At 34.8% G+C, this 144,179-nt stretch overlaps 1 protein-coding gene across 2 annotated transcripts; it reads left to right on the top strand.

The window, feature by feature from the left end:
• Nucleotides 1-35,644: 35,644 nt before the first annotated feature.
• LOC118271922 (transcription factor hamlet) lies at nt 35,645-143,762 on the top strand. 2 transcript variants are annotated; one of them, XM_050693950.1, is made up of 4 exons: nt 35,645-36,139; nt 79,629-79,701; nt 120,233-120,305; nt 140,920-143,762. In XM_050693950.1, the coding sequence occupies exon 4, from the start codon at nt 140,940-140,942 to the stop codon at nt 141,723-141,725; it is 786 nt and encodes a 261-aa protein (XP_050549907.1). In that variant the 5' UTR covers nt 35,645-36,139; nt 79,629-79,701; nt 120,233-120,305; nt 140,920-140,939; the 3' UTR covers nt 141,726-143,762. The 2 variants fall into 2 exon arrangements, with proteins under 2 accessions (XP_050549907.1, XP_035444078.1); XM_035588185.2 differs by lacking the exon at nt 120,233-120,305 and having other exon boundaries at nt 35,651-36,139.
• Nucleotides 143,763-144,179: the final 417 nt, after the last annotated feature.

Here is a 144,179-nt window from a genome sequence, read left to right as displayed (position 1 = left end):
GCGCCACTGTCGCCAAAGAGGTTGAAATAAAACGTCACACACTCGAACGAAGACAAATATATTTAGACATTTTCTCTAGACTTATACTATTCCTTGTAACGTAACCATAGCTCGAATTTAAATCGGCGAACGCCATCTATCGAGCTATGGTACAACTCGTAAATATAAATAAATTAATATATAAAACTATCGTGCTACGCCTGAACATACCGCCCACCAAGGACTTATAGTCCTTAAAACAAATAAAATTAAGAATTAATTACTAACTATTATAATCTACTACAGTTCTTGGTGTTTGGTTCTTAAATGACTAAAATATAAAGACGTAGAAAAAAAAATATAAGTCTAACAAATTAATTAATTAACATTGGTTAAAACACATAATTTCCAAGCTGGACGTTTAACTCGGGAGCCCTAATATTCTATTGTTAGCCCACTTATGTCTTTGCAAGAACATTGTCAAATACTCCCGAGACCAGTGTTTGTATCAATATTAAATCACTATTTGTGTCAATTGCCAACGTCTCAAGCCACCTAAGTTGTTAATAATACGGTACTACCTATGGTTGACTATCACAGAAATGTCCTGGAGTCAATGAATTTACATCAGAAGTGCTTACACTAAACTCTGATGTACCTACAAAGGTAGTACGCTTACCAAATATGATTTTGGTATCATACCTCAAGAAGTGAGGTCCTAGAGAGTGAGGCTGGATTACCTTCTAATGATTTTAGAGGTCCTATTCTACAATGCAATGAATGTTGTTCATCGCCCTGGGTGATAAACCTCTGAGCCAGCACGCCTGTCGAAGCCATCCAAAAAAGGTAAGTCTTTTTTTTATAATATTAAAACAAATTCTAACTACATCTACAATCTAATAACTAAAACTATGACACATCATGACTCCAATCCTAGTAGAGTATAATTAAATATGTTATATTGGAGCCACCTTTATTTTGAAAGTGACAAAATTACAGTGAACCCGATCCTACTACCAGGTAAATAACGTATGTTTGTAACTCTCTACGATAAGACTTCGTACATAGATCTTCTGACAACTCTTCATCGCAATCTAAATTGATCCGCAGTTTTTAAGATGAAGATTTGAGCGGTAAGCGGTAAGTGAAGTAATATGCAGCCAAACCTAGCAGATACTACAAACGTTGTATTGCAGTGGACTGTATTAATTTTAGTAAGTAGTTTCAGTTGGATCAGTGATAGCTGTGACTACTGCGAGGTAAGTAAATCTTGTAATGGAATTGATTTGTGATTGAAGGTAAGTCCTTTATCTTTTATTTCCAGATCACTTCCATTATCAAGCCTAATATTATGTTCCTCATGTGAAGTGAGGTAAGTTCGACTAGATGTTTGAAGTTCTTCGAATGATTAAAATATCAGAGCATTAATACCCTGCCTTAATTTCCTGAAACTTTTTATGAATACTATTTTCTTCGACCTTAGCGTGCATGATAACTAAATTATGATGTCTCACTATTTGAATTACTGACCTCTCCAGATATGATCCAGCCGAGGTAAGTATCTTGAGCCATTATTTTACCCGTAGGGTCCTTAATTAAGCCATTTTTTAAGAGTTTGGCATAGGCTCCCGACCCTAACAAAATGTCAATTTTGTTAGGCCTATTAAAATTTGGATCAGCTAACGTAATATTTCCTAGTTCTGGCCAATCCACTAATGTAAATTTCCTTTCAGGTAAAATTGCATTTATCTTACTAAGCACATAAGCTTTCGTTTGAAAGGTGAAGTTAGGATCCTGCATAGATTGAATATTTACCCTAACCATAAATTTGGATGTCAGATTGCCCTGACTTCCACCTACACCTGAAATAGTGGTTTTAACTGCTATTTTTCTTAATCTGAGTTTCTGAACCGCACATTCTGTTATAAATGAAGCTTGAGAACCCTGGTCTAACAAGGCTCTCAAAACTTTTGAATGCCCATTACTCGACCTAGCCTGAACACGGGCTGTAGCCAGTACGACCTGACTATGAATGTTTCGAGTATGATGGATTGTAATATTAGGTTCAGCCGTGGCCTCGTCCGGTGGTTTCAGTTTAATCGGAGATGCGGAGGAGCGTTTCTCCGTACCTGAATCCGATTTCTGATGCAAGAGTGTGTGATGTCTTTTTTTACAAATCCTGCATTTGGTATTTGCACGACAATTAATACTTATATGACTTGAGCGAAGGCAATTAAAACACAAACCCCGTGATTTTATAATGTTACGCCGTTGTTCTACGGATTTCTGAGCAAACTTCTTGCAATGACATAAGAGATGTTCTTCGGAACAATGAGGGCAGGATATCTTTGAAATTACATGAAACGTTTTAGAGGTACCTTTAGACTTGCTACTTTGTGGTTCTACAAATTCCAAGGCTCGAAAACGTTTGTCTAAGAAGTCTTGGAAATCTTGGAAGGTAGGAAGATCCTCACAAGATTGACTTACCTGCAATTCCCATTGCTTCCGAGTCTCCGCGTCCAACTTGGAGCTAATTAAATAAATAATAATAATGTCCCAGGCGTCTACCTGAACCCCTAGAGTTGCCAATTCGTGTAAGCAATCGGTCGTTGTGTCTAAGAGTTCTTTGAGCGCAACCGATGACTCACCCGCCATTTGTTTTTGGTTAAGTAAACGCCTGAGAATACTATTAGCTAAAAATCTCTTATTGTTATATCTGTTATCTAGCATAGACCAACATTTCTTATAGTTAGCATGTGTAATAGGAATGTGTTTAATGAGTTGTGCTGCTTCACCTGACAACTGTGACCGTAAGTAATGTAAACGTTGAACATCATCCAAAGCTTCGTTACCATCAATTAATGATAAAAACAAATCTCTGAACGATGACCATTGTGTATATTGACCACTAAAAGTTGGGATACATATTTTAGGTAATTTTGTGTTAGACAACTTATTTGCTTGCATGTGATCAGGTGAAACATCACTCGGTACAGAAGTCTTAAGTTTGGGTAAAGCGTTTTTTAAATCTACTTTGTATGTTATAAAAGTGTCCATAACATCCTCAAAAACATCGTCTTTTATGTAACTGGTAGAGCTCAATTCCTTTTCTGTATAATTTTCCAAAAGTTCGTCATGTTTTTGTATAAATTGTTGATATTGATTTTCTAGTATTTCCAACCTCGAGTCAATGTATGCCTCATTGATTCTGTCATTCGGTGACTTTTTAAAGTTGACATATCCTTTTTGAATACGACTTTTGAGGTCGTCTAACAATCTCAACTTAGCCTCCATGGTTGTAGACAAGATATCCGAACTTTTCCTTGTACGTAATGAAACCTTTTTTCAAGTCCAGACTGATGGAATTCTTCTATGTCTTTTACCAGCTGAATTTTTCTAAGTCTTTGAATTTATTGACTGTTCTAGGCAAAATCGGGCATAGATTCGGGGTCTCTTCACTTTTTTGGAAATTATTCTAAGTCCCAAGTAATTTCTTCTAAATTATTCTAAGTCCTGAACTTTCTTCTGAATTTTCTAAGTCCTAACTTTTTCTAAGTCCATGAACTATCTAGCACTTGGGACGTTTAAATAAGGCAATGTACTCACAGTTTTTATGGCCACTTCACAAACACTATCTCACTTTACACAACTCCTTGTTCAGCTCTCCTTGGACTCCGCTCGGTTTTCTTCCTCTTCGACGACTGTTGGTTCTGATTTCCTCCACTAGAGGCACTTGTCACTGTACTATCACTATACTATCCGGCTCGAAGGACCTTATGTTTGGGTTGGCGCCACTGTCGCCAAAGAGGTTGAAGTAAAACGTCACACACTCGAACGAAGACAAATATATTTAGACATTTTCTCTAGACTTATACTATTCCTTGTAACGTAACCATAGCTCGAATTTAAATCGGCGAACGCCATCTATCGAGCTATGGTACAACTCGTAAATATAAATAAATTAATATATAAAACTACTGTGCTACGCCTGAACAGTATGGCACCTACTACTCTTATTATTTTTTAAGTATTTTTTTTCTGATGATTAGATAATCAAGTAAAACAAATAAATAATTATATAAAATAAGAAGTTACTGTTTTGTTAATGTTTGTTAAAACAAGAAGTTACTGTTTTTGTTAACAATTATTACTTTTATTACAAAAAAGGTTTTGTTGATAGTGTAATACTCTAATAAAAAATAATGAATCTAAAACAAAACAACGTTTTTGTGATACCCCATCCCTAGCAATACGACTGTTGTATGCGCCACGACAAGTATATTCCCGTAAAATCAACCATTTTTAAAAATACCTGTAACTTTTAAAATATTACTAAGAACCCCGTGCTACTGCAGCTGTGTATACACAAGGATGTAAACTATGTATTGGTACAGAAAAAAAATTCTGCTGAAGAGTTTCCATGTCTCTGTGGAGGTTTGAAGTCAGGACTACATACGGGAACATAGACGTCGTAACGCACATCAGGCAATCTTGATACGGGAAGTATGTGACTTGTACAGCACTGGAAGTAAGTCTTAATTTTGGGCAGCCGCAGTGAACGTGTTAAAAGTGTCGGTAGGCATATGGGTGATTAAATATAATTGCTTTGATTTTGAAAAAAACTCTTGCTCTCGCTCTACATATGTCTTGTCCCAATTTAACTCCAAATGACATCAGCATAATTTTAACAAGAACTAGTTCAAAAATTAACTTTGAATAATCGAGTCAATTGCTAACGTCCGGCGCAGATAATCGAGTAAGTCAACTTGCGTCTTTATACTGGATCATTTTAGCACAACACCATCCGCTGACTCTAGATCAATTGATTTTTAATGATCTGCCGCTAATCGCTTGATAGACCTATTTTGTATTACAAGTTACGTTGGATCGTAAAACTGCTCATATTTGTCGTAAGATAATCTCGTTTGTTCAACAGTCAACACTGACATACTTGCATAATTTAAGGTAGATATATATTAATTATGTGACAGAAGTTAATGGTGAGAAAAAGTAAAATTGACGAATTTTCTCGACTCTACAAAAAGCATTAAAATGTATGTGTATAACAAGCCATGATTGTGTCTTATACATGGTTATTTCATGTATATAAATATATTTGCAAGAGCGTTTGGCTAACAGCATAAGTAACAATTTTTGGTCTACGATTTTAAAATTAACAGTTTTTCCGGAGTTACATGTATGAATCACACACCTGGACACTGGACAGCACGAATTATATTATATGCATAGTATCTAACTACCTAAATCCCTCACTCAATAGAGGCACCCTCAATTGACGAGCATGCGTTAAGAGATTGTTCAATGTAAATTCAGTGAGAGGGGTTTGCTAGAATTTATTTAATTATTTGCCTACCCCGATTGGGGACAGGCATGCCGATATACACTTAATTTGTATCTAGCTCACACTCTAAAAACAATACAATCTCCGTTTATATTATAACTTTCGTAAGACATACTAAATAAATTATAATGTTTTCCTGTAGCAACGCGACAGTTGTGTGTCGTGGAATGCTGTTCCTAAATATGAGCCTCTAGCACGGCTTGAAACTAGTCGAGTTCCTCAATAAACAATCTCTATTCATAATTTCACCAGTTCAGTCAATATATAATCATAATATCAACACTATGAATCTCATTACAGTCACAAGTACAATAATCACCAATCTCTTTGATAGGCTGGCAAGGATCCCGCCTGAAATTTACACCAGCCTACAGGCACACATGAGGTTTATAGCCATTATTTTACAAACAGAACATTTCCTTATTGATCTAAGGAAATTAGTTTTCATTATTCACATCGCTTTGAATGTAGATACAGATGCAATTTGACCTATACCCTTAGTACAAGTTTGTAAATCAAAATGAGAGCGCGTTCGGCACTCTGATTCGCCGACTGTAATGAACCAACCAATCAAAGCCCCTAACGCGTTCTCTATTCGATCCCTTTGAACGTAAAACAAACTCGTACCAAGGCCCCTGTAATGAGGTTACGAAAGATGTATTGGGGCTTATTAAGATTGTCTTTGTTGGGAAAGAAGTTTGAATGAAAAGCTGACCAGAAGTATTCCTAGCAAGAAGCTAGGATTTATTGAGTTATTTGTCAAAAATGTTAATGCTTATTGCATTATTTATTACATACGTAAGACGTTTCAATGTGATAGGCTGCAGTAGACTGCAAATCTCTAGCTGAGAATTAAAATTGGAACTTGACCGCCTTTTAATAACATTTTTTACCCAGAGTTGCCTAGAACGTTTACCAAGAGTTTCCTAATTATCTACTATTAGTAGTTTTGACTTTTTCCCTCTACATTCTAACCATGTAGCCAGGGTAAGTAGAGATGTCCGTCTTAGATGGCAGAGCGGTTAGTTCAGTGTTTATCACTTCATTAGTCGAGGTCAGGGCGTCTCAGACACCTCCCGTGCTAATGTAGCTGATGTGTCCTCCCGATTGTGTCCCTTCTACCTGTGTCGTCGGCACGCAAACTTGGGACTGTTCTAGAAATGCCATTATTTTTTTTTTGTATTGGTAAGTACATTGATTGTTACTTAGAAATCGTAGCAAAGTTTTCTTTATCGATTGCATCAATTAGATGATGGAAAATAGGTAGAAGAACATATTTAACCCTAGATAAATTCATATTATTATGCTAAAAGTCTTTTTACCCGACTACGCCAGAAGGAGGGTTATTTCACAAATGAAAGGTTACGCAGTTCTCGTAAGTAAAAAGTAAGATTTACCCAGGAAACTATTTCATAAGGCTACTCGACTAGTTTCAGGCTACACCAGAGCCCATAATCATGAGTCTTATGTGTCAATACTGACTTGAGTAGTTACAATATAATTGAATTAATTTACGTTTCAAGTCCAAGTAGCTCTATTCCACATAACTCCAATCCTAACCAACACAAAATACATATCCAGCATCCCTTTAAATCCAACATTCCAAGTCGACACCTCAAGAATTACTCCAACTAATGTACAGTCATTCACAGTGATCGTTTTCGCGCTGCATCGCCGTTAAACAACAATGTAAGCAACAGTTCACCATCAGTAACTTTACCTCTGAACCACGAACTATTACCGCTTGCCATCTAATTTACATTTCGTTGAGGCGCGGGCGCAGTAATTTTTGCACGTTCTGAGCACGCGCGGCACGTTCGGAAAAACTTGTGTACATGAATGTACTTGTACATCAGTTATTGGTGTAGTGGTTCTGTGTTCGATTGTACTTCGTTTTACTAAACGTTTTTATTAAATGAACTTTAGGGGTAGACAGTTCCAGAGCTGCGGACTGCCTTGCGGGCTACCAGGGCTACAACTCGAAAAGTAAGAAAGAATAGGAACGGGGTGGTTTTTAGTCAGTAAAACCCTAACACTCCCTTTTGCCTCACCCAAGGCAGAGAAAAATCATTAGATCATTCCCCCCCCCATAGGACAAGGGGTATACAGTAATTTTTAATACCTACTGCATTTTGAAGGTATCCCCCAATTACACAAAAAGGGGTAGTGTTAAATAAAATATATGTTTTATTCTGCCATCACTAAGTTAATGTCAAGTGAACACAATAACCTTTAAATATAACAAAATTAAATCAGAGGCATGTCATAATCGAAAAATAGACCGCCACATTATGCAGCATATAATCATAATAATCAATACCATTATCGATTCAGTTAATTATAATATCAAATATATTAAGTACGCGTCGATATTATAAGTACCATACATAAATCTACGATAAAAACTTGACAATCAGGAAACAATTATTTTGGCAAGTAAATTAGCTACAACTCATTTATTGAAGCGCGGAGTTTTATGGTTGACTAGCTGATGTCCGCGGCTTCACTCGCTTGTATTATGGACTTAGTGACTAATGAAATTAATTTAAGTTACTCCTTAATATGTCATGCAGCTACTTACCAATAACAGTTCCGTCAACCAATGATCCATCCATTTAAGAGATTAGCTAGAACAAACAGACAGACGGACAGACGAAAAATTAAAAAAAATCTTTTTAGTGTATGTATGTATGTATGTATGTATGTATGTATATTCATATGCATGAAGTAAAAAGCGGTTATTTCAATATTACAAACTGACACTCCAATTTTATTTATTATTCTAGATTTAGTAGATAATACATTAAGTTCTTACATTACCATTAGTCAACCATTGTTTTAATGTACATAAAAATAAAATAAAGACAGCTACTTCGGTTAAGAGATCATGACATAACAAAGCGTATTTGATTTTGGTTCCCGTAACAAGTAAGTAACTAATGCCCGAATACTCAAACGCTACTCAATTTTAAGACTCTCTCAAATGTAGTTCTGTCACTATCAATTCTTTATAAAATGACAGAGATAGCACGATATACTTAAAATTGAATAGCGTTTGAGTATTCGGGCGTAAGTACCATACTGGCTCTTTGGAAACTTAGAAAATATAGACTTCTTTCAATTTTTGATACCTTTCGACTGTTTTTCGGTAACCGATATACTATACTGACCTCCAAAAAGTACCTACCTACAGTTTATGGCCAATTACAACATTAATCATAATTATCTGGTCCGGAAATCGAATTCATCAACCACATTTAACGTTAAAAATACAAAAGAAAAGAGAAACATTACTTAAATTAAAATCAAAAATGAAATTTCGCTAATTCGCAACGGTAATTACCTAAGCCTATTTAGTCGTAATTGATACGCAAAATTGTATTAAAACGGTATTACTTCCTTTGGTCATTGTGTCAGGAAAGGAAAAGAAAGTTCTTAAGTCTTTGACTGCCAATAGAAAACTGTTGATGGCAAATCCTCCGTTAACGTTGGTCACCGGTGACCACCACGGCGTTCGATGTGTTAAAGACGATTATTTATAATTAAAGTTCCGTAATACTTATTTATTATCTTCACTCCTTTTATCCCTGAAGGGGTAGGCAGAGGTGCACATTACGGCACGTAATGCCTCTGTGCAGCCAATTTTCACCATTTGTGTTATATAAGTCCCGTGTAATAGGATATAAAACACTTGAGTTTGGGTGGAGCTGATCAATTATTTACCACTAGGCAATCCATTTGCTCAGTAGTCACACAAAAAATCTGAGACAGCTAAATACTCTAGACTTTTTTTAAGGGAGGAAAATCAACCAATGACTTTTCTCACCTCGAACACGGTGAGAGAGAGTGTCAGACTCTTATCGACTAAAAACCATCTCCCTGATGATACGGAGTAACACTGGTTTGTTTTGATGTAAACACATTTTCTATATGATCAGCAACATGCTTGGATTATCTTAACAAGTAAGACATAGTAACTGCTAACCAGAAAGGCCTGTAAGCTTTGATGCCACTCATACAAGTATTTAGCCCAAAAATCTAAGAAGTATATTTTTTGTAACAAAATCAAAGCAAAGACCAACAAACTCCTAAATAAAGACCACACAAAATCTACTAAATAACATCCATGAATGAACAACACAAAAAACAAGCATCTTACATATCAATAAAAAAATATTCACACACAACACAAATACGGAACGGAACCAAACGAAAATAATCCTTTATAAAACAAACATAAATCTAATTACTCGGCTATGCCCATCCCTGGTCATTAGCTAGGCCTGTTCTACATCTTAATTAGAAATTATTGTGTATAGTTGTAGTGTGTTTTATTAGTACATTTGGTTTTGATTGCGGATGCCAATAAATGTACGTCAATTTGGTTCACTGCTTTGATTGAACCGGCTTCGTTGGAGGAAGCTTGCCTTATTGAATTACTGTGGAGAATGTGTGGTGTGCGTGATGGCGGGTGAGTGTGAGTGGTGAAGAGTGTTCATTTGTTTCGTACAAAATCTTTTATATTTAGCTCCGTCCACATGATGGTAAGCAATCGCCGTCGCTCATGGACACCCTTGGATGTCCTTAGATGAGCTTAGTTATCAATGCAAATTCTATTACTACTATTCATTTTATTCTATTACTACTAGTGTAGTTAGTGTGAAGTGAAGAGTGATGAAGAGTTATTAAATGCGAACTTAAATTACGTTCGTGGAATAAAAAAATGGTTTATACCTGACTTCTAAAGTATGAAATAAAATCCGCTACCTCCTCCAACTTGCACCAATAGACCAGTAAATTCGATTGCCAATATTATAACGTTAAAATTTCAAATAATGTCCTACACACATAATGTCATAAATCGTAAATGACCGTATTAAGCGTCGGCAATAATTACCCACAGATAATAAAGCATATAAAAAATAACAAGAAGCGATAACTATGCTAACAGTCTATGACCAATTAAATTGCTAGCAAAATATTATTTTTCCAAATTTTTTGCCCAATCTTACCACACCCATGTTTGGGTTCCATCATAACATTAATGATTTTAATCGACTAAATTGTTATAATCCAATTTTGATGTTTATTTTCGGATCCAGCATTGGCTTCTGCCCACGGTATTACAAACGGCAATTTCATGGATAATTGCCTTGTTAGTCAATATTGCTAATATTTGGATTTTGTAGATTATTTTGAGAATATATATTATGTTACATAGTCTACATTATGACCCACTTCACACAAAATTGTATAGATTTACATTTTCCATTCTGAAAATTTTTCTTTATGAGCAGGAATAGAAAATGGTTGTTTGATCGACTTTCTGGAAACATCGTCTTATATTCCAGAACCCGCCTAAACATAAATATCATCACGAAATAAAAACATAAACACATCCGAATCAAACAAAACTTTCTAGGCTTTCGCTACGCCAATAAAAATCTACTAGAACAGCTGCAGAGCACCCCATAGCGAAGAAACAGAGGAAATACGTAAGGACATCTAAATCAAGCATGCGTCAGACAGACGGACAAGCCGACATCGGGGCTGGCGGCGACGGCCATAACTCTCTACAGATGAAGTTATTAATGTGCTCGAAGGCAGGTGCTTTGATGCACTAACTACCTACTGCCTGTGAGTTATACGAGTACCTATGGATTGTTTGAAAATTATGTCCACAGTGGAGCCCCTTTTTGTTGGACGACTTTTGTGCAAGCAGGAACATGGTCAGTTGGTCTATGTATGATATTGAGGGTCCTAGAGGTATTAGGTATACACGCAGCTGTGTGAATTAACCTAAAAACCTGCTCAATACGAATATCAAAACCAGTCTGTACTGCATCAAAGACTACGATAGTAATAATTATCATCATCACGTTTCCTACAATGACTTCCAGATCCGCCAGCCAGAAGAGACTTGCTTGTGCACCAGTGATATACGGACAAAAGTAGTACAGGACGTCCTCCTACAAGGTTGACAGACGACCTAACAAAGGCCGTAGAGTAACCCTGGTCTAACGATAATAAATTGTCTACAAACTACAAAATGTAGTGAGTGTATAGAACTAAAAGTTACTGTGAATGCGCCCTTACTCTTGGTGAAATGGGAAAGGAGAGAAGTGACATATGCAGGGCAGTTATAGTTAGAAGCTCTTTCCCACCTAATGATTGGCTGCAATAAACATCTACACATTTGAGATGCTAATTAATGTGCATAGATGGTAGCCTATTAGTACTTTAAAAATGTATTATTATCTTATAGCTACTACTATTAAAACAAAAATATTTAATTAGCACTTCAGTAAACCCCAATTTAATGCACACACACTTCAATATATTATATCATATATGTAAAAAGGACATTTCTTCCTTAGCAAAATTCCAGATTCTCCACCAGTTTTTCCGCAACGCATTACGCATAATTTAAAAAAAAACCACATGAATTCCTAGTAAAAGCCTGCCTAAAGTGAGGCTAAACTTGCAGCAATAATTAAGGGCTAAAACAAAACCCCACAAGGTCATGTTTGACGGTAAAATATCGGTAAAACCCCAGCCAACGACCACAGAAGCCATTATTTCGCTATTTATGTGGGTTTTCTTATCGCTTGAAGATAAAAAACAAATGAAAAACAAACTTTCTATAACCTTGGCGTGACCTTTCCTTGTGCCCTTATGCGGAAATGTTCTCGGAAACGCAACAAAAGATATACCAAAACCAGTTACAGTGTAACATGTATTAAAAATACTCCATAGTCAATGTGTATAGTTTCTAAAAATAATAGTTCCTTTTTGAAGAATATCTTTCCTGTTATTTTTTCCTCCATTTCGGAGCGGTTTCAAGAATTTTGCCTACCTAGAATTTGTAGATTGAACGTCACTATTGTTGCGTATGATACGAAAAGACGTTTGAACCTACGTCAGTGTTTTTGCGTCCAACGTGTAATTGGATGTTCTTTTATCGTCCGATGACTCATAAGGAACTTGAGAGCTTTTAGTTTTAATTAGGATTCGGGGACTTTTTGAGGACGGTAGGATCCTTGAAATACCTTTTTTATAGTTATTCGGATATTGCCTATAAGTAAGTAATTTAAAAGGATTATAATGAGACAAATGCTCCTAATTATGTATCATCTAAATGTACACATAAATGCAATAAATGATTTGAGTTTGAGTTTGAGTTTAATTGGAATATGTAAAATGTAATATTTAATCTTTTGGAAATTGAATGAAAGCTTTCATTATGTAATCAAAACGGTTCAATTATGTCCGAACATCGTACTTACAGCGCATTATATTTTAATTTGCTACCAATTTGAAACCTTAAAACGATGACTCAATAGAAACAACACAATTTGTCATCCCTAACATTCCCAGCTACACATAACAGCCCTGCACACCCTACACTACACTACTGTTAATTGCTCAATTAAATATTCAAATGAAAATCAATCAAAATCCGTTGACACAGTATACCGACGCGGGCGCAGATAATATCTCTCACTTTCACTAGACAAGTAAACAAGCGGAGACGTGCGTTGGATTGACGCGAACCTATTTTAATTTGTGCCCGCTTCCCGCTATTAAATACGCCGGTGGATTGTACGAGTATGCGTGTGCGCAAAAGTGCTTGAATTGTGGACACAGATTTTTGTGGTTGTGAGTTTAAACTGATTTCGAAAATTCACAATTTTTAAATGTAGTTTACGGTCATGTTTTTGGTGTTGAATTCAATTTTCAAATCGAGCAAAAGATAATTATATTAGTGAATTATTTTTTGTAATTGAGAACTTAGCAGTTGATAAGTTCGTGATAACAGTCTCTTTTCTGTAACATAAGACTCAAATAACCTTATGATAAGCATAACACAGAATAAGCAGAATGCAGATATTCAGTCCGCATTCAGTCATTGTCATTTGTGTGAATAAGTTTAAATACGATAGGATAGAATAAATGAAGACAAAATACATTTACAAAACTTTATCTCGTCATTTGAACACTTAATTCTAACACTAATTTACCTAACACTTTAGTATTCACCAGTACAGCAGCTGTCGATCGTCAGGGCACTCCCGTTAACAGTCCGCGCGTTGTCGGTTGGTCTTCGTAACTAAGCTTCCTGCAGCCTGCTGATATATTCCACTCTAGCGCAGCTAGGGAAATCAACGTCTAACGAGGTACCGAGCAATTTTTTGCACAGGATGAGAGAATTGCTTGCCAGTTCCGTTGGATATTTTGGCCGTTTTTGAGATGGTTCTTGCGAAATTAACTTGTTGAATGTCTTTACTATGTTGCTATGTATTGGTGGTGGAGGTATCTACTTGGTAGTGTGAGACTATGTTGTTGCTTTGAGTAAAAAGCTTTTATATTGGTACAACTATTTGACAAGAAATAATAACAATATGATTATAATTTCTTTATTTTCTCCTCACAATGACACCTATTCTATTAGTTCAATGTATTCAAATAATCTTAGCTGGAGTCTGTTTTGTGATTGATTAAGTCCTTATTAGAGCATCAAATCCGAATGAAAGTGACTGTCATTTCTATGTGAAAAATATTCAATTTTTTGGTTTTTCTGCAAGCTCTATCCATAATTTCTGATATTACACAATAACTGCATAAAGTAACATCGGGTTCAGTAGAAAGTTCCACCTCGTTTGTAGAGTAACATGACCGGGAATCATCAATGTTTATATCGAGCTAATGTCAAACATATCCGCGGGCGAACTATTTGATTCCTCTACAATGGACCAATTTGAAATAAAACGGTTGCCTCCCGAGGGCTTTTTCACCAGTTTGTAGGCACCTCAGTTAGTCTTAAGCTATTTGGATGAATGTCAATATTTTACGTGGAATAAAAGCTGTGGGACATCTTCAACCTATTAGAGCTGTTTACTTTGTATGAGTCATTAGCAATCAATTTGCTTTATCCTGAATTAGAATTAAGTTTTTATCCGTTGGTATAACAATTACTACACCAATGCATTTGCATACAATTCTTGCTTAACATAAAAATTTAATAGTACTTTTCTCTTTCTATCTCTTTTCCACTTCAATAGTTAATCAACGTCTCACTTCTATTGTCATAATTCCCAATCCACATCATTATATCTAAATAACTCCATTGTAGAATACACCGTTGATGCAGCCGGAATGATCTGGCCGATGCGCTTGCACATTAGTGCGGCAACAAGCCCGGAGCGCGGCGATACGGCACCGCAATGAGCTGCGGACACTGGCAACTTGCGGCACAAAGGCACAAACTTAATTATCATTGCCCCTAGACCTGTTGCCTCAGACTGATAACTGCTGTTCCTTTGTTACGACACCCTGTATTATATTGGACCACGTTATTGGTCTTTAATATTTTAACGGTAAGGGTTATAGTGGCTTGTTTTAGAAATGATAATGGAATTTCAGAAGGTGTTTATGTAAAGGATGTTTTACAAACTACCGCGTGTTGAGAAAACTAGTTTTCTCTTGTGATATCGTGTACGCTTGTATCTAACTAACTTTCCTATTCATTCACAGCCTATTATGAAATGAGAAATTAACTGCAGATGGTACATTATGGGGGTTGAAACATACAGGTTTTCTTAAGCTCTTTCTAAGATGATGAGTCGAGAAACAATATGAAGGCACATTAAGAAATTACCCAGGAAAGTAACAGGACAAAAGCTAAGCAATGCCCACACAAATCAAACAGGATTCCTAATACATTATCAAGCAAGTTGTGTACACCAAACATTTGCATGGCTCGGACCTCGAGAGTTGCGTGTCTTCGCCCACTCGTGCGGTGCAATACTGTGCAATCTCGCTACATATCGGCATCACATTAAACGCTGTAAAGGCACAATGCGGATTTCTCCACGAACTTATAAAAACTTCGTTCTACGGCACTGAGACATGCGAAGACCATTGCTGCAATGTCTCCCATTTCTTGTATATGTTGGTGTGTAACTTTGCCTTGCTAATTAGTTTACAAGCTGTGTTAAGAAATTGATCACCCTTTTTTACTGTTTTCAGATACTAATTATTGCGAAGCGTTTTTGTGACGAATGAGTACAATGTTGTTTAAGTGCTTCATTATTCTAGTTTTCACAAGATTACTGATCTAACCGATGACATTTACTGCAGATTCATGGCATTATCCCACATGAAATGTTGCAATAATTAACTAAAAGAAAAACCCGTATTACGTAATATAAGGCCGAGTTTTCTTTCAACCATTTTATGGTAGTATTCTAATTCAATAGTTTTAGTGACCATCCAATTATCAGTAAAAAATGGACGCTGTGCCCGACAGGGTCCATAATTGTGACTAAATAAATACTGTATTCCAATACCTGTGTGCATTATGGATGCAATTAATACTTGAATACTTGACGCACATAAAGTGCAAAACAGAAATAATGTCCCGTTACTCAAGTCACATCCATTCAACATCACTTCCACATCCACGTTTAATCGCATAGTTTCATAAGAACCAAATTGTTGTACTCGGTTAATTAGTGCGATACAAGTGCGTTGACATTCTAGGCTCGTGATCGGTCGATGGGTAAGTCGATCGCATCGTCTGTGTCACCCGACACCATCGGATCGCCTGTCAGCGACGATACTGCACGGGGCCTTGATACGACGCTTACGGAATACGCGTCTCATAGTCTCATGCGTATCGAGTTTACGTGGAATACTTTGGAAATATGAGCATGCACTTATTTGTGGCGTGAAGTGTAGATGGCTTTAATTAGGGACGAGTTTTATAGGTTTTTGGTTAGTGTGTTGTACCGTTTTGTGTGCGCTTTTTTTAAGGGGGGGAAATCATCCAATGACTTCTCCCGCTTTGGGCGAGGCGAAAGGGAGTGTCAGACTCTTATTGACTAAAAACTGCCCCGTTCCTACTCCTACTTTTCGAGCCGGAGCCCCGGTAAATCCACTAGGTAGTTAGCAGCTCCGGGTTTTGTGTGCGCTACGTACTAGAATCTGATTTTTTATTAGCGACATATTAATAGACACATGATCTTCTTCGTGAGAATCAAAATTGAGATCTCTTAATATTTTCACAAACTGACCAACTTTGGAAAGATCATCATTAATTTTAATGTTTCTTTATACTTAACTTGTAAGCCTAAGGGCAGGATGAGATGAAAGCCAACCAAAAATGGTGGTGCAAGCACGCCTCTACTTTAAAACTAAATTAACACCTTGGAGTTTACTTCAAAAAGTTTTTTTTTATTTTTGCAATGCACAACTAACAGCCCACTTTCCAAAACACCGCGGTAAATACGGTACTATCGTTTTCACAGTGAGAGCAACACGTACCTAGCTATATTTAACCATGTGACGCCGCTATATGAGGAAGTCAAAAAGGTATTACGGTATGAGTATGCAAATGCTTCAAGACGCGTTTTTTTAAAAACACTAAATACTCAGTTGTCTACACGATGTTGCGTCGCCGCGTCTGCACATGCTACTCATGATGAAGAGGCTAGACATGTTTTGAACAAGAAGAGCTTTATTCCATTAATTTACGTATGTCTCGCGATAGTTATTATAAAAATTAAAAACACCAAATACATCCTTTATATACGGTACATTAATATAATTCCTTTTTATACATACCTTTTTTATCTGATTTCTTTCATCAAATAAATATTTTTTTACCTAAAACAGATAACTAGATTTTTGTACTCTTTACATATAAGTTAATTAAATACATTACAAGGTAATAAGTAAATTGCAACTGTCATTGCAACAAAACATGCGCTTGGGCATGGGAAGGAATTCCGTCTGTTGACATCTGTTAGTTCTCATGCGTGTTAAGAATTGTATTGACGTGTATGGGAGATATTTGCTATTGTAATCTGTCATTTAGAGTAAGTAATCTTTGCATTGAAGTTTTTTTATCGTCATTTGTCAACACATAGGTTTATAATATAAATAATCCACATAGTTAAACTTACTTATACTTTTCTTTTTTTGTTTCAGGTAGGTATCGATGCTATTTCCTGACTTCATATCGTTACTGAAAGCAATTGAAATAGAGAATTTTTATATAAACATCTTGGGAACTAATGCAGAAATCTCTAACTCAGAAGACAGGTTATCTAGACTTATCAATAAAATTGGAGTGTCTGTTTGTACTTCTGAAATATATGGACCGATTTTGACGGAACATTTATTAGCAGGTAGCTGTTATAAGGCAACAGCTGGTTACACACAAAACTCATACAAGCTTGTATAAAATTACATCCTTACAACAATGCATCACATATGACATTTATTAACTACTTAAATAACATACATTCAGAAGTACCATCAATTTGTATGTAGATTTATAATTACTAATCACATATAAGGCAGAGGCTTAGTTATAACATCTGATATGTACATTTAAATAAATATATGCACATAAAGTGGTTTCAATTGGTATAAAGTGTTTTCAAGTAGTCTTATAGTGTTTATATACAGGTGGGTAGCGGTTAATAGGTGGTGTAAGACGTCAATATACTAAATGTAGAACTCAATACATAGACACTTTTATGTTTTTATTTATGTGTTAAGCGAGGAGTTTTTTCACCAGTCTATAGGTATGTAATCTTATGGATTGTTATCTCTCTATCACTGTGCAGACCGTTGACTTAATCAACGGTCTGCACATGAACGGTCTGCACGTGATCGAGTTATCAGCAGCGATAGAGTGACAGTCAGCAACTCTGATTTTTCAGTATCCTATTAGCTTAGAGATCATCTTCATCTGTATTGGCAAAAATCACTTAAATAAAACCGTAGTGTGGGGACCCTACGGTTTTCTCCTGTGTCGTGGGTGCGTTTACGAACCAACAAGTTCACATACGCATGACACCTAGACCCGAATCAACAATTTATGGATCATACAAAGAGTTGCTCCGAGCGGGAATCGAACCCGCTACACGTTGCGTAGCAGCCGGTTGTCCAGCCACTGCACCAACCATGCAGTCAAAATTAGACAAAATTACCTTGTTGTGATGCACTTAGTCAAGTTTTCAGTGGAGTCTGTTTTCACAAAAGTAATTAGATATCATTAGACAAAAACTGCAAAACAGAAGATTCTAATATCAGTTTCAAAATTTTAATTTTAAGTCAAGTTCACTAGATGAACACATTCATATAAAAGGCAATCTTGAAAACTTTATGAAAATACAATAATTTCTGGTCCACATTTTCTTGTAATTACAGAGCGACGAGGATTAATGAATATGAATGCTGTAATTGTACGCGGAAGGTATGGACTGATGGCTTGACGATAACACGTGCTGCTGATATGGACATGGCGCTTTATTATTTATGCTGTATCTACATAACCATCTTTATGTATGAGCCTTTATGTCTAGTAGTGGTGAGAATGTCTGTTGAGTGTGAAGCCCTGTGTCTGAGCAAGTTGAATGAAGTCGTGTTGTTATTTTTTAACAAGCTTCTGCCAGCGGCTTCGCCCGCGTTTTCATGTCTGTCTGTATACCATCTTTTATTAAAATCCTTTCAGAAGTTTCAGCACGATTGACGGTCAAACTTCCAAACAAATAAATTTTCACATTCATAATATTAGTGTTAAGTGCGATTCTCATTAAAAGCCCAAGCCCTTTAGGTTTTGGGATAAAGGTTGAGACGTGTGCGTACAGTAATATAAGATAGAAAATTGTATATTATTAAAGTAACAGAAGCATAATATATGTACATGCCAATTAATGTGATATAAAGGAGAAAGCTTTTAAAATAACCATTAAATAAACAATTAAACCCGCCATAAAACATTTCTATTTACTTGACCATCGCAAATATTCTCTACAATAGCCGACGATATCTTCGCGAGACATACCTAAGGCGTAATGTAGGACATATCCTACACCAGGTCCTAGAGGCTATCAATAGGTATTTTGAACACAAATTCAGCTAAAGTCCTCTTACTAGGCATCAGTCTTGTTTACGCCTACGCCTACGTAAGGCGTTAGATATTCAGTTTTATTGATAAACCGGAGGCTGTGAAGTTTGTGGAATATACGGGGTGTGGTTTTGGTGAACGTGGAGCTATTAAGCTTTGAATGAATGATCGGATCAATATCGGATTATACTAGAATTTTCAGTAGGTATGTAAAAGATTTGGCAGTATTTAGTAAAAAAGAAAATTAAAAACCTTTTAGCAATTAAAGTAGGTACACGATTATTTTGCCAAGAAATCTAGACCCAGGAAACTCACTGCTAAGTTACAACATAAAACTTCACCATAAACATCATCTGCAACATAAAACATCTGCAACATAATGCTTGACAAAATACCCCTCCGTGTATTTCACACAAAAACTCATCTCGCAGAATATAAAATACACACGAAGCATTTTCTTATTTCCAACTTAATCCTTGCCAGCTCAAGTACTCGTACCATTAGTAATCCGACAAATACCTCAATAACAAAATTAACAAACATCTGAATAGAATCTGAGTCCGTATTAAGTTTTGAGCAAATATTATAAATTATACTAAGCGGTCGGATATCGGAATTTACGAGTCTTGAATTGCTTTTAGTATTCACAAGTAAGACATTGCTTGTCTTATTGAGAAAACACTTTCTATGTTTACTCATATGAATATATTAGGTAGCGCGGTTTCGCCTGCCCTTCTCGGCTCCTATTGATCGTAGCGTAATGTTTCATAGCCTATAGCCTTCCTCGCTAAATTAAGTATCCAAAAATATGATTTAATTCGAACTAGTAGTTCCAGAGATTAGTGCGTTCAAAGAAACAAACTTACAACTTTATATGTTAAGTGTAGATGTGGATTTGATGAAGGATTATAGAATAGGAAAGGGTATAGGTGTATTTATTAGGGAGGTAACGATAGTAAAGGAGAATTACATGGGCAATAAAGCCAGTACACCTCCGAGTACCTCGATTTCAGTATATTTCTCAAGTAACAATGACTTTGGTATTCATTGAAAATGAAAGACAAAATCGATCGGAAAATTCACATTTTAATGGAGAGTTTCGTTAGGTCACATACTTATTCATATTTAGAAACAACAGATCATTTAATATTTTAGCAACACACTTGACTTTTGTCAAGTACAGACTAGCAATTCGACTAAAATATTTTTGCTACTAAGTCCTTGATACTCAAACCAACATCGTGTAGAAAACTTATAACAAATTATAAAATTGCTAACAATTGCAGCATCGCCTACACCTCTGCCTACCCAATAAAGAACAAAAGCAGTAGACACTAGGGGAGCACAAAGCGGGCATTAGCGCGCGGTGTGATAACGCGGCCGGCGTTATCACCGCGCCTGCGTCCACTCGAACAGTCGCCACATTCACTGAGAATGTACTGCGACTGTACACACTTGGTCATTGGAGTTTAATAATTATTAAGTTTAATATTATATGATTTGAAATAAGATTTTGTATGAAATATTTAGAATTTTTAAATTAACTAGCAAATCTAGCGAACTCTGTTTCGCCACAAATGATTTTGCGTGTTTTCCTGCTTTTCTTATGAATTTTCTTTGGTACAAACCAGGACCTTTCCAACGAATACAAAACCGTGGAAATCGTGCGTTATGGAACCCGACTTATTTTTAACCGACTTCTTATATAATATCAAATGAATTACCTCTATCTAACTCGTAGCTTGAGGAGACTATTCATTGAATCAATCAAATCATTTAAGAAAATGTTTAGTCTCATAAGCACGTAACTAATTAATAATTAGAACGCTGACGACTGACATATTAAAGTAATTTTATTTATCTGCAGTTTTTATTCTTAACTAAAACGTAAATCTCGTAATGGTACGTAAAGGTGTTTAAAGTAGTTATTTTTGAAGATTGAATTGTTATTTTTATTATGTACATAACTAACATAAAACTGTTCCTACAGTTAGATATAAGACTTAATGATTTTAAGTTAAAGTGTGGCTTACCACACTTTAATCTCATTTCCATGTAAATGAACTTTCGTGAATTGATCCACACGAAGGAAAGTGTTATTTTTTTACTGGCATCGTAAAGGCGCGTTTTTGTATTAACAATGAACCTTACTTACTCTTAAATAGTCGTAGATAAAGTTCAACCATATCGTACAAATAATAGGAGAAGGATATTCGATAACCTAATAAGCGATACAAATAAAGCTTGATATAAACAATTTATCCGTTTCAACGATAATTTATATCACGTACCTAAATCTATTTGACACAGTCACGTTAAAAAATGTTTGTGCTATTTGTGATGTTGCTAAAAATGGGAGATAGGAAGTAGAAACTATTCTAAGGATCTGTAAACTACCAAAACTATTCAGTCGGCTTACACTAGCAGAGATCATGCGATGCTTGACGCTGGAGTCAAGGAGAGCGGCCGGCGCCGACCACGCCCGCACCCCGCGCCCGCGCACCTACCCCACCCCCTCATGCAAACTATGGTACATCGATACATTCAATTGTTGGCCATTACGTATCCTGGTCTGTAATGTATTATTATGGGTTATAAACGCTATGACATAACAAATAATTCCAATTACAACCGGCTTCCGTGACTCTGTGACCTGATTAGCTGGTTTATATTGGTGTTAGTTGGGATTTAGGGCGTCAATATAATAATATCTTTGGTTAAAGGTGAAACAGTACCTGCTTCTCAAACATGAAGGATAGACTTGGCAAATACCGATGTAACTGTTTCAAAGGTATGTGTACTGAGTTAGATCCTTTCTAAGTTTATTTAGACACATCGGTGATATACGATGAAGGAAAACCTTGTGAGGAAAAAAAGTTAATTCAAATATCAATATCCATTCCTTTTTCGTATGAGAAGAGGCCTTTGTTCAATAGTCAAAGAGTTTATGAGACTTCATTAGGAAACAACTTTAAGTTTTCTAATTTTCCGGAGCTGCGGTAGTCCGCAGCTAGGTAGTCCTAGCGGGTTTACCGAGGCTCCAGCTCGAAAAGCAGGAGTAGGAACGGGGTGGTTTTTAGTCAGTAAAAGTCTGACAATCCCTCTCGTCTCGTTCAAGGTAGGAGGGAGGAATCATTGGATGACGTTCCCCCTCAAAAAAGGTTACTACTAATTTCCAACTCAGTATGCAATTTAGTCCAAAGCATAGAGCATTAGATTAGTCTTAGGCTTCACATCTGTGTCTCAATTAATTTCATGTACACCTTCCCTACTCGTGTTATTACTACACGAGTTCAAAAGCGTGACGTAATATTATGTTTAAGCTGCACCTTGTAAAGTGCATATGACAGTTATGTTAGTATTAATAACATCATTAATATAAAATTAACTTAACACTATTACGTTTCTCATTGCATCTTACTGTATAATTTATGCATCGGAATAAGTGTGAAGTCCATAGTTTTAATAGTTTCATTAAGGTTTTAATTACAGTGCTATGAATGGAATGGTGTATACTAAACGGTCGTAAATAGCATAATAAATGTTTTAATTATGAACTTTAAAGTGTGAAGAAAGTCATGGGTTTATGAAATAAATATTTATGCAATAAATGTTTTGCTGGCGAGTTGGAGATCGTAGTTCAAAGCTGCTACACTGCCTGCTCGGTCATTGTCATATGTGTAGCCTTTTAGTCTCGTATGACACTTTTTTGAGGGGGGAAAATCATCCAATGTCTTCTACCACCTAGGGTAAGGCCAGAGTGTATGTCAGACTCTTACTGACTAAAAACCACCCCGTTCCTACTCCTGTTCTTCGAGCTGGAGCTTCGGTAACCCGCTAGGTAGTACGCAGCTTCGTATGAATTTCAGAAAAATAGATCTAGTGACGAATACATTCTACTATTATCATCATACACTTAAAAACGAGTTAAATCAGAATGAAACATGACAATACTTTCATTAAAAACTCATTTCCACGACCAAGCCAAATAGAGTCAAAACATTAAAAATTTTAATACACGAACATGTAAATTGCAAATTAAACAAGTAATTATAACAATCGACAGACGGACAGCTGAGTTAAACGGTGTTTAAATGACTGATTACCGATGTGACCTTCGAGGGCACGCAATTAATGCGAACCTTAGGGTGCCGGCCAACGAAGATGGGAAAGAAAAATATTAAATGTTTTGCAAATTTTGTAGAAATAATGATTACATGAAAAGATTTTATACTTTATTTTATTTTGTTCTAAAACCATACAATTTTATTACCGTATAAAAAGCCAGTGTCATTTTCAATGAATGAGTGAACAGAAAAGACACCGTATGGGCTTGGCATAGTGGAGTTACGAAATAATTTTACCGATCGGTATTTACATGTATAAATAAGAGTATGTTGATTTTTCTATTCACTAATTTGACTAGATAACCTTTTTAACCATTTATCTAAGCAGGGAAGGAAGAGTGATAAGAAATAATTAATATTTTTACCCCAGAACAAGTGCACGTAAAAATTTTCAACTTAATAATTTATTGTTAACCAACAATGTTAAAATTGTAGTAGACAAAAAACCTGCTATAACCAATAGTATGACGACCCTGTACAACACAAGATGTCAAGCGATGCGACACCTAATTTTATAATCGGCTTAGGTTCCAGACCTATAAAAACTCCTAGTTACATTGTTGTACTGAGGATTAAAATTATGCACCGTATTTGAATTACACATGTTGCTACACCGTATTTGATCTCGTTCAAGAACGTTTTTGTGTTACATTGGGTAAGGATTAGTTTCACAGCAAGCGAGGCTAAAGTAAGCTAAACCAATTTTCTTGAAGAATTGACTTCAATGTTTAGTATCTTCTTTTTTATCAATCCGCTGTAAATAGATTCAACTATTCTGTTTAAAGAGTAAAGAAATGATTAAATTATAGTTAATATTTTTAAACAGGTCTTCTTAAGGTCTTTTGTTACACTGTTATGATGGAAAATTAACATTTTCGAACATAGAAGAACTAATAGTTAGATTAAGGATTTTCGTTGCCGTTCCACGCCTTCGTAACGGAGGACACTCAGTATCTGTTTAGTAGAACAGTTCAGTTAATTAGACTTAAATTAATTTTTGCAGAAATATTCGTTAAATCTAGGTATCTGTGATACTCAAATAAATATAGTCAACTTAGGAAAGCTATTACTAAAAACTATAAATTATATCTTCTTTAAAGTATCGCTTTTCATACAACACTAGCTTAACAGTACAGGCCGTACCACTTCATCATGTATGCATAATATATGATTTAAAAAGATGCAAAAACCAGTGTTTACCTGTACCATCGACTTTGTATGAAGAACAACGAGTTCATACATAACCTACTGCCAAGTAAATGATCGATTAGACTTGATATATTAAGTATTTACATACATAATGCTATTACGTGGAACTGGTAATCTCGGATCAAGTTTTTATGTGACATCGAAGAGCGGTCATGATTAGGTACCTGTAATAATGTTTTGTGACTTTGGCGACTTTTTTGCTTACTTAGTGCATCTTTACGATTTTTTTATTGAATTGAATTATTACGTAGTGTCATTGTCAAACATTAGACTTTTAATTTACCTTAAAATTTAACAAAGTCTGGAAACGAGTAGCAATTTGAAAGGGCTTATATCCAGCAGTGGATGAGAACTGGCTCATGATGTGATATGTGATACCGAAACAATGATGATTCATTTAGAGCACACCTAATTTTTCTAGCTGTGCTTTCAATCTCTATCTTTCCATCATATAGCATCGACACTAGGTATTTTAGTGAACTATTTTAAACATCATCGACTGCACGGTTGGCGCGGTGGCTGGCCAACTGGCTTCTGTGCAACGGGTCTGAGTGTCTGAATCCTAGTGTGCGGCAACGTTTAAAAAAAAACTATTCTTTCACTACTTTGTTCGATCCGAAAATCGAATCAGAGACCTTGTTACCGTCAAACTAACACCTTATGCGGATACAAAGCTTATTTTATTCTCCATAATCTTATCAACGTCTGAATAAGCTAGCTGACAATATGAAGGACTAATATCCGCGATTGATTCGCGGTACCTAATACACATTAATTATTAAATCAGAACAATTCCTTTAGACGGATCTAATGCGTAGCGCGTAGGTATGATTCGGGCAAAACCAAGCGGACGCGATCTAATTAATTTATTATTTAATTAGTGATTCATTGTCTCTTTGTTGTTTTAGTTATTGTCGTTGGGGTTATGACAGGTGATTGTTCTTTATTTATTTTCTCGTAAGTCTAGCAAATGTGTCAGATATGGAAAAGAGGTCGCTTCAAATGTGTTTCTATTACTTTCAGTATCCTTAAATATGAGTTTGCTTGAAGAAGAAGAAGAATAAAGAATCGAGTGGTTGATTTATTCGAGCCGGTACTAAGGGAACGATACTGATACGAAACATACAGAAATGACATAGAGGATTTTTTTGCAATGCAAAGGTTTTGCTATACGTAAACTTCAATGACCGTAAACTTTGATGCTACCATAAGTTTACATACATAACCGTACGCCTGCCTCCCATGGGGGTAGGCCGAGACATAGGACCATTAATTTGCTACGGATCTTACGCACCTCTTTCGCTTTATCAACAGTCAGTCTTTTCATGCATGCTCGTCGTTTAAGGGTACTTTTCATTAGGTACTTTTAATATAGTACAAAAAACATAAAGTAAATAATAAGAAACGATTAATATGGTGTAAGTGCTTTACAGGTAAAATTGGTAAAGTTAAAATCAAAACCTTGTCATGATCTCATTATGTCAGAAAGAATTTTGCTAAAAAAACGATTTCACTAAAATTCTTTAACACAGGCAGTCCTTATGACAGTTTTGAAAAAAATACACATTAATTTTTATTTTAATTCGTTAAAATTCTTAAAGTCTAATAAATAACTACACATTTTTCAATATAATGACCAAATTATTTCAATTAATTACGATTTCACTGTTATCCAATTATAATATTAAGTACATTGAACTACTTAATTTGCCCTTTAGACCGAAATATTGACATTTAACAAAGAGAAAGAAAGATATTACTTGCATGATTGCGTAAAATAAGACCTGTGGAAACCTGTACAGGTTTTAGGAAATATGGACCACGTAATGTGAAAGTTTCAATAAGAGATATGTCAAAAAGAAATGACCGATCTCGGTTTTTGATATAATTTTAATACAATATTTTTACAAAAGTGAAACTTTACTGTGAGAAGCTTATGTCAAAATTAAGATATGAAATTTTACGATTATGATTGCGATTATTACTTGTATTGTGGACGTAATTTTATTGATCTTATCAAAAACCTCATTACGTAACTTTAATAGTTGTTATCTTTCAAAAGGATTATTATGTGAAAATCATACAGAGAATTTTGGTTTTCATTTCAAAGTATTTTAAAGTCTAAAAATCAATTCGTAGGTACTTATCTTTTGTGACCCTTTTATTGTATTTTGGGTGGGGAAAATCATCCAATGTCTTCTCCTGCTTTGACCCTTGCTAGACTATCAGCCCACCTTGGATATCCTACGCTGGTACACTGAGCCTACCGCTCATACACTTACTTGATCCAACCTACTACATAGAATCTAACACCAACCGATCGACAAACGAATAAATCTCTACTACTACAACTATCTATCTACAAAAACTTATTAAGTACCAGTTCTAACAAATAGACACCACTTACTAGATCTATTACCAGACATAGAAACAGCTGTAAAAGGCTTTAAAAGAGTGCCATTAAAACAAAGTACCAATCATCCCTTTAGATAGCACTTTGAAGGAACAAGAAGAAACATTTCGAGTTGATTACATGAACAAAAACGATTGAAAATAGGTTTTAAAGATGAATTCTAGTAACTAGGTGAATTCGCTGTTGTAATTAGTTCATACATTTTTCTCATTAACTGTTACATTAAGGATCTTGACCATCCTTCTGTTTCATTTTTTTTTTGTCATTAGGTAACATTTTCTTCTGGAGCTCGGGATTACCTAGCTAGTTAACGGGGTTCCGGCTCGAAACATAGGAATAGGAACGGAGTGGTTTTTAGTCAGTAAGAGTCTAACACTCTCTCTCGCCTCGCCCAAAGCGGGAGAAGTAATTGGATGATTTTTCCCACTTAAAAAAACACACATAGTATTACTTCCTCTGTTTTTTGTCTAATTATGCATTAGTCTAACACTCCCTCTCGCCTCGCCCAAAGTGGGAGAAAACATTGGATGATTTTCCCACCTTTAAAAAATACGTAACATTTCTTCCTCATTTTTTCTCTCTAAAAACTACACCTAGAGTGAACGACCCCCATTTCGACAGCTATGTTATAAATTCCATTCCGATGGTGATAATTATGTTGCCTATCACCAGACTCATTTGATCATTTGAAAAAATGCATTTGATTATATATTCACTTTACGATTCGGACTTCACGGACTATTTGAATGAATACGGAAATCAAGGCTTTAAAACTTATCAGCAACTTAGTAACAACAGCACTAGTAACAAACTAAACCAGTCAATAAAGTCGAAAACCGTTTGAAACTCAACATTTAACCTGTCAAAATATCAGTTGGTGGTAGAGTATTTAATGATTATTATTTTGGACTTTAATTGCGACGCAGTGGCTGGCTGACCTTTTCACTCAATTGATTTTTTTTTCTCCATTTCAGATGTTGGTTATCATCAAACGTCGATCTGGAGTGACGGTAGTAGTATCGAGGCTCTTACATCCGTTCGCTAAGGTCTCGCGACCACGCCTTGCTGTGCCGAAGCCTACAACTCAAGTATAACGCACAGGCTGACTTTGAGTGCTCAGAATTAATAATTATTCGTTCCTTTGCCAAACAAAATGGCGTGCGTATCAGTGCATTAGTGTTACGCAATGAAGTTTCGAATCTTTGTCAGTTTTGATAACTGGAATGGTCTAATTTGGTAACTTGGGTAAACTGGTTAGTGGTTGTTCGAACGTGGTCAGGTGTCATTTATATATGGATGCTCATATGCATGAGTGGTGACAGTTTGATGGTACATGTCGTTTTCAATTTGTTGAATATTTTAAAATATTTGACGTAGTACGAAGACGTACACATATCATTTAATACTATTATTTATTAGCAAACGTTTACAAACATAGAAAACTCATTGTGTGTAGGTAATCGAAAATTCAAAATATTAACCTTAAAATCACTGCTATATAAGTCAAATTATCAAAAACAATTACTTGTCAGCAAAATTCCGCCAATACATTGTAATATTCTTTTAATAAGCTCAACCTATCTCAAGGCTCAAAACAATTCATTATTCACACATTTCTCAGCTTACACAGTTTACTCATCACTGCTGACATTTTAACGCATACCACCAACCTTATCCCTCACACAATAAGGGTGTAATTCGCAAATTAAATAAATACTGACCCAGGCACATCTATAAGATGACCTTATAATAAATGCCTTTCACTGCGTTTACTTGAAATCAAGAAATTACTCATTTCGTATGAATCACGATTTTAAGGCTTCGTCCTCACTGAACTGGCTGTTTAACTGATAATATCAGTTTTGATTGACAGCCTATAATGAGTCCGATGCCTTATTATAATTTAGAAAAAAAAGCGGTAGCACCATCCGGTACTAACTACTGGTTAAATTCTTGTTTGCGTAATCGTGACCGAATGGTAGACGTGTTAGTTGGTATAGTTTGTGTGTTTGTTTGTATAAAAAAATAAGGAATTAATGTAAGGAAAATTTATAAATATGACGTATGTACATATTTACGTATACAGCGTACATATGTGTGGAATATTTTTCCCGCAAATCTTCTAATCTCACAAACATCCGCATTTTATGTCAATCTTAAAAATTATACTTAAAGAAAGTTGTACGCGAAATTTTAATCCTCGAGTGTAGTTGAATCTTTATAATTCAAAGTCAATGTCAAAGTTTTATATAAATATTTTCTGGTTTGACTAAGTATAATAATAAATAATTTTGCAGACCACAAGGTTTCAATCTAAATCAAATGACAGTAGCACCTACCTAAAAAAATCCGAGTTATATTTTATTAGTTGCATTTTTATACTCAAAATCTTTGTATATTTTCTTATCCTTCATTAATTTACGAGAGTAAACCGTGATTTTTTGTTAATTTTATTATCCCCTACAACTCGTATCAAATCAAATACAAGATCTATTTTCAATTATACATACTTAAATGGTTTCTCTTTCACTGCAATACGTTCTTGAACAACGTATATATTCTATTTTTATATAATGGGTAGGCAAATTATCTTAGTAAGTATGTTAACTACCAACGTTTCAATAAGATATATTGTTTAATTATCTTAAAGTAGCCGCTAGCCGCAGGCTTTGAATGCGTAAATTTAATTCGTGAAAACTGTTTTTTTATTTGTGTAAGTATAATTTGAAATTAATTTAAATGTGCTCGTTCCAATTGACATGTAAGTGTTTTATTTTTTATTCTTTTACTTGCGATATTTGCATGTTTGTTGCGTGTGCACACTAGTGACTGTCTAGTTAAAGGTGTTGAGTTCGACCATGAGTTTGTGCAAAGAATTTATAATAAGTTTATTTCCTTAGGGGTAGTCATTGTATAGAATACATCTTACTGGTAGAGAATGCCATAGGGCATTCAGTTCGCCTTATGTACCACTATTTAATTGTATTGTGTACATTAAAGATTAAATAAATAAATAAAACTTTTACTTCAATAAAAATCTGAAGTCAAAAACCCTGTATGTAATGTCTTGATGGAAATAGAAACCTAAATAAAGATTTCTCGCCAATCGCGTTTGTGGTCACACAACTAACTTGGCAAAGCAATTATAGTCTTTAAATCAGTTTAAATAACTTATTTGGCACGATTGGCGCAATATAAAACATTAATTTAAAATTGACTATTAAAATACAATGAATGTGTAAATTATTATGGCATTACCTAGGTTAATTATTAGCAATAAATAAGATCAATAAAATTATCAATCAAGCGCACTGATTGTGCGATAATTGCCGGCCTTGAGAGAATATTGTGCTTGCACAAGGGTGGATCGATTGATAAGCAAAATATTGCGATTTGAATAATACGTAAGTACCACTGTGTTGGTTTAGAAGTCACTATCAAGACGCCATATATGTACACATAAGAACTATATGTATAAGCACTATTATGTGCCATTGCTTCCGTAATGACAAGTGAGCATGACTGCGAGTAATTTCATTTTCATCTCATTGAAATAGTTTGTTTAAAGAGTTTGCAGAAAATTACAAAAAAAGATGTTTTCTTTATTTTACAGTTGAATTTCTTTCATAACGCAATACGACTAATCCAATAATTAAGATACAAATGCGCTAAGTCCATAAGTAGTATTGCACATCTCTACTTACCCTCTCAGGGAAAACAGCTATGATGCTTATTTTAATCAATAAACTAGATCCAGTTTAATGTAAAAAAATTGCGAATTAAATTCACACCAATAATCGGGTTCAAGAACATGACACATATAAACTGATTGATAGCTGTCACATTTATTAAAATTTAATTTACTAGAGCCTACCTATTAACTACTACGAGTACAACTAGTCTCAAAAACAGTCGATATCTCAAACAACTTTTAACTTTATTTTTAAAAGGATTAAGTTTTAATTTTCTTTACTCGTTGGATACCAGCTGACTATTCACACACACTAACTGGAATTACTGTCATAAAAATATTACATTAAATAATGACCTTTAGAAATTTATGTTTAAATGTTTTCTTTTAATGTTCTTATAAATTGTTACTATAGGAAAACGAAAACGTAAACCTTGGCAAAATGTGCTGCCCTAGACTCAAAGTCAAAGTTAAATTATTTAGTACTTTTGAAACATCAAAAAATAAAGAAATAAATAATAGTGTGTCAGTCTGTCCGTCAGTGAAGCTATGTGCTCGTTCCAAAGCTTAGACTACCAAGTACTACGACAGTGAACTTAACATTGAGTTTGAGCATAAGTTCTTAAATGTTCTATATCAGTTGTTAATTCAATTACCAAGTAATTGAATGCTTAATTGATAAGCTTATAGTACTAAACTATGTATGTAGTACCTATTGTTAACTAACCTTATTACGGTCAGTATAATACGATTGTTACTCATTGTCAAAGTGCTTACCACCAATTATGAATTAGTATTGTTTATTTTTTCCTTTTTGTGATCATTTAATAAAAGATACGATAAGATGTGGAATAAAAAATATCGTGCTATAGTAAAACTACTATCGTGTTGATAAAAAGATAAGAAAAGCGAGCGTTTAGTCTAAGATTTTCAGTAGTTACACACAGCTAAATTTATTTGCAATAATAGGTATGTAATGAAAATAAATTAGACGCAATTTATTAAAGTAAACTTACAACATAACTCTCAAACATAAATAAAGACCTACTCTACTCTTTCGGATAAAAATATCCGTTTTAAAATTCCCAATCTTCCCAGACCTTGATTCCCCATGTAATGCACATGTAACGCCTCTCGTGTTTCGGGCGTCCATGGGCAGCGGCGATTGCTTACCATGAGATGATATGTCTGCTCATTTACCAGCTAATACCATAAAAAACCTATTCTACAAATGTATTCGGACAATGTATTACATAATTTCCGTGTTATCATCAATCGTATAAAATACACGTTAGAAAACTGTAACATGAAATAAGATCGAAACTTACACTTACAATAAAAACGATGGGGCCATGAAAATGTATAGCGGACACGCAAAATATTATGTAATACACAAAAGGCTTGAAGATAAAAATTGTGTTTAATTGAAACTGAAAGTAATGGCGACTTTACGATAGTGAGTCTCGCAACGTGATTTACTGTGTCAACATATTTTTAATGTTGTTGCTAGGTTGTTGAATTGGTAATTTTTAGGTCTTACTAATATTTATTTTAATGTTTCAATCACTTCTTTAAAAATAATTATAACTGTTATTTTTCAGTTTCCTAACCTAAATTTAGCGACAGCAGTTATTTTAATACTCTACTAAACTACTTCTGAACAAAGTAATATTTATCAAAAGTAAGTTACAACATACAAAAATGATTAGTACTTATAATTTTCAATAGCTTCTATATCATCATGAAATAACAAAATACGTATACTTTAACCAGAATTTTTTTTGGATTTACACTTTGCCCTACAATAGGATTTTCTCCTGTGTCATGGGTACGTCTAAAAATACCAATTTCACATACACTCAGATCCGGAACAACAATTTGTTGACGTGGATGTGTGATATCTGTGGATCACAGAAAAGGTGGTTCCGTGCGAGATTCGAACCAACAACATGTTTTACGGCAGCCAGTTGTCCAGTCACCGCGCCAACCGTGCATACAATTTATACATAATCACACTTTATACAGCATCTAGTAAATATACGATAACACCAATATCCCTTCAACACCAACAACATTTTATCATGAACACAACTCCTTTCGGTCCGCGGTATAATTTTCATATAATTCGTTAAATTATATCTGACATTTCACTCAGTGGACTTCATTAATTAGGCTAAAAGTTACTTTTAAGGCGGATGGTAATGAAAAAGATGATTTAATTGGACCAGCTGTGTCGTCTCGTGCAGTTGACGAGTTGTTAATTATTTATTCGGTGACAGAATGCATATTATAATAATAATTATATGTATTTATGTATGTAAAGTTGTAAAATAATGGCTTTTGGTTGAGTTGCGGAAAAGCTGGGTAATAAGCATAAGTTTAAGGTTTGGTTTGTAAGGCAAATAATATTAAGGTTCCGGAGGTCCAATAAAGCCCTTAAATTCCTAACCCCAAAACGCACTTTTAACCTTGGGTGTTTCCGGTGTCTATGGGCGGCAGCGATTGTTTCTCATTAGGTGATGCGTCGTTTACCGACTTATACCATAAAAAAAACACAAAGGGTTGGCATTCCCTACACTACTTGATTGTATCTTTTCACTGTGCGGTTGGTGCGGTGGCTGGGTAACCGGCTGCCGCGCAACGTGTAGCGGGTTCGATTCCCGCACGGAGCAACTATTTGTGTGATCCACAAATTGTTGTTTCGGGTCTGGGTGTCATGTGTATGTGAACTTGTATGTTTGTAAACGCACCCACGACACAGGAGAAAACCCTAAAGTGGGGCAACGTTTTTTGAAAAAAAATCTATCTAGCTACCATCTTATAGACAACTAAAAAACGTCTCATCAAAAACAAAAACGTATTTTTAATTACCTCCCTTGTTTGAAGATGCATTGCTCCAAATGTGAGATAAAAAGTAATACCATATTTATGAATAATAATTCAAAGGTCACGTCGTTCAGTACGTAATACTCTAATACAAAGGTGTAGTATCTTTCTGTGGAACAATGCAGAGAATCTCCCAAAGCCTTGAACTGGTCTATTATTGATGAGATTCACACGATACCTCCACATGAGCTGAGAGCGGTCACTGCGATGTTACGAGAACGGTAGCAATGGTGCATACATTTGAATTTATTGTTTTTGATTTAACTAAGATTCTTTTTTTAAATTTGATGCTTTAAAAGTAGAGGTATGACTGCTAAGTGAAGAGTTATTGAAGAAAAATTCGTTAAGAAAATTTTGGTTATGGAACGATTGTATATTTATTGTGTAATAACTCTTCGTGGTACTACTGAGAAATTTTCTAAAAACAGAAGAAAGCTCAGCAATACTTCGCCCGAGTAGGAATCGAACCAGAAACCCCTTTCTCGGCAGTCGCACTTGCAACCACTCGACCGACGATGCAGTCTCGACTACGTTTAAGACCAAAATCAATCCTAAAACTTCATATAATCAACATCATCAAATTCATTTATCCTTCAATGTTTTCTTCCAAAGAACCTTAAAACCCAAAAACTGTAAATAAAACAAATCGATTAAAAAAGGCATACCCGCATGACTGTTATTGCAATTTAATAAGGCTTCGTCCGGTACCGCACGCGAAGCCTCCGGCGTTCCCCCTTATTGTTTAAAAATCCCTCTTAATAAAAAACTTATGCTCGATCAAGTTATTTATTGAATAACGATATGCTTATCCGCCAAAATACGGCCAACGAAATAACAAATGTGAAAAATATTCAAATTGAAATTAATTTTTCGCTTTGATATTGAAATTCGGTGAACGGCCCGCGTGTGATTTTTGTTGATTTATCACGTATTTAGTGTGAAGTGAATTGTTTCTTGATATTTTTGCTTTTGATCTCTTGTTTTCGTGTTTTTCTTGACATTGTCGTATTTCTTTGCAATTAACATAACTTATCAGCACATGAATTGCTTTGAAAAACCCAATAAGACATCACAATAAAATACGTACAAACATACTAATAAACACTTTGACTCTGACTTTGACTTTGAATAAATTATTCATTCTATGAACATCATTACCATTCAACTAGTAATGTGTATACATGAAAACTAATTACCGCCGCATTTCCTTAAGTTATGAGATAAGACCTAAAACTATACCACCAAAATCAATTAAGGGCACCAAAATCAGCCTGTATATTGTTTGGTAGAATTTAGTTGCATTGGTACCGAACGCTCCATAAATCCATAGAGTGAGAGATGCCCCATATATTAGACATCAACGAAATTATTTTCTACGTACGTTTTATTTCAATAACATATTTTAATCTTAATTTATCCCTTTAAATTGAAGTACCTTATGCCTGACAGGTCCCAAAACTAGCCTAAATAATATTTTTAGTATTTGGTTGCATTGTACTGAACACTCCATTGTGTTACAGATGCTCCATATATTAGACATCAACGCGGAGTGAAAACTTCAATCCAAAAATTTTAAGTAAAAGTTGTATAAAACTATAGGTAAATGACATTAATTAAATAACCAGTAATTAATAACTTCATATTATTAAGTTAAAAATAATTTAAGATGAAAAATAAAGTGAACTAAATAAATCGCGGCGAGCGCTAACTGATAGGCTTAACTGATAAAAGAAAACTTGCCTTGAAATTATAAATGGCTATAATATATATCTAAGTATCAGATGCCATAATAAAATAAAATGTAAAAAATATTTAGTAAATAAATTGAAGTTAAAAGAAGACCTTTTTTTGTTCAGCTGAAAACGAACTCATACACGTAAAAGTGGCGGGAAAACAAGCGTACAGTAGTGTTGCGTGTGCGCAGGCTGTAGTGCGCACGGGGCGGCGTCGCGTTCGCGACTAGCCGCGCTATCGTTCACGCGGCGCGCGCGCATCGGTACCGTTAGACAAAGAGAGCGAAACGCCGCCTTACGTGCGAGCAGTGCGACCGCCTGCCCGCGCCCCGTCCACGACCCATCCGGAAGCCCCGCTGAAACTGGACCGTTTTCTTTTCTTGTTGTTATTGAGATCGACTCTCAAGTTCTGTTGTTGTCGCGCGCCGCGCCGCTCGCGCTGATAACGCGATGCCACGCCGACCTGCGCACGCGCACATAGTAACGCTCCGCAGCTTTAAGCTCGCGCGGACACTTTAAAAAAATATTTCGCCCTCAGTGATGGAATGGATATTTTTTATGGACAAGTGCCCAGTGGTTAACTAATCGCGAGTAACTATTTATCATTCATACTGTGTGTTTTACTGTTTGAACCAAATAGAAGTGTTAATGAGAAAGTGAAACCGATACTCTGTGTAATTACAATATTCTGAACGGAAGGATATTTTTAATTGAACTCTTTTTTTAAACAAATTAATTCTTGTGCGATTGTTAGCGAAAAACTGAAATATAATTGAAAAGGATCACCTGAAAATTTATGATCTTTTCTGCTGAACCAGGTAGGTGAAGTTCTATTTTTTTTTTATATTGTCATTGCGATGAAAATTTCTTATTTATTGGTGTAAAATAACTAAGTATAAACAAAATTATTCGTCCTCAAATATTAATAAAAAATATTATTAAGATGCGAATATTTCGCATGCGAATTCATAGCAGGTATATATTTTACAAATTCCAATTAAGACAGTTTAAAACTAAATATTTTATCTGTGATTTATTCAGTGTTGATAGAAATGAAAATTACGAGCCACTAATGATCCGAAAATTATTTAAATCCATAAAGCAACATGTGTAAAATCGTATTTCAGAATAAATTATTTATTAACTCGAAACGTCTCAATTAAATTTGAATAAATTTAAAATAAAACGGAGTTCTTTAACAATACAGTTTTGACAATTTTATGATTCCAAATAAATAAGAATTTAATTTATTAGATGTTCCAATAAACGATCATTATATTTTATAAAATTTAACATAAATTTAAATAAAACTGTTTGATCTTTTCCTTCTTTATATCTCATTTAAATAAGAAATTAGGCTTCGTTATAAAACATGGCAAATAAAACGATTAACAAAGTCATCATTTATTTTCAAATTGAATAACATAACAGAATAAAATTTAAAACTATTTAATCTTAATTAATTGTATTATGAGATCTCGTCAATTGAACAAAAAATAATTATGCCATTAAAAGGATCTCAATTATTCAATTAAAGGATCTTATGACTTGTTACTGACCTATCATAATTAAAAAGTGAAGGGCGTTTTCACTTTTAATTTCATTGATAGAAAATGGAGTAAAAATGAGATAATTCGACCTAGTTGATGTGAACAGTTATCCCGCCCGCCGCGGCCGCCGGCGTCCGCCCGCCGTCGGCGTTGAAACCTTTTTTGTTAAAGTTTTACTAACATTACTCAGTAGCGGCTGATATTAACAAGTTCTTGTGTTACATATAATTGAAATTTTATGTTTTCTTTATTATTTTATGATAGTTCAAGTTAAGTTTAATTTTTCTGAAAATTGTTTTGGAAAAGTCTAATGTTGAAATGTTCGCAATTAGTGTAGAATTTTTGAGCTGCAGGATACACAATTAAATTTGGTCTAGTTTTTATATTGCTATTAATCGTATAAATCTAAAACCTGAGCAATGTATTTTCATTATTTATTATCGAAATGCAGTTTCTAAATCTAATTTTTTACTATTTACTTAGATAACGAAAACTAATTAGCATTAAAGTGACACTAATTTCCTTTCCCAATCAACTGTAATTTGAAATAAATCAATGTTTCCAAATTGATTTATCCTTTGAACTACTTAGATTAAATTTACAATAAATCTGCGAGAACATAAATTATTTGCGTCGCATTACGATAGCACGCGTAGGACGAATCATTAATTTTATATAGTTTCAATTACATTCCTTAGTTTTTATTAACATTTCTTTTTAACAAAGACAATTTAAAAATTATTCGAATTCAGAAAATAATTTATAACATAGTCATTTATTTCACCCACCATTTTTTTCGTTATCAAAACTCAATACAAACCTAGATCGTGAGTAATATATGTACTTAAAATTTCACAATCAAACCTCCTTTGTCGATTGTTTAAATACAGTAGTGTAGAAACACACTACACTGCTCTATATTAATTAATCATCTCTTTATGTTCACCATAACACATTTGCAGACGAATGTTCTTAAGATCCTGTTTTGAAACGTCCACCGCACTTCATGCTTTCACGCCGCAATTTAAATTTAAAACCAATTGACGTTTTTAAGATGAATTGCTCTTTGCGGATTAATGTTTTAAAATACTTTTGACAGTTTTTATGTAACCTGTTCGTGCGTTCCTTTTTATACCTCTTGCTTTAACGAATCACCTAATTATACGGACCGATTAAAAAGTAAGGATTCCATTCATGAACGCAGCAACATACTGAATTCATTTATTCATTCCCGTGTTACCGGCCGTTTATTCAGTTCCTTATTAGCTGCTAAAACAAATAAATCTCGGTAACTTATTACGAAGTATTTTAGTGAGATAAAATCAAAATCCTTGGTCGCCAAACCGACGCAATCTGCAACCCACTATACATCAGTGGGCTGATATAAAAAGAGTACCGCGAATACGTGACGAAAACTGGATCGCTGTCGATTTTATATGTGTAACAGGCCATAAAATGTATTTCTCACATGTATCAGCTCCTTAAAAGACATTCACTACTCTGGCGGCTACCAAAAAAAACACTGTTGCAACCGGGTTCGCAAAATTACTCTTATCGTACCTTACATCACCCGAGCAAAGGTTTGAATAAAAATGTATGTTTATTATCAAAGCATTTCAGCTTCTGTTAAAACGTTTAAATGTTTTTAAAGAAAAAATATTTTTATACACGTACACCAATTTAATAAAATAAAAACATAAAGAAATCTTTAATTTTGCAATAAAATAAACATAATATAAAAGCGATTGCATAGCAATTCAGCCTCTTTATTTTATACCAAGTTTATTATTTTGATTACAACAATTATCCGGATAAGTTATGTCCGTTTTGGGGTTGGTCCTGTTTTGAGAACCAGTTGCTTATCATGCAATAGAATTTAAAGTGGTTAGATGGTTTATTTGAATCAATTAAGTGCCGTAATAATTTAGAAAAGGTTTCTTGGGATCGTGTAGTTATTTTTCTTTCCATGTTTTGCTTGAATACTTCTAGATTTATACGAATGATATTGTTATCAAGCATGCGTATATTACTACGTAATGAACATAAGATATCTCTATTTATATTCAGCACTAGTAAAACGCGAATGTTTCGACAAGTTTATGATCCTTTGTAAAACTTTATTACATCTAAGTATATCTAATTTAAATGAACTAGATCATTTGTTTTACATATTTATTGTAAAATAAATGTCGAATAATGTCATAAAAGAACAAAGCGCGAATAGGTTTTTTTTCTCCTAAACGTGATTTAAACACGTAGTTCATTAGTTACACCTATTATGAATTCATCATAATCAGATAATAAAAATATCGTTATGCGCTAAATAAAAAAATGTTGATAAAAACCCAATAGCATATTTTTTAATTCGGAAAGAAAAACCGCCTTGCCGCTGAAATGATAAAAATAATTGGAGCAAAATCGAAGTAATGTTAACAACAACTTTTTATACTGAAAATCTCGCTCATACTTCACAATAACATTATAAATAAATGCAAAACTTCGTTTTTTAAGTTACGATATTTGTGTCTGATATTAGTAAAGTCTTTTTTCCTTCTGGACAAAGCCGCCCGTAAAAAATTAGTACTGAATATACATATTTATTATTATAGCTCCATTTCGTTCATTCGACAACCAATCACGTTCGGTTTATTGTTACTTTTAATATCTGTTGCGAATATTGTGTTCCGTTGTTATTAATATAAATGTATTATTGGTACTAATATCATTTCTGGTTTCGTATTCATTTTAATTATGAAACTGTCATGTTATTTTCACCACGTTTTTGTACTTAAAATATACTATTGGTTCGTTTCGTAATAATAAAGAACTAAAGTAAAGAACAGAACATAATTGGAAATAGTTCTCATATTTCTTCTTTTTTAATTTAATAACCTAATAAAACAGAAATGTGTCTTTATATAAGCATCGAATGTAAAATTACTAGATTTAAAATTAAACACAAATATCGACAAAAAATTCAATTACAAACACCGCTCCCTGTACACAGACGAAAAAAGAAACGCTGTGTCATTTGTTGTATTAAAAAAAAAGTAATTAAAAAATTCGCTTTCACTGCGAGAATACGTGCGTAGAGTTAGGTAACGGACAGACCTGTCTTATTTAATATCGATCACTTACGCGACATGTAGCCGGTTTTTTCATCTCTTTGCTACACTTACTTACTTGTTTCATTTTAACCGTTCGTACTGGTACGAAACAAAAAATTGGTACAATAATTATTGTGGTATGGATTTTTGTTTTGTCTGTTATTTTGTTAAGACTGTGTTTTTTGATTCGATATGACGGGAAAAATGTTATAGGCTTTTTCAATTGTTATTACGAAAATTAATTTCGATATCCAGATTTTTTATATTAAGATATAACTGTTGATAAACAGTAGAATAACTGTTGTAAATAGTAAAGACAATAAAAGAAAAAAACGTCTTGAAGCGTATTTTATAAATGACAGTACAATTAAAGTTAGTTTTTGTTAATTGCAAAACTACAATACAATTGACTGAAAACTTCTCAAATCCATGTTAACACCTCAACATTTGTACTATCTTTTTGTAAATCTTTATTACAGCATCTATTACTATTATTATTGCTCGTCTAAATTATTAAGATAGTAGCGGTACTTAATATTATATGACTTAGATAACTAGGACGTTAAATTAAATTGAGATCTCGTCATTTAGTAAACATCGTTAATTCAAATAGCTATTTAATTACGATAATCTTTTACTTTATTTTATGACACTGATAATTTTAATAAATAATCTCTTGTGGATATTAATTTACAACGTAAGATTAGACGTGTCAACACTGAAACTGCATTGAAGGAGTCTTTAATACAAAAAGACATTTAACACTGGCCGCTAAAACATCTTTAATTTTTTACATTGTTCGAAATTCAAAAAACAAATATGGCTGTCTATTTTAAATTAAGAATGTTAACTGCAAAGGATTATAAACCATGCAGTTTGTATGTCAAGTAGTTTCAAAGCATTGAGCGTCATTACAAGCACTAGTGGGCGTGGCTTCGAAATGGTTGGTTTCAAAACGAGGCAACTTTGTCGCGCGTCGCATTTGCATATAATTGCGGTTCATTTCTAATTATCGCCGTAGAATGGCAACACCGACGATTATACTCTTCCTAGTGTGGTGAATGGGCGATCATCTTGCGCATTGTTGCCATAATTTACTATGAATACCGTTTGTGAGATTAATGAAATGTCTCTTTGGAACGCAGTTTTGCATTAAGGATAAAAATAAAAAAATACCAACATTGCCGAGCCTATATACTTAGTCAGCATTATATTTGTAGGAAATATTCAGTGTCCACTGCGTTCCAATATTTAGACACCTACCTACTCGTAACTCATGACGTAGGTAATAAACAAAATCTGCACAAACACAAAGAACATTATTGAATTATTCCCACATCCTGTACTTTGAGCAATATTGGAGTAGGTATCCTACTTACTGAAGGTAAAAAATTACCTATTCAGTCTTTCCCGCCAGGTGTAATACAGTTAGTTAAACATACAGACAGACTGCACTGACGTGACAAATGACCGTCCAACTTCAAAAAATGTCTGTCTCAGTATTCGTCTACTGCAGCAGACACATGAATCACGATGCAAACCATAAATATATTCCATTTTAGGGGTGACCACAGCACATACAACAAGCCATTTTCATCCTAAAAACCTAAAACCCCGAACAAGATTTGAAAATTTTCGCTTGCTTCTAACCCAAGACGCAGACATAGACATCTGATCAAAATTCAAGGAAATTCGACATGTTCTGCATTCAAGTACATCACTTTAGATGAAATTCAAATTGTGAAAAATGCACAGACGGAGTGTAGACCGTGGTGTATAATTTTCAGATTCATTTTCATAATGTGCAGTCGAACGTTGAGGTCATTCTTAAACTAGCAACGTCTAGATTGTATTATTATCCTAAATATATGTCAGTTTTGAAACTAACACTCAATAATACAAATAAAACCCGTGTTCATAAAGTTATTAGCAAAGTTATAAAGAAATAAACGTTACATAAAAATTTAAATTAGAAAACAGTCCATTCAAACGCAATATAATCGAGAAATGACAGAAAGCTCAATAAATGTAAAGGAATAAAAGAAAATTGTTTGCAATCACATTTATAAAATTCAATTATAAAGCAGTATTTTGTCAATAAAACAATTACACCTTTCACCGGGCGGACGTCCGTTTAACATAGACTTGAATAAGGATGTCATAGCCCGAAGCGAGAGAAGATTAATTCACCATTAAGGAGAAGTCGTAGCATGAGCACGATCGACTAACGAGCCACCAGTGATATATAGCACCATCGGCAAACAAAACTTTACGCCATATTAAATATTTACATTAATATCTTGTGTGACAGAAACAATTATGCCGAACAAAATGAGCTCATTTAAATGGGAAACCATTAGTTTCTGATATTAATGTTCGATTGATATTAATCGAAGGTATCGATTGCTATATTTTACTTTGTAGTTCGGCCGTTCGATTGTGTAAATACCGTAAAAGGATATACACCGATTTCTTTTGACGTTTAGAAAGTGATGGAGGCAATTAGGTGACGCCTTTTATTTCAAATATTTGAAGACAATAGATTGGACATTAATCGGACAACACCTTATTGGTTACGGCTGACCCGCTTAGCATTCAACTTTTTTAAGCGATCTGAACTATAAAGAAATTGAAATACTTGTACAGTAACTATATCTTAGGTTGAATGGTCGCAAGTGTGTCTGCGAGCAAGGAGCTCAATTCAAGGTCAGATTAATTATATTTTATTTTACGTAAAGGACTGTGCAAATTAAAAGTATGGTGTATTCCTTATTTGGTTTATTATATTATAGTTGAAAAGTGACATTTTGTGTTTGGATTGTATACATATTTACATGCACCTCTGCCTACCCCTTTGATATTAAAAGACGTAACGTTACGTTGTACCATAACACTATCAGCCTAGCAATTTAACTGATAAATTCGCTACTTATTATCGAACATTAAAATAATAATATTTAATGATAATTACCTTGATTTTACTTGGTTATGATAACCGTTGATAAAGTGCGGAGAAAACTACGACTCGTGCGTAATCTATACCAGTTTTCTTAGGGTTTAGACTTAACTCTGCCTCGCGACTTTGTCTGTCGTCTCATCCAAGTTAGATATGATGATAAAACTGGTGATAGTGTCTTAATAATGAAGAATAACATAACCTGAACATTACATCACGTCCTTTAACCCCTAAGGGGTAGACAGAGTACAGATAGAAGGTGCAAGTCCTGCGTATTAAGGGATGAAATTGTAGGCGTAAATTAAATAAAACTTGCAGGTTTTTCGATTCTTAGAGAAAAGTGGACTTGGGAAAACGAAAGGTTTTACTTGCGTTATACCAGGATAGAGATCATTTGTCATACCATTTAAATGTACCTATATATGTCATTATGTCCTATAACTTTAACTTAAGTGTTATAATAATGCCTGACGTAATTGTGGTTAAGAAACAAATTACCAATAATTAAATTTTATTTGACATTTACATTGCGGTCCAGTTTATAACAATTAATTAATTACTTCAAATAATAACAATAATAAACAGTTTCGTGAAAACTGTTCGCGGTTTCTTTTTTTAATAATATTTTATTACAAGAATGTCCGTATTGTAATCAATTATTTTCTGAATTCCAATATTAATTATACAATGGACGTATGTGTAATAATATAGCTCTTATAATTACTATTAATTAGTTATAGATCAGATAACTGAGGCGTGACTTTACTTGTATCTCATGTTAATAAGACGCATTTGTATTAATTTTATATAAATTAAAACATTATTGATATTGCAATCACATTTATTTCTATATTATCTAGAGACACAGGTATTTCTGTTTAGAGGCGGGACATAGGACCATTTGATTGCTGGGTCTACAAAATCCGGATTTGATAGGTACCTATTAAGCACTATTACACAATATTATGTCTATGTCTTCCCCAAATGTGTAGTCACAAAGATAAAATGATCGTTGAATGAAACACTAATATTATTAATGTGAAAGTTCACTAATTTTGTTTGGATGTTTGTCCGTCAATCACGCTGAAACTACTGAACGGGTTTTGATGAAACTTGGTTTACAGACAGGGTCACAGACCCACGGGAATGCGAGCAAAACCACGGACAAAAGCGAGTAATAACAATAAAATCAGTCTCTCAAATAATAATAAAATAAGCCTCTCACGCACTCCAGCCAGTGATACGCGTCTCATCGCAACATTTCACAATCCTCACATAACTCGAGTACCTACAGTTTACCTAAAGACCTAAATACACATATTGCTCACACGTGTTTAAAACATACAAAAAGTGCTTTCGTTATCTACGGTATACGTCTTCGGATTGCATAACAATTGCAAGTTTACAACTGATGGCAATCGTTGCATGGGAACTCGATTGTTTGAAGCAGAATGTTCGCACACATGAATCCAACATTAGGACGCGTTATGAGCCGATCTAAAGTGGCTGTTGTTGGTTACTGGTTCGGTTTGTTGGTTAAATGTTTACGACTTTATGTGGCTTTTGGTTATCTTCTGCATTTCTTTTGGATTTGGTTAAACAAAGTATTACATTTTTGAAAATTTCACAGAGTTAGCGCGGTGTCTGGAATTTGTGATCAGTAAATTGCAAACTGGGGGTCTGGGTATCCCCCTTATCACATGGGACTTATAACACAAATAGTGAAAAGTAGATGTGCCTACATTGTATAGTGGCATTAAGTGATGTGATAATGTGCATCTCTACCTACCCCCTCGGGGATTCAAGGCGTGACGATACATACTTCCCACAATTAGGTAAAACTTAGAGGAATCTACTTAACTAGCGAAGACTGACCATCTCAAAATAAGTAGGTTTTACAAATGTAACAAACTTACTTAAAAATCTAAAAAAAAAAACAGTTTTGGATGTCACTTTAAAAAAAACCGTTACTTTACGAGTGTCTTTATTAGTCACCGGTAAATTGCTACCGGCAGTACATACAGCTAGTAATATGAGAAATACGCATTAAACTAAACATTACCGTTTATTTTTTGGAAGTCTTAAGTGATGCTACAAAATTTCACATAACTGAGTCAGAGATGAGAAATTGTAATACTGAACACTTTAGTCAGTAAATATATTAAATCTGAGCATGCATGAAAAGACTGACTGTCCATGAAGTGAAATAAATGTGTAAGATTTAAAGTAAGCAATTGGCTTTCCTTTGTCTCTGCCTACCTCCATAGAAGACAGACGGGAGGTTATTGTATTGAAGAGGTTATTATGAGGTTGAGGTTATTATGTATGTAAAACTTTGTATATCTACATTAGTGAATACCTTTTTTTGAGGGGCGAAAATCTCTTCTTCTCGACTTCGGATAAGAGATCGAATTCGATCCGGAGAATACCTAAAAATACCTTTAATACTATAGAACTTTCATTTACATTTTTTCTTACAAAATGAAACTAAGTCTTAAAGGTAGTCTATGTCAATTTTCAATCTGTCTTTCATCATTAACTTTGAAAGTAAGTACCAAAGCTCATTTACTTTTTTATGTCAAACAAGAATAACAAAAGACTCGAGTAACGGACCCCAACCGAGGAGTTTCCTGCTGACACCATAGCGTCACCGTATCGAATTTTAAAAGTAAAATTGTTCATTTTCCTTAAACGAAATCGAATTATCGTCACTTGTAGTTTCATTTGCACACAATCACAGAAGTAATAATGAATAGGAGTTTTTACTTCGCATTCTTAATGAGAATCTGAATTATATGATACTTCTATTTTGAAAAAAAAATTGTTATTATTGTAACAAATCACGTAACAAATATCATTTCCGAACATTTGAAATCTTTCCACGAATCGATCTTCAAGTTTCTTTTTTGACAAATCAAACAATATTTTCTCATTACAAAATCCAATTATGAATCGCTATTACATTAAAAATCGTGTAATTTAATTACAACATTTCAATCTATAGTACAAAGAGACTAACTAAGACGTCGATATCGTGTTTTTTAACAATAAGTCAGAAACTCCCATTGGCGCAAGAAATCGGTAAAAAATTGGCGTTGCGTCACACCAAACTGTTAATTGCCGTTACCGATTATTACTAAGCCAATAGTTTCCACTCGATTTAGTAATAAACTGCGTCGCATTTACATTTGATTCGCACGAGATTTTTCAACTATCGATTTCGTTTATTGAAAAGTGATAACTAAAATCGCCAATTTTGATAATATCAAATATAGGGTGACGCTTTAGTAGAGTACCGTATAAGAGTACTATCATTTAGGTCAAAACTTGATTACATACTTTAGGCCTATATTTTAAGTAGAAGAAATATAACAATAAAATCTATACCAAATCCTTTTAGCCTGCTAATAAGCTATCAGGATTACAATAAAGAGCTTATCCGTTTACTGACAACTTATACCGACATTAACATTAATTTACAATTACGAAAACACGTCTTATAGCTAATTTTAATAAAACACTATGAAACTGGACACAATATAAATCAGATATTGTGTTTCGCAACGTTTAATTGGTCGCGATCAGGCGATTCCGTTCAGATTATTTTAAACGAGATTATATTGATTTTAATACATTTTCAGTTAAACGCAATCAACGAACGATAAATAATCGTGATTAATTACATAAGAACGCGTGTATTTTATTAAATTTTGTTGGTTTAATGTTTGCACATTTATTCTTGTATCCTGTGGAGATAAAAACCTAATTAATCGGGACTGTTTTGTTGGTCAAAATCGATAATCTTATTTTTGCACTTAAAACTCCGATTATTCTTGATTCGGTAAACAATTCCACTACTTACGCTTACATGAGACAAAAAATAGCGAATTCTAATGTCCCGAGAATATACGTCACCGTTTGCATAGATCAGTAGCAACTACTTATAACTTTCCGAGTCCGATATCAAGACAAGATAAGTAAGCATTCAGTTAGAATTTTATAAATCTCTGATAATAAGGTTCGCCTAAAGGATTGATAACTTAATGTAATATAGATATGAGACCCTTCTGCCTATTCCCTTTAAGAAACAAAGACGCGTGTAAAGAAACATTCACAAACCAAGTAAAATAGGTTATCTACAATTCGGTCTAGAATCAGTTTTAATATTCAACATCAAGTAGCCATAACTCATGGGAGTTTGCGATTCATTTATGCATACTGCCGTTGATTACAGCGTGTTTTAATACTAAACTGCACGTGTATCGAGTCGGACGAACGCCGAAATTAACATAGAACCTTCGCAATCTGGAGCACTGTTTTACTATTAGTTGAACACCCTTGTTATAGTGTATTGTGCTATGTTGGTTAGGTATTCGATTTTTTTGTGGTTTGTTAGAAATATGGTGTGAATAAGGTTTATAATGGTTTTGGAGTTGTTTGCTGTGTTTGAAGACTAGTTATAGGTAGTGGTAGAATATATTAGCATTAAAAGCTAAGAGGAAAATTGGCCTAACATTTATAAATACATATCAGTACAATTTCATCAACAAATAAGAAGCCTAATTATACCACAAATTGTGCCACAGTTCCCCTGGCATACAGATCGAACGAACACACAGACGAACCGGCCGAGTCCTTTGGAATGCGTCAATCAAACTAACAATGGCGTCCACAAAAAATATCCCACGGCACATAATAATGAATAGTTAACGACGAAAACTAGGTGAATCTTTGTGCAATAGCCTAGTGTCTTTTTAAAGAAATATGATCATTTTCAATTTCATAATGTTTCCCACACGAAGAAGCATGAATGGACCACTGTCGGCCATACAACCGACAAATTAGTGTAATCTAAAACAGATTTTGTTGCTAACACAATTTGTGGGCGCGTGCCGTGTGTGCGTGAGACGTCAAATTATGTGATGGATATTAACATAATGAATATCATCTGACTTCGCCTGTATTGTGCCGCTCATTTCTATTTGAATTTGAGTGACTGTAATTGGCTATTCGCATCTGGTCTGTGGTAATTTTTAGTACATTAGCTACAGTGGAATGGAGAATATCGCTTTGAGAACACCCAGTACTTGTTACTATGTAGCTTGTGGGTAGAGTATCAGTAGTTAAGTATACCAACCATACAATGTAGAATATAGGGTAAGATCGCAGTCTTAGAAATTACAATAAACCAATGTTGTGTTTAATTATTATGTTATCGGCTTACTCGCATAACTGTTTGACGAGGAACTCGACTAGTTTCAAGTCATGCTAGAGGCTCATATACAACTCGGCGATTATCGCGCTGCTACAATCGCCGCATCAGTAGTAGCTCAATACTAATTTAGTATGTCCCACGAGAGTTATTTCTTTTTGTTTCTTTAGGAATGTATCAGTTTGAAGACCAACCTCTACTCTACTTCTTACCCACGTTCTTGAGGAATCAAACCTTGACGATGACATTTCTCAGTAGCCGGATGATTAGCTGACATTATTAAGACATTAAGTATGCCACTAACAGCCTACAAGTTTCGCTTTAAATCTTTTTCTAATAGCCAATTTAGAGTTGAATAGTTGGCATTTGATTCACTGCTTTGTGCTTGTTGAGCGCTAATTAATCGTTAAGCATTAATTAGTTAGTAGCTAAGAATAAGATAAGTTACTCAATAATGACCCACTTTGATATGTAGAGGTTTTATTGATGGTATGATATGATACGTCGTTATGTATCTGATTGACTGGTTGTGTGATGGGCGATTGATCGATCACTGTACCTCATCATAGACCTAAGCGCAATTATAAGAGAATGAAATTGTGGATAAGACCTCTCCTGTTCTGAATAAAAATAATGAGTATCCAGTACAAAGATACTACTAAGCCTCAACGTAATCAACAAATCAGTTGCTCCAATTAGCGACCCAAAAACAAACCTTACACACATACACACAACAACCAGTAATGCAAATCACCCGAATGTCAAAGCTGACACATACGATGTGACTATGTGACGGTTACATTACACAACCGTTCCTCTTGACATTCCATTTTGTCCGTCAAACAATTGGATTGGTCCGTGCGAAGTTCTCACGTAGATACTGAGATAGTAAGGTATAGTGCTCACCCAGGCGACTAAACACCGGTTTAAGATAAGCGATTAGTGCATCCGAAGATAGGAATCTCCTTTTTATGCGTTCGTAGAATGAGTGGTATAAAAGGTTAAGTGCTAGTTCCTTTTGATTGGGTTAAGTAGAGCGGTAGTAGTGATGGTTACTTGGTAGATGTCGGATGTAAATGTGTTTGAATGTTTTTTTTTTCGTACTGTAAACGTATACAACTAATTTATAATTTGTTCTTCTATCGATTAACCATACTCTTTAGTCATATTGATGGTACGATTGGTGCATTGGCTAGGCAACCGGCTGCCGCGCAACAAGTAGCGGGTTCGGACGGAACAACTCTGTGTGATCCACAAATTGTTGTTTCAAGTCCGAGAAAATCCTAATGTGTGGCAACGTTTTTAAAAAAGAAAGAAAAGAAAGATATCGAATTTGTTTTCAACTGCCGAATTTCTTACAACCAAATATTAGTTTATTTACAATAACATACAAATCATTAATCACATTGGACTAATTCACACGGACATAATATAAAATTGGTTAAATATGACTCAGTTTCCGTCTAAAGTCCGTATTATTGATATATACGTGTATGTCCTCGACTGTTCCTGTCGGCACTTGAGTAATCGACCAACGAAATCTAAGTACGTTGCGACGCATCCTATAATCTGTGGTAAAGGCGTTTCGGTAGTATAAGCTAAAATATATGTAGTGTTTTAAGTTATAAAAGTGTATCGTATGAAAAGGCACGAAAAAACAATAGCTTTCTACATTCGGATAAAAATGTTGTTTGATTTAAACAAAACCAATTTTGAAATAAGAATTGCGAATCAATATTTAACCTATTAAAAATATTTTATAGTATTGCACTTAGATGTAAACCTACAAATAATTTATCTAGTTTTACAAAAATCGTACAACTATCGCTTCTCGTTTTACACTATAAACAGCAACTTATAGCTTCATCCATCTTTAAGTGTACAACCGTCCTTAAAAAACCAAATGCCATTGAGACTACTCTGTAAGAGAATGCCGATTTATTGACCATTGACGGCGCAAATAAGTGATGATTATCCAATAAAATACGGACCCCTTAATTAGAGGAACATTAACTCGAACATCATCATACTGACAATACAGCAATAATAACCTCAGGAGCCAATTTGAATTGGTAATCAATAATAAATTATAAACTAGTTATTTACGTACGAAATATTTTATTTTTATGACATTTTATGTGCGCATATGAAAAATATTTAATCTTTTTCGTTTCAAACATACAGCTGTCAATTTTTGAGATAAGAAATCTTAATTAAAATGTTGCAGAACGATCTAATTGGTCGATAATTATCGTTGATTTGCGAGTTTTAAAGTTGGTTATTAATATGGTAATTAGTTAGGTGTAGATTCGTATCTGATAATAGAACTAGATGTTTTAGCTAGTTAGACAAGGTAATAACGTAAATTGTGTATTGTTAAGCTTGTTACTCGAGTTTTTTATAAGCTCCAAAGAAAAATAGGACCAGATCCTAATAAATCCTCCATGGTCCTAAAGATAAAAAAAAATTTTGACTATATCCAATCTATAATTGTTGGTCTTAATTTGAACTTTATCTAATTAAACCTAAGACCAGTAGTTAATCGTCAAAACTGTTGACAGCTAACAACTACAGTCATAAATGTCTGTCTATTAATTTTAAAACGACAAACTAATTGGTAAAATATCACTACTGTACTGTGCTCTGAAGCGGTAGGTAGGCTAAAACTATAGGCATACTAAGGCTATAGGACACAATTCAAATAGAACCTTTCTCAACCACGAAAAGCTCTAATTAAAACCTAACAAGTATATCTACTCATCATAATTTTATTATATACTTAATATAGCTTCTAAAACTTCCAGTACACTGAAAATTTCAAATTATTGTAGATTAAAAACCAATGAGATGAAACTTTGGATTTTGCCCCACCTACTTTTTGCATTTTGACTCGCTCTTGTGTCAGATCAAAGGCTTAATATTACATTACGCTCCAAATCTTACATCACACACAACGCCCATAAACAGATTATTATTATTTCCAATAAAAAAACACGTGTCTACGATCAGGGTTTTCAAGATTTATGATTGCTTACGAAAAGCAATCAGGGAGGCGTGACCGTTGGTAATTATTTCCTAACACCTATGTGCTACTGAAGTCTATTAACCACTTCCTTATCTAATCGGTCTGATTGAGACGCGGGTAAGGGTTAATTAGTTGGGTTATGTAACGGGGAACAAGCAACGGGTTTTGCTGTGATAGGCTGGTACAGGGTTAAGTGGAGCGATGTGATGGACAAAATATGTTGGTCTATCGGTTAAGTTGTTAGAAAAGGGGCACAAATTAAATTAAAGTAATTAATTGGAGTTTGGAATTTAGGTACAGCAACATTCTTGTCTGTTACTACGTAAGATTTAGTACAGAGAGAAGTTGTAGAAGTGCTTCTGATCTACATTTAATGACATTTTTGAGCTATAAAACATAACATTAAGATATACCGTCTCCAAAGCGTAGGTAGGTTACAAATCAAAAACAAGGACATCAAAAGATAATTGCGTACAAATAATTAACATTTATTACAGATCGAATGATGTATAAATTACTTACTGTACAGCCCACATCCTCAGCAAATAAGACCAATAACAATAAGGAAAATAAACTTCCGTCACGAAAATCTGAGAAGCAGATGGACAATAAAACATTTTACTACTCTGGATGGTCAACAGAGAAATCTTTTTTCTACATAACGAGATAATATTCAAAACAAAACATTACATCTTTGTTTTTTGCGCTGCCTAGATGGCGCCACCAGCGTTTATAGTCCCGTCAACCGTTGTTACCATAAAAAATAATAGAACTTTGTAATTCCTGTTTAGCAAACGCATTAGTAATCAATAGACCAGCAATATTGTCATTCTTAACATTAAAAGTTATGATACGACTCTTCAGAAAAATAATAATTCTTACACATACGTTCGATACTAAAGACCTTAAGACTTAAGCAATAGGAGTTACATTTGTATGACAAGTAATACGATTGATATGTGGTTGACACTCATCTGCAGTCTATGAGGCTCATAAAAGATTTATAGTGGCCATGACTGACTCGCTTATGTTTATTGAAGAAGGTTGTAAATCGGGACTATGTGACTATTTAACGTACTACCTACTTGTAATAATGGCAGTGTCAAGTTCTATTTATTCCAACTAGCCTGAGCCAATGTCTTAAGCTATTTCTTACACTTTTACGCGAAAACTTTTGAACACATTTTGATGAATTTTGATACAGTAACAGATAGGACCTTAAAGATGATTTTATTTTAAGCTTTATTGGCAAAACACTTGCAATTGCACATAAATATACTAAGATCTGCGATCTGCATTATGATCTTAACGTTCTTTACTATATTATACTGAGGTATCTCATAAAGTCGCCATATCGGCCCTAAGCGGCCTATAAAATAGCTCTAAAACCAATTTTAGGAGTCTAAGAAGCTATAAAGGACGTATCATCGTGAGATATTAAAATTATTCAAATCCCAGATGCTTATCACGAGGAAACTAATAAATCAAGTGAGGGAAACAGATTGCCCCAACATCCCTAGGATGTTTTACAAGAACGACAATTTCAAAATAGTTTTTATTCACACAAAAATCCAGTTCATCCTCATATTTTCATCCGGTGACAGAACTATTAACAATTTTTACTTACAATTTTTAGAAAGTTAGTGTACTTACTTTTAAAAAATAATCTAAATAATTACTTCCTTGAAAATAGAAAGTTTTGTCAAGGAGTATTTGGCTGCTAAGTACGTAATTGAATTTGCGTATCTAAGTAAGTCATCTTAAGGCTGCGTTTTTATTAAAGATGGTAGAGCGGTGCCGCTCTGCAGAAGCAAGGAGTTTATTACACAGATCCGTCTTAATGATCATCATTATATTCATGTTTAAAAAAATGAACAAAGTTTTATATAAAAGTTTTGTATTTTATCCACAAAGTCTTGAACAAACATAAGTTTATACAAAGCTGAAAACTAAAACCTTGAAGATTAGATTTTAACAAATAATGTATCCTCACCATAACACTGGTACCGAATCTATCGTTGTAATTTGACTTACTTGTCTTTTGACTTAAAGTCCTATATTGAATGAGCAGGCGGTATTCACAAAAGCCCTCCAATTATAATAATCGAAACTGTTTCAACCTATCACACAGGCAACTTTTTAAAAACCAAACCTATCCATATTTTCGTTAATATTTTCTCATTATACGCTAATCTTTTCTCTTTTGCTACTGTAACCGCTTCCTTACCTCACACTAAAAGGAGATTTAAGAAATAATATCGAACTGCAATTGATTGGAATGTAGAAGCAACACGATTCAATCATTGTATCGTTGTAAAGTACTGATGAGTTATTTAGATCTGAAACGATTTAGTTTTTGTACAATTTTTTTGAAGCAATATCTGTATATTGAAAAAATAGATGGGATTGTTCTTACTATCTCTGTCTGTAAATGCTGATTGAAATTCTAGACTCTTATTACTGCTTTTAGTTTTACAAATGAGACTAGACAGTGAAAAAGTATAAAAGTACTAGACAGACAGTAAAAAAGTAAACTTTATTATGTCTAGTCCCAAGTCTAGGAAAATAATGAAGATTTAAAAACTATGTAATGTTACATTCTCGCTTATTATGATCAGAATCAAGAGACGCAATATAATATGTTGTATCCAATAATCTGATCTGAAAGTCATTGGAGGGACCTATGTTTGGAAGTGGACGCCTTGTGGCTGATATGATAATGATGATGTTAATATGGAAATAACAAACATATAAATTAACGAAAATGAATTTTTTTTTTATTTTAAACATTTATAATTAGTACCTAATTTACAGCAGAACTCAAGAGTACACAATTTTCGCCACAGTTTTCGGCACCACAATATACGAAGCAATTTTGTTCTTGTATCATTTTGTTTGCATTGACTTGTCAAAGTTTCTCAACACACCACAGGGGTCGCCAACAAATACTAAGATTTAGACCAGCTTAAGACCTTTTTCCTTACTTGTGTAACAAATAGATCAGATTAAGCAAATTCGTGACTTAATTATGAGAAAATTTAATCACGAAGGAATTTTGTGAAAATGTTACTAACTTGATTACTTAATACTTAAGTCGTTTTAAGTAATCTTGTTTGTAAATTAAGTTGTGATTCACACAAAATGTTTTTTGTAACACGAGAGGACATAAACAACATTAGTATAGAAGATACTGTTCATCCAGAGACCATATAATAGACCAAGACCATATAGAATAACCAATTAAAAAAAAACTAATCTAAACAGCAAACATTAAAAGTAGCCTTAGTATGAGTTTGCTTTACGCTTTAAGTAATCGAATCGAGAGCACGTTCGGCGCTCTGATTGGTTGGTTCATTCGCGCGGGCCAATCATAAAGCAAACTCGTACTAAGGTTACTGTGTTGTTTTTTTAAAACTTGTAATCAAAATGAAACAAATTCAAACGTAATTTCCATGGAAACATACACAACATCAACCCACAAACCCATGCTACCAACCCACACATCGCACAAAACATTAAACTGAGTAAAACGTAACTTAATCAATCTACAAAGTGGCCACGAGTCAGCTTATCGTCCCAACAATAAAGCCACGTACAAACATACATTGCAACATCACGAAATATTATATCTTGCGGTTCTAAATACCGCAGAAGACTTGTGAAAGAGGTGTCAATGCGTCATCTGTAAACAAGCGGTTGCCATGACAACTGGACCGGGATGTCATTGGTTGATGACATGACAAGACGCGCGATGAAGAGATAAGGTTTAAATGATGGTCGGTATTTAGGTTGCGAAGGTGTTGGGTGATTTAGAATGACACCTATATCTAGAAAAGAATACCTAGTGCTCTTAATTATGTTATAACATTTACCTGTAACATTTTCCTAGTAGTGTCTTAGATGGAATGATACAAATAGAAAAATGTTCAACTAATTTGCTGAAAGTCAGATCGAAGACATAAGAAACACAAGCTTGAAACCGCAACGATTCATTTAGTATGCTGGTTCGTTCTCAGGTTTATATTTACCCTAAACTGTGTAATATTATGAAACTGCTGCGTGGTTATTATCTTTATCGAAAACATCTAGAGCTGATCTAGATTTTCTCGAGAAAAAATCCAGCCGCGGGCGTGACTACACCATTTACCAAGCAATTTCAACATTAACTTTATATTTAAACCCATAAATTATAGAAACAATTTATTACTGAACGATTCAATATAGTAAATTGCTTTGATATATTTGATTCACATAATATTTGATACAGTTTAAAGTTTAAGTAATTCACGTCGTTCCACTTCACATTTAGCCCGATGTACGAGCAATTTTGGAGCAAATTAAAAGACAATATAAATCAAATGTGTTCTGTTTCAAAATCGAAATTGCTTGTCATTAGCTAGCCTGAAATGTCATAGAACAATGCTTGTCCTACTCGAGTGTTGTCGCAGCACTACGTACGAAGGCCGCACGTGATCACATTTCCACAGGCATTACAACCGAAAACAGTCACGCAAATATATAATACGTTTAATAAACGTCTCGATATCAAAACGTTTTGGCAACACGCCGACGTCGAACAATTCCATGGCAACGAATTATTCCTCTATTCAGAGAATTCAATTCCAACCACATGAAACATACAATCTGCAATTCTAAAGAATAATCGATGACCTACTGCAAGAATTGGATCTTGTGCGACAACTGTCCTCACTACACGAAACATAAAAGACTTTAAAAGATACAAAAAGATAGCAGTTAATAAGCAAAAACCCAATGATGGCTTCAAGGAGCGAAAGGTTAAAGTTACAAAGGCTATAAAAAGATTGAATACAATATAGAGGGCAGCTAACAATGGGACAGTATTTTGTTTGCAAGTAGCCTTATAATAGAGTGAATGGAGTGGCAAGCGAGCGCGGGTGACTAGAGGTGTTACAAAACGATGAGTGTTGGGTGTACCGCAGCCAATGAGAGCGGCAGCACGTGGCGAGGCGCCCGCGCCGGTCAGAGGTCGCGCCTCGGGGAGCGCGTGCGCATCCATTGTTAAAACGCTCTCGGAATTATGATGTGCTACGAGCCGATAGAAAATGAAAATCGCTGTCGAGTCACGTATGTTAGATGAATAGTGAACATTATATAAACTGCATCACATTTAGAGAACAAGTGCGCCTTGAACCTTGAATGTTTTACACGGGAGATAAAGTTTCATACATTAAATTGAAGTTCGGAATGTTATCTATATGACGGCATGCGGAAACCACAAACCCTTCAGCTTTCCCCTTAATTCATCAAGTGAGACAACCGTTAAAACCATATCTAATCTGCCTCTAACCCGAGACACTCCGTTATCTGCTTGACATGGTAAGAGAGGCTTTAATTCAATCAGACATGAGTTTCAGAGATAGGTTGTATCTAGCCGTGTCACAAGAGGGGCGCGTCGGCCAATAAATCGGCGTTGGCCCCGCGTGAAAGATGAAGTGCCCGCTTAACATACAATGAGTCTGTACGCTGTCGCAACGCGGCTTAGCTTAGGACAGCGTTGGTTGGAGACAGGCGCATTCAAACGCAGCTAGGGACTCGCGCCAGTTCCGGGCGAGTAAGTGCAAAATGCTGGTAAATATCATCTCATTGATTAATAGCCAGCTTTTTAAAATACAATGGAAAATTACACATTACCTTCTACGTGCTTTTGCAAACTAAGCTACCTTGTCTACTAGCATGACTAAGAGGTCTGTCTAATTACGTGCATTCCAAACGATATTCATAAAAACGTGTCCTCTAAACTTCTACTGCGTAACGTCCATTAAATCTAACCGATAGTTATGTTGCGAATATGCAAAAAAACAAAAGCAATCATGTCAAATCACGCGTCCTTACTATCGCATTCTTAATCCAGCAAAATGAGCTTAGTATAAAATATTGAGCGGTCTGAACGAAGCATAAGGTTAGTTGCTAACGAGTCTGGGTGTGTCCTCTGCACCAAATAACGCAGTAATAATAATTATGGGTGCAGTTAGATGCAATAGAACGGTATAAGATGTATAGTAGGCCGGCTATTGGGCATAATTGAAGAATATTACCGATAATTAACAAAATCTAGGAGCAAGTGCGAAATTAGATAGGTAAGTACATACGTAGTCTACTCAATGAGTAAAGTATCCAATAACTATAGCTCAATAGAAAGTGAACAAGGCCGTCTCAATAGAATTCATGTACGCTTAAACGGTAATTACGCTGACAAACATTATGCGGCGCGCGCCATTCAAAAAATAAAACCAAACTAAAATTAATTACATTCTTGAGGCACAAGATTAACGACGAGTAGTCTCAAAGCAATTACGCTGTCAAAACATCACCTTGAAAGTCGAAATAAAGAAAACATCAAACAATTGGTGCTCGGTATAACAATAATGGGTCTATTGTTGCATGAAGCGGTCCAGATAGTGATGTAGATAATCGGGCCATGCGAAAAACGAAAATATTGCCTTTGTATTAATTCGTGTGTCACAATTATTTATTTTGTTCTCTGTTGTAACGTTTTAAGTTATTTGTTGATGCGTGTATTGTGTACGAAGTATTCGTTTGATGAGACTTTACTAATGAATAAAGTGCTGTAAGTTCTACTACTACAAAAAAAGAAAAATAAGTGTGCTATTGGACGCGAAAATTTGATGACGTCATCGTTGCGACCTCATATAAACTTCATAGAAAAGTATCGTTTTTGACATTTAATAAAAGTATTGTATTTGACTAGTTGGAAATTATCATATCTATTAATGCAACATCACACAACATGTATTCGGCGGTATTTCCGAACCGAAAGACCTTCAAGAAAAGAATATACTTCTTTTTAAAAGGCCGGCAACGCACCTATGACTCCTCTGGTGTTGCGGTTGTCCATGGGCGGCGCTGATCGCTTACCATCAGGTGACTCGTCTGCTCGTTTGCCCCCTATTCCATAAAAAAGCAATTGAAAATCAACTATGACTGGCGTCTTCAAAGAACCGTTATAAAGACACCCAGTATTTGCATCAATGTGTATTCGCAATAATTACTATTATTTGCCTTTAAAAATACCAGTGTTAGCTATAAGCAGGATATAAAAACGATTATAGAAAGCAGATGAACATGTAATGTCGAAAAAAAATGAGCGGTACCATGTTCTGATATATTGAAGATTAAATTACGGTAGGCAATTGTTATGTTGACGCAAGCCATTCTAGGCCTTATGTACATAGGTTACGTCATACATTTCTAAACCATTTTTTATTAAGAATAGACCTGTTAGATTCTTTTTTTTGTTTTGTTACTAAGTAGTTAGATGGAATGTCTTTGGTTGGTATTATAATCGGAATTTAATTCTTCGGACTACTATCTTACCAGATATGAGATAGTACGATAGCTAACACATGCTTACTTCTTTGTCGTGCCTGTTTTCCTTGGTTTTTAATATATTTATTTTAAAAAATATTCAACATATTTTTTGATAAATACTATTCTTAGAAAAAAAAAAAAATATACGTACAAATGACAAATTACACTTTCCATGTATAACGTCAAAAAAGATCAGTACGAAAAATAAGTAAAAATGAGAAATATCTTGTAGATATCTGTACCACAGATCATTAATTACTCGATATAGTTATTACAAACCAAACCACTACGCTTATAAAATGCAAACACAGCTACTTATAATACACCAACAATTCTAACTCTAAATCCTCTTACTCTACGAAGCTGCCCACTTAAACTCACCCATCAATTGTTACGCAAATATAATCTAAACTACAATACTAACCAACAAATGCAAGAGCACTTAATTTACCAGAACTAATTTATACTAGAGTCCAAACAGCCTACTACCACTATACTTCTTTAATCATCAACATAATAGCTTCGGTAACTAGACTATAAATTATAGATAATTATATTTATCAATGTCCCTATGAATGCTTGCCAATTCAAGTCAGCCATTTTAAAGACGTAATGGTGCTAATGTATTGTTGTTATGACGATCTAGATATTGATGACGTCATAAAGTACTCCTGTTATATTTGAAAAGGTTTTGCGGTATTGTCATAATAGGTACTCCCACTTTTTGACAGTGATTGTCATAGGAATGAGACTATTGCTGAACACCGTCTAATTGTGGATTACTCTGTCTTTATTCATTTACTGAGTTTCTGTAATGAGCAATATTCGGTAGTTGACTTTAAAATAATACACGACGTTGTAGAGTGCTTTTCCACCTGAGATGCAACGTTCCTGTGGATACGTTTGGCTTCCACCAATCATATTCATTGCTTAGCACTGGTGGAAACTGACTCAGCTAAGCTATGTTTTTATATGGAAAGATGCGTGCTTTGGATGGTTTCCCTACTATCGATACATCGCATACTTGAGCTGCACATCTTCCTCGCACAGCTACATAGCTTAGTATCAGTCAAAAATATAATCAGTATCAAAAATAGATGAAACAACAAATACCAAATCTGGAAGCTACAAAATGTCACAATAAAACCTTTTTAAGATATATTGAACAGCAATACAAATTGATGTTCCTATACAAAGAATTCAAACTCGCGTCTCTAAAATCTTCTATCTGAATAACTCATCAAGCTAGCTAGACAGGAACAGATTAGTACAACATTCTTTATCACTAGTTGTGTGGTTGTAAAGTGCGGCTACCGAGCGAGTGGTTCTGTTTTCAATTCTATTGTTGTTTTGTTATTTTACAAATTATCAGGACAGTAGGTTTATAATTACAGGACAGTACATATGCAAATAATCAGGTCAGTAGGATTAGAGTAACATGACAATACAGAATCTGGAATTGTGAGTATATGAATCATAAGTATTACAAGATCAAAGAACTAGATGTCATCTTTTACACGCTTCTCTGCCTACCCCTCTGGGAAATAAAAGGCGTAACACTTGTAGAATATTCAATCAATTGATTTACAACCAACAAAAAGTATTAGAAATATAATTTGAACGCGGGAGTAGTTAAAATGAATGTTTCGTTGATGGCATCTGATAAGTAAGTGGTTTTTCGTAACGCCCCCCCGAGCGGTCGCGATAGGATCGGATGCGCGCGCGCCGCCGCCATGTGTTATTTTTTAAACACACGTAACTGAACATCTGCGATCGAGATTACCAACCAGTTTCATTATCTTATTTTTTCAAAGCCTCAAGATGAATCAATCCTTACTGATATTGATAGAATTGCGAAAGTCTTTAGCTGTCTGTTTGTATGTGACCTTTTAACTACTAAAGAATTGTAAAGATATTGATGAGATTTTCCGAAAATAGTGCAAATATTAAATAACTTACGTAGGAATTCCTATAATTACTTCTATAAGCGATACTCCATATTTGGTTTTACTTTATCATAAACTCAATTTATGTTAGGAAAAATTCTGTTATGGGAGTGTTGGAAAATTTTCCTTAGGTACAATAAGCCTCTGACACACAAAAATACTTCATGGTACCTCATCCCTCTCCATCTAATCGGCGTATACAGAAGCACTGATAAATACACACATGACCTACCAAATCATCAAACGCAAGCCGCTGGCGAATTAATCTCGCAAGAATAAGATCCTAATGGACTGATACGTTTCATTGGAATACATCAATTAACCTCAATCCCTTAGGTCTTAATCGACCTTGAACGTAACATACGATTATATCATTTATAGCTTTCTTACCGACTCAAAGGTATCGATATCAATCCGTTAATCGATACTTCAACTTTGACAGCGGAACAAAAGAGGCAAGGTTATCGATTCTGCAAAGTACAGTTTAAATGTCAAAGTAGCTACTCATGTGTTGAATGTGCCAATGCGTTGTGCGTGTACTTTTGTAGGTTAAGACAAGTGAACTTCAAGTCCAACTAAATTGTCTCAAATCGAAACCAAAATCGATCAAGTCTAGTCTAGATCGATCTAGTTCTAGAGTCCTATATAAAGCTTATTTTTTATTTTCAGTCATAGTTAAAAGTCCGATGTCTTTTCTGAGGGGGGAAAGTCATCAGTAGCTTTTACCACCTTGGATGAGGCGAGAAAGAGTGTCAGGCTTTTACTGACTAAAATCCACACCGTTCCTACTCCTGCTTTAATCCGGAACCCCAGTAACCTGTTATGTACTGGGCCCCATCTCTCCCTGGACCCACTTTGAGGGCTAAAAGTCTAATGTCTGGAGTTTAGTATTGGGGTTCCAATGAATCAAATCAGCAATATCATAAACCTTAGAAAAGTGGGAGTACAGTAAATTACTTCCAACCAGACACACAACTTCTGCCTTGTTATTGACCCTCAAAAATCACACACGCACACATTTTTCGCATTCATAACCTTTAATACTAAAGTACATTCCTAACATATAATAAACCATCAAAAATATTACTCGTACTCATCATTATTTAGAAAATATGGTAATAGATGAGTAGGCGTCGTCTAGAAATCTGTCTTCACTTGTGTTATCGAGATCTGCACCCATAGCCAAACACATTATGGCCGTAGCTTCTAGCTATAGACACTCCTTGTTTTAATATTAAAGCTGGTCATACGGGCTTGGTGATGTTAAATCATAATTAGATATCACAATCACCTCACATCATTATTGTAAGATGAGCGTTGATGTAAGATGAGCGTATTGATGTATAGATAAGGTACAAAGTTTTTAAGCCATCAATATCATATAAAAAATAAAAGTAAATATCATATAAAAAATAGTAAAAGATTTAATTTCTTAATTTCCACGTAATGTAGTTGGTTATTGGTTACATAAAGACAGATAGAAATGCTTTTGACCACACATTCAAAGAATTCAGAATCCATGCGAAGCCAGACCGTTTTGTTCCAGACAACGCCAAGAGTTTAAAAAATAAATAAACAATAAAAATTCGCACTTACGAACCCAACTGGACATCAAAAGCGAATTTTACTCACATGCGAACTCACCTTTAAACTGAATGACCAATCAAACGAAACATGAGTACATTGTGATCGTAACTTCAATCACGCTCAATGGTCTCAGTCAGCGTTATCATGATCTTGTCGAAAGCAAGGCTTTGAGGCGGTCAAGGGATAGCAACTACACCTTCACCTCAAACCTTGATGAGTCAGAAGTCGATCAGAAGTCATTGTGATGATTTGATCCTAACGACACGACTTGCAACATTACCTACACACTAATTATAACTTTATATCGTTACCTAATGATAGGGTTGTGGGTTTCATTGGGTCTGAGTTCGGTGATTGATTGGTTTGGTATGTGTAACGGTTTTTCAAGTTCATGTTTTTCTTTTCATGGTGTTCAGTATTGAATGCTGGAAAAATATTTTAGTAGCTAAATGAATCCTCAACAATTTTTCATAAAAATATCCACTATTATATAGTCACTGGTACGAGTGTGGTACAAGAAACCTGTAATAATTATACACAATACTTTCAAAGAAAATCTGAAAATTATATCAATTTTCTCCAATCAAAACCTCCAAAAGAATAGTTTACAGCTGACGATCAAAAAAACTATTTGAAAAGCAGTATTTTCCTCGTTGAAACTTTTATAAATTAAATCATCATCGACAGTTCTACAGTACCAGCCCTACACCACATTGTTGTGGCAAACGGGCGTTTCTATGACGTCTCTCGGACCCGGGAGCATTCGAGTTCGCTTTCAACAAACGCTTCTTTTATCTGATCGACAGTTTCGTAATTCAGATCTCTGCACGCATCGGTCGAAAAATTCTTCAAGCGTCCTTGTCTACTAACATTTATAACTTCTGAACACCTGATAAAGATTATTGTACTGTGTTATCTTCCTATCAAGTCTATTACTTTTACTTTTAATCTCGTCTTGATTCAAGGTTTTAGATTGAGACAGTTTAAGGGGTCAAGCTGCTGTAATTATTGTTTAGATGAGATTAGTTTTTTTTTGTAATGACTAGACGTTTGTATGGCTGTCGAAAGTGGATTAAGAATGTGATGTTAGTTTTTTTTTTTGTTTCTAGTGTTTGATCTTGTATTGCGAATTTAAAAGAAGTAATGTAATACAAGATTATGTATAGATGTATGTATTATACATGATAATATATGGCATGTATTGGCTTATACAATGCTAAGCTAGAAAATATATTCTCCGCGGTTTTTCCTGAATTTTCTTTCCGCTACATATCTTTTAATGCTAGCTAGTTATCATTTTAAATTTACCACTTTTACATTAGTGTTGACTATAAGTACGTATACCATTTAATTGATAAGAGGCCTATGTATCGATGAAATTGAATGATTTGAAAACATCTAAAGTTCTTTGAGAACAATACAAAGAATTCATTTATCATGGACGGATAACAAGACTGCGTACAATGGAGCCACTTGTAAACATTTATTTATTATTTATTGTTATTGTTTTATCTTTAAAGTTTTAGACAAGCGAATATAATATGTTATGTTATGTCATCTCGTTGAATGTGTGGGTTATTTAATGATTGGTTTTAAGTTACACTTTTTTATTAAGGGAATTATTTTACGTTCAGTAGGCGACTTGGTTGTCAAGATTGCAGGACGTCGATGATAGATATTTTAGGGAAAAATGATGTTGTATTTTATTATTTTTGTTTATTTTTCTGACCGCAGCACCAAATACGGAGTAAAAAGGAAACGATCACTCTATTGGTAATAAAATTGACACCCTTGTTTGAGAGGGGAAAATCATCCAATGACTTCTCCCTTCTTGAGAGAACTCGCTAGACAGTCAGCAGCAAATATGACACCTAACATGTATTTTAAACACAGTTTTTTTGTGAAAAATCTCTCTCCCTTCAATTACAGAGAATTCAAACAAAAATGTTGTAAGAGTATCAAAGATTTCCCGTCAAAGTGGCATTGCTATTGGATTACAGAACTTTATAAGGCGTGTCAGTGAAAAGTCGACTGATACGCGTTTTTATAACAATATCATATACGTTTGCCTTAACTGGTAGACGAGTCGACTTTCATGTCGACGGACGATCTGAGATTGTAGTTTGATGGATTTTGTAAGCCCACTATATTTGGATCGCGCTTATAATTGAAAATGTAAACAAAAAAGTTGTTAAGTACGAGTTAGGAGAACTTAGCGGGTTCTGTAGCTTATGTTTGTGTTATACAAGTATAGTGTAGCTTTTTCTCGGAGCTGCGGACTGCCTAGCGGGTTACCGAGGCTCCAGCTCGAAAAGCTAGAGTAGGAACGGGGTGGTTTTTAGTCAGTAAGAGTCTGACACTTTTGGCTCACCCAAGATGGGTAAAATCATTGGATGATTATCCTCCTCAAAAAAAGATGGTGTAGCCTTTAGCCTTTATTTAACTTTTTGAACTTTAGTACGGTATACATTACGATTATTTAGACATATATCGTATTTTTTTATAAATTAAAATTATATATGTGGTTTCTATTACTATTTGATATACCTAATACAATATTATAAACAAAAAGTTTATAGTAATTCAACTTTACGACAGATAGACGTTACATAAAGAGTTGCCTCTGTGCGCAGAGAACCCTAAAATGTTGCAGGCTGCCTCCAAAGGCTTATTACAGGTTTATTAACAAGTATCCGGGGAATGTTTCGCCGTACGTTCTCACAATGAGATCTCACACGCGTATTCAGAACTTTTACGATAATTATGAAATGGTATACTTATGGGTTTCGGTATTAGGTAGGTATACTCAAGTACTTACATTTATGGCACGAGAATAAACTTGGTACCTATTTGGCTTGAGATAGTTATCAAAAGTGTCTTGAAAACATTAGAATTAACAAATTATCTATTAAATTCATGTTTGCTTTAAAATAGTTCCAAGTATGACTACCTAGCAGTACCTAGTTTACGGGGGTAAGTACAATGAAGTACATGAAGGGTAGAAGTAACGAGGTTTATTCAGTACTGATACCCCCCGCCTCGCCGCCCACAGGCACAATAACATTAGATGATATTCTCCCTTAAAAAAAAGTCATAAAATGTAGGGTTTAAAAACCTTCATTAAGTTTTATAGGATGTACTTAGACCATTATATGATCTTTTTTAACTTAACATAACCTAGAACAAAGATAGCAAAACCAAACTGATTTCGTAACAGCCGTACAGTGGCGGCCAACATCATTTGTAACCAACACATTCTCAATTAATATTCATCTAGATCAGTATCGGACCGCTCGACTTTTGACTGTTCCACATCAAACCGATATGAGAGATATGGCATAAGTAAATAGTGCTTTAATTAAAATATTTTTTAACTGTACGTAACTGTAAATTATCTTTTGCTATCTCCGCCTTCATCTCTCATGGTTTCGTCATGCGTATTCGACGTCAGAACTTGCAATTAAGTTTTGTAGCCAAATTGTTGATGCGGTTTGAAAATTACTGGTTTTGTGATTTGTAGAACAATTGAGATAACAACATGATTGAATTCGACATGATTTTTAACGTTGTCTTGAATTAGTTTCAGTGCCCTGGTTAAATACTTTAATTATTTTCAAATACTATTAAAAAGAAATTGGGACCAAAACCTCGAGTTATTTTACCAAGGCCATGTATAATCAACACATGGTCATAAATCACGAATCGAAGGACTCAATCACGAGATAAAAAAAGCAATTTCAATTTTAAAATATCGTACCAGCTGTACTTATTATTCATTCACCATAATGTTTTACAACGTCTATTCAAATTACCGCTCACGTTAACCATTGAACTCATTAATTACAGGAACAAGTCGAAAAATAAATGTGAGGACCACCCGCGACCAGTTTCTCGTGGCCCCTAGTGTATCAAGTTGCATTTCCTAGTACTGACAGCACATTACACTATACAAAACTGTCACATTCCCTCAATTGAATTTCCACCTTATAACTAAAGCGTTAAAATTCGAAATTCAGTAAAGAAATTTGACATGATTGGATAGCTTGATGTGCCAGTGCCTGTACGTAAAGAGGTTCATCTTTTTCGAGATATTTTTTTTTTTTCTTATTAATTTTTTTATGGTCACATCTCGGTAGTGTGGGAAACGATGGTCGGTTCGAGTTTTTATTTTTATATTTATATTTGTAAGAACGTGTTAAGTATTGCGAAACATAATGTAAAGAGGTTTGACGGTTTATTCGTGTTTTTTTAATGGCGATGATTTCCGTCATTGGGATGATCACTTTTTTACAAGCGTGGTAACTTTAGTATTTTCTTAATTAGAATTACAATGTTAACAACTTAATTTCTCATGCCTTCTTAAAATGCCTTAAGTAATGCCTTCTTTTATTTTACACTTTACTATGTCGGAGTAAGGATGATGCCCGATCCGGAGCGGACTACCTAGCGGGTTTACCGGGGCTCCGACTGGAAAAGCAGGACTATAGGAACGGTGTGGTTTTTAGTCAGTAAGAGTCTGGACACTCCCTCTCGCCTCGCCCAAGGTGGGAGAAGTCATTAGAAGATTTCCCCCTCAAAATCACACTTAACCATGTCAGGATTGTCATAGGAAACACGAATTTTGGATTTATGAGGTATCCGAGTATTAATAGGCTCTGGTATGTCATAATTATAACATTACAAGATAGTGTATCTAAATCATTTTCTCTCGCAATCTAAGGAGGTGCCTTTTAATTGCCACCCACTGTTTGATATATTGGTATTTTTACATCACTTTTGTATTTATTAAGGGATAAACGATCGCATTAAAGTTTTACTATTAATTTATTAGCGGCAAGTTAATTGCTTCTGAACATGTTAACTATATTTGTAATTAATTAATAATTTATGAGCATTTACTTTCTGTACTGATTAGATGGTGTCACTCATTTTGTATTTACGTCGCCATTAAATGTCTGTTCGATTTTGTGTCAGTAATTTATTTCGAAGATTAGTTAATGAGTAGTGCATCTAGTGACTTTCAGATCGGACGGTGGTCTACCTGAATAAAATAAAATAATTGCCTTATGGTTTTTTAGTAATATTTTATATTTCATCGGCAATTTGAAAATAAATCAAGATTTAATCAAAATATTTTCAATCACAAATCTAAATTATGATTCGAAAGAATTCGTTTTTATCAACCATAAAATCTTTGATAAAACGATAATTAATAAATAATTCATTAACATTAATAATCCTATAAATATATTTACATATATTGAGAGGCTTTCTCACAATATGTCACAGATTTTGTTATTTCAATGTCATTACTCCACGAAATTAATTCTCACGCGAGGCATTAAGCTTTGATCCATTCGAGATGAGACGTTGTCAACCAACTTAACTTTGCAGTCCTACAGAGAACAAGCAACCTTGACACTATAACTTTAAGGTATAAATTAGTAACTGTATTGTATGTTATTAAGGTTGTATTTACAAGATATCTTAAAGGAATCAGCTGTCATTTCACACGAGGCTTTAGATGTCCAAGTGAATGTCACTGAGTCGTCTTATTATCTCGTGGATCTATAGAGAGCTGTTAATACCAATAAATAAACAATATTACTGCTTCGTTATTCGGTAAGTGGTTGTTAAGCAGAAGATTCTGGTGTCGATATTCGTGTTGGAGAAAGAATTGATGAAATTGAAAATAAAATTTAATTATTTTGGCTTGCTATCGGTTCGGTTTTGGTGGTCTGTGTGACTGTAGATAGATATCTTCATATTGGGTTCGATTCGTAGAACAAGTATTGTAGAATTGTTCTATAAAATATTGATTAGTCTCAATAGCATAAGTTTTAGAACTGTGAACGATGTATGACTCTATTCCAATAGCATCGATAGTTTCATAAAAGTGGTATTCAACATAATATTTTTATTCTATACATTACTATTCTTATAAAACCTGCTCTTCCTTTTAAAGGGTAGGCAGATACCTAAAATACAACCACATGTTACAAACAATTTTACTGTTTCAATGATAATATAATCTCTTTAATACCCTTACAGATCCGGATAAAAAACTAAATCCGACATCAGACCTTACAAACCGCGCTTCACATTTCAGTCAAGGTTGTGCAAGCAATAATTTACTTATAAGGATATAAAACTGACTTCTTTAACCACCCACGAAGACTTTACTGCATTTAACATTACAGCGATGCATCGAAACAGTAATTTTTTAACCTTATAGTCAAGTTAATGAAATCTTCAACATACAGGGTGAATTTTTTCGCGTAGGCTGTTATAGTTTTTATGCTAATTGAATTCGGTTACTTAGTAAGCAACGTAGGAAGGTTTTACTATATATATTTTAAAGTTGAATGTGTATTTTTGGTTGTAAAGGCTTTTGAAGTGCCAGTAACTTTCAGGATGCGATAAACAAGGAGGTTTTGTGATTGGTTCGTGTAAGTGACAGACAAAACCAATAAGTTACTGTTAATGTTGGTCGTAGCACAATAAGTTCACGCTGGCATTTCGTTATTGCAGTGATTACCACGCCAAGAGGTGTGAAACGTCAAAACAGCGTCATATACTCACAAATAATGAACCAAAGACACGCTACAGAGGAATTATATGTCATTATAAACATTAAAGTTAAAATATGAGTAAAATTATAAAAGTAACCCCTATCATGGTCTCCGTAAAAAGGCTTAACAATGAAAGTGAACAATTTTGATGACTGCGCAGGCGCAGTTTTTGGTGAACGCGATACTTTTCGCGCTTAATTGGCCCCCGAAATGGGCGAAGTGCCTTAATTTAAGCGAATTTAAACGTATTTAAGCGAAGCGGCTACATCAAAGCGAGTTTATTTATTGTGTGAGTGAACGAGATTAGAGTTGACGTCGCTTCGAAGATAATTTTAATGGTGCGTTTGAGGTGACGTCAAGTGTAAGATTTTGTTGTCCGTCGGCATTTTAACAAGCTTTCACCTTTATTCAGATGACTTTTTTCTCGATATTCCTTCTTAAAGGTCATTTGTAATGAGATTGTTAATCGTATTCAGTTATTGATTTCGCGTCGAAATTAGGCTAATTATAAAAAAAAAACTTTTTAAATGATATCGCATACCTATATGCTTATTAGGAACATAGGTATTAAAATATATGTACTCTAAAATATGTAGATACGATTAATAAAAACCCTAACTCGTGATTTATAAAATCAAATACGAAATAGCTAATATACATACATACAAACACATACATATGTAAATATACAACAAGACAATAAAAAAACATAAACCAAATTTTTTTCCTCCTCTCTTTCTCGAAACTCTGACATTGAAATAAATACAAAAGATAAAAGAATATAAAACATTAATATGATATAACATTGAAATAAAAGAAATATCGCGAGTGTAATAAAAAGATACCGCGAATGCGCGGGGGCCGGTGTCCATCACCGATCTAGTTTGATGTCCGTTGTGGGTATTGTTGTAAGCAGTTTACAGTGGAGGACAGAGATATGTGCACACTAATATATTTTCTTATAAATACATACATTTGATTATCGATTATATTGTTATCTTAGTTTGGAAAAGTCGTCAGTGATATTTTTTTCAATATATTTTCTATAGTTTAATTTGTTCCTAAAAAATTTTAAGTCACCATATCCACAGTAATACCTAGGAACAGTTCACAATTGTCATTCCCAATTTCTAATCCTTTGGAAGAAACAAATAATATAGTATTGTTTAATTACCTTTTATCCTCGAAAGGGTACACAGAAGTGCGCATTATGGCCCGTACAATTTACACCAATCTTTAATTACCATTTTAAAATTAAATTCCATATGAGTCAGTATTCGATGCTCGCCAGTGTACACCGGTTTCATCATACCTTGCCTCACTAATATCTCATTCACGCATGCGTCACTCTCTTTACAATATTTAATATCAGTTTTAGATCACGTTTGATCTTCTTGACCCTTGATTTCGGCTACCGTAAGCACGATTTTTTCTCAACTTATCCATTTAAAAATAAATTCAAAGATGTAAGAGATATAGTTGATTTTCGATTGATCGTGATTATAGAAGCGGATCGTTTGAACCATCTCATGTTAACAATCGCAGATTAGTATGTTAAATAGTCTAAAGAAGTATTTGAATATTTTAGTATTGAAGCTGATAGAATAAATAATGTACTTTCTGTTGAGTGATGGATTGTTTTGAAGTTTTCAGGCTATATATTGTTTGTTCATTAGAGCGTAGTTAGCGAATATTATGTAGGTATGTACATCAATGTCTTTGTTACGCATTTCAAATTTTATGTACCGGATATCTTTTAACACAATCAAAAGTCGCTACTATACGAATGAGTAATACGGAATACCTGTAGAAATACAAATAAACCGGTCCATAAAACAAATAATCAACGCGAAGCCTGCAATTACGAACAAACTATTTCCTCATTTGATCATAAAAACAATAATCCATACAATATGACAAAAGACAGTAGTTTCATTAAAAACTCATTCACACGAACCGATGCGTCTGCGCATTCAGATCGATGTTTCGCAATAAAAATCATCGCGGCCCAAAGCCATTAAGTTAATGAATGGCATATATGGAGCAACATCCTGTGGACGTAGGAAGTCAGACCAGTTTCTGACTAATAACGGAGATGAGTCCGACTTAATGTGGCCATATTAAAATGTACGAAACGACGCATGGTCCGAATTTAACGGAATGATTGTAATGCAGACCGCACTTAGATAAGGTCGTATAGTGGAATTTATGTGATAATCTTTCGTAATAGCATTAGAATATTGACATAGATATTTTTTTAATTAAGTTGTTATTAAGATTTCATTCATAAGTTTGTCTAACATAAAATTGAATAACCAAAAATTACGTTGGTCGGTCAAGTGCACACTGATGGTACGCTCGTTGATGTCTATTGTACTACGGTTCGCAAGTCTCATCAATTTGTATGAAAATCGATGCAACGCTGAAGTAATTACAATTTCTCGTTGCTTTTATTTGAACTTGCCGATGTGATATTAAGTTCAGTGAAAGTTGTTTCATTAACTTATACCTACGTGAAGCTTTGTACAAACATTTCGTAATTTTAATGGGTTCGGATGGCTTTCTTTCTTGGAGTGATACCACGGCCTCGCAGAAAAGCGACGTGAAACAACGCTTGCGTTGTGTTGTTGCTCATTCCTAATCGGCCCATTCCCTAACAACCCTTAAATACCTAACAACTAGGTGATCCATCTGCTCGTTTAATGTACCGCCATTGCTTAAAGGATCTTCGGTTACATAAAAAAAATTATTTTTATATACCGTATAGACTTTAAAATTATTTCCACAGAATCTCTCTAAACATTCTAAATCATAACCGAAGTAAAATTTAAAGCGGAGAGCAAGAAGAATCACGCAGATATTAAATCATAGGCGGGCGATATCGTGGATTCCGTCGGGTGCTTTATCATATATAAATCAGTAATAGGAACAAATTATTCATGCGCATAATAAACAGGGGTCGTGCAGGAACCTTACTTCGGCTATCTGATTTTATATACGTCATATCGTTACTTTGAGAATTGATTTTGTTTTATGTTACGAGTAGTGCTGGTTGAATTTTGTTTTGTGATCAGTTTGTGTGATGTAATTTTATCAAAAGAGATATATAGATGCAAGTATAATTATATTTAATTATTGTATATGTTATTATTATATATTGTGTCTTTTAATAGTCGGTGTTATTTATTCTGCGGAAATTCTAAATTAGGTTTTTAAATTACACAGTGTGTATTTATTTGGCAATTTGAGTTTGTATTGTTAAAAATACAACCTAAAAATTATCGTGTTTCTTATGAATTGTTCTCATAATAATAATTGTTTTACAACGTCCTTGTGAAGGCCGCAAAATATATTTAACTATATTCTTTATAAAATAAAATGTTAGCTAAAACCACTAATTCAGTACTAAAAGCTAGACAAATAAAATGTTAACTATTATTACCTAGTTTTATTATAATAGGAGTATGAATTTATATTATATACGAGTATATATTTACTTTGTTCCTGCATTATGTACGGAAATAATAACTATAAATGTTACATGTTTGTGGTTTCTTTTATTGGTTTTTTATTACGTTATATGACGAGCACATGTTTAATGGTCGTGGTGTGAACTGTGAAGTGAAAATTAAGATGTTTTTTTTATGTAAAACAAAACCTTGGTCTAATAGTGGGTTTAAAATTTTAGACATAATTTGAAATTGATAACTAAAAAATGGGGATTAGTCTAAGTACATAATTATTTGATTAATTAACTCTTATTTTTAAGTTATATGAGATTTAACCATCAATTTGAAATACTCTATTATGATAGAATTATAGTCTAAGACACATTTTGTATATATACAAGGAATTTTTCCACAGTTTTTATATTGAAACTTCAAAAATAGGCTCTTTCCGAATCTGTCAGAGTCTTGACAAGTTAAACAAAAAGTCTTCCACACCGAACAACATCTGTCTCCAACATAGCTACCGTGTAATGACGCGACCATTTGTGCCATATGTTATATGACCATAATATGCTACGCTTCAAAATGTTGGCCAAGTAAGGACAGAAAATAAATCATAAACCATATTTTCTTTTTTGTTGTCATCACAGTTAAGTCAATTTTATAAAGAAAGATATCCCGAAATAATATTTATAATTTTTTTTAATTAGAATTAGAATGTATTACTTTTTGCCAAGACTTTAAGTTAAAGTATATTCAAATGTATATTTGCTGCATATATTAACACATGGTATCACATGTTTTAACAATGGTAATTAGGTTTTTATAAACAATTCCTATCTTAAAAAAACTTAATTAAAAGTTTTATAGTGCAATAAAACACTGAACACAAAAACTCGCATACAAATTTTTTGCTCACAGTACTTAGGTAAGCTTAACGCTAGTAATAAAATTCTGATGATTCCCGGAGCAGCGCCGGCGCAGCCGTGATCTACGACTCGACGCCACTTCCTTATAACACGGAAAAAAGAAAAAATGGCGACTACAGTGACTAACAAGGTTTCCATGAAAATACGGCGCAAGCGCATACTTACTGGAAATATGACAGTTTTATTAAATGAGTGTGTAGGTGTACCGGATTTTGTGCACTATATTCTTTTCTTAGTTATGTTGATTGATATTTTATTAATAAATAGATAGTTGTCAGTGATTTAATAGGTTAGACAAAATCAGAACGCTGACATGAAAAGCACGTGTGCATGTTCATTGTATCCGGAGCTGCGGATAGCCTCGCGGGGTTACCGGGGCTCCGGCTCAAAAAGCAGGAATAGGAACAGGGTGGTTTTTAGTTTGTAAGTGTCTGACACTCCCTCTTGACTCGTCCAATATGGGAGAAGTGATTTTCCACCTTAAAAAAAAACCAAATATTAACTCATAAAAGAAAAGATAACAGACGCATTAGCCTACAGAAGCTATAAAAAACCCACCAACTCCACCTTTTTAAAACAACATGACAAACGTACACAAAATGAGATGAAAAAGTTGCTTCACATACAACTCATGAAGTAACCGTCCTTAAGTAATGTCATTAACATCTTCCTTATAAAACCAATACATTACGCAATATCGACAGCAATCACTTTCAAAAGTCATAAAAGTATTCCAAAAATTGTAATTTTAAAGGACCATTCTCTTTTGATTCCATTATTGACAGTTGGACGACATATTGCCTTGAGAAATAAGGCTGTATTGAAAACGAGATCCTCGCTTTGATCGTGTTACTGTGTGACATGCAAATTACACATCCTTACAAAAAACCTTGCCCATACTTTTTGTTTTAAGAGGAAAAATTATCCAATTACTTCTCCCGGTTTGGATGAGGCAAGAGGGAGTGTCAGACTCTTACTGACTAAAAACCACCCTGTTTCTACTCCCGCTTTTCGAGCTGGAGCCTCGGTAAACCTGCTAAGTAGTCAGCAGCTAGGGGTTTCTCTTGTGTCAAATATGTTCTACTGTACCATCAGCTCTTGGTTTTTCTCAATTAGTCATACACTAATTAATGAAAGAAAGCCTATTACCATGACATAAGTTTTAAAAATCAAATAATTATAACAATTATATATATTAGTTCTTCTCCCAAACCTGCAATCTTATCTGATTTAGGAATATTTGTATGTATGTATGTACCTATGTATTTCAATAACCTTATACATCTCAGCCATATATTTCCTGTATACTTTTATCTGACTAATATGATATAACTACTTATATCTCTGCCTACCCGTTCTTGATGCATCACGATCGTGAATGTCTGAGAAGTAATAACCCCAAAATCGTGGTGCTTACATCTCCGTGTCCCACTTATATGGGAATGAATCACATTTTTACGATATTCTTGTTTTACGGCCCCGTATAGTATTGTTATTATGGCTTTGCAAATAAAAGTGAATTCAAAGTATTGCGAATTTTTTTAAAGGACTTTTTTTCACACGATATTTTAGGGCAGTTTTTTAATATACTGTTATATCAATTCTAATATCGAAAGCGAATAATTTAACCAAAATATTTAATCATTAGAAATTAAAACTTGCGGAAAAACATAGAAACAATATTAAAATAGAATACTTATTCGTAAATTGATGCCCACTCAAATAACGTCAACCTGTATAACTTACAAAACACACACTACACAGCCATCCACAATGCTATCGTTAAAAAAATATAACATAACATTTTAGTCGAACTCGAGACGGACTTTGAGATCTTAATTATTATTATTACTTGGAAACCACTGTTCGCGAGCCGTAATACTCATGGGTATCATCAATCGCAGCCATTTTTGTTTAATAAAGCCTCTAGAACAATTTTTCATCGGCCTTGCTACTATTTTGTTACTTAATAACAGCATCCAAGGGAAATTGCGCAAGGCTGTGTTTATAGAAACTGGAGTAATGGTCGGCATCGGCATGCATGAGTACCGTATATGTTTTAAAACACGTTATGAGTTAGTTGTTAAAACTTTTTTGGTGGTCCGACGATTGATTTTTGAATGAGCAAAAGAATATTATAAATGGTGTTTGTTATTAGTCGGTGTTTTTATTTATAGTTATTTGTAAACACATATAATACATTATAGTTAGAATGTTTTTCCACCAAAGGTGTGCTATGTAGCTATGCTACGAAGATGTAACAGCTAAATAGTGAAATTTTGTGACCGTTTCCACTGATGGTAAGCTATGTAGCTGTGCGAGGATGATGCGTAGCTTGAGTTTGCGAATGTATCGATAGCTAAGAAGCCATCGATAGCACACATTTTTTTATAAACAACATAACTTAGCTGGGTTCGTTTCCACCAGTGCTAAGCTATGTGTACCAAATATATGGTTGGTGTAAGCCAAACGCAACCACAGTAACGTAGCATAGCACATCTCTTTTGGAAAAGCAGCCCTTTTCAAGAAATTAATACTAACAATCTCAGTACTTCTGACTTCAGGACTTCTAGTTACAAAATAATAGTCCCTTAAAAAGGCATAAGGACATGTAATCCGAAACCTTACACTGTAACATTTCGACCTAACAACCCACAGTCTTCATAAAAACGATGAAACAAACATTGAAACTGTAGTCCTAATCTCTATTACCTTCATTTTCAGGATTAAGTTACAACACAATAAGTAGCGAATATTAAACTTAATGGTTAAGTTTTACGACTGGTAACTTATATTTTGTAATTGTAGAATACAAGATATTGTTTTGGTAATTTGGTTTAGGTATTACATATTGTTCGACTGATTAGTAAGCTATAAAATATTTTGAGTATAAGTTGGTTCTGTGAAATTATGAAAAAATTAAGTACCGTTTTGGGCTTATTTATTTTATAAATGAATTCAACATCAATAGCCCGGGACAGTCCACTGCTGGTCCAAGTTTAGTTCCGATTTCATAATTTTATGCTGGATTAGATAACCATTTAAAGCTCCGTGTATGTCTATAGTCGTGGTCCATACGTGGAACTAATAAAATATATTCAACAAGGTACTAAACCTCTGTTGCCTACACTTTAAGTTGTATGCGACATTGCGACCATATCTAAAACAAATCATATCTCAAAAATACATCAAAAGAAGAACATTACAAAATGATCTCATTATTACCTAAATGCGTAATTAACGCGAGCATTAATCCCTATTGTATTCTAGTTACTCAATTCAGATAATGGATAATGGACCTTAACCTACATCAAGATAAGAGATAGTTTCTACTGTCACATTAATCTTCTGTGGGCTATAATAGTGGTCTTCAATGCATTGTATCAGAATCATCAGGTTTTATATAGATGAGACACACGGGGAGAAAGACTGGCAAACATTGGCTTTGACTTTTATGTTGACTATGAAATATGGAAGCAGATAACTAAATAGATGTCGATACGTTGACATAATTAACATTTGCTCATAACCTCACTTGTATCTTATAGAAGTCTATAACTGTCTTTCTTATTAGATTTACTATCTCAGTAGCACTCTCATCGAAATCGGTTCAGCAGTTTAGGAGCAACACCAAAAAAACCCTCGTTGGTCGAGTGGTCGCAAGTGCGACTACCAGTCACGGGGTCTCGGGTTTGATTCCCGGGTGGGGAACAGTATTACTGGGCTCTTTTAGGTTTTCGAAAATTTCTCAGTAGCAGCACGGAGTCTGGAATTGTGCCCGGTATATAGGCTCACCCCCTATTACATGGGACTTATAACACAAATGATAAAAACTGGGTGTACAATCGCATTACGTGCTGTATTGTGCACCTCTGCCTACCCCTTCGAGGATAAAAGGCGCGCACACCAAAAAAAAACCAACAATTTTTTTCACACACAAATACTCCTCAAATCCACACTCACCATCGCTAACAAAAAAGAAGTAAAAAGCCTAAAACAAATGACCGCTAATCATCTAAGATTCCATTACGTAAAGCAGCACGCGCCAAGTACACTAGTCTTGACACGGATATGTCAGTGGACGGCGCAGCGGCCATTTTTTCAACAGCTAACCACGTAATGATGCTCTCAAATTATTTGTACCTTCATACCTTTGTTACCGTATTATACAGGTTGTAGCCAAGTTAGTGAATTTGTTTCGTGTTTGGATACATTGGTAGTAATTTAAACTAAGACACTGCTCATGATTTGTAGAGAAAACTTTCGAGTCACAGAAGGACTCTTCATCAGGAGTCAAGCTCAAGAGTCCCTCTGTGACTCGAAACTAGTAAAGCTTTTCTAGATTAATTTACGTGAGTAAACCGTGATTTTTAGTTAATTTAGTATGTCTCACAATAAAAACTATTTGTAGTATATTCGCCTAGAACTTACTAAATTACCAGGTAGGGATCTAAAAGTTTTTATTAAATCAATGATGCACCACACAGCAAATTTATTTGTACTTACAAACTCCTTACTTACTAACGTTCGTAGAACATTAGTTTAAAATAATGATCACCCTTCATTTCGTACACTCTGTATAAGAGGTACTGATTCATTGATGATGATCACAGTGGGTACCGTATATGTCTTGTTAGGCAACCGTATCATTGTTGGGAAATATAGCATGTTGTTATTTGGTGTGATAGTGTTTTGACTTTAGATATATTGAGGTAATTAATGTTATATATCTTTTGTGCAGAATAAAATGGTTTTGTCTGTTACAATATGCATGAGTACTCGTATATAGATATGAGGATATATATGTGAATATATAGGTATGAGTGTATAGATGTGAGTTTTTGGGATGAAGAAAGAAAAGGTAGTGTATTTCATAGAGTCTGCTTTACGAACTCGGTCAAAACCATTAAGGGAGTCATCTAATGACTTCTCCCGCCTAGAATGAGGCGATAGGGAGTGTCAGATTTGTACTGACTAAAACCACACCGTTCCTACTCTTACTTTGATCCGGAGCCCCGGTAAACCCGCTAGGTAATCCCCAGCTCCGGATCGGGTATCAGCCCTTCTGGGCACCATCTGTGCTGGTGTGTTTGCTTGAAGCGAACAATTTCATATATATTTAATATGGAGATGCCGTACTTAACCTAAGAAAAAGGAGGTTTAAACATAAAGATTTTCCCAAATGACATGAAAATTAGTAATTGAAAATCATTTAACTATATACTCGTACCAAGTTCTTGTGCAAGGTACAAAACGACCGCACTATTAACGTTTTAGTAATAGCCGAGTTAAAATGTTGCCTCCTACCACACGTAACATATAATTATACCCCACTTACTCGAATACATAAAACCTAAGCCTAAAATTTACATAAATATTTAAGCGTCCATTAACATTTACTAGCTCCTTCGTTACAAGTCTAATTTTTCATTAACTGAAGGTTTAAATCATTATTAACTAGTTGGGCACAACTATGTGTACCTAGTACTTAGGTATAGCGGTCTGCAATAAACCCGGCACCCGGAGGAGCGCACGCGCATCGTAAAGCGCGCTACTAATCGATTCTATGCCTATAAAGAAATTATTTTCCGCTTACGCGAATAAAATACGTCTCTGCACTATATAATTTCATCTGTGTAAAGTGGTTTTATGAATATTTAGTTATTTCTTGGATTTGCTAGTCATTGCGGTATTGCCGGTCTAGACTTCCCTTTTAGAAACTAAGTTAGGTACCTAGATAAGTACTAGGCATGTTTTAGAACGCAGTTTCGTCTTTCACTATTTTTGACTAAACATCTGGAAAATGGCACGCACCTATCATTCATAATGTTAACATTTATTAATTCCCTTTAAAATATCAACATTTTGAATAAAACAAACAATTTACAAGCAGGATGAGTGAAACTTACAAATAACAAAGCATCGTTACAAATATTGCAATCCAAATAATTTACGAGCTCATAAACACGATCGTTAACTTAAAAATTACGATGTTCCACTTTAAAAGTATAATATCACGTAATCTTGTTCAAGTATCGCCAATAATTTATATTATCTGTGTAAAAGTGAGCCGCAACACCCACTTTATTTCAGCTTTAAAGCGGGAATCGTGAATCATTCTATGTAGCGACAATGCAGGGCTCGCGAACATTTGGCAACGGTTCAAAGATCACGCGATTAAAACTCAATAGACTTCTATATCGATCGGCAGGGTTGTCACGATGCGACTAATTTGAAACCGATTTTGTAATACAATGAAATAATTGCGTCTTTTTGTCGCAACAGTATTTGGGGACGTCTGGATTGCGCAACCGAGCAGATGTCGATGAAATTAACTTATTGCGACTAAGCCTTATTATTTGTTAACAACCGTTATTATTTGTTGAGTCAATCACAGTCATTACTCGAGAACTAGCCGCTTTATTTGTCATCAAGACCTATACATTTTTTATTGGCAATTATTAGCCTGGTTTCGTCCGTCTTCTTTATAATATGTAAGCTAACATGTAATTTGGTTATGTTTACTCGTTATTAAATCGTTTCCTACGAACTTGTACATGGTCATACGATTTGATTTTATAACATTTGTGTTATTTGTTACAGTGTACCATTACCGCCGCCAAGCTGACTACCGCAAATGAGATTATACCCAGTTACCACGTCAAAGCGCTAATAGGTAAGTCACCAAACAACTAAACCATGAAAAAAAGTACTACTAAAATGCAAAAGAAATAGAACAACCTTCTTTATACACAAAATTGATATGACCCCATTAATAACCCAAACAAAACGAAAGCAAATCTTAACCCGCCATCGCCCGCTTAAAGCGCAAACAAAATAAATTAATGTTAAAACTATAAGGTACCCCGTACCTACATACATAAAGGGCGATGGGCAAACTTTATAATGGTAGCCAGGGCTTATTAGAATAAACGTGGCGGGCCGCAGGGCTCCTACACGGTCTGACCTCAGGCCTGCGATTAGTCGACTACTAGTGGAGCACCTTCTTGTAATACCTCGTAACATGTTGAGCTAAAAGCGTATCTAAAGAATTACTGAATACGCCACGGACTTTTTAGGGTTGGAATTTCGAAGATTAGTGTTTAAAAATATAAAGTTTTTCAGTAGTCAATGTTTTTCTTTTACTTAATTTGTGTGTATCAGTGCCTCTCTATAGCTGGTGATTTCGGTTCAATTCTCCGTTCATTTTAATATTATTCAATATCTCTATTCACGATCTCTATTAAAATAATAGTTTTAAAATTTATGTAATTAGATTATGTTATGTTTGAAAGCACTAGGCAATCTCTTAAATTGACAACTTGTATAGCACTACTTTTTTTTAAGATTAGAGCGAGTAAAAATTTACACCTCTCAAAACGCATTTACAGTAAAATATATTAAAAAACACATTAATACCTAAGTGAAGGATATAGTTAAGTTAATCTAAGTAAGTATTTGAAGCCATTATAGATATAGACTTTCTCCATAATCCAAAGCACTAAAATGTACAGCCAAAGTAAGTAGTGACCGAAATAATTTCCAAACTTTTTACGTTTAACAAGAAATAATGGATATTACATAAACTTTCTACAATTTAGAGTAACCACATAATATGTTAGAAAGCTATTTTATTGATTCTAAAGATCAATAAGGAAAAAGTCACGTAAAATAACATCGTATCTGTAAATAAAGTGTATTGTCATACATTGAACGAGCATTCAAGCTATTAAGTCAGTCAAATATTCAGTCCAACTCGGTATTCATATCTAAGACTTTATTTATACTTAACAATATACTTATCAACAGATAGATAAACAGTATCTTATAAAACCATACAACCAAAAAGAAATATAATTAAACCATCAAAACAATTTTTTGCTAAAGGAAAATGACCTTAACGATCTTGGTACGTCTACATTAAAACGGCTTTTTTCGCTTCTTTAGGAAAAACGTGATTGAAATCTGTGAAGACGTTTACAAGATAAACAGTTGGCATCTGTCTTCCACTCACAGCACATACACACGGTCCTCGCTACATTGTGAAACGTACTTGTTCTTACGATTTAATTTTATATGGATTATGCTTTAGATAAAATGCATTTTCTTCGTCTTCAAGATTGATCGACGAATGTGAAACTCAATTACTGCAGTTGCTAACAAAAACAGATCTATGTATTTACGTTTTGTGTGTTCACCATACCATGCATTTTTGTTCTCTAACTTAAATAAGGTTTAGAAGGTAGTGATTACTCTAAAATCGCCAAATCTTGAGAAGTGGCATATGATCACTAGTGGGACAGACTGTAATAAATGGACAAGCTGTATGTTAGGTCTAGGATACTTCTGGGTTCATACTTCATCAATTTTCACATTGATTCCTTCAGATTTTTTTATAACGTTGCCCCACACTATAGTTTTCTCCTGTGTCGTAGACATGACACCCAAACCCGAAACAACAATTTGTGGATCAGACAAAGAGTAGCTCCGTGTGGGAATCGAGCCGGCTACACGTTGCGCAGCTGCCGTTTACCCAGCCACTGCACCAACCGATGATTCAAAACCACAAGATCTTATTAATAATGTGTAGAAGCACCTTCAATTTCTTTCCACATATCGTATCCAGTACAAGAGAACAGTGTGACACTACATCGGCGACTGCATGCATCTGCACGCATTACATGCACCGATATAATCGCGGCAAACGACCGCCGCGGAGAAATTTTCCTAGGAGCGCCGTTTTCCATCTTAAATCTGAATAAATTAGAGTCATTTGCATCATGTATAATGTTTTATGTCTCGTAAGAGTGGACTGTCAGGCGTGGTTTTGAGGCTTTGATCTAAAGTGTTTTTTTTTTGGAAATTCTCTAAACAACCATGTCTGGAATTGTATCTACTGTAAATATACTTCTAGCTCTACCTTCTTTAAGTCCCGAGTAAACAGGTTGCTCATAGGTAGGCGTCCTCCATCGTCGGCCACATCATCGCTTATCACCAGGTGAGATGGTGGCCAAATGCCATCCTATTAAGTATAAAAAAACAAACTAATCTTGTGGCGGAAAGTTCTTGCTTGTGTTATAAAAACTTTTAGTTTTAATCGCGTCAAGCTACTAGTTATTAGACTTAGATAGCAATTTGATTTTACGATATACATAATTCTTGTTATTATTGTTTTACCTTCAAGGGAAATGGTCGAGGAACGGAAACCGGAACCTCGAACCAGTGTTAATACTTCCTCAGATACGCGCTTCGAGTTATAATGAACTTTAAGTAGGTGTGGTTAAGATTTTATCCATCTTTTAACAATTTTACTAAAATAAATACAATGTCATACATAGCATCACTTGAATTCAGTCCTGCTTGTATGTTTGTGTGTAATTATCTCGCGATTGGTTGGATGCGGTTTTCAGCAAAGTATTTTATAGACTTAGAATATGTTACAAGGATATTAACCAGACTTCAAAAAATAAAGGCGGTTCCCTTTTTTGAAAAAAAGTTATATAACAGATACATAACTTAAAAAATATCCAACAAAAGCTATTTTTTGTTTTTATTTCTTAAAGTAAAAAGGTAATAAAGAGAATACAATCAACGACATTATGGGCAAAACAACATACACATATTAGTATACATTAATGACTATAACACCCAAGAATACCATGGGATCTGTCCTGCCGACCTTCCTTCATGAAAAATAGCCATCACCTCTAGCCCCTCTATAATAGAAGACGAAGGTATCTGGTACAAGCAGTATTGTCTAACAATCTAACACTTATACGCCATTGTAACCTCTGATCCCAATTCGATGGTTGCTTCACGAACCACCTGTATCTGTATCCAGTTATTATATTCCCTTACTTTCCACTTACTGAATCACATAATATCCACGGTTATCTTTTAAAAATAGTGGTTGGAATGGGATTTTTATAATATTAGTTATTTATTTATGTACACAAAAAACAACATACAGGATATATTTATTAGTTATACCTATTGATGATACTTGAATACTAGTACTTCCTACTAGTAATTACTACTGATATAATGGGTCACAGTTGATTTCTTAGATTTCGTTACATATGAAATTCAGATTAACCTAATTGAGGGTTCATTCGACTGATTAGAATAAAAAATAACTAAATAGCACAAACTGTTAATAAAAATATCTTTAAAGTCTACTGGTAACATTTTTTCTCTACATTTTCTTAATTTAGCTAAAAATAATATAACAATTCTGAATATCATTATTTAACATTCATGTTGCTTAACTTGGCTACCGAACTTGAGACCACGTCCTCGGCTAACACGAACCACACGAACCAACAAACCACTCTTCCATTCCAAGTCATCTATGATAGATAGCTTTTAAGCAAAAACCATACTTCATTAAACCAATAAAACAAAATCGTTTTAATATATGCGCGTACGCAGAACTAATTACTTCGTGTAGCTTCTGATCTTATTCTGTTTTAATTACCATTTAATGCAAGCGGAGTCGGGTGTGTTAGTTATAATTACTCGTTCAGTTTGATGGTTAAACGGCTGTCAGTAATGTAATGTTAACAGCGATTTTATTAATGGTTCTTTCTTGTGTTTCTGTAATATATTATTTGTATGGTTAGTTGTTGGTATAAGTAGGTTAATTTAGTCTTGAAGTAATATGGCTACCTATTTGCTTTTGAATCGTATATTTGAGTTACTTTTTTACATTTTATGTAATAAAATATTGAAAATATTCTCTGTTTCTGCATTGCTGTTGATACACGACAGGCACTTCTTGTGCCTATATGCCTTCATTTGTGATATACATTCACTGTTAAGCCTTTTTTGATGACGGGGGAAACCTTCAAAAGGCGCCTAGCTCTTTGGGGATAAAAGACTAGGGAGTGTGGGATTTATACCTCACTAAAACCGGTGGCCACCTTCTGCACCTATAAGGGGCACCGGGTCCTCTAAGTAGACCTCCTCCGGATCACTCTTAAACCTAGAGGCCACTCCAATGACACCAAAATCGTCCACTTAAATATAACATAACCTTAAATTCTAAGATTAAAATTTTACGATGATTATATTACAACTACCCATTTCCACGAACCCCAGTTTGGTATCGTGAAGACATTAAGTTAGAGAATTACTAGAGACCTGTAATGTCTTCTCAAATACACATAATATTGGAGTATAATTCTATTTTAAACGTTCCCAAGAATGGCACTTCCCACTCCAAACATAATTGCCACTTCTGCCACCCACAACATCATTCCAGCTAACCTCTTGACCACTACAACATGGCTATAAACGAATGAACTAAAATAACTACACTTCATTCGACATTGGTCTCAGATATCTGAATTCTATGGCATTTTATGGAAAACTGAACTCACTACGAAGGATAGTAGCCAAATGGCTTAAACACCAGTCAAATAGGACAGAATAAAAAAGTTAACATGTAACTTATTTTATCAAATCCTATGCCAATGTCTTCATCGTTGGCAACTTCTTAGTTGGTGCAATGGCTGAGAAACCAGCTGCTATGTAGGTAGCGTGTAGCGAGTCCGTTTCCCGCACGGAATAACTCTTTGTACGTTCCACAAATTGTTATTTCAGGACTGTGGCTGTAGTGGATGACATCTCATCAAATCAAATACATGACAATACTGACCTGTCCGTAGAGTAAAGAAACCGTTAAAATACAACAATAATTAAAACCACCAATGAATGTTGATTGAATCGCAAATGAAACTGAACTTACTTATTTGCCTAAACGTTATCAGTTCTGACACGATAATATATTATTATCCTTCGGAACAGGATGTCGACTAATTGAAAAGTAATTTAAATTAAATACTGCTTAATTGTTTGCTTCAATAACTAATCATAATCGATCATAAAATTTTCATAAAACTTAGTTTATTACTTATAGCTGGGCGGTCCATTGGGTATTGGCATATCAAGGCTAAGAAAAATATTATTTAAGGTAAACCGTACCTTGATAAAACCTAAACCTTTTTAAATTTGATCTCCGACTCGCTTGCCAAGGGGGGTGATTACGGCAAACCCTCTTATGTATAGGATGCCCAGAGTCCAGCAGTGGACGCTGTCGAGGGCTGTTTTTGATGATCTTCCCTTATGCGTTCAGGGTAGAACAAAATTTCGAAAGGATTTAACCTCTCCTATATAGGTATCTAGTATTTAAAAGCCTTATAGAAAACACATTATGTCTCGTGTGGATCCGGGTTCCGGCACACAAAGGGTTAATTGGTGGAAAATATTAATTATAAGTTGTTTTTTAAATTACTAGAGTATAAATGTCAAATGCAACAAAAACCTAGTTACGGTAAATGTTAGGCAGATGTCACATTACGCTATTTGATTGTAAACGAGATATAGCTGACCGTAACTTACTGGGCAGTGTCAGATTAGCTTGAGTTGTTGCACTTGAATCAGGTAGCGCTTTTGATATTGTGATATAGCACTTAAATCAGATATTTTTAGATACAATGACATGAAACTCAAGCACAGCTGTAAGCAAAAAACGCCTGTCAAAATTTGTTTTTCAGTAGTTATTTTTCCAATTTCTATAAACTAAACTTTTTACTACGTAAATGTTGAGTTATAATAAGAATTAGAAATTTTCGTTAAATATTTTTATTATCACAATCTTATTCTAAAACATAGATAAATATCTCTATCTACTCTTTTATCCTAGAAATGTAATTTGAAGCGATAATAGAAAATAAATTACAGTTAGTCCAAAACGAGGTCTATTTTATCCGGTTAAGGCGGTTATACACAACCGCAGTTCTAACCTGACCAATAAGTTTCAATTGAACCATTGAATGCTAACGAAATATTGTTATATTCAACATAAAATTGAGAAGCAATGTTATATTAAAGGTACAATATAGTTTAATATTTTGTAATAAATTGATATTTAAATATCATATTACATTAGCATACATTAAATACATAAAATTATTATTAACTTAAAGAGTTCTTTGTTTGTCTGTCTGTTTATTTACTTGTTTGAAAGGAGATAAAACTGGGAATACTAGTCCAATTTTAGTGAGTCGTTTTTCATCTAAGAGTTCTATTTTTAAGAGGGCTTAATTATAGAAATTATTACTTTCATAAGTACTACACTACGTCTGGCAACAGAGTCGACAGGTAAACCCATAGGAAAATATTAGTAGTTTTACATAATTGATTATTTATATCAATCTAACTGACTCCATTAACAAGATGTAAAATATTGAATAAATCTATATTATGACGATTATTAATTTGTTCATGTTTACACAAGAGGAATAAGGCTTAGTGGGCCATAAAGATTGGAATGTTTATAACAATTGGCATTAATAATGATATTAAAATGATAATGTATTGATATAATCAATTTTGTTTTGTATAATTTTGTTAAGCAAACAGGACGAATTTTGTATGCTTAATAAAATTCTACGAGCTACGATACCTCATATGAATTACCCAGTCAGTGGGCATTTAAAACACCAGAGACGTTACTAGTGCGTTTTCTACCTTTTCCAATCTCATTCACATAGCGAAATACAATGCTAGCGATATTTCAATGTAGCTGCGGACTGCTTAGCAAGATACCGGGGCTCCGGCTAGAAAAACAGGAGTAGGAACAGGGTGGCTTTTAGTCAATAAAAGTCTGACACGCCCTGTCACATCACTCAAGACTGGGGAATCAGATGATTTTCCCCCTTAAATAAAAATTATTATTTCACGCTGGTTTTTGCAAGGTCACTCCAGTCAAGTTCGTCTATTCATGCCGAAGAACAGCTATCATACCGTTTACATTGCATTCCCAAAACTTTCAAAATGTTTCATAAAATTTTGGAACATTTTTTATTTTATTATTTACATTATTTTTGCAAGACTTTGACTTTTATTTTTATTACATTTAAACGAGACTTTCAACTCGTAAATTATTCTTGTCGTATATAATAAACATTAGTGTTACATATTCGCAAAATTCTTTTTTCCTTTGATCGTAAAGATGTTTGACGATTCAAATTGAACTGGTTTGGCTTTTTGCACTTAGTCTATTATAACTAGTTTGTTGGTCTAGTCATCGCAATTGCAACAGCTGAGCTCGAGGTCCGGCTATTGAGACAAAAGCAATACGGATTCACGCTTTCTCTACGAAAAACAGCTCCAATAACACTGCAAGTCTGAAGACTACAATGTAAGAAAATTATCTATTAAATGCCTTAGGTAATAGTTCCTTGATCTACATAAATATAATGGAGCATGCCGCCTTTTAATCTTCAAAGGGGTAAGCAGAGATATAAATTGTCTATACATGGCAACGGTTACCTACTCTTTAAAGTTATATTACGAGTTTCCTTCGTTCATTGATCTCTAGTAGCACAAATAAGTAAACATAAGCAAAGAATAACAGATCTAAAAAGAGGTTTATTTATTTAGAAGAAAACACACGCATAATAAAATTTAGAGCTTAAGCCAATTAATTATAAATGCACCATCAATCTACAATAATAAAACCTCGGTAACAACAAAACTACAGCATCTGTACCTTATCAAAGAACATTGTGAATCAGAGGCCGACTTTCCTTCGATACATCGCGAAAGCAACGGGTCTACGTACACACAACTACACAAAACCAGTATAAACTGACCGTCCAATGTATAGAAAGATCACACAAAGTGAGATCAAGATAAACTGGTATTGTATAGCTTAATGCGAGTGCCTATTTGCGGTTTCCTACAATTGATATTACGCGGGTTTGCGCCACTAGTAACCATCTCGATTTCAAGTCGATTGCTTTTATATCGATGTATCGTAATCATAGTTTGTCTATCGATATGTAGTTTGTATAGTTATGCAGTAATTGGAGAAAAAACATCTGGTCATATCAAATTGGAACTGGTTATTTGGATGTAGGTAATTATTGAAATTGGTAAGCTGGTAGCAACAACGAAGATTGTTGATACGCTGCACATCAAACTGACCCAATCAGACAAAATTCTCTATTGCATTCTCAACCTTTTTCTCTTACTATAGAGTTGAAAATTCTTTGAAGAAGTTTGACAGATTGAGTAGCTTGTTATGCTGGTAGTTTGCACAAATATTTAAAGTTGACTCGTTACTTTCCGACTCATTCGGATGTTTCCTAACAACCGAAGCTTCGAAATGCTAACTTGATGTCTAAACTATAATGTACACATTCAAGAACAATGATCTTACTGATAAGGCTCTCATTACGTTCATACAAACATTCTTTTACTTTTTTGTAGTCATAATGCACTACTGCAACAAAAACACAAAGGTGCATTCATGTTAATGAAATTGAGTCTTTATTTTTATGAACTTAGATATCATTATTGACCATGATACCAGCCACAGTACAATTAGGTACTGTTGCATATTCTCCTTTAATCACTTCCAAATCATAATCATTTGGTTAGGAGTACCTTATAATATCCATAGTACATTTATACTAAATACATTTTCTAAATAAATAACAAATAAATATACTTATCTGAGAAGCGAGTTATTGTAGTAGGACACTTATCGCCTAGAATCAGAGACAGGCCGCATATTAAGATCACATCAAAATACATAATTTGTGCGCAATGCCACTGGATACCCGTTGTTACTATAAAAGGCTTGAAATCTAGGCTTTCTTTTGTACAAATATACGTTTATTTTCTATGATAAAGACAGAAATAAATATACTTTTAAGATATCTGAGTCTATTATCCTACTCTTTATTTCTTTATTTATGAATTATATTTTTCTCTCTCACTCTCTCCTTCTCTGTTTAAACTATATCATTTCAATTCTTTAGATTAAAAATAATATATTAAAAAATATAGGTATAACCTAAAACAGTTTTCAAAATGTATCTTAAATATCCACAAAATGGCGTCCACAACGTGTTAATACCAATTTCTTAGCATTTAATATTTTAATAGAACAATTTAGATTCTAGATAAAGCGATTGAGAGCGTCAAATGGTACTAGTAACATTAAACTATGTTAATATGCTAATGTTAGATAAAAGAAGGTTGTAAAATTGTTGAGTTAGTGATCAAATCGACGCACACGCATTGCTTTACATAATAATATTAAACGGATCCTCGAAGGAATTCATATTATTAAGAATACTTCAAAGTCTTTTATTTGATCCTTTTTATTAGACCACCATTAGTTAAACGACTGCACGGTTGGTGCTGGCTGGGCAACTGGCTACCGCGCAACGGGTAGCGGGTTCGATCCCGCACGGAGCAATTCTGTGTGATCCAGAAATTGTTGTTTCAGGTCTGGGTGTCATGTGCATGTGAACTTGTATGTTTGTAAACGCACCCACGACACAGGAGAAAATCCTAATGTGGGGCAACGTTTTTTTACTCGAAAAAAAAAAAAAAGTTAATGAACCAAGTCTTTAACACAATACACTAAAAACTAAAAGTACAAAATAATGAATACTTCTTTGACCAACAGAGAGTAAAATCGCCTAACTAAGAAAAAACTAGGCGAGGTGCCACTGTCCAGTTGTTGTTTATTGGGATTTTCTATCCTATCTATATATATATGTTTATTCGCATGTATGTAAACTTCATGTGTGCGGTGTAGGATTTATGACGTCATCCGTTGATTTGCTTGTCGATAGTCTTTGCGACCTTCCTCATCTGTCATATGTCATGTGTCACCACACTTAAAATCGAATTCAAAATCTCTTTAGTCTTCTAATCACCTTGTCATAGTATTTAATATGTATATACTCAGATAAAAGAAGGTTATAACATAGTTAAGTTAATGAACAAACTATCGGCATGTACGCATCACATCAATACTTTATGAAACTAGTTCTAACACCCGGTAGCTACGTTCGGACGTTTCTCTAGCAATAATTGCTAATTTCCTTTAAATACAATCTCATTTAATTACAGTACATCGCCTAACTTATCCACCTGATTTATACGAACATCTGCACAGAAATTGGATTCTTATTAGTTCTTAGATTTAGAGTTGTCGGATTCTGCGAATTCCTATATTTGATTTTATATTAGACTTGAACCATGTTCTCAATAGATCATTCGAAAAAGAAATGGTTTCTTCTAGACCAACACTTTTATTAAGTAAACTTACGAACAACAATTTTTTTATAGGTAAGTGTTTATCTTTTGTCATGATAAATATAACATTTTTCTTACATTTTCCAACAAACCAGACACGTGCTCTCTAAATCAGTGGCATCCGAGAAACCGTTATACAAAAAAGATGTATCAATACCAACACTATCATACAATCTATTTACATTTTAACAGTGAAAGTTTTAGACCAATTGTAGAAGGCATGCGTCTACGCAATCCACTCTCGTTCTTACAATTGGCCACTATTTTACGTAATAGTGTCCAGAAATGTCCCCCACATGTCATTCAAGTTGATTTTTATCTTATAATCTTGCAGATGATTACGCATGATGCATATCATTAAATATTAAGCGTACGATCATGTCTTATGAAATTATAAAGTAGCTAGGGTTGTGTCATGCTCAGTTGGCTAGTTAAATTAATCTATAATAGTACCGGTGTCATCCGAAGATGTAACACATATTTCCTCGAAAAGATAGGAAAAGCTTGTAGTTGTCAATTAATAAAATGATAAATGTTTTTTGTAATAAAGTCGAAATTGTTAGCAATTGTTTTATAATTATAGACTTTATCGATAATAGTGGAACTTTCGCTATCAGACAACCCTATAATGCGATGCGCTCGCGATCTAAATCGAGAAGACATTTGCACCTTACGACATCCATAATACAAAATTTTGAAAAAGATCCTTACGATAATATGTCATAGGGAACTTTAAACGTAAACCAACTATATTATTTCCGAAAATAAAATAACACATTGACAGTATTATATCGATTATGTCCAACACATTGATAAAATAAGGCAGAAAGCAAGAAAATTCCATTTTGAAATCGCAAAACCGCGAATGGCTACAAGATGCATACATAATAGATTTTATTGACTGGCTCCGGATTAGTACAACCATCTCGTTTCCAATGATTACACTTACACCGCTCCAATTATGCTATCGAGTCAGTAAAAATCGATATTCTAGATAGTGACTCGATTAAATGAAGTGGTTTCAACAGCTCTATTGAGATTCTCGGTATTAAGTATCGGATGAATTAAAACAATAACATGAACCGAAGTCGTGTAACTAGAATTTCACTCTTATTTTATTTTTTGATTTTTGAAATAAAAATACTTCACACTATATTGTGAAATTTCAACCATGTGTACAAATAGTTGCGGATTTTATGTATAAGTTGTTAGTTTAATTGAATACTTTTTTATTTATTTGACATGAAACAAACACTAAAGAAATCTGATAAATCGGATCAGCCGTTTCTGAGATTAGCGCGCACAGACGAACAGACAAACAGGACAAACAGACAAGAAATGTGAAAACCATGCTGCACAATATGACATTATTGGGTTCGAATAATTTATTTTTGATCGTTATTTTTAAGACATTGTAGTTTTAAAGTATAGATGTAACCAACCGCACTTAATGGAGGAAATAGCTTAACTTGGTATAATTATTTTACGATATCAATAATTTAATTGTATGTAACTACAACGAATCACGGTATATTCAAGTACCGTACAATATTGAAAAGTTCTACTAGTTTCGAGTCACATCATCATGAGCAGTATGCGCAGTCGCGGCGACGTCGCGCAGCCTACTGACGGACAGCAGGCCAATATAGTCATCATCGAACATTTTTGCACATAGACTACATAATCAATTAAGTGAAATAACTTTTATAAAAACCAATCTATCTTCATAACAGTTTTCTAAAGAAAAATTATCAAGAACGGATGCGCCCACAATTACACGCGGGAAGTCGATCGCTTTTCTAACAAATATCTGACGCCAATTTACTTGAAATAACTAGTCACAGCTACGACAACTTGCATAATTGGTTATTGAACACGAAGCCACATCTTGGACTATAAAAATATATTTAGCACAAAATCAACTGCAATAAAACAAACATTTAGGGCTCTCTAATGGAATCTGTAAAGTGACATTAGGAAAAATCGATTTCACCTCATATTGCCAGCAATCGATATAATCGGCAATCATCGTTACCAACCTGACCGTACCTACTGGAGTATAAATCCACTCACGAAACGAGTCACAGAAACCGATGCCTTAAATCACGAACCACTCACGCGTAAAGTGAGTGGAAAAAAAACTTTATCAATTTTCGTTTTTATCGATTTACTTTAATACAATTTACCGAAATCAAAGAGGACTTTTACCTCCATTTGCGCGAAAGCCGAAATAAACGTTGATCGTTTTCAGATATGACTCTTTGCGGGCCTTTTAAAATGATTGGCGGCGCTTGCGCACCCGCCTTCGTTAATTTTCAACTATTTTCGTCAGCAATTAGGTAATCAAGTGCCTTTAAGTTTTATGATTTTAAGGCTTTTTCACGTCGTATAAAGGAGATAACATGAACTTTATTAACTGTTAATTACGTGTGATTTTTGAACATAACGCGAATATAAAATTATGGTAAGTGTATGCTTGCGTTTTAAAATCGTGAGCTTTAAAATACGTGGATTGATAAAACGCCTCATTAAGACGAGGATAAACAGAAACAGGTACGAAGGTACCCACGTACTTGGTGCAGCAAATAATTTATTAATGCATCATTTTGAATGTACATAATTCAATCACTTGCGGTGTAAGTTGTCCGCTAGAAATCGAACAAATTCGATCACCAAAAGGAAACGAGCGAATCGTAAACTTAATTTATATTTACTTCAATTAGCAATAGAAATGACGAAATTCTTGTGGACTCATGTTATAGAAAGGAAAGGCTTTAAAACAACTACCTATAGCAGCGCTATTTAACACCAATAGAGATAAATCTAAGGTCAACTTTAGATAAAAACTAATGCAAATAAAGATAAGACTAATGTAAAAAGGAGTTTATAAATCACACACCTAACTGCAGTTTTAATTACAAACTGCAGCAATTACATCACAACTCCACAAGGTCATAAGCATTACAATTCAATGTGCACATGCATTAAAAACCGCACACTTTGACATAACGTACGTGTATATCGACGCTTAAAGTCTTGCGACAATCGCACGACAGCAAACAGCGACTAATCGTCCAATATTTTTGCAGACGCAACAGTTTATAAGTGGTATAAGTTTAGCGCGTGCTTGCTTAGTATGTTGGAGCGGTTATAACGGCTCATCGGGTGCAGGCAGGCACGCGCGCCCGCGAGAGCATCAATTACCGGGTCGTGAGCGCTCCTGCACTACAAGCAATATAAATAAAAGCTGGCCAGCACACGCCACCGACCACAATTTCACAGTGGCGCAATTGTAAAATGCTAGATCGAAAAGGTCTCGAGTTCAAACTCCTTATCTTTATGTCAGATGTATTCCACATAGAAGTCTAACGTTGCCGGCTGACAGATACGCTTTCCGCGCCGCACGTGCCGCTTGAACTTTGCAGCCAAGGTCCACTAATTTACCGGAGATTTTGATATGATTTTGAATAACTGTTTGTATCGAAAGGTAAAAGTGAATCGATGCTCCCCGATCGCAAGTATACGAATGTCGGTCGTGACTGCGGGTGAAGTGGCACGCGTCCCCGCGTCACGCCGGACGGTTGCGCTTGCGACGCACAAAAACGTCCAATGAAGCGCGCTGCCGCGTTATTCTTCTATTTTTCGCGGCGCCTCCGTCCCATTTTCCCTTTCCTAACAATGGCCTCGGTCACGCACAGCGTTGATAAAAGCCGGATTGATTCGCTTTCGCTTCCCCGGCGACGATGTCGCAGCCGGTGACGACATGTACGGCCCTTGCGGTAAACTCAGACACTGTGAAATCAGCCTAATTCTTTGTTTTGGAACGGACCACTAATTTTACGCGACACAAAATATAAAGGTCTCATGTATATCTTAATCTCCTAAATAGGAGTTATCTAATATAGATCTCAAGAAAATACCATGTCCACACAAACATTTGCCATTTTGATGTGGACAGATTTATACAACAGTTTGTGGTACAGCGAGTGCCATTAATTTAGTCTGTTGACGGAATCAACTTCGCTTGTTATGACCTAACCCACTTGTGTCAGCGTATAATTATTGTTTTTATACGAGCCACGGTGGGACGTAAAACAGAAAGTTTAAATAAACACCTTAACTCCATATCTCTGTGAGATCACGACATTTTTATATAAAATTTAATAGGTTCAAATAAAACCTTTTATTACACAATCCAAAGGAAACATTAAAAATGTTGCGAAACCGACGCGACGTTCGATTCGCGTAAAAAGAAACTTTTAATTTTATTATTGCAATTTGTCGGATATAACGTCAATAGTGTCGTTAGTCCTTATCGAGGTGATTAAGAAACGTCAAACAGTCTTAAATGTCGGTCTTTAGGCAATAATTAAGGTCGATAAAAGGAAAGACGATATATTTTAACGTCGTGTGAAATGGGCCTAAAGCATCATCGTGTGTGTCCGTCCTTAATACTATGGCGGACACCATAAGTGGTAGGTATTCAACTCAATTAAACTGTTGAGGATTCTTTTGCGAAGGTACTTGTTTATTTCCAAATGACAGTTAACAAGCTATGTGATATTTTTGTACTGATATAACTAACTATATATTTAATAAAATAATATAAAAAAAATATTGACTACTTCATCTCTGCAGAAAAGTACGATACTGTAAAAGACAACAATCTCAGTTATCATCTAAAAAAATCAAACAGCTCTTTTTAAATGGAGAAAATCATCCAATAACTTCTCCCGTCTTGGGCAAGGCCAGAGGCTATGTCAGACTCTTACTGACTAAAAACCACCCTGAGGATAAAAAAAATCTATTTTTCGGAATACATATTCTTTCAGCAATATAAGAGACCACAGAGATATTTATTTACCTGAAACTCCAACGCGAAAAAAGATTATAGAGTACATAAAATCACTGGTTAGCGACCAATATAATATACAAACACGTAATTAGAATCAGCTTACATATCAGAAATTCAAATACATAACAAAATTATTCAACAATCTTATCTTGCAAGTATTCCGCATTCCATGACGTAATAGACATCGCCCAATGTCCATCTATCAAGAGATACGGAGGATTTCAATAGCGACTTAAACTTCACCTTTAAAGGACAATACACAAAGCTTAATCAATAATAGACCTCATCTATCTAACCTCCGCTGGTTATTAGTTTCAAATAGTGTTACCATTATATTTAAATGAGACTGGGACATGGTAATTTGGTTGGCTGTTCAACTGACTGAACTGGGACGGTTTTGGAAGTATCTGATTGAAAAGGGTCGGAAAAAATGCTTATATACGATGGTCAAATTGTGACTGCAACTTTTTAAAGAGACTTGTGTAAAGTGGTTTGGAATACACAGTTCTAAAATAAATGAAACTAGAATTATGCCCATGTGTGAATATCAATAATACCAATCTCTTCTTCTTTTCCTGTCCATACGTCATTTCAAGATTTAATTCCCTGTTACCACTACTCAATTAGCAAATGGTGGGTTCAAAAACCTTCGGAGTTTAAGAGATATGCTTTAGAAGACTAAGTACCTAATTGCTCTGATACTAATGTAACAGCCTATAACCATTTTAACCATATCAGTGTTATTAGCCGAAAGCAAAAAAGAATACAAAAGGGAAGCATGTTATCAAACATCAACTACTTAAAATATGACATCCCATTCCTCGATTACCGAGCCGAATGGTCACCGCACTCGCGTCGCAACCAGCGAACAATCGATCAGCGCGAGTACATTGCGTTATCTCGCTCGCCATTCGGAACAAACAAATTCAATTAGGATTAAGAAATTAAAGCACAACTCAAAGGAACCGCCGACCGCTTCCGAAGATACCCGAAACAGTTCGTTGACATCCGATATCAGAATCCCAAAATACAAACTACTTGTCTTTTAAGCGATCGAATCAATTATCGGACTGGTCTTTGTCCGAAACCGTCTTTGAAAGTTGTCTTACATTTATTTGTATCATAACATTTTCTATACATGTTTGCGTGAATGGAAAAACTCGTATTTTTATCTCCGGACCGATCTCTCTACAGTTTACGATACTGTAGCATATATCGTCAGTCTAACTACCCTCTGCAAGTCATCAGAGAGCTAAAAAAACGTATTTTCAGAATGTAACGGACGGAATTTAGACACGCGTAATATACTGTTTTTTATTATGTGAAAACGCGCGGCCAATTGACGCAGTCTGCTTCTGTGTTGCCTTTATTTCGCCACTGCGTTCACAAACCATAAAAAGTGCGCACGCAAATAAAATCTTTTTTGCAATTGCCGTAAGAGTCATTGTGAGTTGAACGACAAGTCTTTTCTGATGCTACTGTTGGGTCGTAATGTTTAAAAAAGTCGGGTACGTGAGAAAGGTTGCTCTACTTGCAGAACCTTTGACACAATATTCGATGTGTTGAACTCCAAGTTGTAATTAAAGCTACAATTCACGTAACATGGTACATCGTAACAAGGCTGTATGTCGTCTGTGATGTGACCATAGCGCATTCACACCATTAAAAACTGTATTTTATGTTGACATTCGTTGACATACGGCGTCGCTCGACGGTTATTACCGTGAGTCATCTTTATTCCACGCTCTAGAATGAGTCTGCCGTATAAACTAGTAAGCGTTACTTAGCTGTTCCTCATCCATGTAACAAATTTATTTGAGCTCGTTAAAAATGCAAGTTTTATTAACAAAAAAAAACTCGAACCAGTTTATAACCGGCCATTTTCGTTTTGTATTTTCTAATTGGAACAGCATAGTCAAATGTTTTATGATTGATAAAACGAAGATTCAATTAAAGTAATTATGTTTATTGAAGAAGATCTCAGATGATGTCGATTAAAACAAGTTAGAAATGTTATTTTTAATTCTTGCAGCGCGCGCCCCACTTATGTAGAGGCATTATTTATGAGACGTCATCTATAAGGGGTAGTCGCACTACAAACTACTTTTCCTTCGATCGAGTTTTCTCGCAGGGACCGGTCACATCACTTAGAGGAAACTGTCGTTTTCAATCGCAAAACCGGAGCGATGATTCCCCTTATCAAATTACGGGTCTTGTCGGATAGTGAAAATTTTCCCACATTTTCTCGGTGTACATCGACGTACAGATGATATAAATCAGGGTGAAATTGTTGGTTGCGCCTGCGCCGCCGCCGCTCGAGGCTGCTAATGGGTGGTTATTTGTAAGTTTTCACTGGACGCCCGTTACGCGCCATCGAGCTCTTGCCTCCAACTCGACCGCTGTGACGCACGCCACCATTTTTACCCATAATCATAACACTTTCGTTTCATACTCGAAAAAAATGTAAATCACGGCGAAAGAGAGATCTCCCCTTTTGAACGAGAAAATTATTTCGAGAAAAAAAGTAAAAGTTTGCTCCCACAGTTGCGTAGGAGTTGATAAATTAAAATGAAAAATTATTGCAATAAAATGTCGCCTATAAAACAAAACGCCATAATAGAGTGACACAAATGTCTTAATATAACATTTTTAATTGCTTCTTGCACAATAATGTGTGACTATTCTCACTGGCTTGGTCGTGAACAGCTATATCAATTAATTAATATCAGATAATGATCGGTATGCAGTATTCGGTAACAGTCCCCTGCTGAGTCCTGTCGTGAGCTTGTCTCCTTAACTATTGACTATCGAAAGTCGATTAAAAGATCGCAATCTTTCATAATCGTTCCATTGTCCCTAATCTGTACAAAAAGTGAGCAGGTTGAGCAAGTCGCATTGTGCAGCCTATTCAATAACAAGACATGGGAAGTTACATCGAATTTATTTCGAAACTGATAAAAAATCGATTTACTTGAAAAATCCGTTTGTTGTTTTTTTAAGTGGATGCTTTTCTTTCATTGCTCGTTTTATAACACTAATTTGTTTTCGACATTTATTGTACTATTTTTTGAAGAAGGTTTAATCTTTTTCTTTAGATATAACTGTATTGTATACCTACTTTACATTTTTGTAACATGAGGGGTCTATATTAATCGTTTACTTTCATGTTAGCTTGAGATTTACATCTTCCATTCTTACTATCTGCCCATTCAATAGGCTTTATTAGATTTCCCGATGTAATGACAGCGCTATGGAACGGGACTGGGAGGCCATTACGCGCGGACACGACCGCCGCCGGCCACGGGCGCCGATCAACTGAGGAAGTGACGCCGCGCCTAGCTGCGCACGCGCATGTCTCACAGGGGTGCAGCTTCCGACAAACGATGTTTTTTTAATTAGTCCTTTTAAAGCCTATGAAAAGATTCTTTTAGTTCGAAATGCATTATGTAATGAACGACTATGTAGTTGATAGACAGATTTAGAGCACTCGTATGCTAAAAATGGAAAGAAAAAACTTAGAAATTATTGATTACGTATTACATTTGCGTCTTAAAAAATACCAAAGCGTAGCTCGATATGTAACAGGTTCTTAAGAGAGTAATATGTATCAGTATTTGTATGCAAAAAGCGAACTGAAGCGGAAATGAGCTCTAAGTTAGTAAATACCTTATTAAGAAGTAATTATAATGGCAACTAATACCAAGTGAAACGAAAGTGTTGCAACCTTATACCAAATCTTCTATGTGGGGCCGTGGGCATGGATTCAGATTTAGTATTTGAACAAAGCCAGACCGCACGCCTTAGGCCATCGAATGTCATTTCAAGATTCAACATTAGTTTCGCGTCTCGACAACCCTGAAATATTCGTAAACTTTGACCACGGATATTAATACCAAACACGGATTGAAGAAGTTATAAACATCAGACCGTATCAGTTTCGCTATGTTTTCTTGTAAAATGTACGAAATAGAATTACTTAAATGTAAAGTAAGTAACTAGATTTTACGGTCAATTACACGTTCTAAATGTGGAACATTTTTCATTACGTTTGATCTGAACAAATCTCTTCGGTTAGCACACCACCTGTTTTATATAAAGAGATTATACCTGCAATATACCATACACTTTTCTTAGTACAGGTAACTTAGTCACCAATAATTAAAAGTTACCAATAATTTAAACATTAGAGTACAGGATACAGGTTTATACATACTAAGAGTTAATTATTTAGTATAATATTACACAATAAGAAAAGCTAACAATTAAACTCATGTTAATAATTTCTCTATCTGTCAGCAAAAGACTACAAGCAGCCTAAAGCGACACAAAACATAAAATCACCAACCAACGCGTTATTCTAAAACATTGAATGACAACAAAATATCTAGAATGTTCCATCTTATCTCAACATGTTTATAGCTTAGCCATTTACAAATATTTGAATACATATTTTGCAACACTATAGCAGTATGTACTATGACGGTACCACTCTATAAACTAAGACATTCTGAATACCGATACCAAATTGCTTCCAAATAGTTTGTGATCGAGATCTAAGATAGTATCTGAGTTTAAAGACAATCTCCGTTTAAAATCAGGTATTCAATTATGTCAGCGAACACTTGTTTAGATATATTTTGTGTTGGCGGCGCCTTTTTGGTCACTGTTGTGTCTGGAAACCCATTCTTGGAACTATAGGGACATATTTTGAAAATTCTGAACGGATAGCAATAACTGTTTCCATTTTAATGTTCTTTTGAATTGGATTTCTAGAAGGATATTTCCCTAATGTCTTTAGGACAGTTAGAAAATAACATTTGTATAAACACTACGTCTACTAAACTCGAAAAACTTTTTAAATACGCTAATCACCAACTTCAAGGTCTTAAAACCAGCTGCGGACTTCCTAGCGGGTTACCAAAGTTCCGGCTCGACAGGCTGGAGTGGGAACGGAGTGGTTTTTGGTCAATTAGAGTCTGACACTCCCTCTCGCCTTGCCCAAGGCGGGAGAAGTTATGTACTTAATTATCTCTGAAACCTTTTAAATAACTTTTTAGCTACAACAAATAACTATCACACATTCAATCAACCCAAAGAGCAGTATCTAATTTAAAACCGATAGATATCAAAGTCAGTATTAAAAATAAACCCACCAGACATTTTGATAGACCAATTTAAATGCCACACAAATAATGCGGAATGATGGACAAATTTCCATTTCCATTGATGAATTCCTTACTCATTTGATGGCCATATTGAATAGAATCATGGACGTTGAAATGTGGCCACCTTCAGATACTAGACACAAGTAATAAAATTATGGTAAGTAATCGTTACTTGGTATTGATCTGCTACATGTAAGGCTTATACGCTTATATTGAAAGTAAAGCGCTTAAGAAAATTGGACTGTAATTTTAGTGAAGTAAGACATCAATTTGATTGGTTTCAAGAGATTTAGCTTCCGTAAAAAAATCTGGTAAAGATGTTAATGAAGAATAATGATAATTTATATGCAAATACTAGAAAAAAAATAAAATTCCTTTTTTATATCAAAAAAATAAGATTAGATTTTTTATATCTCTGTATTACTTTCATAAAGAAAATACCTCACAAAATAAATTGATATTACTAAAACAACACCACATTTTTCACAAACCACACCCTTAAAAATACAACAGCAAAATTACAAAATAATTTTCGCCTCAATGTATATCGATCAAAGGAACGCATTTATCAAGATCAGCGTGTGCGCATCAATTGCAATGACTATTAAACGGAGTCATGCGGCTTGAATGCTTGTTCTATTGATGATGGCTGACATTAAATACCATCTTGCATCACCATGTATAATAACCGATGGATCTGCTATTTTACTGATGAGCCTTTCCATACCTCGTGGGTGTCCTTCAATGTTCCTTGGTTTTCATTTATATGGAAATTGGCGATGATTTAACGTTTAATATTTGTGAAATTTATTGATGTATTGAGAGTTGAATTTGGGTTGTGTTGTTTTCTATTTAAATGGAAATTTTCATTATAACTTAACAAACATATTCTTGAAGAAAAATAACGGGAAATGGGCGTTAGTATGTACTTTATAAGACAAAAATAAGTTATCTTATGCACAATTTTTGACTGGCGACTTCTCAAAATGTTCGTGACAAAGTAACTAATAATACTCACGTTCACACGCACAAACAAGCACATTACCAGACAACCATAACCGCTCATTTGAACCTAAAATGTTTGCAAACTTTAGAGCTAACAGCGAAAATTCCCTGATTCACTCTCAGATATGTCAAGCGTGACGTTTTGATACTCTCAGTGAATAGAGCTTTGATTATTCAAGTATCATGTTTGTGTTAGCGGAGTAACCGTCTCCGTCCTTAGTCTAGATGAGCTCAAAAGATTAAGAATTTGGTAGGTCAGAATTATAGTGTACTTTGACTAAAACTGATCTTGATACTTGTGGATTTTTTAGTGTCGTTATAAAGTAATGTGTAAATAAAATTCCACAGTCACTATACTTATAAAAACTATTGCGAAATCGTATTTAGAAATTGTAGCAATTATTTAAGTCATTTAATGATAAGAAAATTACTTATGCCAACAGCTCAATGTTACATTACACAAAAATGTAATGTAACTCCGATCGATAGTCACCGTGTCGCAAATTGGGATTATGTACATACAAATCAGTTTTCGTAACGTATCAAGCGGCTTACATCCGCCGTCTAGCCGTAGTGCATTAAACAGTGCGCGTGGGCAGATCCGTCCACATTTCTATGATGAATCGGTCGCCGGCGCCGCCATGTTACGAAAATTCGCAACAATTTGCATACAGATACGATCCTACGACGTCGCTTGAACCTCCAATACTTCATGGCATTGTTACACGCATTATTTATATAACGACCGCCACTCTGGTCCAATGGCTCCACAATAAACATGGCAATTGACGCCTACTTACCGACGCCAGCGAATTACTACAATGTTGTAAACATAATTTACATTGCAAATAATATTAAAAATATGTGTGCTTACTGCATATTTGTTCAAACACTGAATAAGTTAAAACATCGTCAACATTTCAATGCAAATTATATACACGGTTCTTTACTCAATGTTTGTCTGCCAATGCGGGCACCGCAGCCTTTTTGGAATCTAAGGAACTCGTCTATTTTGTATAAGTCAGCTTGTATCTGCTATGATAATATTATAGCACTTACTGGCATGTGCGAAACTTCACATTGCTGTCCTTATAAATACGTTTCGCTCCTTGTATACCGATTGAATATCATTTCGTCTATGGCGTATATTCATTGCTGTGCATATTGATTTAAGTGTAACATTCCTTTCTTAGATCTCAATCAGCCAGTAACTTTTGTAACGAAATCCTCTTTCTAATTTAGTTTTTACGTTAATTATAATAGCAGTAAACACAATGACCTCAAGTTAAAACAAAGGCTGGACTACAATACCCCGGTCATCTGTTTGCGAAACATTCGGCATTAGAACGTCGCGTCGCACGTAACGAATGCGCGCGCGCATGATTGATGGCCGACGCGTGGGCGGGAGACGCACGCTGAAAATGCGCGCCAAATTACACGCTAGAGAATAGGGCTGTGCCCGTGTTGATTTATGAATTAATTTTATTGGTGATTCGAAATGGTTGGTTTTGAATATCTGATTGTTATTTGTGGTTATATATTTTATGGTGTATGGTGAAATGATCACATAATTTAAAGTAGATTTGGAACTTTATTTATTAAGTAGTTATATTTTGTTGTTGATGGTGAAATAATATCCATGTAAAATTACTAGCTGTATAAATAATTGAAGATACAAGTATATCTATTTTATTCCTATAAAAAAAAATTGAGATCGTTTTTAAAGGTCACCTTTCTACGCCCAAATATTTCAACTAGATGTTCTCTAGTAAAAGTTTGGTGTGATGACACCCCTAAAGAACAATGCAATTACTTAAAATCTGATGATGGATATGGACACAGCAGTTCTTATTATTAAGCTATCATTACATAAATGATGTTAAATCTAATCAACTATTTCTTTATAAGAATCTATTAAGATATGTTTTTATTGAACCATTTTAGATAAACAAAATAGCGTTGAAGTTAAGTTTAATTAACTTTTAATCTAAGTAGGGAAGACGTTTAATACTTGACTAGTATATAAAATGTTATAAATTATGATCATGGAATAAAGAGATTGGCAGATTACTCGATAGCGTATATATGTTGTAGTAGTCAAAGACGGGGTCAAATTAAACTTAGTTTTTTCCGGCTAAATGTGCATAGCCATACAATAAAATATCCATGTATAATGATTGGAGTTACAAACATATCTACATATTCACACATATGTATATGTCACTACATGTCAGTCCCATGACCTTTGAACAAGCTGTGGACTATATAGCGGGACTCCAGCTCAAAAAGTAAGAAGTAAGAACGGGGTAGTTTTTAGTCAGAAAGAGTCTGACACTCCCTCTCGCACTCTCGCCTCGCTCAAGGCGGCAGAAATCATGGGATTATTTTGCCCTCTTAACCCTTAAACTGGCAAGCACTTTGATTTCTTAAATTTGTCATTTTAATGTTATTTTTGTATTTATTATGATCCCAGAGGAGTGAAAAAAATTGTGGAAAAAATCTGTATATTACAGTTTTCGCGAAAACCTGTGTACTTCAGAGAGTACATTGCCAATTATAATGTAAACTACGTTTGTACTACGTGTAGCACACTGCCAATATATCACTAATACTCATTTTGTTAATTTATTACTTTATTTATAAAAAAATCATTACAAACAAAAATTATTTAGTATGAAATTGACGTCATCAGTCACGTTCATACTCTGCAAGATTATTTCGGAGAGTGCGAGGTGGAATTGCACAACTTGATTCCCCTAGTCCTTTAAATCATCGAATCACAAGACAATCGGCGAAGCGCCACCGCTTCATGGTAGATATCCCACCCACTCGCACCAAGCGCTTTGTTTCAAGCTTCCTTATGCGAACTGCTAGAGAGTGAAATTCTTTGCCGGAATCTGTGTTTCCTGATGGGTATAACCTGGGTGTCTTCAAAGTCCGAGTGAATATGTTGCTTATGGACAGGCGTGCTCCATCGTAGGCCGAATCATCGCTTACCATCAGGCGAGATAGCAGCCAAACGTCAACCCATCAAACGTAAAAAAAAACTCAACTTTTGTTGTTATAATATATAAGATATAGATATAAAATACATATTGATTAACACTATGCATTTGGATATGTACTTCGTGTATACCAAAGTCTATTTCGTACTGATCTGGCAACGGTATTCACGGAGTACATACTTTGATTCTAGCTTATAATATTGTTATTACGTAAATTAGAGCAATAATATCGAATATTTTATGTTACTTGTTAGGCCCCCTTGTGCAAAGCCAAAAACCCAGAACTCCCAAACGAAAAAGTAAAGAAAACAATAAAAACCTTACCCGGGTCGCAGAGACACCAGACCGTTTCGAAAAAATTTTGAATTTGACAAATTATATTCGATTTTATCATAATTTACAATAAAAGTCTACCAAGATTGACAATTATTGCTACTTATTTAATATAAAAAAAATAGGTTTTTTTAATATTTGGGTCATTAGATTTTTTTAAAGTTTATGGTATTAGTGGAGTACAGTGCCAATTTAAGGGTTAAAAAAGTCCCTTGAACAATAATTTATCATAGCACAATGTTTTAAGGTTGTTCTGCGCGGGAATGGAACCCGTAACACGGTTACATTTTACAGTCATGGACATGATACGAGTAGCTTGACAAATAGCAAATAAGCCTACTTAACTACGACTCTTTACACAACAACTAGCCAATGAACCAAACCGGCGTGACTATATCTGATAGAATATTAAACAGTAAACGCATTTACTTATAAATGTATACTGTTTCAAATTTAATAGCGCATCGCACGCGCTGCGCACGCGTCACTAATGATCCGACCGATTCTACAACTACCTACCATTGTGATAGTTGCAAGTTATTTTGAGCTCTATTTTCTTTAAAATAGAGTTTATTTAAGAATGTAGGTTTTGGTTTAGTAATTAGAATTTGCGTTGGATTAAGTTCTGATTGGGTGTATTAAAAGTAATGTTTACTGAGTAATTAATGCAAGCATTATGTGCAAGGTATAAGTACTATGTATTCGGGTATTGATTTTGTTACAAATATGATACACTACAAATGTCTTATGCCTGTTAGATCGATGAAAATCTTTTGTTAATTTGGTTAAAAGTCGATTTTTTTATTTGATTTAATCAAATACAGTACTTTTGGACTTGTACTAGCCATATACATCACTTTTTGCATCAAGGTCTTTAGAATAAGACATAGTGCAATTCGTAGCATACGTTACCTAGTTAAGATTTTAACATACAATAAAATCTACGTCTCTATAAATGGAGCCTGAAGCGTGTATACTTTTCTTACTAAACCACCTCTCAAAATCACTTCGAAAATCAACATCAGGCTTTTTATGTTATGACTAATTCATTCCACAACCCATTAATTACAACTTTACAACACAATAAAAGAAAAAAGTTGCACACAAAAGTTGCAGAACATAACTCGTCTCTAATGACCTAACCATCCATTCATCCATCACCAAATCACTTTTATTAAAACCTTATTCATTGATAACTGTTTAGACATTTCGTGCGTAAACGATGCAACATTCTATATTCAAATATTCAATACAAATTTATTTACGGTTCATTTTCACTCACACTACATAAAGCTACACTTATCTGTATACAATTTTCAGTTCTATTATAAAATCTGTAAGGTTTAATATCGATTGGAGATGTTTGGTTTGTTTTGGGTATTATGATGTGCTGCTGTCTACATTAAACGGATGTTTATACACAATACAGATCTAACGAATTGTATATAAATCGCTTAATAATATTAATCAACGTGTCATTTGATTTGTTAAGATTTATTACTAGAATGCCTTCTTATATATTGTTGATGCCTCAAGTGGCTCTCTTGCGTAATAATATTTCTATTTCTATTTAAAAATTAGTCACACTTCGTTTGGTTATAAAGCAAATGTGAAATACTTAATGAGCGAATGATATATTATTGTGTGACCTTAAGCTTGCAAAATTGTGACCTAAGAATAGCCTATTTAGATAGGTATTATAAGTACAAATGTTCAATTACAAATACATACCATCTCATTTTTAAGAAACGCTCAATTGAAATAAAAATCGTTCCAGTTAAATATTATAAATCGTATGTACAATGTAGGTATTAAAGAGCGAACCTATCGCGGATCGCTATACACCGACTACCATTCCAGACTTCGTTGTTAAATACTCTGTTTCTTAAGAAGTTCTATAATAATTTAGCCCAATATTTAGTCCAAATCTGAAATTAGAGTCCAAGACTTTTGACTACCGAAACAGTACTTATTCAAAGTTTTAAGACAGCTGTAACTAATATCTCTATACACACAAAACAATACTTCGAACCACAATACCAACACCGTTACAACAATAATGAAAAATATAAAATAAACAGTAACAACATAAATAACTTTCGTATAGTAATCCCCAGCCCGAGGCCAAGTTCTCAATTATAGAGCTTCTTCAGTTATATACTGACAGCAGGTCAACCTACCCTTCAAACTACTATCATCCAATCAACTTTCAACCCTATCACCTAAGACCAGAGTTGAAAATCTATTGAACAGTTTATGGTAGCTTGATGTGCTTTATATTGAACGTTTTGCCCGTTGTCTATTCCCGATCTAATAACGCGTGGGTGTAATAAGAGCAATTGAATAATTTTCTATTTGTTTTGTTACAGGTAATTATAAATTGGACGATGTAAAATATGAGATACGGAAGAAAATAGAGCCTCTGTGTATCTTGAAGGCTTTTGGAGGTAATAAATTTTAGGAAATATCTTTTAATCAATAATTGTTTGTTTGTGATTGTGGAAATTAAGATCTACGGTGTAAAGGCTACCTGGTAAGTTTCTTTCTTTGTAGTTTTATATGGGATAATATTATCAAAAGATAATATTTTATATTTCAATTCCTTTCAAAGTGATCAGTGTTGTAAACAATCTGTTTAATAAATTGTAAAATTGCAGTTAGACACTTATAACTTACGAGTTAAACTTAGTCTCGCACTTTTTCTATAAATCAATTTAATAGTACGATAAGAATAAGTATCTATGTAGATTTGATGCACTAAAACTACAACACAAAATCTACCTACGCAACAAGCAAGTAATTAGCAATAAGATTTATATCAACATCTTCCAAGTTCGAAGTCGATTCTAATTAGAAACCATTAAATTATAATCGTTAAACACATCGATTCGATCCGAGTATCGATATCATTTAATTCAACATCGGTAAAGCAGTAACGTATATTATTTTATGAGGTGACTTAGATCTTATAGATCCCTAACTATAAAGTGTCATTGACATCGGTTTACGTCTGCGCATTGTAATCTGACACTCATTGAAATAACTCGATGCGATGCATCGGTAAATTCGAAATCGATTCTCGATGTATCATTCGATTGTTTGCAGTTTTTCTATAAGTACGTGTTGTATTGCGGTTGCCAAAACAATAATGAGTCTTGTTTGATTTTTATTAAGGATTTTTTTTAAATCTAATCTAAAAAATATTGCTATAAGGAAGATAGTTATTAACTACCAAATAACAAAAGAACAGACTTCAGACATTCAGAATTGCAGTAGTCAAAATATCTATTATCCATAGCTCTGCTCCGTTCAAAAACTGATCTCTATATAATTAACATATTAGTTCAGTTATCTCTGCTCAGCTTCCCTACATTTTGCAATCACTTGGTAGGTAGATGACCATCCCAAATATTTTGAAACTCCTTCGTGCTACGTCTCATCTGGTTGTCTTGCAAAACGTCTAACAATCGAGTCGCGACTAGTCACACGCCCTCGGGCTGTCAACGGGTTTCAAAAATGCATCATCTGTTTTGGTAGTGAAGGGAAGACTGCAGTTATTGACAAAGTAAATGTAGTTAAACTGTATACTTATGTAGTCATTTCTACAGAAACATAAACCAGAAACACTATAGAACTCAAACTTTACTATATAAGTGCCATTTTTACGCAGCAACTATTTTTTCCACTCGAAGTACCACAAAAATTCCCACGTACAGCAACAGATGTGCTAATTTCATAATAAAAATAATAAGGACGTTCTAAGAAAACAGAAGGTAAGGTAAATGGCACTATAACCATCCGTGACTCAACTCTGACTCACATTTCCTTACACATATCCCTATCCTTGACATTATAAAGCCATCTTTTAGGGCATCCACCATAATGTGCACTTACCTCCCACAAAAGTGATGGTAAAAACTATAATGGAAGAACTCAGGTATAATATTGTTCGAATGAAATGAGTGTACGTACAAAAACAGAATCATTACACATCTAGATTTTGCAGATGGCCGTACATTTAATTCGATTGTAAAAAACGTTGAATAATGTTACCGTTGTTTCCTGATTGGTTCAGATCTTAATAATCTTGTCTTCTTTAAGCTTTAATGCGTGTGTATTTTGGTCACCTACGTCGCTGTACTTATTGTTATAGAGAAATGAACCTTGTGACCATAAGAATACTGCCTACATTTTTATTCAAAATGCTTAGCAAGTAAGTATTAGTAAAGTCAACCTTTTTATTATTCGGGATTATTCCAATAATAGCATGAAGAACCAATAATAGCACGTATTCTACTCTACACGTTGTTTACTTGAGAAGAAACATTAATGTTTTAACTAAATTACAACCAAAACTATCAATAAAAATAGACTACAAAATATATCACTTCTACGTTTGATAACCCTAAGTAGCCATACAATGAACTAACAGTACTCTTCAAAGAATTCTCAACGCTCATATAAAACACAACTTAATCGATATTTTATTTCTTATACTTAATTTCCATTCAAAAAGTGCATAAGTAATCGTGGTAGCGACAGCATTATGGTTAATATTCGTCGGCATTGGACATGCGTAGGCGCCGATACAGTGACTCGATGATGAACAACAGCTCAATTTGTTTCGTTAACACACAGGGTTGGCACTGCTTGTAAAGTTTTGTTCAGGTTTGTGTTTTAAAAAATTACTGATGAGTTGGGAACAGTGAACGTTATTTCATTAAGGATCCATGTGATGATATGTTAAGTCTAAATTCATTTTAGAGATTAATTCGTGTTTCTATTTTAATCAGACGTTAAAGAAGATACGCTATATTCTTAAATTAATAATTTGATAAATTTACGTAAACTAGTAACTTTTTTTATCTATCATATATAGGTAAACAGATTTACACCTATTTTGGACTTTTGTATACAGAGAAAGTCTTCTAGGTATAAAAAAATAAACTTGTAAACCATACTCGTAAACTTGAACCGGTCAACCCTACAGCCAGCCAGCCAGCGCATCAGTATTCTCAAACCGCTCGGAATTTCTCCGAAGCTTTTTTGGCCCCATCGATATTTCAACTAGACAGAATTTTTCTTCCCCAATCGTTGATTTATGGAGGCATTGAATCCGATGTCTTCATTGAGTAGCTGCGGGCGGGTCGTGAGTGGGAGGAACTGAGATGACCCGAAAATACATTCAGGGTTGCCGATGAAGTAATAAATCATATTTATTGTGGCCACTCCGTAATACGGTCTTTTGTACGATCGTCGTACGTAAATCTTTGCGATCAACACACCTTACGAACAATGGGACATAAGTATTTTTTTCGTTGTATATAAATATTTTTATTCCGCTTTTATTGTCGCTAGTTACGAGTTGATCATGGTCGTTGAATCGCAAGGTGAAGTATAATTTCAGGTGTCGATTTAAGAACTACATTGTTCAACGATAATGTACTTATTTACAATTATTATGTTTAAAAACATCTTAATAAGAAACTCTAGATATGTAGGATAATTCAATAGTAATATAAAATCAATTTCCCTAAAAGGAAAGACTTCGATAACACTCTCTTTTTTCATTTATAGAGGAGAACCTTAATATCAAAAGTAGCCATAGCCAATCTCTCAACTATTTCTAAACTCAATAATACTTAAGACAAGTATCAAAAGAAAAATTTCGTTCTAAGCAGCAACAATAATGAATTATGATTCGCTATTATTGTCTACTAGTTACTATGAAGTCCATCGACTTACTATACTATACTATAGACAATAATAAACCAACAATTACTGACACTTTCCATGACCAAAATATCTATAAAAGTAGGTACCATTTCCAACCCAAAAAAAAATTGATCATTTCAATAAACAAACACACAACCACGCGCTAGCTCACCCATTAAACTAACCAATTAATGTATCTATACCGGTATAAATAAATTTACTGGAGCTACATTGAAGCTTGACTCCACTTTATGGCATCATAGTGAGACTAAATAGAACTCCCTTCATTAGCACCGCAGATCGTTTATTTAAACACACTTGATTGTAAATATCGTACGAATAGAAACAGAGACTATCGAATTTCAACTAATGTTAGTAATGTTACCTAGGAGAGAAATGTTAACTTTAGTTCGTATTTATTGCATATTGAGAGTGTAAAATTAGATTTAATGTGGGTTAAGGAGCTTGTTTGTTGTTCTTGGGTGTTTCTTTAATGAGCATTGGGCAGTGGTTAAAGTAATTATGTGGATAAAAACGTATTTAAAAACTTAGGATAGAGAATTCTGCGCTTAAATTGGAAATGAATGAGGTGATTGCACTCTAGCAATAATTAGCAGAGGATATTAGATATTCTCTCCATTCGAAGCTACACTTTGGAACGAGCATCTAGCTTCACTGGCGAACAGACTAACAGAAGATTATTTATTTCTTTATTTTTTGACATTTCAAACGCACCTATTTATGGTTTAGTTAGAATCAATTATTTGACTTTGACTTAAAAAAACCGAAATATGTCATTTATCTGTTGAGCTTTTTCTCTTTTTGATTTAACTTGATATCATTAATTGTTTCGCCTCAAAATTTTATACAAACCTACGTATATACTAATGCTTCCGTCACACAAGACAACATGACACCCAGCTGTATCTCTAACCACTAATACCGTAAGAACAAACTAAAACGTAATCATTTCAAACAATAGTTTGTAACAAGGAACTTGTTCTAAGCACCAAGTTATCGATAGTACCTAAGTGCAGTGGACAGAGGGCAGTGTCGCATGCTCCGTTGTATGCCCAATGCCCTGCTTGCATACTTTCACCACTCGCTTCCCGATACATCGATAACAAGCGTTTGGACTGCACTAGTGCACGAGTTACTGGCGAAGAGCTTTCGTTTCCGATGATAATGGACTGGATTAGGAAGTGTATTTGTTATATAATAATTTAGTTTAAGATAGGGTTTGTTATCTGTGATTGTTTAGTGAGAAGTCTGTAATTTTCTCGTGTGTCTATAAACAGTACTTAATTTTCTATTTACCAAGTTTTGCAGCAGTTTACTTTTTATCGTTCTCAAGTAATCATCAATACAACTGATCTAAAAGAAAATTCTCAATTTTTATTTTAAAACTAGGAAATCAAATAGGAATGCTACTCCAATTTTGCACCAACATTGATTCCATCTACTCGTTCAAGTAACTGGCCCGTTGTAAGCGGATCATCAAAGCATTTTCCGTCGGCGCAGGCGCTTGTTTCACATTACTTATACAGAGCGGCACTCGTAGGAAGCAACACAACAAATGCCTACAGGCTGTCTATTTACCTGTTTCATTGTACACTAGCCTCACCTGCAGGACTCGCCTACGCACATTGGTCAAAGAATGTTAAGTTAATATCACGATGTAAAAAGATTTTTTGGAAATGCCGTTCGCATTTTAAGTCTTCATTGAAAGCAGATAAGAGTTTGAACCATATGTCTTCTTCTTTCTTTCTGCTTTATTGGATCGCATGACTTCACTTATTTATTCACTTATTTAAATTATTCCTCGCATCATCGCTACAGTTCTCAGCGTTTTAGTATACGTGTATATTTGTATAATATTATTGTATCTAAGCTGGTCTCTAACTCCTAAATAGCTATATCGATTTTAATGAATTTTCGCATTGAGACTAGTTACTCTAATACGATCAAGTTCACAGACAAACAAAACCTTTTTATGTATAGTAAGTATAGTGGCTTCCATACAATTATTTGTGGCACGTTGTGGTCTAGCCCCTACATACGAAGCAAGTTAGTGATAGTTATTAGAGCAGTGTTTTGTTTTGACCCTCGTTTATCAGTGTTCGAGTGTACACAGCAAGCTATACAACACCAGTTTATCATGAGCTCTCTCTGTATGATCTTACCGCGTATTCAAGGGTCAGTTTATACTGGTAATGTATAGCCTGATCTGTAGCCGTGTGTACACCAGTTACTGGTCGAATGAGTAGGCTACTTAGTTTAGTTTTACTACAATATATTATTGTCTGGTATTATAGATTGTTTGTTATGGAAGACTAATTGAAAATTGGATTGGTAACTGTTGTTGCATTTTTTACTTTATTAACCTTTTGGCTGAGATCAAAGTGTAGTGGTATGGTCATTTTGAGGTAGTGTCAGATAAAAGTTTATCAAAATCCATTTTATGGGCATTTTTGTACAACTTTCCTAGTGTTATAAACATTCTTGTTGAAGATAGAGAATAAATAACAATTTTTACTGCCACACTCAGAGTCATTTAATAATGACTTAACCCAGTCCTTAGCAATTGTTTTCGATACAAAATCGTTACTAAGGAATAGATTAAGTAATCATTAACTGTCTCTAAGTGCGGCAGTTGGTAAAATACAGAACACTAATTACACGAAAGGCTTAAAAGAGTGAATGTATCTTAAAAGCCTTAAAACACTGAGATGTAATCTGTCAGTTACAGCCCCATCTTACGCAAGATGGCAGCCGTTTCAACATGTCACTAAAGTACCAAAATAATTTGTGCGTCGGTGTGTAAACAGTCCAATTTACGCGCATTCGGCGTTTTTTTCTTAACTCACTTTCGCGTTGGAAAGTTTATGGTGCGATTAAATTGTCGGCTTCTGCGGTCGCGTCGCCATTGATAGTCGCACGCGTTGATTTGTCGTGATCCATAGCCGATAGTGTTGTAAATGGTGATGTTAAAGTATAATGGTTCTAAAGTAATGGACAATAAATCATCTTTCTTGTTGGTAGGATGCATGTTTAAATATTTGTTGTGCGTAGAAAATTACCAAATAAATACTGAAATAACTTTTGTTATCTATTATAATTTACGTTTGTCTCATCTCGTCTCACAGTCTTTATCCAGCAAACTATTGACGTTACAATATTGATTTAGGTTTAATTGGTACCTTACAATATACATAACTCAGCAATTTTGATTCAGGTTAACAAAAAATATACGATCGATAAGAAATCGAATGAGCAAAATATTTTCACTAATGAGGTGATTGAAAAATCACGTTCACATATAATAACAAGCATATATCAGAGTTACCCAGTTAAATACATTAAACTGCTATATAAACAGCGGCATTTAACACAAAGGCTGGTCAGAGGTTCAACGTGGAAAGTTCAAGCCATCGGTTTTGGCCTTCGTTTATACAATGTATTAAATGAGTGTGCCAGTAGTATACCTACGTAGATTTGAGAGGTAATGATCTGAATTTCTTTGAATATAATCTTTGGGATACAGACTATTGAGCAGTTCCAAGTAACTTCCCAGCAACGAAGCACAGGTTCGATTTTCGGTCGCTCGGGTTCTATTTAAGATAGGGCAAAGTATTACTTGGATTTTTCGGTTTTTGCAAAATTTCTCAGTGTGATGAAAAGCGGCATTACGTGACGTAATGTGCACCTCTGCCTACCCCTTGGGGGTTAAAAGGCGTGACGTTGCATGCGTGTCAGTCACTGTAGCATTTTCCTTAAAACAAATACATTTATTTAATTACCAGTAGGTGATACGTAGAATCGCTTTCTTATCTCTCCGTAACCTTTTCAGTGACACGCATTAACATTTTACTTTCTTTATTACGTTTTACCTTTTTATTGCCAACAAATGTGTGAAAGATAACACCCTGTACTTTACGATATGGTGCCTTTTTCCTCTTCTCTTCTTTGAAAAAGTGACTAATGCCGAAAAGACTGTATCGAGTTTGTCATCTTAAACAAATAACCTATAATACGAGTATAACATGTGAATAACTGCACGAGGTCGCTTTAGTATTCAAACTTTTTGTTCCTTTCCTATGATTTCATTTGTTTTTTGATGTGTTATGCTGCCTAGATGATTGTTCATGGCCTGTTTTAAAAAATGTATAATCATAACTTGTAGGCTTTGTACTTTCAATTGGTTTGCTGTTCATAATTGAAAGTACAAAGCTTAAGTCCATCACATATTATTTTTAACACATTGAACGCGAGGATACTGACGTAGATTTATCATCAAAAGTTTGCAACATCGAACTCCATTCATCAACAAAATCTTACTCACATAATTACCTCAAAATCAGAGCCCCACTAATCCAAATATAGGTACAAATCTGTCTGCGAACACCGTATCAGCTATAAAAAATCTTGACATAATAATTATGAGACATAACGTGAACAAAGCTCCCGCCTTGCCCCACATCTCAACCAGGTTAATTACTTCAATCAGTCAATGCTGAGATCTTCATACGATACTGAGTTTATATGAATATGAATAACTCATCTGTACTCTGTATAAGTGAATAAGTAATTAAGGTTCAGTTTCGTGTGGATTTATTTGGGTAATTTGGTTAATGTAGTGGTGTGAGCAGGGTTGTGTTATTGGTTTGATTTGGAGAAAAAACCGTAATAATATCGTATTGACTAAAAAAACACGGTTTACTCCAGTACATTAATAGAGAAAAGCTCTACTAGTCTCGAGTCACAGAGGGACTCTTAATCATGAGCAGCGAGTGAGATTATTTTTTTAAATGTTGCTCTACACTAGGATTTTCTTCTGTGTTGTGGGTGTGTTTACAAACGAACAAGTTCACATACACGTGACACCCAGATCTTTAACTCTAAATTCTTTAAAGCCGGACGGAAGAAGTATCGGAACCGGTTTGAAATACCTCCTTATACCTATCAGCTAACAGTAAAATATAAAGGAGCAACAGCAATAAATATCTTCCTAATTAACTCAGAGTTAGTTGAAAAGGAAGCTTAACAAAAAAACTCCTAATTACACCCATTACACTTTTAAAGAAACCATTTGTCTCATCTGAACTTTAGAATGAACTACAAACGAATAATCTCATACTCAAAACTTCTTTGAATTCAGTGGTTCTCAACCGGTGGTCCAGGGGCCGTGGTCCGTACAAGACAAAAAACAGTCCACGAAATAAAAAAGAAATACAACACAGAAGTTTGTCTTGTGATTCCAATAAATACGACGGCTAAAACTCGAATGAAACTCATGTTGAAGCAGACATTTGAGAGGATTAACTGATTTCAATAATCGAAAAGTTAATATTTTTATGAGAACGGGAAGCTCCCACAAAAGGTTGAGAACCCCTGCTTCAAACCAATCAATAGAAATAATTTAAAACAAGAAAATTGATGGGTACAAAACCATCCCAAAGAGGAATAAATATCAATTAAAATTGAAACCTATTTCTATAGGCATATAACTTATAACTTATTGCCAATTTATTTAACTACATCAAATAGATTTACTTAAATCGTAAATTACCAAATCGAGCGCAGAACTGGAGCACTTTTGTCAAATATTTATAATATGCCAATCATACGCGTTTACGATTATATTCATTGATTTATTTATATTTATTACTTAGGCAGAATTTAGAAACTGGTCAATATATAGTAGTAAACTTTAGACTACTATGATCTCTCGACAGCTTATCACTTTTTAAATTCGAGAAAATTAATACGATAGTTACTGTTTTTTTATCCTTAGAGACGCGATAACGTAAATTAAGTCACAATACTTCTTTAAACAGTAAAAAAGTCGCAATACTTTTTTAGAAAAAAATAACTCCTTACGTTATATTATCCATTTGACATATTTATATCAAACTCTTTTCGAAAAGCAGCGTTTTATACAATAAAATTTAGAGAAAATGTGCACATAACTTTAACTACCTATATTGATTGGATAAGCTATCATTTACAAATACCTACCTATCTTAAAAGGTCCAACCAAATTATTATCAGCATTACTCGACTTCATGTCGAATCAAACTCACTCATGAACTAAAACCCTGAGTAATAACAGAACAGATATAAAACCTTACTTTTGTGTTTTATTGCTATTGACTATTAGGAATCAATGGAGATCGAGTATCGTCGAGATTTAAGTAGCAACCATAAATGGATTCAATCAAAGTACGGAAAGGTAATAAAATGTCATACGTACCACATCATTTACAACTGATAAAAAACCTTAATTCGTCAATTAAATAGAGTCTTTAATCGCTTTTAATGTCCTTTAGTTAATAGGTTAACTTTATACGATTTTAATATGTAATTAATTTCTATTGGTTCAAATTATATAGGACATAAATTCGGTTTGAAAAGGTCAAGTCATAAAAATTATTTAATTATTTTTCAGGTTTTGATTGATTCTATAAAGATTGTGTTCTGTGTATCTATTATATTTGTTTGATAATAGAATTGAAAATTCTTTATTAAATGAAAAACATTGGTATATAATATACTATCAGTTTAATTCATATTTCTTTCTCTGTTTACAAAATCGCGAGTATGTGATTAAAACCGCAAAGTCGAGTTAAATAAGTATATACTTATGTGATTCTTTATCACCAAAAATTAAAACAACTTTTTATCTCACTTCGCAAATTGTACACCAATCACCACAATGAAATATAGAGCAATATATTATCGATAATTAAATACTAAATTTAATATTTGGCTCCAAATTAATCATCAGTCAACGGAGTATTAATTAAAGAAAAAATGATCTGCTATAATTTCTCTTGTTAAAACATGTACCTACTTATATGAAAAAGCCGACAAAGCGTCGGTGTTGAATTTCGCAATGTTTTAATTGCCAAAAGATATTTCGGTCTTTTATCCGACGATGCCGACAGCCGATTGCTGCCGATTTTTAAATTGAATTATACCCTGTTGCTATAGCAACTCTGACAAATATTACACACGCACGCATGATAATTAATAATAACAGAGTAAAATTTAATTCGATTATTTTGATTGGGCCTGTTAATGCGAAATGATTTAAATAATGCAAGTAAAAGTGTAGGTAATTGATTTACACAAAATCGTAAATGAAATTCGGATTGATAATAAAACAAACAATTTCTGTTTACACATTCAAAACATAAATAAGATTCTACTAATTACTTATCAACCAGTTTATAAATCAACTGCATTCATAATTAATCACTGATTAAAATGTTTTCTTTCATAAATCATGTTAAACAGTAAAACCTACTCATAACATATAATTAAGCAAAGCCTTCTAATCAAATGATTTGCATAAATAAAGAGAACTTAACACTTAATTCTAAACTTAATGAAGTAACGCGTAATAAACTTGGAATGTTCATAATTAATTTTATTACACCGCTCTATAACATGATGAGCCCCAATGTATCATATTCGTGATATTTTTTATGACACATCAATATTTTTATCAAAATAACTACTTTGGTGGGTTTATTGCCTCTCTAATTTGATATCATTCATCAAACTAGATCATAAAGACGAGTAGATAATTGCCAGTTATTTTATTAGTAAGAGTAGTACACACTTGATAGTCGATCAAATTGGCTCCAAGCAAATACGTAATTACTAATTCTCTCCCAAGTATCTTCAATTTCACTTTTGTAAAGTAAAAGTGAGTGAGTAATCATCATCATCATGATATCGGCTACAAGACGTCCATTGCTGAATATAGACCTCCCCCCAATGACTTCCAGATAGGACTGTAGGAAGCGACCTGCATCTTGCAGCTCTATGCGATCTTCATCAGGTCTTCTATCCACCGGAGTGAGTTAATACGGCAATTTTACTACAAAAAATCTCTTCCAGCCTTCACTAACATGAGAAAATTACTCCATAACTTATAGATAGACAATAAATTATCAGTAATATGTACACTTACGTTGTCTGGTCAAATATGTGCATCCTGAATTGCTCACAACGGTGTTTTACGCTCTCAGCCTTAAATAGACATAGAAATCTTCATTCCTGATTACGAAAATACTAATAAAAATAATTCCCTTTGCGTAAATCGTAAGTCCTAAGACACATAAGCGTCAAGTGAGCACCACGCCGCATTCATTAGCCCGTCCGGGAGTGAGCTTGCGTAAATGTGTACCACGGTTTATTGGTCACATGAAATATTATTAGTTTTCAATCGCGTCCGCTTGTCCGCCTGTCCGTTCGGTTGTCGCCGGATGCGTGTCTAACTATATTGATGGGACCAGTCCGCTCGTGATTATTGCGCTATGCCAATTTCACTTCGCGCATTCGACCCGATTTAATTGCACCCAATAAATAAACACCCTTTAAAGAAATTCCTGTTCAATCAAAGGAAAAAGAGGAAAGAGAGTGCAATAAAATTTATACACCCAATTAAATTAGAGTCAAAAACAAGTGCAGTAATGAGGCAATCAATAAGGTATGTCTTACAGTGCCGTATTCCTTTGAAGCGTTTTTCGTTAACAATGATCGAATTTAGCTCAAATTAAAGTTTCGTTAAAATACCAAACTTTGTATACTCCCGTCGGCGACAAGAGTTTAATGATAAACATAAATTTGACGGAAGCCTGTTTGCTGTGAGCGCGTCGCCTTAACGAGACATCTGAATCAAAGACAATGGGTGGTAACTGCCGCTTAATTGATTTGTTCCAGCGCAGAGCTGCGCCGGCGCACGTGCTACAAAATTATTGCCGTTACGTAAACCAATAAGTATTAAAAAATAAACCGGTGAATAAAATTTTATTGAGTCTGATTACTCTCGCTGTAACCTTCGGTATAATTCTTGTAATTTTATACGTGTTCTGTCATTTTTGCGGCCCAAAACGAAAGGTGTTCTTTCTCAAAATGCAACTCTCATTTTTCGCAATGCATATCAATCGCTCTAAAAAGAAACATAAGTGTTTATAACATATATTTTATGTAACGTTATTATTTGAGGCTGAGTCAATGTTTGCATAACGAGTACCATACCATATAATCTAGCGTAACGATCTAATATTGGGAGTTCATAAAATTTAATATAAAATCAATAACCATAAAATGGAATAATATCTAATGATGATTTAATGGTTGCCGTGGCCGTCATAAACCGATATGTTAAACACGGTAATCCGCGGTGCATTAGCGAGCGGTAAATACCCACGAGCGTGCGCCTGCGCACCGACGCGTCAATTACGTTGTTATCTAGACTCCACATTTTGTCATCTAGGCCTACTTGAGTGCTACGCAACAATTATTCGATGATTTTCCTTGTAACATAGCAAAACTAATTGCGAACAGGATATAATTGTAATAAAAAATACATATGAATTCCAATCGTAGCGAAACTGGAAAATAGCGATTGCGTACATTTTAATTTCCGTCCGTTTTTATTACCGATGGCTATTGGTTATCCTTCTTACAAAGCACTGAATAAACAGATGATTACTAGACTAACAAGTCAAAATTACTTTTAGCATAACCAGGCGACAAGTTTTGAATAAAATTGTATTTGACACTTCATAAATTCGATGTCAGGTGTAGTTTAGTGCTAGAAATAAATGAAGTGTTAATATAATACTAGTTATATAAGTGAAGTGAAAACGGCATGCGACGCAGATGTCCCTGTAACAAGAGCGAGTGTCCGAGCGGTATCTAAATTCCGCACGACCGACGTGCGCCCGCGCCGCGGAGAAATCATTGCGGAGTTGTCAACTGTTTCATTTTTTTATGCGTTACTATTCATGTATGATAGATGTATGCCCATTTTTTATTATACTTAATTTGTTTTTGTAACCGAGAATTATTTTTAGATCATAATCAATTATTTTTAATTAATAAATTAAATAGTTTTATTAATAAGTGATTACATATAAAGAGTAATTTGTTACACACGTAAAGTTAAGTGCCACCGACTTATTATTGATATCACCTATTTTGTTTCAGGTAATTAACGAGCAACCATTAAAACTTGAACGCTATAAATCAACGTTCAACTGTAATGGAGAAAAACGGAATGGTAATAACTTTATAAATGCTCTCAATGGTTGTTAACCTCTGTCCAGTTTCACCGTAAGAACCAGTCCGCAAGTTGCATCGATCCTCGCTAATAGTAATTAACGATACCAACCCGTGAAATCGAATTATGTCGACAAATCGATTCGCAATCATCGGTCAAACGTGTGCCTTATTACATATCCACAATTTATGAAGCTCTCTTATCGATCTGACAATGGAAAGCATGAGTTATTAGGAACTGCAAAACAGACTAACTGGTCTATAAATTACTCAAAATAAATAGTAAAGAGAAAAGCTAATCAAATCGATAAACGCTCTTAAATTATCGATTGTTATCGTTCAATTATCATAACGTGTTCCAATCACTTTATATAATTTCCTTTGGGCGATGTGACGCAAAGGCCAAAAAAGAAAATCACGTCGGTACGTGTGGTGGGTCTCGAGTTCATCTTAATAAAAGAAGGGAAAGTTTCACTCCTTATTATTGAGTGTACACAGTTTTTTGCACAAATTGGAGTACTGCGCCCACCCTCTGAAACACGATCGAGACCAACTTAATTTGACCTGCCACACCTTCTCCCAAGTCATTACTGAAAATACATAAAGATGGTACACTGATGCAGGTCTCTTTAACCTGGCCGCCAGAGTAATGATCTTCTCGCGTGTGGTCTTCCGCGTAAGAATTTCGAATTCGATTTTACGAATACAATTACAGTATGGTCATAACAGCAAATTTACATACTAATGATCTAATTTCAATCAGCAATCTCAATTAACTAAGCAAAAAATACAGCAAATGATGCGCCAATTAAAGCGGAATTCAAATTAAGTATGTTGATTATATAATTACGTCAAGATATCGATGTCGATGAAATGGTTGTTATTTTCTACAAAAAGTCTCAGTACGCAGTGCGACGGAATGCGTCGTCTACATGTATTTATCCCAGTCGTCTAAGTCTATCGTAAAACACTACAAGTGCACGAGATTGTGACTAAATAAAGAGCGGTTTCACCGTTAATGGCTACTGACATCTTCGATACATCGACTATACCTAATGTCAATACTAGTTTTATGACTGGCATACAATTTATCGATAGTCGATAAGATCAATTATAGTTCTGATGTTCATTTTCTTTAATATATTCAGAAAATTTCACTTACGTCAACAAGTTTCTATTTAGAATTTGCATTTGCCTATAAATAGTATGTTTGGGTCAAAAATATAGCTATAGAGCCGTACGTCGACGTCAAATTAAAACTAACAGACCGTTGCTAAGAGGTTGTAGCGTTGTATCGATAATTTATTAGAGTCGGTGGTGTCACATCACTCGGAATTAGTGCACGCTCGCTGGTCGGACAAGATCAGTATGTAAAGCAAGTGCGAGGTTGCTCCGTGTAAGGCGTAATGGCTAATGCTTTCCAGGAGACTTCCTCTGCTTAAGAGAAAGTCTTTCGACGCCAGTGTCTGGTGATTAAACTCGTACTCTCTGATAAGGTAATGTTATTGTGTTCCTAAATAACGATCTGGTGCAAATACGGACTGAATTTCGTAATCAAAATATACGTATGTAACAAAATTGACTTTATAGATTTTTTATTAAATCTCTTTTATAGTTGTAGTGATAAGGATTTTATCGAAAAAAGAATGCTTAGGTTGTTTGATCATACATATTGGAAAAAAATATGCTAGAAGACACATGAAAGTTGAGTACCGACCGATAATATATACGGACAAGTAAAAGGAGAAATAAGCATATACATATAATGTAACTTTTCAGACGTTACCGATGACAATAATTAATGTATGCGCGTATTTTTAATTAAACATACTTTAAATATTTCCTTTAACAGTAGCACTTAGCTAAAACTACACCAATCAGTCAGTTTAAATAATTACAAACCATTCGATCCGGTTTTATCTCATTCAAAAAACGAAATCTCCGTCCGTCCACGGTAGCTCCAAGTGGTTGTAACATCGAAACATCAAACAGTTTCAACATGACCTACAATTAATAACGTATAAAAACGACTAGAGCTACCATATTAAATAATGTGTTACAATAAATTTAATCGCCTACCAATACAACTTTGTTTCCGTTACGCACGGCGCGTCCAACGTTAAACACCAATGATTATTTCGTAACAGATCTTATAGCCACGAGTTCTTTCTCAGTGGAACAGGAAGGGATCCGGTTCTTTCTTCGTTATTAATTAAATACATTATCGAAATCAGACCTCATTGCGGCCACTTTGATAGTTTTAATACGCCTTGTAAGTCTAAGTACTGTTTAGAAATTAAAGTTGAAATTAAAGGAAATGATCATTAGTTTTATACTGGGGCCACACGGAGTTTTGTCAATTTGGATCTCGAATGATGTATGGCTTCCTTCAACATTATTATCTGTCTTATTAATTTAATTATTTTATTGCGGTTTCCCGAGTCACATTTCAATTACGCCCGTATCTAGTTATTTTCGTCGCAATTATTTGTGCGATCAAATAACATCGAGACTATAAATTTAAACATCCAATAGTTGTAAATTAAGAAGAACTAATAAATACAAGGCCGTTAAATTATATAATATAATAATCATCAAATATCAGGTGACACAGTAAATAACTTAGGCGCTATAGACATCGTAAACTTGAACACAGAAACTGTAAATAAATACGTGGTACTAGATGTCTTGTAGATAAAGTACCTACACGACGTCCACCGTATTACAAACATGAATTTATTTGAGCTTCTACAGTTGGCAGCAAATCAATAGCGCTCGCGCATCGGAAGCGGCGAAACCCGCCCCCGCGCCATTGTACGCGACTACCGCCATCTATCGGCCTCGCAAGGTACTTTACGACCGTCCGCCGCGTAATGTTCAGTTAGGGACCCTTTATTACCGCGCTGATGATTTCTAATAGATACCAATTCAGTTAAGAATACCAATATTGAATTTCTCGCTGTGTCGGTAGTAAAAGTTGCTCTCTGTTTTGCTGTAGATCTTTATACAACGACTGGTAAATGCTTATTGTTTCTCTCTAAGGATATAGATGACGCAGTTTTAATACAAACTATCGAAACTTATTAAGAAACTTAGGAAAATTGGCAGACAATAATTAACAGTTTTTACTTAAATCAAATTTGAGTCACATGAAACTTCCGAAAAATGAAGCAATGCTCATTCAATTAAATCTGTGTTCAGCGTTGCACAATAAATCGAAGGCAATCTTAACAGGATTACAGAGAATTTCGAAAGCATCCGTCACAGACCCGAGCAAAGAGGCCGGCAACAAAAGTCCTCAAGTTTGTTAATTAAAAACGTAGCTATTTAAACGCCAAGGCGAACTCAATACTGTTTTTATGTTCCCTTAATGAAGCCCATAAACGGTTCACGTACGCTCCAGAATTTGCATTGATCTTAATGTAATTGCATATAGGAAATTTCTTCGTCAGTGCACCAATTTGGATCCAACTTGTCTACTTGATTAGTTGATGGTCCATTCAGTGTTTGATTGCACCCATGTAACACGTCACTTTTGTTTAGACTTTATTTATAGGAACTTTCTTTAAGTAATTGCTTACGAGAAATAGGTAATTTTAGTGAATTTGTAAACCATAATCAATGCTCTTGGTCTTTCTAATAAACAGTTGGCTCAATAAGATATAACTCTCTTCGAATGAGTTCACTAGCTGCATTGAAATCGATATCAATATTTCAATATTATTGTTGCAAAATTCAGTAGGTAGGACTTTAACCGAATTAATTTCTAGTATTCAATGCAGCGTAGTTCTCTTCGGCGTCGGATTATAATGGGCTTAGACGATGAAATAAATCGTCACGTCAACACCAATCACTTGATACATACGTGGGCAGGATCCTAAGACGGTTAACCAAATGTCCGTACTCAATACTACGAATACATAAATAAAAAAGCTAAATTATATTTTACTGTTAACATTTTAGATGTTAATAATAAATCTAGAACAAACAATCATGCTTAAAGTAAAGAAGACGACATCACTGCAACAGGAAAATCTTCATCTAGGTTACACGTGCACCACAGGGCAAATAAATAATGCACCAATTAAATTATTAATCGCACTCATAAATATGAACACAAGGAAAATAAAATTATGCTAAATTACGTTTTGAAATAAGTACTAGATCAGACAGATGGGATGGCAATAGGACAATGAAGAAAACTTTTTTAATGGCAAAGCCTATCGAATTTGATGAAAATGTAGCTTAAGCGGCTAGCGTAACATATGCTCATCAATATAAGCTGTCTTGTTTGTAAGCATTAACACTTAACAAAGGTGTGACATATCATCCCGAGGAATCTGCCAGACATTTGAAGTGAATGCCAAGGCTCCAAGCACGTGGGCTGTCCATTGTAACCGTCTGCCATTGTTAATTTGTATTGGCAATATTGGGCCACTTCTATTATTGTGTCATTATTATAAATGTTGCGATATGAATATGAAAAGGCATTCGGAATCGTAGGTAAACTTGTTTTAGGACCTTTAGGTTTTTGTAGCGCGAAATTAGTCATCCGTGACCAACCTTCCGCCTTTCAATGTTTCGTTCGATTCTTTGTTGTCTTCTTAAGGCTTTGAATGCAAAATAACTGTTATTATATCATTTGAAACGTCAACAAAATTTATTACTTAATTCAGGTTAACCTTTAGATGAAAAATTTCGGTTAATTTGTCACCATCGCAAATATTGATTTATAAAGTTCATTTCCTATTCAAATTCTAGATTTCTGATCTAAAACGTGTATAAAATCACAATGACGCATTAGCTTCCTGCTTGATCTAACACTTACGAACCTGATCTGTTTAGCCGTAAGCTAAATTCACACCTCACATTAAAGTCTCACATCAAAACATGCACTAACCAGATCCACAAGAAAGATTAGATACTTGAACACTTTTTCACAGCACTTAGCCCAAGTAACTGTAAAATAAGCGCTTCAAAGCGATGGTTTATTAAAAACGTAGGTTGCGTAAGTACTAGGGCAGCATGAGGCATGAAGATCTTGACCCACAGCATTATGTCCCGCAAACTGACGATTATCCCGCGTACTTACGACCCGCCTTCATTGTAGCGGCTTCTATGCCCGTAATGACAGCCCGAGGCTGCACTACATCTGCGTTATCTCGTAGAAGGTCGATTGCCTGTAATGTGCCTGATTAACAGGTGCTGCTGTTATGTAATGCGAGCCTGATGGCTTGGTCATTGTGAGGAACTTTGATAGTTGCATGTTCTTCAACCGACTGGAAAATGCCAAATAACTCTAAGACTTCGCTGTTCAGTTTGTAGACTCTGCTCGTATTACCATCATCTTTAATATCATTACCATTATTTAAATTTATTCTTGTTTCTGTCGTGTCTATCTCTACGTCTAGACGCAAACCCACATGAAATTCAAAATACAAATTATTTTTAGAATTTCATCCGTAAACAACCCACTCACCCAAAGATGTCATCTCGAGCTATGAAATGTGGCAATTTCGTTACATAAGCCCGGCAATACTGAACGGTGTGTACGCAGCATATAAATGGGTTATACATAATTTAGTGTACATAATACATAAGTATAACATAAAGCGCGTACACACTGGCCTCGTTAGACCTCTGATGCTCTAATGGGATGCAATTATGAGGGTCAGAGCTGATAAGCTTGGATAGTGACGTGATCTGAATGATTATACAGAAATGGATCGAGTTGGGAGCGAAGATATCGATAAGATTAGAATTATGGTTTTATTGTTCGATTATGTGGAATACCATGACATGTAAGTAATGATATTTATAGAAATCGCATTGAATTTTGTAATGACATTTTATTAAACGATGTTATCTGCCTTCATCATCACTCGATTCACCATCTTTTAGAAAACTTGAACCTCTATTACAATCACACTCTCTATAGCAATCCACAAATGGATACTATCATTAAAACCAATCATCTCCACTTTACCTCATCTTTCAAACCAGAAATCATCACTCGATTTAACTCGAGCATGAAGTATTAAATCCGATGGCCTCACTATTATTAAGCCATTTACATACGTGCTCCATATTCCGAGCAATCTAATCCGTATGCTAAGTACCGATACATATACGCACCGGTTACATGACTCTATGAAGACTAGTTTCCCTGTTAGATGGTATCTTTGAATCTATTGACGAGTTTTCACTGTCTGCACTAAGATCTGGTTTGTATAAATTAGCTCCACGTTACATTCTGTTCAATTAATTATAAATATGTTTCAAATGAAGTTGTTCGATGATCGAGTTGAAACATTTTCACCGAAATCTGATCCGATAAGAAATTCAAGTGCACCGCACCGAAAATTATAATAATAAATGAAAGTTGCCATATTTTAACCTTAAAGAGACAAGCGACAAAAACTAGTCATTAATTTTTTCACCAGATGTTTCGGTAAAAACGTGTTATATCTCAATTTTGGCTTGAGAGGGGCAATTTATCACGTGTGAGTACTATGATCATCTGTGCAATGCATAAATCTTACCTTGGCAAGATCTTGAACGCCGCGATATCGACTCAAACGCAACAAATTACTGTAATCATAGTCGCATGCGCACAATTTTAACCATTTCATAACTATACCAGTGTCATTACAACTCACACATGCAAAGATCATTTCTATGGCAATTGTATCGATGTGTGCTGTGTGGTATTTGCCTGTGTATGTATTAGTTCTGTTTATATCGCTCTGACAAACAATATTGACCTTTATTTGCTCTCTTCCACGAATAACATCAGAGTCTAAGTTCTAGTTACTTCAATGTCAGCTTTATTACCAGTTACCAAGCGTAATTAACCTGTAACGAATTAAATATTTGCCTAATTTTCGGTCTAGTTGTATTTTTAGTTCACATCACAATGTCGTTTTACGCTAATATTAACCATGTCTAATGAATTATACTGTAGCAAATGTAGCCAGTAGATCTACTGGAATTGGATAACAATCTCGTAAGGAATTCAAGTGACAAATTAGAGTTTAAATTTCAATACCTAGCCTAGTTTTTTGGCTTCAAGTGTACCATTTTTTATCAAACTGTGACGTGTACAGTTTTTGCAACGGATTGTAATTTATTAATTTGAATAGAAGGAACTAGAGTTTGTCTGAGACGAGGCACTAGAAACTGTTAAGTTTTTATTTATACATTTTTAATCAATGAGTGCGTACGCTTGACTGATTTGGAAAACCGGTATGTTACGTATTTCATATACAGGCCCAAATCTGTAGAACAAAATGTAGCAACAAATACGGCTTGACACAGCTGTCGTATTGAGTTATATGAACAATTTTTTAGTAATTAATAAAGAAGGACAAATAGCTACAATTAAGGAAAAGAATTGCGATATTAGTCTGTATATTAATTTCACACACACATCAGTTTTTGTGTGTCTCCTATGAAGGAAAGATCGGGTCATATATACCGGAGTCTGCACAAAATCTAGTGCTAATAGGTATTTCAGTATTAGAGAACTAAATACTTTGAGACTTCAGAGCTACAGGCTCAGAATTCACCACGGCAATTGAGGGTGCTTTTGTCATTTAAGACCCCAGAAATCCTATCAAACTACTATAATAAAAATAAACATTAAAAAGCCCTTAATAACAACTAAATATATTCTAACTAATTACAACACAAACAAGCCTAATCAGCCCTACATATGTAACGACATACTAATAGTAAATTGACAAGTGAATCCGTAGGTAGTAACCGGTTTTAATATCAATAGTTACACACACGCATAATGATTGAACTTGCTAGGGAGGAGACAGCCTTGCCCGACTTCCAAGCGTTATACATCACTAGTTATAGGGCATGATGATATCACTCGAGGTGATGTTGGAATTATGTGGATGTACCCGATCGGTTGAGTCTTAGGAAGGGATGAAAGGAACTAGATTAATAAACTATAACAATGACAAATGCAACCGCCAAGTAAATGTTTCTAGCTTCAAGTTTGATCCTTCGATCGTCTAGACTCTGGACAATATCTCTTTAGATAAAGGTCAATCTGTAATCTGTCACAATAAATAAATAATGAGTGAGACAAAATTAGCATTTTGTTAATTAAGTTAAGAGGTGTAATGATACTTACGAACTGTGACTCTTCATTCATTCTTTTGTAAAGCATGCAAACTTTATAGTTTCAATGTTACATTATAACACAGAATTGCAAAAGACAGAGAGAGAGAGAGAGAGAGAGAGGGTGAAACGTTCCATCGACAAATTCGGAAAAGAAAAACGGTTAATCCGCAAAATAAAGTAAATGGTAAGCAATTACGTACGACCAACTGTTACTATCGAGGTTTTAATTAATAGTTCAGGATGAATCCGTAGTTAAATTATAATGTGAACCAACAAACGGAAGCTTCTAGTATAGCTGAGATTTACACAATAATTAATTAATTTAATATATCGCAACTTAGTTTAATCTACATATATTTTGTTAGATGTACCTGCGTATATTCCGAAGTTCTGAACGCAACGAATTATAACTTTTGTAAATCTTCTGGTCTTGCGAGTGTCCCTAGGTGGCGCTATATACGCAAGCTAAGTAGTTCGAGTCTCATTTGGAAAATAGAACCTATTTAGAAGTCGCTATTATATCTCCCTACTCCTCGAGTATGGTATCTAATCCTAAGTAAGTATAATTTAATAGGTGTTTAGGCAACCTAGATAATTTGCATTAATCCACCGACATCCACTTACTACACCTGGTCTGAAATCATACCAAAACAGCTTAATTACCCCAACAAAATTAATTCATGCGATTATGATCTATAATTTTATCGGAATAACATCAAAAATTGCTTATATTTAGACATTTTCCATCTAAGCGACGTTGACATCCTGTCTAATTTGAATAATTGGCTGGTTTTAAAAGCAATGCATGGTTGGTAACATATTTATTTCGTAGTCATAAAATAATCGTATAAATAAACATCATTTGGCACATGCAATAAAGATCATCAAAGGAGTGGACCGGCTGATTAAGTTGTTAATTTTTGGCAATACAATAAACATTACTGTTTTTGTATATTTCAGATTATTATCGCAATCTTGTCTTAATAAAGCTTATTTTAATCCATAGAATTTAACGCTATCGATGATTCAATTACAATAAAGTCATAGTTTACAAAATACTGTTCACCGTGTGAGTGAGTTAGGTAACTAACTTAAGGCAATGCACTTATAACAATTTGACAATAGCTAATGAGTGACAAAAATAAAATGAGACTGTCCACCTTAAGGTAAGCGTCCACAGGCCTGCATCGTACGCATCGCACGCATCGTACGCATTCCGTATGACGTCATCGGTACGTATCGCATGTAGGCATTGCCGATGATGCGGTCCGTACGATGCGGATCAGTGGACGCAGTTGTATGAGTTTCTATACAAGACAAACTAAAATCCATTGCGTACGATGCGGGCCTGTGGACGCTTACCTTTACGTCGCTGAAATAGGACTCACATTTTCATCCTACAATCGCATTGCAATAAAAATTCAACCTAACTGACCTAAAGATTCGATCCAGATTTAAATACCTTTACAAACAAAAGTGTGATAAAGTAAGGATTACGTCATGTACCTACACACATGCGTAAGACACTGGCAATATAAAGCAGGGTCAGCACAGCACTGGATCCTCAACAACAATGCTAACTGCTTTATTAACATAACATAGATGTTATAAGTGGAACATATGGAAGGCCAATATGCCTATATCACCTATTTATTTAGATTATTCTTAGCTCATGACTTCGTTTGTGTAGAATTTGTAGGTAGTTTAGGAATTCTTCTTTTGTTCTTTGAATTGTAACCAGTAATTTCATTAATTAGTAAAAATTCATTAGTCAACGATGCAGGAACTATAGTTACTTGATGTTAATTTGTATTCAGTTTCTTTCAAAATGTATCATATAGGTAAAGTACCCTTTATTTGAGTTTATGTTTAAAGCAATCGAAACAAGAGCGCGTTCGGCGCTCTGTTTGGCCGGCTCAAATAAATCATCCAATCTGAGCGTTTCGATTACTTATTGCGTCGTTACCATGGCTTAATAATCAAAGGATAGTTATTTATTTAACAATGATATCTAAGGCTAAACGTGACGAACGTAAACACAGACAAACAGACAGAATTTTAAAATAGAAAATATAGGTATTAATAGTGGACACATTATAAGAAAGAATGCAGTGATCGCCGCTTCGTTAGTTGATTTAATATGATATAATTTTTAAGTGGACGTCAGTGCGAACCCTAAATGGATGTGGTTGCGTTGATTCGATAAAAAGTTGTGCTCCGCGATTGATATTAATGTGTACTGTCAAGTACGAAAGTCTTCATTGAAAGAAGATCATTTTGTTACTTGTATCTTTAAACGATCAGTGTGTGAAATTATTTTCAATAGATCTATTGAAAATGGCATAAAATACCTGGGTCTCACCTGAAAGCTAATGTTTTTAGCCCTGATCGTCCCACTGCAGGGCAAATGCCTCTCTACCCTCCTTCTATTCCTCTCTGTTTAAAGCTTTTTATGGCCAACCCTTGTCATAGATGTCGATTTTGTTCCGTCATCTTCTTTTGGGCCTGCTGCGACGTCTGTGGACATTGAACGGTTTGCCCACCAATCGTCTGACATGTGGCAGACGTGACCAGATCAGTTCCACTTTAAGCTTGCGGCTTTATAACCAACATTGATGATTTTAAACGTGGAAACTGAAAAGTTTGTTAGTAAACATGTGATATTTTTATTACTGTGGGTTGAAAACAACCAACCAGGGTAGGTTTAGCAATAATATATAAAGTTGCAGTTACACAAATTCCTAAGTTGAGAGTTGTACTAAGTGCAAACAGCTTTCGAAACAGTACTTACCCTTAACGCCGTCAAAATGCTAAACTTTCTAGTTTAACAAATGGGTTCGCTTTAGTAACATAATTAAAACTTAATAGGCCAGTCTCTCCTTTACTAGTGACATTACCATCTTTACAGCAACATTCTATACTTACATACTAAGTAATATTAATTGAGCTATAAAACTGCGAGTTTATGATCTGTCAAAGTGAAATCTAATAAGCTAATATGATGGAGATAACACCAATATTTATAGAGCCGGCACTTTACAGCATAAGTACCTATATCTTCTTGCATATAATATAACGGTTTAATAAAATTAGAAAATTATTTTATTCCAAGTTTTATTGGTGAATAAAACAATATTTCAAATTAACCACTCTATATATTTCTCCGTTCATTAATGTTAAGATTTATGGCTGCCTTCCATTCCAATTAAGAGGGGAACAGTTCATCTTTCGATTTAATTATTAACTTCAGATATAATTTTGTTACATGCCTACAATTATTTGGGATTTATTAATTGAAATACAATTCTATAGACCACATACGTAGGTTCATTATCACTTAAATATTTTTCTCGATCTTTTGGGCTTGTAACTTTATAATTTTACTAAAAACTGTAGTAAACTCTTTGGCAGGGACTGTACACATATTTAGTGTGCGCTTCAGTATTAAAAAGTGGTAGCCGTCAAACAGGCTGACATTCTTTATGAAATATCAATCTAAGCTCAACTTTTATATAAATAAAAACGACAAAACATCATACTGTATCTTACATAGGGTTGCCACGTTAGTTTTTCACACATTTTTACCAATTTAATTAAAGCAGTTATATTCATAACCTATTGATGATGATTGACTTCTTGGTCATATTTGTTATAATCTCCACGCAAATAATAATCCAATGACATATTTCGTGTGAGGCGAGAGGGAGTGTCAGACTTTTACTTACTATGAACCACCCCGTTCCTACTCAAATTATTGGGCCCCAGTAACTCACTAGGTAATCCACAGCTACAGGTCGGGCATCAGACCTACTAGGCCCCATCTGGTGGTGTGAGGGATATTTGAGGTAGCATTCACGATAAATTCAACCATTAAGCTTTAAAAATCGTATCAACCTTACTTTGCCATCATCAATAACCAACAAAACTCATTCAGTATCTACATTTTTCTACATAATATATTGAGATCTTTTTGTATCTATTAATAACTCCTTGTGCTAGCCCTGATCAGAAGCGACATCAGTGTTTCACTTTCACCGATCGGCCGTGTAATTATAGTAGGCGTTAATTTTCTTGCTTCACTTATAAAATCACTCGGGAGTTTATTGCGTACATACTACACACACACACACACACACAAATAACTGTTCATAATAATCTGTGTACACATACAAATTGCTTGACAAAGTTGCGATGAACTTAACTGTAACAGTGATTTTGGTTTTATTTATTTTTTCTATTATATAGGTATAGTACCTAGAACTGTAGACCTACGATACCTAGAACGATGTACAAGACTGAGGAGTATGGCTTAATAATGGAAAGGCCTATACTCAGTAGTGGATGATAATGTTGATGACGTGTCTAATCCTATACAATAATTGATATTAATTCATTTCGTGACATTTTCGTGACAATTCAATTCATTCATATACACCAGGAAACTTCCTGATGTATACCAAGGTTTCCTCTAAATAAGAGGGTTTACCATAATCTTTACGCAAAGGCATTGCATTACGATTAAAGGTTCAAAGAATTACAGTTAATAATGAAACAAGAATAAAAACAAACGATTATGTTGAAGTCTCACAAATGAGTTCGTAGTATAACCAATAAAATTTACACATAGACGATTTCACAGATATAATTATAGAACATCAAATGTAATGTAAACATGGTAACTGGCTACATGTAAATTAAAATAATGATCATGTTACTTAATCACATAATCGTTATGTTACCGACACATCAAATTATAAAACTGTTGCATAAATTTAATATTGAATTAGAGTAACTTTAATGCATAAATCGACTAGGTACTAGTATAAGTAAAACAAAATTTCAGCACAAAAAAAAACGAATAAAGATAAAAAAAAAATCTGTCAAATTTCAAATTTAGAATATCTTTTCAACCAGCCAGTGAAGTATTTACATATGTCCATACAGGTTGGTCACAATTAATTAAAAAAAAAAATTAGTTTGCGACCATAAACTATACAGATTAAAAATGGCGCGTAGCAGTTTGCATCTTCTCAAACAAAACAATTTACCCGTAATATTTTAGTTACAACAAATCTCTTGTTCCAATGTTACTCGGTATAGAAATATCAGCCAGTCTCGGCTCTGATATTTACTAAGGGGAAGTCTAATAAAGTGCAATGGGCCCCTCTAGTGGTATTGTAACTGTGATAAAGGCGTGACCACCTACGAACTAGGAATGCGTTGGCGAAACGACGTTTACACGAATCGACTAAACTGAACGACATTTTGTCGAACAACGTTAAACTATTTCAGTTTTATTGGATTTTCAAATTTGATGGGTTTTGGTGTATTAGGTTACGTAGGAATTGAATACTGGGGACAATTCGCATAATATTTAATTCTTTGACATTCGTAATGAATCTGTTCATTTAAAATTTTTGTTCCAAAACAAACTCACATTCTCTATATTCTACACGTCTGGCTTATTCTGCCATGATCATAAAAAAACGATTAACGAATCTGCTACTAAAAAATTACTCAACTTTTTTACTAACGGACTAATGCTCGCCTATATGTAGGTAACTGATGTGACATAAACAGGGAAATTGATATTTCTAGTCGATATCGGTTTGTATAAATCCCGCAAAGGATTTCACCAGTCAACGATATTATGGCATCGGTATGCGTTGTAGCTTGGGTATCGGTTTTCGTACGACTTGTCGTTAGTAAATTAGAATCGGTCGGCTTTCGATTAAATAGAACATTGGCTATGGCAATAGAGCGCATGTTTACCAAGTTGAGTGTATTTTGGAGTAGTTTTTGAAAATTTTATGTATTTTGCCACTAATTTTAAATGACATTACACATAATTTTAAGCTCTTTATATAAGAAACTCAGTAAATTCTTTAACAAATTTTAGGTATTTTATCCTAACGAAGTCTTATTCTTATTATTTTTTTTAATAATCGTCGTGTAATTTTTCATGTTCAACACATTAATAGTCGTTCAATCAAAATATAGCACAAATTAAGTTATTAATCATTATGATTTAGTTCGAGTCGATCACATTTAGCTTCGTTAGTGCACTTTTAAAATAATAATGAAGCAATTAAATGAATATTCAATGAATTCTATTCCAGATTTATTTACACAAATTGAATTTAATGGCCATAAAAATCGTTGATTAGTACCAATAAAGAGTAAAATATACATATTTGCTACCGAATTCAATTACATTCAATTGAACATTAAAATAATAAGAATTTAAATTCTATATTGATTTGAAACCTGTCTTAATTGCAGACCAGCTTACAATAAGTACTATAATACTTTATGTTTTTATCCTCGCATTTAATATTGAATTTCCATTCCTAAACTTTAATACGACATTAGCATAGCTAAATGACACAAAATAATCAGTTTACCCTTGTCATAAACGTAAATATCTGTCATTAGTGTCAAAGAAGAGTTAGGAGTTGTCTATGCGTAACAGTTTATGTGCTAGAGGTGCGCTTCTCTATGGTACGGCAGAATGTAATCAAACCTCGATACATCATTTTAATACTGGCCATGTCACCGCAAATTCGAATGCAAATGAAATGCAGGCTGGATACAAAGTACGATCTAATGGCGACCGATAAATTATAAGACAGCAGTTCTGTTATCGGTGCGCGTCCCTCTATAGAATTTCGTTGAGATTATACGCTGAATACGTAATGTTAATACATTATTCTAGGTTCGTTTGAGTGTTGCAACCTTTGCTTGTTTCTATATAAATGGTGAATTTTGGACAATTTATTCTGAACGAGTTTTGAGGGGAGGTAAGCCAGAGATAAAACTACTTTAAGAGATGAATTTGTTACAAAATAACCTAAAATCAGGATATGACCTACAAGACTAATCGTCGCTAGCAACCTCTAGTGATGTGACAATCTAACAACTTATATCGATATTTGAAAATATGCCATTCCAACATTTTCCACACCATAACTGTATTCAAATAAATACATCTTATTCGTCTAATTCAATCACTGGCTTCGAAGATCATTGTGTAATGCAACTAGTTTTCTTGGCGTTAAACTAAATGTTGCAATTCGGCGCGTGCGCATATATTTATCGAGACGTGTTTAATTACTCGGCTTCGGCTACCGATGCATACCAATTACATCAGACTACATAGTTCCAACCATATAATGTAATAGTACTGGTTTCAGTGTCATCTTGATTATAAATACATTTTGAAGATTTGCTTAAGTAAAGCCGTGTATATAGTAAATGTGATTCTGGTGATGTTTGGTCATGAAATATTTTTGGGTTATTGCACTTTCGAATAACTTCTATAAGAGCATAGAGTTCAAAATCAGAACTAGTGTATAATGATAATTAGACTTACCGCAATATTAATAGAAATGAGACTCATAGCGTAACTTGCAAAAAAAAATGGATTTCCTACGAACTCAACCTGTGATATTAAAGTTTATGTTCAGTGTAAATAAAATCAATATCAAACAAAACTGAAGCAAAAAATCCGGACAACTTCTCCTTTTACATTTACAAATAATTATCGCGTTGGTACGAGTATTGCGAACGAGAATGATTCACCAAAATTAATTTCGTAGATGTTAATCTTTTTTACCACACTGCGGATATGTCTCAAATAGTTTCAGACCAAAATATTTCGCAACACTCAGTTATTAGTTGGGCCGAACAGCGTTTGAGTGACGCATGCAAATATACAAGACTGCGAGACACTTTATACAACTTGTAAGACTGACATTAAGTTAAATAATTCTAGTAATTAACCAGTAAAAAATGGTCACCGAGGATCTCATGTCGACGCAAAATATATGACTCAATTCCTCAATAATTACTCTGATAAAACTCTCATTAAATTAACTAAAAATGATATTGAAATTTGGAGCGCACCTTAATGGTGCAGTCGTCAGGATGCCACGAAAAAGGTCCGTCATCGTTATCTACTGATACTTCGCAGAAACGGCGTCAATATATTTAATTGCGGACGCCGCTCACATAACTAATCGCCACTAAATAAGTTGTATGTAGGTAAGGTGCAGGCTGACAGAGAAAAAAAGTCCCGATTTCCGGCAGTTCCCACGGCGCGCGTCGCACCGCCGCCCCGGTTCCCACATGCAATCGCAACTTTTATAAACAACATTATCGTCATAAGTGCGCATGCGTGGTAAATCAATCCGCCATTGGCCAGAATCGGCCCGCTAGGTGTATTAAATGCCCACTCTAAAATACGTTACATTCCGCTGTGATTGGTCCATAAATGCAATTCGATAATAGATTAGATAATTATTTCGCGTGGCAACTCGAACATCGGTGGCTGTGTTGAATACTTAATTTCGGAATTGCGAGTCCATTCGCGCAGTTTATTGGCTCGCGATTACAATAACGCGATATAGTGTAACATGAGGCTTGCGTCTGTGTGCCCACGAACACATTACCATGTCACGCACAGGTCACGTTATGGCCTTTGTCAATAAACTATAGCTATCATTGAATATGCTAAAGAAAGACACCAATATTTACGACTGCGTTCCATCACGATCTTAATAAATGGCGTATCGAAGACAGCGTCTAGTTAAGAGACATTAATGCTAAATAAATTCGCACAGGCAACAAACTAGTTGTCATCTAAAAGATAATATTCAATGAAGAAGCTTTAAATTGCATGACCTAATATAGTGTAAGTAATGTGCGTTTAACAGGAGGATTTAGTACTGAAGCCTGGGTTTTGCAACGATCGACCGCATAATACGCGACATGATACGTCCGCGGACATAATCGATCCATCTGAGCAGCGGGCGTTTACTACTGATTCTAAGTACATACATCGCAGAGCAATTTCATATCTCGCCATAAGGCGATCGGCGCGACGCGTTTCCTAAAATAGTGATGTGAAATAAATCAAAGATCGTGGTTGTCGATACGATGCCGTCTAAAAAAGCGGGCGGTGCGTGTGAATCTGCTGCGACCGCGATCGTATGAGAATATCATACGGAATGTCGACCATTGACTACATGACTTATGTGATTTCTACTACTAATTTTAGTAAATATGTTGCCAATGCACCCATTAACAATATTTTTATCTACAGTATCAGTAATGAACAAGACCTTATCTTTATTTAGCTAGCTTGCAGCTCAAGTTGAGCTAAAAAATCTTGACTTTACGCTCATGTTTGTGCAGCGAGACATACAAGTGCAGGTTTACTAATATTTATTAACAAATTGCTTACTTCATCTATTGCAGTCGCACGAATATTTTTCCCTCTTTTTTGCAAGACGATAGTCAGCGATTTATTACTTATTTCATCGCAACATTGCGAAGGACCGGCTTCGTGACTACGCAGTGTTGCGACCTATGGAAGCCGTCAACTTTTTTATTAATCATTCTATCGATACGCGGTAGCAATGGCGGTGGAGCAATCTCCGCTCTAGACCCATTGTTGAACGACTCACGCTTTTTTTGACAATATTCTCTTGAAATATTCTCTGAATCGCTGTTTTGAAATAAAGGTATTTGTCGTGTGTTGACGTGTCAAAGTTGATCGAAAATGAAAGGATATTTATTATGTGCTAAAACTTTCATTGCATTCTAAATCACTTCAGTGAAGCGTGTAAAAGTAAAATTGAATGTTAATAGAGATAAGCTGTTCATATACCTGTCAAGTGGTTACATAAATTGTGCTTTAGAATACGTCAATGTTTATGTTCATATTGTTCGTTGTAGGTAAAGTTAACGAGGCGTCACGAATGAACGTAGCATCGTGTGTTACGGACAGGCGGCCATGCGAGACTACTACCATTGGCTGCTCACTCAGTAAACACTATTGTACCTAACTACATAGTGCTATGTACACATACATTGTACATACATACTAAATTAATCGCCGTGATTGATCGAACTGCGTGGCTCGTATCACGCCTCATTATGCGCAATAAATTATAATAATTTATCGATAAAATATTAACATTAATATGTTTAGCTAATAAGTCAGATTAAATTGCGAATTATACAATATTTTAGTAAATATAAACGTTTAGGTAGTTAGGTAAAGTTATTTAATAATTTCGATTCGATTCAAAATGGAATTCAAACCAAATTCTAGATAGGTACAAGTACAGAGTCGACATCTCATTCCCATTCACACCTCGCCTCTAACATGATACCTACATTACATGGACTGTATAAAGCAATTTATCGCTACTATAGTTTATCGTCGACGTTCGGAATTCCAAATACACAGAGCACAGTAAAACGAATCGCGGTAATTTATTATTGTTTTGCATAAGAAACGAGGTGGGACGAACTACGAAACGCATGGAATAACACAAAGTCACAAAAGTGGTCAGCCGGTGTGCGCACGAGTCGACGGAACGAATAAGCGATTCAAATGCTAATATATCACAGCGTCGGCGCGGCATGATGTTTCTCATTGGCCACGCTATTTACATTAACATACATAACGACGCTGGCCCCGCCCACCGGCGCGCGCGTCACGCCGCGCCCGAACATCGTTAATTACCAGTAATTAGTGGGTCGTGACTGAGCGGAGATGCGCGCGCTAAACTGCTATAAACGCTACTTACGAAACGTGCAACTGTGCTTAGCCGGACCACTAACATCAGCAACACAAGTTACGGCTTCCGAACACAGCTTTCAGCAAAAGCTCTCTCATGTTTCCTGCGTCTAACTTAGACTTTTATTATTTTAAACTCGATAATTACTGTATTTAGTAATATATCTCATCTAACTGAAACAGGATGTGAAGTTAATTATATTATGTGTCTTAGAATCTTAATAAAAGCTTTCGTAGCTCACTCTAAAACGTACGAGAAGAGCTTCTAACACTTGAAACAATACAAAAATCTTTAACAGTATAGATACTGACCTCAGTTAATTGCCTTTCTCTTTCAATGCAAATGGTTCCACATCCGCAGCTCTCGCCCATCGATTAATATTGATTGTCTGCATAACATAATTATTCTCCTAATCCTTGCATAAAAGGGGCACGTCTGCGCCTGCGCCACAAATCATAAGTATGGAACCGAGGGCTCACGACCGCGCCATATATGGCCTCCCTGACGTCTGTGCCCGACCCTTGTTCAAAGGATTTATGTCGGCTCCTTTTGGCGCAAATTAGCCCGTGTCGGGTATAGGCGTGAGCGAACAAATTTGTAGCAGCACTATTAGGATGTTTTGCTTTTACTTTTTATGTTAATGGCACGATAAAATTGCATTAGCTTAACCCTACAGCAACGGAATGTACCCAGTACAGTACTCCGTCTTTACATAGATAAGTTAACATTGTTTCGGGCAGCACGATCTATAATAGTAAGCTGCGAGTTAGCCAGATAGCCGAGCCTCTATCGGACCACTCTATCAGTGTCACCGCGGTCTACTTGTGAACGGAGTTGACCGGCTGCGGAGTTCGGCTACAGCGCACATCGCCTTATAAAACAAAGAGTACCGAAAACCAAGCGGCATTGAGACAACAACGATTATAGATCACGGTACCGAGTAATGACAACATAATGTAGTTTAACATGTAAATGTATCGACGCCGGCGCACGCCAACAATGCGCGTGACGTACGTGGGTGATGGCGCGCGCCGATCTATCTTCAATGAAGTTGTCCAATTTATTATTGCACGATTATCGGCGGATAATATTTTTGTTATAACACTATCTGTTATAACACGACGTGGGTAGAAGCATGAAATGGCGAAAGGAAAGCACTTTAATAACGTTTACTCGTATCTTTCATGTCATTTCGTGCCTTCGATTTCACTTTTACACGAAGTGAGAGCCATTGTTGAGAATACACAAGATTGGGCAAAAACTAGACGGACACATCTGGGGCAAGGTTCGGTAACAAGCATAAATTATTTCACTCATCGCTTACTTGCGCATGCCCAAGACTTCTTGAACATGTGGAGCAGCTTGTTACGTGGATGTCAATTCTGATTCTAGCCAGCCGATCGCATTCGCAACTCTTCCATAAGCAACTGGTTCGAACGCAATATATTGGCTTTATAAAGGCGTATTAATAATTAACAAAAAACTTGGTGGTTTCGGTAGCAAGTGCTCTAGTTACCGATGTCGCAAGTAAGTGGGCGTGAGTCGAAGGCGAGCGTAGGAGCCGACATCGATCAGCCGGCCACCCCCGCCGCACCGCAGCGCGTCATTTCGCAATATTTATACAAGTTTTAGCATACCGGTGCTTGGAGGATATTGCTGATAGGGGCAAAGTTGATCAATAAAATGTGATCAGTTGTTGTGTTCAGATTGCCTCACCATGACGTTATTGTGGCGGCGAGGCAGATCCGGGACAGGTCTATCATTATTATGATTAGTTCTAGCGTACATACTGCTATCAATAAATTTGATTTGGTATCTCTATTGCAAATAATAGATCATAAAGTCATATGAGTGAAGGCTAACATGTTTTTCGTTTCATTGTTCCAGGTCGGTGGCGCACGAGCCCGATGAGCGCGTGCGCGGCGGCCGCCATGCGCGAAAAGCACGCGGCGCCGCGCCGCCTCGCGTCCCCACCGGCATCCCCGCTCGACCGCCACCCCAGCCCGCTGAGCAGCCCCCGCGCCGACGAGCCCCTCGACCTGCGCGTCACGCACAAACGCCCACCTCGTCTCGAAGACGAGAACTGCAACTTGATCACACCCTCGCCGCCGCCACACCCCACTCACCCCACACACCCAGCTCACCCCGCGCACCCAGCGCTGCTACAGTTCTGTCGACGACTGCCGCTAGCTCTACCGGCTTCATTCGGCCGCTATCCCTTCCTACCTGCAGCAGCCGCTACGCTACTAGCCCCTGGAGCCCCTCGAGCTCCACCAGTGCCTCAAAATCCTGGAGCTCCTAGAGCAAGGGACAGATATACGTGCTCCTACTGTGGGAAAGCATTTCCTCGCAGCGCTAATCTAACTCGACATTTAAGAACGCACACGGGAGAGCAACCCTACCGCTGTAAATATTGCGAGCGCTCGTTTTCGATATCATCGAATTTGCAGCGACATGTGAGGAATATTCATAACAAAGAAAGACCGTTCCGGTGTCGTCACTGCGACCGTTGCTTTGGTCAACAAACCAATCTCGATAGGCATCTCAAGAAGCACGAGGCGGAGAACGGGGATGATGGTCGCCGGCGGTCTCCGGATGAGACGTACTTCGAGGAGATCAGATCGTTCATGGGCCGCGTGGCGCCGGGTCGACGCGCCGCCGCCGCCACCGCGAGCCCCGCCGACCACACCTGATAGTGACACGAGCTGACCACTTTCACAGTTACAATATCTGGTCGATGCATCCAAATGACTCTTGTGTATTTTAATAAACTTTATTGAGTGTGAATTAATTGAACAAATAGTAAATGATAAGCGCCAACTTTAGTTACAAATCTGTTTAATGAGCAATGGCAATATGGAAATGCAAAGCAAACATTGAAAATGTTTCAGAACGTCAAGCCTCGAGTAATTGTATCACTAAGCAAACAATGCAATCGTAATGATCACGCATCTTCAATTCTGTAAATACCCATTATTGTTACCGCGTTAGCACATTGAATTGGCGCAAACGAGTGAAAGTAAATGTACTTGCCACCAAGTCGGCTATTAGGATATGTATTATAAATAAAGTGATATTGAATCTCGTGTACTTAATGTAAATATTAAGCTATTGTAGTGTATGTAGCTAGGATGCGTACCGAATTTTCTCTACCGATAGTTATACGAAATATGTAGTGTGTATGTATTCCTCGTCGTAAAGACATAAATAGAAAATTAATGTTAAGTGTTCAGAGAGTGTTCGCTATAATAGGTTACGCTATATCGATGTACTGTACGGATGTAAGTAGTTTCTTTGTACTATTTTTTTTTTTGTAAATTTCGCTTTATTCGATGTAAAATAATTAGTATTATTAGTCTGAGAGGAAACGCCGGTTACCAATAAAAATATAACTTGTTGCTTATTGAAGATATTATTAAATATTTTTTACGAAATGTTAGAAAAGTTGTTTTAAAAAATTATCTTACTTTCGAAATTATATATGTATATAATGTATACTGAATGTTGCGTAAATTATTGTCGTTTTGGGCGCCTGCCACGGGTTGCAGTCCCGTGTGGTAAACCTGCCTTACTTGTTAAGTTTCAAAATATTACGCAAATTAGATATTTTTATTATCAATTTTATTGAGATTTTTTAATTAGAAATTATACATTTATTAGAGATTACTCCAGAATTGTTTTAAACATTGTACGTATTCCAAAATTATGACTAAATTAATGTAATTACAAATCTGTGATTTAATTTATTACTGGACAGCAATAAATGAGAAAATATTTGTATCAGTTAAATGAATCTCTCAAAGAACTAATCTGAACGTTCCTGTAAGTATAGATAGATCTCTATGATTGTTGCGAGTGTAGACTTGATATATTATTTACATATAGACATACATAGATACTATATCCCTTTATCCCAAAACCAAATCCCACATCCAACCACAATCTTGTCAACGACCATCCATCTCAGTTCAAATCTAAAACATAATGTCATGCATTAAAAATTTTATACACAAAAAAATATGCAACAAAATATTTATGTTGTAAACTTAAAATACTAAATTGAATAACTCTGTGATAATGAGTCAATGCATGACACTTTATTCTATTCCATTAATTAATTTCCAATACCTTATTTGTCCAGCAGTGGACATATTCCGGCAGTTGATGTATATGACATTATTTGTACCAAACTTCCTATGACAGAAAATGCAAAGCGAAACGATAGGAAACCTCCTAAATCTTGCCTATTTTTTAAGAAATAAAAGTCCTATATTTTGCCTTACTGTCCAATAAAAAGTTTCGCAGAACAGTTATCAGTCATCAGGAAAATGGAAAACTCGAACATAAAGTCTTACTATTTTAAGGTTGAATCTCGATTGCATATCATAAGTCAATAACAAATAAAACTGTAGAATTAAAGTTAATTTCAACCTTATTGAAATTTTAATTTTCTAAAGCTTACCTACAAAAATAGTAAAGGATTTTATGGTCGATTTTCCTTCAACTTTGGTCTCTGTTCTCCCAAGCCAACGTTACCTACAGTATGAATGTTTTCGTAGTACTCGTACCAAATCTTGTTTGAATCACATAAGAGATGCTATTTAACTTATCACTAGAATGTATAATTAATAGAGATTATTACCTTATTGTTTTATACTTTTGATACCTATTAGTCGTTCAAAGGTCACCGAATACCTTGTCAAAATGAATAAATAACAATAAATATTTTACTCCTGTATTTTTATTTCATTCACAAATATACCACTGCTTTTACATAATATGTGTTCAGGTTTGATAAAATCTAATATTCTCATAAAGAACTAGATTTTTCACCCAGTCTATTTGTGAAAACTGTATGAAAAAATCAGTAGTAACCCGCCAAAAAACATAATGATACGTATATAAAAAGAAGATCATCAATGTGGTGTATAACACGGATTTCAGTAACAAATCTGATCCTGTGACTATACGAAAAAAGCATCCATAAAAACACAATCGTTACTGATCTGATTAAAAACAAACAAAAGCTAAACAGACGTAATTCAGAGATGAATATCACAATCACAGCACAAATTCCTGGTTGACTAAACTCCCACGACATAGAAGGTCATGCTAAAAAAATTGGCGCAAACTAGGAACTCTAGAAG

This window comes from Spodoptera frugiperda, chromosome 5 (assembly GCF_023101765.2).
Source record: "Spodoptera frugiperda isolate SF20-4 chromosome 5, AGI-APGP_CSIRO_Sfru_2.0, whole genome shotgun sequence".
NCBI lineage: Eukaryota > Metazoa > Arthropoda > Insecta > Lepidoptera > Noctuidae > Spodoptera > Spodoptera frugiperda.
This window is presented reverse-complemented; position numbering and strand designations above follow the sequence as displayed.

What these genes read in the sequence shown, in the direction of transcription:
- LOC118271922 (XM_050693950.1), top strand. Translation starts at nt 140,940, where the DNA reads ATGAGCGCGTGCGCGGCGGCCGCCATGCGCGAAAAGCACGCGGCGCCG.